Source organism: Euprymna scolopes, chromosome 8 (genome assembly GCF_053919585.1).
Source record: "Euprymna scolopes isolate OS-2025 chromosome 8, ASM5391958v1, whole genome shotgun sequence".
In the NCBI taxonomy this organism is placed as follows: domain Eukaryota; kingdom Metazoa; phylum Mollusca; class Cephalopoda; order Sepiida; family Sepiolidae; genus Euprymna; species Euprymna scolopes.
Genome location: NC_136489.1, coordinates 161990813 through 162134991, shown reverse-complemented (window position 1 = coordinate 162134991; position 144179 = coordinate 161990813). Strand labels below are relative to the sequence as shown.

Genomic DNA, 144179 nt, shown 5'->3' with positions numbered 1-144179 from the left:
TACTATTAATCAAGAAGGTTTCAAATTTTGCAAAATCCGTGTGCGTACTGTGAAAACTCCACAGATTGGAGACAAATTTGCTAGTCGACATGGACAGAAAGGAACCTGCGGAATTACTTACAGACAGGAGGTAAGTTTATTATGTTTGTTTTTTTTATAATTTAATCATTGTTTTACAAATGTTCAATTGCCTGGTATAATTTTTAATGATTTATTTTGTCAATATTATTTAACATGCACAAACACACGCCTTTTCTGATTTGCAGCAAGCTGATGCATCCACATATTGCCTGCTTACAAAATCTAATGAAAGATCTGGTTTAAATATATGCAGACTTCCCATAATACATCAACTACAAAATAAATAAAATTTCGTGTACAATTTTGAGATTTAAAAAAAAAAAAAGGGTTGTTAAATCATTGGTACTTGTATACGTTTTTGCAGTATATTATCGTTAAAAATATATTGAAATCGGTATAAATTCCAAAAATTATAATAAATGGTCCAGTAGAAGGGGATTTTCGGAAAGAAGTGTGTAGTATATCGAGAAGCAAGATGGCCAACCTGAAAGATAATGCGATCAGATTATGTGCAAAGCCACTTAGAAAGCAGTTATCTCCCTTTGATTTCGATTTTCTAAAAAGTTAATTTACAATGAAAAATTGCAACTGTGAAAAATTCTGTTTTTACTTATAATTATTTTTCTACTGGACCATTTTTTTTGTACTTTTTAGAATTTATACTAATTTGGGCATGACAGAGGAGTACGTACTGTTCTACTCTGAAATGCATTTTTTTTTTTTTTTTTTTTTTAAGTAAAATTTCAGTGATTAAATTTTGAAAATCAGAAAAATACAATAAAATGTCTTTTAATATGATATTTGAAGATTCCTTTTATAATTGTGACTTTTTCTTTTCTTTTCTCAGGATATGCCATTTACATGTGAAGGAATCAGTCCCGATCTGATTGTCAACCCTCATGCTATCCCCTCCCGTATGACAATTGGCCATTTAATTGAATGCCTTCAAGGCAAGGTGGCTGCCAACAAAGGGGAGATTGGTGATGCAACGCCATTCAATGATTCCGTGAATGTACAGAAAGTTTCAAATCTGCTGCAACAATATGGCTACCATTTAAGAGGAAATGAGGTAAATATTGGCGTCACCATTTTTTGCGTGCTTACTAATGCTGCTGCGTGAACATCCTGCACATGAAAATCTAAAACGATACAGTAACTGTGCATCCTTCATTTTCTAATGAAAAAGGAGGCCTTATCGTTTCAAAAATAGAAAGGGATGTACGTTACTTTTCTTCCTTTTTTCTCTCTCTTATGTGATCGCCGGGCAACACCGGTTAGAAAAGAATTATTCAGAATTGGGTTTATCTAATATCTATTTTCTCTATCTAGCAGAATAACAGAGTTGAATCGTGGGAAACGATAGTTGAGCAAGCACAGCAAGTGCAGAAGGGTTGAAGGGTCAATGTTGTGACGTATGTCAAACGGAATGACCGGTCGGCTGCACCGAAGCTAGGTAGATGGAGGACCGGATCTGACGTACCAGAGGTTCCGGTTTGGGGAAATTTTGTTAATTTTAGTTGAGTTGATTCCCAGACACGCAAGAAACAAGATGTGAGAATCAAGGTCTCCTCAAAAAGGAGGCGACGGTTTGTCCACATGCCAAGATTGCTGGTCCACTCTAGTCTGCTAAGATGATATCTGTGGAGTGGAATAAAATATATATAAAGCCACAATCATCGTCTTGTGTTCGTTTGGCATGCGTTTGTGTTTGGTTGCCCGAATGAACTCTCAAGATGATCGATTAAGAGTCTTCTACAGCTAAGTAGAACCAGGTACGTCTTCGCGTCATGTATTATTGTATGTATTCGTGTTATATGTAATTCACATATCCACAAAGAGACATTTAACTAGACGGTCACGACCTTGATAAATATGGCTTGATAAGTTGATAAAAGAAATAGGCATTTCTCTCCTAAATAGATAAGAGATTATATAGGAACGGTAAAGAAACTCCCTCCTCTTCATAAAAACACAAAATTTCATTACATCTCTTCCTTCCTCCCACCTCTAATCTTGCTCTCCTCTCTCTCTCTCCCCCTGTTGTGACCTTGAAGGGTCGATGATAATTAAGACAACACAACGATCTATTTACACGAATGTATTTACAGAAGTACCAAAATGTATGTTACAGAAGGTCTATGGCTATGATTACCATGTCTCGTAGTCGTAACTCTATTCGTAGTTCTGTTAGAATTCATTTACTCCCAAAATAGGGTACATCACTATTACCAGTGTTCGATAAGGGAAGAGTTTATGAGGGATGCGTACGCAGTGTGGTCGTGATATATGGAAATGAAGTCGGGTTAATGAACATATTCGTTGCATAGGGAGACACAATATAAGAATGATACGTGTAATGTGAATCGTAAAGACAGGAAACAAACATTCTATCCTGGATAGTACGGGGTGATGTGCCTATTAATAATGCCTCCCACAGGACAGTTAGACACCAGGGTCTTTTTTTAATGGGGAGAAAAGGAACAAAAAATTATTTCAGTTGTGAAGTATGGGAGTATGTGTGCAGAACAGGAGTCTTCGGTGGTATGGCCGCGTTGAAAGGATAGATGAGAATTCTTGGGTCAACAGTTTTAATAGTATGTCCAGTTCACAAGGGAAACCTGGAAGAATTAATAAAAATGGACTTGAGAAAAAGAGGGATAAAGAAAGACTAGGCCAGAGATTGGTCAGTTTGGGTGTCAATTTTGCTTTTAAATTATCCATGCCAACATGCAAAATGGGCATTAAACCAAATATGATAAAAAGATTTGTGTGCTAAGCAATATCAGCTTTTTATATATATTTTTGTTTTAATTTTTAACATTCTATAAAATAATGTTTAATTACCATTCCATTGGCTTTTAAAATCTTTCTTATTTTTTTTATTCTGACTATGAAATTCCTAAAAGTAATATATATATATACTAGCAGAAGTATCCGTCGTTGACTGGGTTCAAAAACAGCCTACAGAAAATGGACTGTGATTGATGAAAGTATGATAGGTTATTATGAAAAAGAGGGGGGTTGTAAAGAGATAGGTTTTGATACTCAAAAATTTTACCCTAAGCAAAATATTTGTTAAAGTTTGTGCCATATTTCCATGGAGTACATGCGCGAACGCAGACCCCACAATTTTATTATACCACCCCTATTTAAGTTGAAACATACTTATAAAAGTAGTATGTACATCTATATCAAAAACCTTTGTAAAGGTTTTTTTTTTTTTTTTTTTCTTCATTTTTTTATTTCCATACTTTGTGGGCCGGCCCGAATGCAGATCCCACAATTTTTATGAACTACCGTTCTGCCAGATCAAACATACCCATTCCTGATCCTCGATACATCTTCTATCATTATATGTAATCAGTTTTTTTTTAAATAGTCAACCATATAGGCATTTACAACATATTAAAATTTTCACCTAGATGTTGATTTGAAATATAAATTTAACAACTTGCCACATATATTTTCAAAATTTACTATCGAGCTCTACTTGGGTATTGAGCCTATTCGTGACCAGACACACACACACACACATACAGATGTTTAGCTTTATATTATATATATATATATATATATATATATATATATATACATACACACACACACACATATATATATATATATGTGTGTGTGTGTGTATGTATGTATACACACACACACACCAGACTTTAATGTAATTGTGCCAACTAACTAAAAGTGCTCTTTTGGCAACCATGCCTATAAAGAGCACTTTTTTTTAGTTGGTGCAATTATCCCAAAATATGATGTGCATGTATGTGTATATATATATATATATATATATATATATATATATATATATATATATATATATATGTGTGTGTGTGTGTTATCAAAAAGTAAATCTTTAACAAAGTAAAACTTATCAAGATAAAAAAAAAAAAAAAAAAAGCTCAACACTATTAAGAGGAGCAATAAATTAAATAAAAAGTGAGGAATAAAAGTTTATAACTTTATTATATTATCGGAATAATAAGGAAAATTTAAGGGTAAATTTAAGAAAAACACCTTTAGGCCATGGCATTTCTAAATCCTTCATCACAAGAGGAGAAAGGTCAGAATCATGCAAGTATAGAAAGAAAACTGGCTTAATGACATTTAGATCTGGAATGAGAATGAAAGAACATGATAAAATGGTAAATAGTAATTAAAAGTAGGTACAACATGGAAGGGTAAGTCAAAAGGGTAATATATATGTAGGTAATAGTAGAAAAAATTTATTTTTTTTCCTGATGAATATTCACGAGGATGAAATGCAGAAAATCCTGTATAGCTTAATTGCCACATATATTTTCAAAATTTACTATCGAGCTCTACTTGGGTATCGAGCACTGTAGAAGCAACTACTGAAAATGCATCTAATTTTATGTTGATATGTATAATATATACTAGGTATGATAAATAATTATTTATGCAAACATTAGTTGACCACACATTTGTAAATATACAGAGACCTTGAATGCCTACTAGACACTATCCTCGAGTGTCTAAGGTCTCTCTGTACAGGGGTTTGTCAGAACAATCTGGCGTGAGGATACTTTTTCCATAAAAGTAAACCCTGACCAAATATTCAAAATCACATAGTATTCGCTGCCCAAATATCACTACGGCTACTCGACAGCTTTTCCGATGAATGGTGCACCTTCTCTAAGTGATATTACCTCAAGTAATAGCACGAAGGTGGATACTCCACCAGACTAGATAAATTCTTGTACTGGAATCCAGTAAGACCATGAGACCAAAATAAAAGATATACTACAACGTATAAAAATGATTAATTGGGGAGAAGAAAATTATGTTCTCAATTTCTTTACTAACTCAGTGTTTGAGAGATAAAGAACTTAAATGGAACAGTCGAATATCTATGTATCTCATATAGAGTTCAAGTGTTAGCCCCAGGTTGTGGGCCACTTGATTTCTGAGAACTTCGACTGAAGTAAAATAAATTTGACCACAAATAATAATATAATGACATAGGTAATGCCACTTAAATCGGGTTTGTGGGTGATCCAAGAAAAATAAGGCATTCAAAATGATTTGTATCTTAAATATTAAATGATTAATTTAAATATAGTTGTTTTATTTGTCATGTTCTTACTAGTCAGCTTTGCTTTGGTTCATTCTGAAAAAAAAGTTGTCTAAAAGATGTTTAAATTATTTGTCGTTCTAAATTATTTAAAAAAAAAAAAAAAAAAAAAAAAGTAATCTATAATATAAATCTCACCTGTTTGGTTAAGTGTATGTATGTCTGCCTAAAACTTTTGACAGAGGTGACGGATTTTCACAAGATCGGTATCGTTTTGGAGCTACACCCTTCGGACGACAAATATCAAAAAATTGGCTACAAACATTAATTCCTTCATCCTCAACTGGGTAATTTTCTACAGGGATGGGGTAGCTTTTTTCGCCGACGAAAGTCATCCCCTCTTTTCGATTGACTAGCCTTAATTTAAACATTCGTCACTTCCGGTTTGGCGATGGACGCAACAGCAAAGACGTCACTTTTTTTTTTTTTTTTTTTTTTTTTTTTCACATTCTTTTCTTTCTTCACAGTATGGATTTGAGCCTGCCTATTACCCCTTTTTTTTTTTTCTCAACACACACCTCCAAACACCCGGAGCATCCAGACTAGTATAAAAAAAAAAAAAATTGTTTAAAAGTTGTTTAAATTATTTTTCATGTTTTTTTTTTCTTGCATTTATTCTACATAAGTAAAAATAAATTGTTTAAATTGTCATGTTCTGACTAGTCAGCTTTGCCTCAGTTCATTCCATTTCACTTGATCTTGGTTTTTGATCGCAAGGTCAAGCCTACTTCATGCTCTATGAAAGTGCTGATGGCAGCCATCTTGATTCTTACGAGATTAAAATGTCTACACATTTTAATCGTGCAATTCTCTGGTTTATATGGGTAGAATGTTTTACACAAAATGACTCATCATGTAAAATTAATAAAATAAATGTTTTACACAAAATGACTCATCATGTAAAATTAATAAAATAAATGTTTTACACAAAATGACTCATCATGTAAAATTAATAAAATAAATGTTTTACACAAAATGACTCATCATGTAAAATTGATAAAATAAATGTTTTACACAAAATGACTCATCATGTAAAATTGATAAAATAAATGTTTTACACAAAATGACTCATCATGTAAAATTGATAAAATAAATGTTTTACACAAAATGACTCATCATGTAAAATTGGTAAAATAAATGTTTTACACAAAATGACTCATCATGTAAAATTAATAAAATAAATGTTTTACACAAAATGACTCATCATGTAAAATTAATAAAATAAATGTTTTACACAAAATGACTCATCATGTAAAATTGATAAAATAAATGTTTTACACAAAATGACTCATCATGTAAAATTGATAAAATAAATGTTTTACACAAAATGACTCATCATGTAAAATTGATAAAATAAATGTTTTACACAAAATGACTCATCATGTAAAATTGATAAAATAAATGTTTTACACAAAATGACTCATCATGTAAAATTGATAAAATAAATGTTTTACACAAAATGACTCATCATGTAAAATTGGTAAAATAAATGTTTTACACAAAATGACTCATCATGTAAAATTAATAAAATAAATGTTTTACACAAAATGACTCATCATGTAAAATTAATAAAATAAATGTTTTACACAAAATGACTCATCATGTAAAATTGATAAAATAAATGTTTTACACAAAATGACTCATCATGTAAAATTGATAAAATAAATGTTTTACACAAAATGACTCATCATGTAAAATTGATAAAATAAATGTTTTACACAAAATGACTCATCATGTAAAATTGGTAAAATAAATGTTTTACACAAAATGACTCATCATGTAAAATTAATAAAATAAATGTTTTACACAAAATGACTCATCATGTAAAATTGATAAAATAAATGTTTTACACAAAATGACTCATCATGTAAAATTAATAAAATAAATGTTTTACACAAAATGACTCATCATGTAAAATTGATAAAATAAATGTTTTACACAAAATGACTCATCATGTAAAATTGATAAAATAAATGTTTTACACAAAATGACTCATCATGTAAAATTGATAAAATAAATGTTTTACACAAAATGACTCATCATGTAAAATTGGTAAAATAAATGTTTTACACAAAATGACTCATCATGTAAAATTGGTAAAATAAATGTTTTACACAAAATGACTCATCATGTAAAATTAATAAAATAAATGTTTTACACAAAATGACTCATCATGTAAAATTGATAAAATAAATGTTTTACACAAAATGACTCATCATGTAAAATTAATAAAATAAATGTTTTACACAAAATGACTCATCATGTAAAATTGATAAAATAAATGTTTTACACAAAATGACTCATCATGTAAAATTGATAAAATAAATGTTTTACACAAAATGACTCATCATGTAAAATTGATAAAATAAATGTTTTACACAAAATGACTCATCATGTAAAATTGGTAAAATAAATGTTTTACACAAAATGACTCATCATGTAAAATTAATAAAATAAATGTTTTACACAAAATGACTCATCATGTAAAATTGATAAAATAAATGTTTTACACAAAATGACTCATCATGTAAAATTGATAAAATAAATGTTTTACACAAAATGACTCATCATGTAAAATTGATAAAATAAATGTTTTACACAAAATGACTCATCATGTAAAATTGATAAAATAAATGTTTTACACAAAATGACTCATCATGTAAAATTGATAAAATAAATGTTTTACATAAAATGACTCATCATGTAAAATTGATAAAATAAATGTTTTACACAAAATGACTCATCATGTAAAATTAATAAAATAAATGTTTTACACAAAATGACTCATCATGTAAAATTGATAAAATAAATGTTTTACACAAAATGACTCATCATGTAAAATTAATAAAATAAATGTTTTACACAAAATGACTCATCATGTAAAATTAATAAAATAAATGTTTTACACAAAATGACTCATCATGTAAAATTGATAAAATAAATGTTTTACACAAAATGACTCATCATGTAAAATTGATAAAATAAATGTTTTACACAAAATGACTCATCATGTAAAATTAATAAAATAAATGTTTTACACAAAATGACTCATCATGTAAAATTGATAAAATAAATGTTTTACACAAAATGACTCATCATGTAAAATTAATAAAATAAATGTTTTACACAAAATGACTCATCATGTAAAATTGATAAAATAAATGTTTTACACAAAATGACTCATCATGTAAAATTAATAAAATAAATGTTTTACACAAAATGACTCATCATGTAAAATTAATAAAATAAATGTTTTACACAAAATGACTCATCATGTAAAATTAATAAAATAAATGTTTTACACAAAATGACTCATCATGTAAAATTGATAAAATAAATGTTTTACACAAAATGACTCATCATGTAAAATTGATAAAATAAATGTTTTACACAAAATGACTCATCATGTAAAATTGATAAAATAAATGTTTTACACAAAATGACTCATCATGTAAAATTGATAAAATAAATGTTTTACACAAAATGACTCATCATGTAAAATTAATAAAATAAATGTTTTACACAAAATGACTCATCATGTAAAATTGATAAAATAAATGTTTTACACAAAATGACTCATCATGTAAAATTAATAAAATAAATGTTTTACACAAAATGACTCATCATGTAAAATTGATAAAATAAATGTTTTACACAAAATGACTCATCATGTAAAATTAATAAAATAAATGTTTTACACAAAATGACTCATCATGTAAAATTAATAAAATAAATGTTTTACACAAAATGACTCATCATGTAAAATTAATAAAATAAATGTTTTACACAAAATGACTCATCATGTAAAATTAATAAAATAAATGTTTTACATAAAATGACTCATCATGTAAAATTGATAAAGTAAATGTTTTACACAAAATGACTCATCATGTAAAATTAATAAAATAAATGTTTTACACAAAATGACTCATCATGTAAAATTGATAAAATAAATGTTTTACACAAAATGACTCATCATGTAAAATTAATAAAATAAATGTTTTACACAAAATGACTCATCATGTAAAATTAATAAAATAAATGTTTTACACAAAATGACTCATCATGTAAAATTAATAAAATAAATGTTTTACACAAAATGACTCATCATGTAAAATTAATAAAATAAATGTTTTACACAAAATGACTCATCATGTAAAATTGATAAAATAAATGTTTTACACAAAATGACTCATCATGTAAAATTGATAAAATAAATGTTTTACACAAAATGACTCATCATGTAAAATTGATAAAATAAATGTTTTACACAAAATGACTCATCATGTAAAATTGATAAAATAAATGTTTTACACAAAATGACTCATCATGTAAAATTGATAAAATAAATGTTTTACACAAAATGACTCATCATGTAAAATTGATAAAATAAATGTTTTACACAAAATGACTCATCATGTAAAATTGATAAAATAAATGTTTTACACAAAATGACTCATCATGTAAAATTGATAAAATAAATGTTTTACACAAAATGACTCATCATTTAAAATTGATAAAATAAATGTTTTACACAAAATGACTCATCATGTAAAATTGATAAAATAAATGTTTTACACAAAATGACTCATCATGTAAAATTGATAAAATAAATGTTTTACACAAAATGACTCATCATGTAAAATTGATAAAATAAATGTTTTACACAAAATGACTCATCATGTAAAAACATTTAAGATAAGAAATATTTTGAATGCCTTATTTTTATAAAATCACCTGCAAATCATATTTAGTGACATGACCAAATGTATTTATAGAAATCGATATTTAAAGTTGAAAAATGTTAAAAATTTTCACCTAGATGTTGATTTGAAATATAAATTTAAAAAATTGACAAAATAGCAAAATACATTGTCTCTTTAATGGCTTAATATAATGAAGATCTTGAATTAAAATTTAATATTTGAAATGACAATTTTTTTTTAAATTATGTTAATCGTTTGAAACTGAATTCTTTCTGCGTCTTAATCAACCGATTTAATTTTATTTTGTTTATGCTTTTAATTTCTTCAGTTGAAATGAATCGGTTTCTTTTTTTGTTTTTTTTTACAGATTCTTTATAATGGTCACACTGGAAGGAAATTGAATGCCCAGGTTTTCTTGGGTCCCACCTACTACCAACGTTTAAAACATATGGTGGATGACAAAATCCATTCCCGTGCTCGAGGACCTTTGCAGATTATGAACAGACAACCTATGGAAGGAAGATCTCGGTAAGTTCTGAGATTCTCCCATTGCATCTTGAAAAATATTGCTTTTTTTTTTTTTTTTAATGGCTGCCATATTTTTCAAAAAAGTGTTGTACTTTGGTTTGAATTCTTTTGAAAAAAAAAATATTTCAAACTGATTTTGTAAAAAAAAGTTTTAATTAAATCATTGTGTTATTTTGTTTGTCAGTTTTGTCAACCTGTTTTGGTTGTCTCTACTATTATATAAAAGGAACTTTGTTAGTTTGTTCCCTATGGACTCCAAAACGGCTGGACTTATTTTGATAAAATTTCACAGAAAGGTACTCTATGAGCCTGGCAATGTTCTTAGATAGGTTTCGTATTGGAATGTCTTCAATAAGTATCGATAATCCAAATAACCTGGTCCTGGATATGACCTTAAACTATATCCAGTGGTGAGGCCCCAGCTTGCGAGCTTTGGGGAGTGTGGAGCCACCCTTTATTTATCATTGCTTCCATGTCCACTCTGACCCGGAGTGGTAGTACCTGTTAGGGTCCCAACTATGGGTTGAATAGAAACCGACGTGAAAACAACAAATATATTCTATTAAAAAAATTTTTCTTCAAAATCTTTGGATTCGGCATTAAATGACCTGAAAATGGGTTGATATGCCGTAAAACAAAAATAACCAAACAACCAATCAAAATAATCTGATGAAAAAAGAGCAGACGATTTTGATGAAAGTTAACACCTTACACAGCCTAACATCACAAGTGCATTTGAGAAGTTTTACCACCACACAAACTGAAATGTCAGACATCTGGTTGGATGTCCCATCCCCTAGAAGAAAAAGTTTAAGAAAAATGAAAAAAAAAGAAAGATCCGACATATAAAATCAACTGTAGTGTCTTTGATAAAACAGGAGCATAGTCAAAATGAATGTTTCTGTTTAAAGCACAAATGAACCATGATACTTGACTTTTTCATTTTAAACTTTAATTAAAGCCATTATATGTAAAAGAAATTTGTATAAAATCCACAGTAGGTTCTCTACAGTGCAATGTAAACTACAATGTATTGTAGACTAAGTTACTGCGGGGGGGGGGGGCATGTGAAGCTTTCTCCCGGTGCACTACCATGTGCCCCCAACTAGAGTAGGAAATCAATAAATTTGATTGAAAAATGGGCGATTTCACCGATTTCGATGACAATAAAAATATGGCAGTGTTCATTCGTCATCATTTAATCCCAGGCAACGTCGAGTTTCCCTGCTAGTTTAATATTGATAATTCAAATTATAAACGATTGTATACAATAACTTGATTGAATGTGTTGCTTTTCTATCCGTGTTTTCAAACCAGAATCCCATACTTTCCAGTCATTATATCGCGCTGAAACCAGAATTTTTATCTCTTATTTTTTTTTCTATTTTGTATGATTACAAATTAGAAAAGAAAATTGACTTTCAATTTTATCAACAGATATACAATATAAAAAAATATTTTAGGATATTTTCCAGTATTTGAATAGTGCTCAATACATAATAGAGCTTTATAATTATTATAGAAATACACGACTACTTTGTTGCATGGCTACACAAATGCAATCATATTCTAATTCCAGATTTCTTCATTTGAATACTTTTTAATAACTTTATCTTAGCACCATCTGTATTTAAAATTATAAATCCTTTAAATTAATTTTTATCATAATGATTTCATCAAAGCTAACGTCGTATTCAACAAGTCGGCCTGCAAAAGGGGAAGGTGATTCACTAACCATGAAATTCTCTATAGGCCAATGGTAAAATCAAAGCCAACAAAAATCAGTCTCTGGTCTTAGGCACAAGTTCAATCCCTGGCCAAAGTTTTTCTGTTTGTAGATTTTTTTTTTCTTTTTCGGACCCGTAAATTATTAATATCCGTCTTTTCAATACAGTATTTTCTCTACAAAGCGCACGTGATGTTCTGCGGGCGATCAAAAATCAAATTTAAATGTTTTGTTTATTGCTTTAACGCCTGTTTTTGTTTTCATTTCTTCCTTCATCCTCACAGTGATGGTGGTCTACGTTTCGGAGAGATGGAACGGGATTGCCAGATTGCACACGGTGCCGCACAGTTTCTGCGAGAAAGGTTATTTGAAGTTTCTGATCCCTACCGTGTACATGTTTGCAACTTGTGCGGCTTGGTCTGCATTGCCAATTTGAGAAACCAAACATTTGAATGCAGAGGCTGCAAGAATAAAACGCAGGTAAGTCTCCTCCAACAATTGCAGATTATTTCGTTAAAAAATAAAATGAGGTTTTACATAAATCCTGGAAAGAAGAAAGTTTTCAAATTTTAGAAATCTTTAGCTTATGAATGGATTTGCGTTCATAAATCGATGTGGAGTGGGTGTAGATTCAAGTCGGGTTATAATTGTACTACAATTTAAAAAATGCCTTTACTCATTTCATCATACTGCGTTTATTGTCTTTACTCAACTTTTCATTACATAATTAAATGTTGTTGGCATTTATGTTGTGTGCATGATCAAATTCTGCAAGACATTTTCATATCTCGATACTTGTACGGTTTAATCAAGACATTCAAAAAAATGAAAATATTAAAAAAAAAAAAAGTTATATTGTATGTACTCGTTATGGAATGAAGTTCTCTGGAAATTTTTTTTTTTTTTATTACACAAAGCAAAATCCAATTTTAATGAGGTCAATTGTATCCTGGCATCTTGTTTATTTCGTGCACGAGGATGGGGGGAGGGGAAGGGAGATAACTCCATTCACCGCTCAAAGTTTGTCAAAATTTAACAAGATTATTTTGAAACATGGACAGAAAAAAATACCTAGATAAATATTTTAGTTTTTTTTTGTTTTGTTTTTTTTTTCACTTTTTTTTATTTTAAATCCATTTTTGATTTTGTCCTTTGTTAATCACGTTTTTGTTTAAAGGCACTGCCCCCCCTCCTCGTGTGCGAAATAGGTAAAATGGCAGGATACGATTAATCTCATTAAAATTTGATTTTCCGCTGTAAAAAAAAAAAAAAAAAACTACTTGATCAAATTAAGCGGAATGTTTTTTTTGGAGAAGTTCATTCCATAACGGGTACATACAATATAAGTTTGTTTTTTTTTTTTTGTTTTTTTTTTTTTCAATATTTTCATTTTTTTAATGTCTTCATTAAACTGTACAAGTACCCATATCCTTAACTTAATTTGTTCTTGTTCAGTGAATAGATATTTTCTAAAACTTGGTAAAATGACTAGATCTGCAAATGTTGGTATGGTTGGATGTTCGACATAATAGAAAGTTTTGTTTTAATCTATGGATAAATATGCTTCACTGGTTTGTCATCACCTTTGTTATTCCAACGTCAGCAACATGATAAGGAAATAATTCTCATTTAAACTCTTCAAAAGAAATATAACTTTATTTAACTGATACTTGATTTTTTTTTTTTTTGTACATTTTATATTTTTTTTTGTACATTTTATAATTTTTTTTAATATTTTTCTTTTGTACATTTTATATTTTTTGTTATATTTTTTTGTACATTTTATAATTTCTTTTTATATTTTTTTAATATTTTTTTGTACATTTTATTTTTTTAATTTTCTTTTTGTACATTTTATAATTTTTTTATTTTTATATTTTTTTTTGTACATTTTTTTGTACATTTTATATTTTTTTATATTTTTTTAATATGTTTTTGTACACTTTATAATTTTTTTATATTTTTTTTATATTTTTTTTTGTACATTTTATATTTTTTTATTTTTTGTGCATTTTATTTATTTATTTATTTTTTATTTTTTGTACATTTTATAATGCTGAAACTTTTTCATTCATGATTTTTCTACTTGCTTAACATCCAACCTCTTTTCATTTGTGATTTTAGGTTAAACAAAATCATTTAAATTGCATCTGTTTCTCTTAATATAAGTATAATTTCCAACACATTTAGGGATCATAAACAAACCATTGTCCTGATCGGCCATCAAATTTTCATTAGTTTCGATAACGTTCAAAAGGAAATGTGGGGTATCCAGGCTGGAGATAATTCAACTATTTTTTTGGTCCCCCGACAAAACGAGGGTGGAACTTTAAATTCACCCTTGTCCGTCTGCACTTTTCTCAATGACTGCGCCTTGGAATTTTTTGAAATCTTGCACAAACATTAAACATGATATGAGTAAAAAAAAAAGTAACAGAACGGATTTTCCGGGAAAACTCCGGTTGCCCCTAAGGGTACCTTTCGAGTTAAAATGGCTAAAATTGACACTTTTGTGCTTATTAAAAAAAATTGATGCCTTGAATTTTTATAAAACTTTCTGAAAAGTTGTAACTAACAGATTTCTATATAATTTTGTTTGTCTATACTTCGCAATAACTCTTGGGTTTGTCCAATGCACTCTTAGGGCTAATGAAAACATTCCATTTTTGAGACTAATTTACCATATTTGTCCAAAATATGCTGTGTATGTCTATTTAGCAGTTTTACATGGTGCTGAACTCAAATATGTTAAGGCCTTGGCGACTTTTTGGGCTAAATGGGGGGTGGGTGCTGAACTTAGTCATTTTTTTTATTCCTCGTTCACTGTGCATCCACGGGGGACCATGCATGCTTCATTTGTTTTTTTTAATTGATAAATCCAACTTTTGAATTTTTAAATATGAAATGTTTCCGTATTTTTGCAGATTTCCCAGATGCGAATGCCGTATGCGTGCAAACTGTTGTTCCAGGAACTCATGTCTATGAGTATTGCTCCTCGGATGATGGTTGGATGAGTCTCCCACTGTCAGAAGATACTTTTTGTTGATCTGTAAATAAATGAATATTCTCCCATTTTTTTTTTTTTTTCTTAAAATAAATTTTTTATAAAAAGATTTTCGGAGTTTTGTTTTTATCAAATTTTTTTTTTTATTATTTATATTTTCAAAGCTGCACAGCACGACTTTATTGATGTGCAGGTTGTAACAATAATCCTGAAATTGTGTCACTTTTGCTTTCACTAATTTTTTCTTGTTAATTTGTAAAGCAATGCCTCCAATAAGTTTTCAGACTTTTTTTTGTACAAGCATTTAAAATTGTTTTGACCAATTATTATGATTTCAGGATCAAATGAACAGCTACAACAGGAATTGGAATACATCCTATTAAAGCTTGATTGTCACAGCTGGTGAATTGCAAAAATGCAATCTGGATGTGAGGACACTTTAAAAGATACAATATGCAATAAAATTGTTTTAAACTGGGGGGAAAAAAAATGCTACAAAAAAACGTATGGAATACTTCAGAATGCTTTTGGACCATCTTGTATTAATTGAGCGTCAGTTTTTGAGTGGCATAAGATATTCAAGAAAGGCAAGAAGTCTGTGAGTGATGATGAGAGGTGTGGGAGGAGTAAGGAGGTCAGAACACCAGAGTTGATTGGCCAAATAAAGAATTTCATGGATAAAGACTGTGGTGTGTCTATAGAGACAATAAGTGCACGGTTTGATGTCAGTGTGGGGACTGTATGCAAGGAACTGAAGATTCGGAAGATTTGCATGAAGTTTGTCCCAAAGGTGCTCAGAGAAGATCAGAAAAAAAGATGTTGTGATGAGCATCAAAACATCTCCTCACCTTCCCTATCGTCCAGACCTTGCTCTTTTGGTTATTCTCTAAGTTCTAGGAAATATTAGAGGTTGTCGTTATGGGACAAGGAGATGAAAGAGGTTGTGATATGGGTCATTGACACGCTCACACATAAGGACTTCCATTGGGCCTTCCAGAAGTTTTTGGAACATTACAACAAGTGCATTGCATCCGGAGGAGATTACTTCGAAGGGGACTAGAGTTTCGTGTGTGTACTTATCAATAGAATTGCCCACGCAAAAAATGTCTGGAAACTTATTGAATACACAAAGTTAGGTGTTCCGGCAGAAATAACTGGACATGTATTGATTATCGCATGACATTTATCAGATTAACATGCAGTGAAAGAGTTGGTATTGAATGAGATGTCAATTAAGTATTGATTACAAATCTTGGATGAAGTAGGGAATAAGGACCCTGATTGAATTCACTTAGAAAAGAACAAATTTTGGGTGACACCTGTTTAACCTTCACCTTAGCACATTCAAGCAGATTTTTGTGACTAAGAGTGCGTTTTTCATATATGTACACAACTTTAATTAATCTTTGGATATTTCTATTAAAAAAATAAATAAATGATAATAGATAGTTATATTATTTATTTGCAACCAAGATTGATTTTGTTTATGGAGAATAGATTTATTTATTTACAAAATAGAATAGATTTATTTATTTACAAAATAAAATAGATTTATTTATTTACAAAATAAAATAGATTTATTTATTTACAAAATAAAATAGATTTATTTATTTACAAAATAGAATAGATTTATTTATTTACAAAATAAAATAGATTTATTTATTTACAAAATAAAATAGATTTATTTATTTACAAAATAGAATAGATTTATTTATTTACAAAATAAAATAGATTTATTTATTTACAAAATAAAATAGATTTATTTATTTACAAAATAAAATAGATTTATTTATTTACAAAATAAAATAGATGTATTTATTTACAAAATAAAATAGATTTATTTATTTACAAAATAAAATAGATTTATTTATTTACAAAATAAAATAGATGTATTTATTTACAAAATAAAATAGATGTATTTATTTACAAAATAAAATAGATTTATTTATTTACAAAATAAAATAGATGTATTTATTTACAAAATAAAATAGATTTATTTATTTACAAAATACAATAGATTTATTTATTTACAAAATAAAATAGAATAGATTTATTTATTTACAAAATAGAATAGATTTATTTATTTACAAAATAAAATAGATTTATTTATTTACAAAATAGAATAGATTTATTTATTTACAAAATAAAATAGATTTATTTATTTACAAAATAGAATAGATTTATTTATTTACAAAATAAAATAGATTTATTTATTTACAAAATAAAATAGATTTATTTATTTACAAAATAAAATAGATTTATTTATTTACAAAATAGAATAGATTTATTTATTTACAAAATAAAATAGATTTATTTATTTACAAAATAAAATAGATTTATTTATTTACAAAATAAAATAGATTTATTTCTTTATTTACAAAATAGAATAGATTTATTTATTTACAAAATAGAATAGATTTATTTATTTACAAAATAAAATAGATTTATTTATTTACAAAATAGAATAGATTTATTTATTTACAAAATAAAATAGATTTATTTATTTATTTACAAAATAAAATAGATTTATTTATTTGCAAAATAAAATAGATTTATTTATTTATTTACAAAATAGAATAAATTTATTTATTTACAAAATAAAATAGATTTATTTATTTACAAAATAAAATAGATTTATTTATTTACAAAATAAAATAGATTTATTTATTTACAAAATAAAATAGATTTATTTATTTACAAAATAGAATAGATTTATTTATTTACAAAATAGAATAGATTTATTTATTTACAAAATAAAATAGATTTATTTATTTACAAAATAAAATAGATTTATTTATTTACAAAATAAAATAGATTTATTTATTTACAAAATAAAATAGATTTATTTATTTACAAAATAAAATAGATTTATTTATTTACAAAATAAAATAGATTTATTTATTTACAAAATAAAATAGATTTATTTATTTACAAAATAAAATAGATTTATTTATTTACAAAATAAAATAGATTTATTTATTTACAAAATAGAATAGATTTATTTATTTACAAAATAAAATAGATTTATTTATTTACAAAATAAAATAGATTTATTTATTTACAAAATAAAATAGATTTATTTATTTATTTACAAAATTGAATAAATTTATTTATTTACAAAATAAAATAGATTTATTTATTTTCAAAATAAAATAGATTTATTTATTTACAAAATAAAATAGATTTATTTATTTACAAAATAAAATAGATTTATTTATTTACAAAATAAAATAGATTTATTTATTTACAAAATAGAATAGATTTATTTATTTACAAAATAAAATAGATTTATTTATTTACAAAATAAAATAGATTTATTTATTTACAAAATAAAAAAGATTTATTTATTTATTTACAAAATAGAATAGATTTATTTATTTACATAATAAAATAGATTTATTTATTTACAAAATAAAATAGATTTATTTATTTACAAAATAAAATAGATTTATTTATTTACAAAATAAAATAGATTTATTTATTTACAAAATAAAATAGATTTATTTATTTACAAAATAGAATAGATTTATTTATTTACAAAATAGAATAGATTTATTTATTTATTTACAAAATAGAATAAATTTATTTATTTACAAAATAAAATAGATTTATTTATTTACAAAATAAAATAGATTTATTTATTTACAAAATAAAATAGATTTATTTATTTACAAAATAAAATAGATTTATTTATTTACAAAATAGAATAGATTTATTTATTTACAAAATAAAATAGATTTATTTATTTACAAAATAAAATAGATTTATTTATTTACAAAATAAAATAGATTTATTTATTTACAAAATAAAATAGATTTATTTATTTACAAAATAAAATAGATTTATTTATTTACAAAATAAAATAGATTTATTTATTTACAAAATAAAATAGATTTATTTATTTACAAAATAAAATAGATTTATTTATTTACAAAATAGAATAGATTTATTTATTTATTTACAAAATATAATAAATTTATTTATTTACAAAATAAAATAGATTTATTTATTTACAAAATAAAATAGATTTATTTATTTACAAAATAAAATAGATTTATTTATTTACAAAATAAAATAGATTTATTTATTTACAAAATAAAATAGATTTATTTATTTACAAAATAAAATAGATTTATTTATTTACAAAATAAAATAGATTTATTTATTTACAAAATAAAATATTTATTTATTTACAAAATAAAATAGATTTATTTATTTACAAAATAAAATAGATTTATTTATTTACAAAATAAAATAGATTTATTTCTTTATTTACAAAATAGAATAGATTTATTTATTTACAAAATAGAATAGATTTATTTATTTAAAAAATAAAATAGATTTATTTATTTACAAAATAAAATAGATTTATTTATTTACAAAATAAAATAGATTTATTTATTTGCAAAATAAAATAGATTTATTTATTTATTTACAAAATAGAATAAATTTATTTATTTACAAAATAAAATAGATTTATTTATTTACAAAATAAAATAGATTTATTTATTTACAAAATAAAATAGATTTATTTATTTACAAAATAAAATAGATTTATTTATTTACAAAATAAAATAGATTTATTTATTTACAAAATAAAATAGATTTATTTATTTACAAAATAAAATAGATTTATTTATTTACAAAATAAAATAGATTTATTTATTTACAAAATAAAATAGATTTATTTATTTACAAAATAAAATAGATTTATTTATTTACAAAATAAAATAGATTTATTTATTTACAAAATAAAATAGATTTATTCATTTACAAAATAAAATAGATTTATTCATTTACAAAATAAAATAGATTTATTCATTTACAAAATAAAATAGATTTATTTATTTACAAAATAAAATAGATTTATTTATTTACAAAATAAAATAGATTTATTTATTTATTTACAAAATAGAATGGATTTATTTAATTTACAAAATAAAATAGATTTATTTATTTACAAAAGAAAATAGATTTATTTATTTACAAAATAGAATAGATTTATTTATTTACAAAATAAAATAGATTTATTTATTTACAAAATAAAATAGATTTATTTATTTACAAAATAAAATAGATTTATTTATTTATTTACAAAATAGAATAAATTTATTTATTTACAAAATAAAATAGATTTATTTATTTACAAAATAAAATAGATTTATTTATTTACAAAATAAAATAGATTTATTTCTTTATTTACAAAATAGAATAGATTTATTTATTTACAAAATAGAATAGATTTATTTATTTACAAAATAGAATAGATTTATTTATTTACAAAATAAAATAGATTTATTTATTTATTTACAAAATAAAATAGATTTATTTATTTGCAAAATAAAATAGATTTATTTATTTATTTACAAAATAGAATAAATTTATTTATTTACAAAATAAAATAGATTTATTTATTTACAAAATAAAATAGATTTATTTATTTACAAAATAAAATAGATTTATTTATTTACAAAATAAAATAGATTTATTTATTTACAAAATAAAATAGATTTATTTATTTACAAAATAAAATAGATTTATTTATTTACAAAATAAAATAGATTTATTTATTTACAAAATAAAATAGATTTATTTATTTACAAAATAAAATAGATTTATTTATTTACAAAATAAAATAGATTTATTTATTTACAAAATAAAATAGATTTATTTATTTACAAAATAAAATAGATTTATTCATTTACAAAATAAAATAGATTTATTCATTTACAAAATAAAATAGATTTATTCATTTACAAAATAAAATAGATTTATTTATTTACAAAATAAAATAGATTTATTTATTTACAAAATAAAATAGATTTATTTATTTATTTACAAAATAGAATAGATTTATTTAATTTACAAAATAAAATAGATTTATTTATTTACAAAATAAAATAGATTTATTTATTTACAAAATAGAATAGATTTATTTATTTACAAAATAAAATAGATTTATTTATTTACAAAATAAAATAGATTTATTTATTTACAAAATAAAATAGATTTATTTATTTATTTACAAAATAGAATAAATTTATTTATTTACAAAATAAAATAGATTTATTTATTTACAAAATAAAATAGATTTATTTATTTACAAAATAAAATAGATTTATTTCTTTATTTACAAAATAGAATAGATTTATTTATTTACAAAATAGAATAGATTTATTTATTTACAAAATAGAATAGATTTATTTATTTACAAAATAAAATAGATTTATTTATTTATTTACAAAATAAAATAGATTTATTTATTTGCAAAATAAAATAGATTTATTTATTTATTTACAAAATAGAATAAATTTATTTATTTACAAAATAAAATAGATTTATTTATTTACAAAATAAAATAGATTTATTTATTTACAAAATAAAATAGATTTATTTATTTACAAAATAAAATAGATTTATTTATTTACAAAATAAAATAGATTTATTTATTTACAAAATAAAATAGATTTATTTATTTACAAAATAAAATAGATTTATTTATTTACAAAATAAAATAGATTTATTTATTTACAAAATAAAATAGATTTATTTATTTACAAAATAAAATAGATTTATTTATTTACAAAATAAAATAGATTTATTCATTTACAAAATAAAATAGATTTATTCATTTACAAAATAAAATAGATTTATTCATTTACAAAATAAAATAGATTTATTCATTTACAAAATAAAATAGATTTATTTATTTACAAAATAAAATAGATTTATTTATTTACAAAATAAAATAGATTTATTTATTTATTTACAAAATAGAATAGATTTATTTAATTTACAAAATAAAATAGATTTATTTATTTACAAAATAAAATAGATTTATTTATTTACAAAATAGAATAGATTTATTTATTTACAAAATAAAATAGATTTATTTATTTACAAAATAAAATAGATTTATTTATTTATTTACAAAATAGAATAAATTTATTTATTTACAAAATAAAATAGATTTATTTATTTACAAAATAAAATAGATTTATTTATTTACAAAATAAAATAGATTTATTTATTTACAAAATAAAATAGATTTATTTATTTACAAAATAAAATAAATTTATTTATTTACAAAATAAAATAGATTTATTTATTTATTTACAAAATAGAATAAATTTATTTATTTACAAAATAGAATAGATTTATTTATTTACAAAATAAAATAGATTTATTTATTTACAAAATAAAATAGATTTATTTATTTACAAAATAAAATAGATTTATTTATTTGCAAAATAAAATAGATTTATTTATTTATTTACAAAATAGAATAAATTTATTTATTTACAAAATAAAATAGATTTATTTATTTACAAAATAAAATAGATTTATTTATTTACAAAATAAAATAGATTTATTTATTTACAAAATAAAATAGATTTATTTATTTACAAAATAAAAGAGATTTATTTATTTACAAAATAAAATAGATTTATTTATTTACAAAATAAAATAGATTTATTTCTTTATTTACAAAATAGAATAGATTTATTTATTTACAAAATAGAATAGATTTATTTATTTACAAAATATAATAGATTTATTTATTTACAAAATAAAATAGATTTATTTATTTACATAATAAAATAGATTTATTTATTTACAAAATAAAATAGATTTATTTATTTACAAAATAGAATAGATTTATTTATTTACAAAATAAAATAGATTTATTTATTTACAAAATAGAATAGATTTATTTATTTACAAAATAAAATAGATTTATTTATTTACAAAATAAAATAGATTTATTTATTTACAAAATAAAATAGATTTATTTATTTACAAAATAAAATAGATTTATTTATTTACAAAATAAAATAGATTTATTTATTTATTTACAAAATAGAATAAATTTATTTAATTTACAAAATAAAATAGATTTATTTATTTACAAAATAGAATAGATTTATTTATTTACAAAATAAAATAGATTTATTTATTTACAAAATAAAATAGATTTATTTATTTATTTACAAAATAGAATAGATTTATTTATTTACAAAATAAAATAGATTTATTTATTTACAAAATAAAATAGATTTATTTATTTACAAAATAAAATAGATTTATTTATTTACAAAATAAAATAAATTTATTTATTTACAAAATAAAATAGATTTATTTATTTATTTACAAAATAGAATAAATTTATTTATTTACAAAATAGAATAGATTTATTTATTTACAAAATAAAATAGATTTATTTATTTACAAAATAAAATAGATTTATTTATTTACAAAATAAAATATATTTATTTTTTTACAAAATAAAATAGATTTATTTATTTACAAAATAAAATAGATTTATTTATTTACAAAATAGAATAAATTTATTTATTTATTTACAAAATAGAATAAATTTATTTATTTACAAAATAAAATAGATTTATTTATTTACAAAATAAAATAGATTTATTTATTTACAAAATAAAATAGATTTATTTATTTACAAAATAAAATAGATTTATTTATTTACAAAATAGAATAGATTTATTTATTTACAAAATAAAATAGATTTATTTATTTACAAAATAAAATAGATTTATTTATTTACAAAATAAAATAGATTTATTTATTTACAAAATAAAATAGATTTATTTATTTACAAAATAAAATAGATTTATTTATTTACAAAATAGAATAGATTTATTTATTTACAAAATATAATAGATTTATTTATTTACAAAATATAATAGATTTATTTATTTACAAAATAGAATAGATTTATTTATTTACAAAATAAAATAGATTTATTTATTTACAAAATAAAATAGATTTATTTATTTACAAAATAGAATAGATTTATTTATTTACAAAATAGAATAGATTTATTTATTTACAAAATAAAATAGATTTATTTATTTACAAAATAAAATAGATTTATTTATTTACAAAATAAAATAGATTTATTTATTTACAAAATAAAATAGATTTATTTATTTACAAAATAAAATAGATTTATTTATATACAAAATAAAATAGATTTATTTATTTACAAAATAGAATATATCTATTTATTTACAAAATAAAATAGATTTATTTATTTACAAAATAGAATAGATTTATTTATTTACAAAATAAAATAGATTTATTTATTTACAAAATAAAATAGATTTATTTATTTACAAAATAGAATAGATTTATTTATTTACAAAATAAAATAGATTTATTTATTTACAAAATAAAATAGATTTATTTATTTACAAAATAGAATAGATTTATTTATTTACAAAATAGAATAGATTTATTTATGTACAAAATATAATAGATTTATTTATTTACAAAATAAAATAGATTTATTTATTTACAAAATTAAATAAATTTATTTATTTACAAAATAAAATAGATTTATTTATTTACAAAATAAATAGATTTATTTATTTACAAAATAGAATAGATTTATTTATTTACAAAATAGAATAGATTTATTTATTTACAAAATAAAATAGATTTATTTATTTACAAAATAAAATAGATTTATTTATTTACAAAATAAAATAGATTTATTTATTTACAAAATAGAATAAATTTATTTATTTACAAAATAAAATAGATTTATTTATTTACAAAATGAAATAGATTTTTTTATTTACAAAATAAAATAGATTTATTTATTTACAAAATAAAATAGATTTATTTATTTACAAAATAAAATAGATTTATTTATTTACAAAATAGAATAGATTTATTTATTTACAAAATAAAATAGATTTATTTATTTATTTACAAAATAAAATAGATTTATTTATTTACAAAATAAAATAGATTTATTTATTTACAAAATAAAATAGATTTATTTATTTTCAAAATAAAATAGATTTATTTATTTTCAAAATAGAATAGATTTATTTATTTACAAAATAAAATAGATTTATTTATTTATTTACAAAATAAAATAGATTTATTTATTTACAAAATAAAATAGATTTATTTATTTATTTACAAAATTGAATAAATTTATTTATTTACAAAATAAAATAGATTTATTTATTTACAAAATAAAATAGATTTATTTATTTACAAAATAAAATAGATTTATTTATTTACAAAATAAAATAGATTTATTTATTTACAAAATAAAATAGATTTATTTATTTATTTACAAAATAGAATAGATTTATTTATTTACAAAATAAAATAGATTTATTTATTTACAAAATAGAATAGATTTATTTATTTACAAAATAAAATAGATTTATTTATTTACAAAATAAAATAGATTTATTTATTTACAAAATAGAATAGATTTATTTATTTACAAAATAAAATAGATTTATTTATTTACAAAATAAAATAGATTTATTTATTTACAAAATAAAATAGATTTATTTATTTACAAAATAAAATAGATTTATTTATTTATTTACAAAATAGAATAAATTTATTTATTTACAAAATAAAATAGATTTATTTATTTACAAAATAAAATAGATTTATTTATTTACAAAATAAAATAGATTTATTTATTTACAAAATAGAATAGATTTATTTATTTACAAAATAAAATAGATTTATTTATTTACAAAATAAAATAGATTTATTTATTTACAAAATAAAATAGATTTATTTATTTACAAAATAAAATAGATTTATTTATTTACAAAATAGAATAGATTTATTTATTTACAAAATATAATAGATTTATTTATTTACAAAATATAATAGATTTATTTATTTACAAAATAGAATAGATTTATTTATTTACAAAATAAAATAGATTTATTTATTTACAAAATAAAATAGATTTATTTATTTACAAAATAAAATAGATTTATTTATTTACAAAATAGAATAGATTTATTTATTTACAAAATAAAATAGATTTATTTATTTACAAAATAAAATAGATTTATTTATTTACAAAATAAAATAGATTTATTTATTTACAAAATAAAATAGATTTATTTATTTACAAAATAAAATAGATTTATTTATTTACAAAATATAATAGATTTATTTATTTACAAAATAGAATAGATTTATTTATTTACAAAATAAAATAGATTTATTTATTTACAAAATAGAATAGATTTATTTATTTACAAAATATAATAGATTTATTTATTTACAAAATAGAATAGATTTATTTATTTACAAAATAGAATAGATTTATTTATTTACAAAATAGAATAGATTTATTTATTTACAAAATAGAATAGATCTATTTATTTACAAAATAGAATAGATCTATTTATTTACAAAATAGAATAGATCTATTTATTTACAAAATAGAATAGATCTATTTATTTAAGAAAATAAAATAAATTTATTTATTTATCTACAAAATTTTTGTAATAAAACTATTTAAACCCAAATTTGGATTGATATTTTTACCAAATAAGGACTTACCTATAAAAAGTTTATTCGGGTCTATTTTGAACGAATATCACTCGAAATCTATCCTTAAGTAAAGTCACCCAGAGTCCTTATTTCTTACTTTGGCCAAAAAAATCAGCCAAAAACATTAATTCTTTCACCATCAACTGGTTCGCTTTTTACAAGGAGGGGTCACTTTTTTCATCAACATTTTTGCAAGTCATACCAAATCTCGCATTAATGACTTTGCATAAAGCAAGTTATTTCGAACACCCGTGACATCACAATCGTGGTGGGCGCATTGATTTAGACTGTTTGCTTTTTTTTCTCCTCCTTTTCTTCTTTGCGTTACAGGTTCGAGCCTGCTTACAACTAAAAAAAAAAATTTTTTTTTTTTAGGGCTTTGGTGCTCAACCAACCCCCTTACACACACCTAGGCACACTCGGCCAACGCCGGGCTAGTATATACTAAGCAAAAAAGTTGAACAGTTTTATTTATTTTGTTTTTAAAGATGTTTGGTTGGAAAACTGACACAGATTTTTATGAATCTTCGATAACTTTGCTTAACAATTTAATAAACAGATATTGTAGCATTATACTTATTATTTTTATTATTATTACCATGTTTGAATATATGGTTAAGTGTCAGTTTTAGTCATTTAGAACCGCTTTCCAGCTTTACCGTTCACTCATTTTTCGACCAAATTTCAGACAATTATTACGGTCTATAGATCACCTTCTCAGCTATATTGTGAAAAAAAAATTTTCAATTTTCGTTCAGTAAAACAAAAGTTATGATAAATTTACTGGTGTTCAAAATCGTAAAAATATGTAAAGAGGTGAGCGATTCTTTTTATGACTGATTTCCATAGCAACCATGTCACTTCAGCGACTACTGTCACGAAATGAGAAGTAACTCGTGAAAGAGAAAATGAAAGGGAGATAATTGGGGGTATTTTATTGAAAGCAGACGAGTGCCGTACATTGTTATTACATATATGTTCATACAAGCAAAAAAATAAGACTGAAATTAAAGAACAAGTGAATTTATTGGAAGCCTGGAAAAATCATGGATTATGTAGATAAATGCGAGCATGAAAAGTAAATATGGTTAAGCTTAAACATGGAAAAGTAAATAAATTTTTTTTAAATTCAATGAAAAAGAAATGTTCAGATACGCACACACAAAATTAAAAAAAATAAATAAATAAATTTTTAAAAATTCAATGAAAAAGAAATGTTTGCACACACAATAATAAAAAAATAAAATCATTGAAAAAAGTTTTTTAAAAATTGCTTTGACAATAATTTACATCACTTAAACACTATCAATAATTTCCCCCACTCTTATCTGTGCCTAAACCTAAACGTAGATTCCATGAACAAAGCTTCTTTCTTAGAACTGCACGCCTGTGGAATTGTCTTCCGTTTTCCTGCTTTCCGGCTGACTACAATATGGTTTTGTTCAAGTCTAAAGTAAATAAGTTCTTGATGAGCCGTTCCATATAAGTTATTAAATTTACCAAATTTTCATTACTAATGATTACTATATTGACCAATTTCTACTGTACACTCTTTAACCCTTATCCTTGAGTGGCCTCTGGGCCTTGATAATGTGGTGATGCCTTTGTAAAAAAAAAAAAAAAAAAAAATTTACATGAAATACACGTATATTATGTTGGTTGAAGTTTGTTTTTTGAAAGATTACTTTAACGATACAGAAACAAATTATTTTAAGTGTATTCTATTTTTCTGAAGCCATGAGAAGAAATCAATAAATCTATATATATAAAAGCGAAAATGTATGTATGTATGTACGCTTTTCCTCGATGTCCACAAAAGGCTTCTTTCAGAGAAGCGTTCGCTCGCTTCGCAACTTAAAACTTTTTATATCATCTATAAATTGTAATATCTCGCAGTTACCCACGGAGCTCGCCTGTCTATTTAATTTTATTGACTTTCAAATGTTAATTATTCCACATTTCCCGCATCGGCACGCGTTACATTCGGTTTTCGGTATAAACAAAAAGCGAAACTCGACTATAATCAATGGCTGAAAGACAGTGGTCTCTAGAGAACTAATAAGTAACGTTTGTTCAATGTCGACTTCATCATATCAGACGGTAGATTTCATTTCGAGACGAGACACTCCCCCTAATAAACAGGGAGCGGGTTTTTAAAAACAAACAAACCGATTTATTCACCTCATTCAAAACTGTCCCGCACAAAATGCTAACTGCTGAATACCTATCGCTGTCACGTCAATCAAAAACGCGCACCTGTTTTTTTTTAACACTTTACTATTTTCCAACTGCGCGTCGCCAAGGCTTCAGTTTTTTTTTTCACGGGCACCTGTTTTTTTTTTCACATTTTCGGGTTTTTTTCACACACACCGAAAAACACCCGGGCAACGCTGGGTACCCCTCGCTAGTGTTTGCTAAAACATATTAAAACCTTTAAAAAGAAACTTTGTATTCTATTTTCAAAAAAAAAAGAACGGATTTGTATTACTATACACATAGATTCGAAAAATTGTTAAAAAGATAAATATATAACAAATAATTCTCATCAAAGGCAAGATGAGTAACTTTTCTACCAAACTGGATAAGTTTTTAGTGTTTTTATTTAACGTAAAATGTTTATTCGGCTCAAAAAACAGGGTTTATTGATGTATTTGAAAAAGACAAATGGCGGCGGACTCTATGTTGAACATGTTAAGTTTGGGAAAATGAGTTAAAACTAAAGAGTTATACAAAATACTGTTAGAAACTCACTCAATATATGTTACCGTAACATAGGCTGACATATATTCGGTGGGTTTCTAACAATATTTTGTACAGTTTTTTTAGTTTTAACTCATTTTCCCAAACTTAACGTCTTCAACATGGAGTCCGCCGCCATTTGTATTTTTCAAATACATCAATAAACACTGTTTTTTGAGCCAAATAAACATTTTACATTTTTTCCAGCTAACAATTTACGAAATAGCGTATCTTCATTTTTTTTGTTTTGTTTTGTTTTCAAAAATGTAACAGTAACCACCTTAAAAGAGCAATGACCACCATTGGATGACAGTGCCCACCATTGGATGACAGTGCACACTTTGCCTGCCAGAAGCGATTTCATTTCAGAACAGTTCAAAGGGGCCCCACACTGGTCATGATTGATAGTTGCAGAGGAAGTAATGCTAATAACTGCCTAAATTTAATTTTGGAGCAATCCAACGGAAGCCGATACTGGTCACGGCCGCCAGTGACCAACAGTGTATGCCTCAGAACTAATAGTGGCAATTGTAAAGGCAGCCAAGGTCCACCAGTAAACCTCTCAAAACAGCATTAACTGCCAATGACCATCAGTCCCCCGCCACTGGAATTCAATGACAATCAATGGATGCCAGTACCTGGCAGTTGGAGACAGACGATTTCAGTTAGAAGCATTCCAATGGAGACTAACACTGATCATGGCTACCAGTGAGTTCCAGTTGCAAATGCAGTCAGTACCCACCAGTAAATTTAAGTAATCATCCCAAACAAACATTAATCCTCAGTAACCACCACTGCTGACAATTGCAACGAGTGGTTTCTGCTAAATAGATACATTGAGAGCATTGCCAAGGCTGCTGCGAAGAAAGTAGGCTCTCTCTACCATGCTAGAAAACTACTTACACCTGAAAGTATCCTGTACCTCTACAAAGCCACCATTCGCCCATGGAGTACTGTTGTCACATTCGGGCCGGTGCATCTGCTACTAGTCTCTTACTCCTTGACAGGGTTCGAAAGAGAGTTGCCAACCTGATAGGTCCTGAACTGTCATCTAGGCTTCAGCCTTTGTCCCATCGACGAAATGTTGCATTCCTCTGCCTGTTCTACAAGTACGTTAATGGTGAATGATCTGACGAACTACAAGCACTTGTACCCCCTTGACGTGAATACCATTGACAAAACCGACAAGCAGCTAAATCCCACCCCTTCATAGTAGAGATCTTTAGGTGTAAGAAAGCCTTCTCTTCCAATAGTTTCTTCTTCCTTTCTAGAATTCTGCTTTCCCAACTGTACTGACATGCAGAAGTTCAAGTGTAATGTGAACAGACATCTTGCTACTCAACTCCCTTCATAATGCCCCTGCAACTTATGTCCCCGATAGCAGCCCCCTACTTCAAAGTGGCACTGTGTCTTGTTTGGGGTGAAAATTGAATAAAATTTTTTTTTTTTTTAAGTTGCCATTGCCAGACAACGCATGACAGTGGAAGCCAGATAGTTTAATTTTGGCCATGGCCAGCAGTGCCCCCCCCCCCCAACTCTAAACCGTGGTTTAACTTGTTTTTAGGTGAGAGTGGGGGATCCTCCTTTACCGAATCTGTTCTGGCGTGTTGGAACTATGACTTTTGTCTTGGTTAGGTTTAGAACTTTCCAACTGATGTCGTCTGCCACATTTTTTTAGTTAGGAATCTTCATGATTAATATAATGAGAAAAAAATCGGAGGTTATTTCTGCTCACTTTCTTCTTCCTATTGATCTCCTCTCTCTCTCTCTCTCTCTCTCTCTCTCTCTCTCTCTCTCTCTGTTCTATTCTTTTGGATTTCTCTGACAATCCTGAACTAACAACATCACATGATTTACCTCATCGATATTTACGCCCATTTGCTTTTTTCTATCTTTTTCTATTTGTTTCATTAAATTATTATTTTGTGCTGCATATCAGTAATGAAAATTACATCTCAAACGTATCATCTTATACTAGCAGGGGGCAGGGTAGGGGGCTCTGGCCAGCTTTGTCCAGGCATAAAATATGCTTAAATATGATATTTTAATTTGTTCAGATTTCGTATTAAAAATTGATTACATAATGTTATAAATTGAATTAAAAAAATCAATTCTTAATGCTGCAATATTTTAAGTTATAAATTTATTAGATTTTTTACTAGAATATCTTGTCCTTTTCTTTTCCAGTTTTAACAACTAGTCCTTTACTTTTCCATGTTTAAGCTTAACCATGTTTCTTTTCATGCTCGCATTTTTCTATTGTAATCCATGATTTTTCCAGGCTTCTAATAAATTCACTTGTTCTTTGTTTAATTTCAGTCTTACTTTTTGGTATGTAATAATAATGTACGACACTCGTCTGCTTTCAATAAAATCACCCAATTATCTCCCCTTTATGCTTTCATTCTGTCTATTTCACTTGTTACTTCTATTTTCATGACAGCAGTGAATTAGTAGCAACAGCAGTCGCTGAAGTGATGTGGCTGCTATGGAAACCAGTCATAAAAAGCGTTGCTCACCTCTTTACATATTTTTACGATTTTGAACACCAAAAAATTCATCATAACTTTTGTTTTAATGAACGAAAATTGAACGTTGTTTTTTCACAATATAGCTGAGAAGGTGATCTGCAAACTGTAATAATTGTTTGAAATTTGGTTGAAAAATGAGTGAGCGGTGAAGCTTTAAAGCAGTTTTAAATGACTAAAACTGCCAATTAACCATATATTCAAACACGGTAGTGTTCGAATTATATATATATCTATATATATATACACACACTTTGTGCACATATCTTTTGCATGGTTGAAAAATGAAATGCATATCAATTGGAATACTTCATAATTATTGAATTAGTTTGGAATTATTTTGGAGACGAGTAAATTGTATAATTTATTTTATTTAATTATTTGTTTATGTAATTATTTGATTATTTAATTATTTTATTATTTTATTATTTAATTATTTGATTTTTTATTTTATTTAATTATTTAATTATTTGATTATTTAATTATTTAATTATTTAATTATTTGATTATTTAATTATTTATTTTATTTAATTATTTAATTATTTATTTAATTTAATTATTTATTTTATTTAATTATTTAATTATTTGATTATGTAATTATTTGATTATTTAATTATTTTATTATTTTATAATTTAATTATTTGATTTTTTATTTTATTTCATTATTTAATTATTTAATTATTTGATTATTTAATTATTTGATTATTTAATTATTTAATTATTTGATTATTTAATTATTTAATTATTTATTTTATTTAATTATTTAATTATTTATTTAATTTAATTATTTATTTTATTTAATTATTTAATTATTTATTTTATTTAATTATTTAATTATTTAGTTTATTTATTCAATTAAATTGTATGATTTGTTTTATCCAATTATTTGGACTATTATCCTTATCTTCTGGTTATTGTTTTCTCAACGTTTTTGACCAATTATTCCTCTGGCCTTCGTCAGGTTAACCGCGACCGGATAGGAATGTCGAATCCTCCAACTACATCCACAGCAATTGCTGCCTTCAATAGCTGTTGTCATCTCACCACGGTTTGGTCAACTAATTCTCTGACCGGCTTTGGGTGGGATCGAAACCGCTACCTCTAGCTCCATGCTCATCTGGAATCGTAGATATTCCGCATCTCTATCCACTGTGCCACGGGCCCCAAAGGGCAATCAAGTTTGGATTTTTTGATCTTATAAATCCAACTGTTCTTTCAATTGGCGGATCCGTACCGATTGTTATATTATTGAATTCGTTTAACCTGACGAAGGCCAGAGGAATAATTGGTCGAAACGTCGTAAAAACAGCAACTAGAAGATGAGGATAACTGTCTGTAAAAAATGAAAAAAAAATTACTTTATAGTTGTTCCATAAAAAATTGTGCACACACATAAATTCCAGGTTAGCAGAGAACAAAGAAAATACCATGTCGGACTTTGATACACATATTGACCTCAGAGAACAAAGAAAATACCATGTCGGACTGAAATGAATGATTGTCTCAAATTGTTACCTTCCCTACACGTTTTCCTGATAATGATCTTCATCAACCATTTTTACTTGATCTTTTCTCATTTTTGTTCCTGAATCATGTTCTGTTTCTTCTTCCCCTCCATTGAGTTCTTCTGTTGTTGATGTTGAGATTGATTTTTCTGTTACGTCTTCAATTAATCATTACTTCCACCAGACGTTCAATTACTGAAGAGCTGATTAGGATGGGTTTCGCAGCTTCCTATGTGACATCCATGAGGTCTTATCTTTGGTATGTCTCCAAATGATGCTGCTAAAGAAGTTACTGACTGGCTTCTTGTTGGAATTCACACCTTCATTCTTCACCGTCAGTTTCAAACTAAGCCTCATTCTCCTCCCTGGTTTTCATCTTTTTGTGCTTCTGCCATTCCCTATCATAATCTTTTCTTTAATCAGTATCATCGGTTTTATGTCGCTTCTAGACAATCCAACAGAAGAGTTAACAATGCCTGCAAGAGACCAATTTCTAGTGCTAAGTCTTCTTTCTTCTTTTTGTATCGTAGCATTTTCATGCCCTAGATGAAATTATAGTTGGTGTTCTCCATAGTCTTTGGTCCATTGCTTGTTCTCAGTGTCCGATGGTACTTTTGACACCCATTGTCTGCACATCCAGTCTAATATCCTTATGGCTCTCTTTTCGTCAGTTTTCTTATCCAAGATGTGCCGTTCGATGTCCTCTTTTTCGTGCAATTGGTGTCCATCAAAATGACACTGCCTTTCCTTGATGCATATGATCGACATTCACTTTTCTTTCAGCATTTTAAACGATTAGACAGAGCGAAAAAAAAAACCCTTTAAAATAATAGATAAAGTAAAGGTATTATAACGAAAACTTATTTGAAAATGTATCATTTGATATTAAAAATTCTGCAAAAACTTTCTTAACCAAATATAACTAAAAAAAAAGTCCATTTTCGTAAGTAAATGCTCAAAGGATACATATTAAATTTTTTTCCATTTCTGCTTCTTCGATAAACTCTGCGACTCTTTTGTCACATCCTTGTGTTCTCTTTCCTCACCATTGTTTAAGTTTATTTGAAATTGAAAACTTTTCAAGTAAGAAACTTTCATCAACAAGCTAATAGATAAAGTAAAGTTATTATAACGAAAACTTATTTGAAAATGTATCATTTGATATTAAAAATTCTGCATATATATACACAGTCATTCATAGGCAGCTGTTTTGCTGTAGTACTGCTTTTCTGTATAGCTAGACATGGCGAGTTTCTTAACACTGAGATTCAAAACTCGACCACATGATTCAATAGTACTGTTGACACCCATTGCCCTTCACATCCAGTCTAATATCTTTATCTTTTGCCTTTCCCTGGCAGTTTTGTTCTCCAAGATGTGCCGTTCGATACCATCTTTTTTGTGCAATAGATGTCTATCAAAACGGCACTGACTTTCCTTGCTGGTCCGTATCAGCATATGATCGACCTTCATTCTTCTTAGGACTTGAGCATTTGACACTCTCTCTGTTCAAGAAATGCTAAGTATTCGCCGATAGAACCACATCTCAGCTGCCTTCGATCGTCCACTCTAGTTACTCTAAAAGGATTCATGACGATCTCATCTTAAAATGTTGACTCTTATTATTTTTGAAGAATCTATAATGGTGTTATTAATAGTGTCAAGTCTGCGATTCCTCTTTTTAATAGTTTCCAGGTTATTTCATATTCTCTTTACTCGCTTTTTTTGCTGACAATTTTTCTGTCAATGATTCTGGTGTTGTTCTTCCTGATTTTCTTTGTAAAACTGTTAAGTAGCGTTGGGACGATTAATTGAAATCAGAATCGGAAAAATCGACAAATTTGGGGGTATCTGAATCGGTATTGGAATAAAAAATTTGGTGCCTATTTTCCGATGCCAAAACAATTCTTTTGATTGTCTTCTTTTTTTTTTTAATTTTTTTTAAAGCAAATTCTTCCATTGCTGGTAATAATGATAAAATAATCAATATTCATTGATTTTAAAATATCAGTAAAGCTAAAATCGATAGATCATCCTCCACAAGTGTATTTTGACGTTTATGAAAATATCCACATATTTAACATGTGTTTTTTACAGAAAATCGAGGGGAATAACAATCTTATAATTAAATAATTATAGGTTCATAAAGAATTGGAATCGGTAATTGTATAAAAATCAGGAATTTTATACAGAATTGTTAATTGTATCGGAATCGGGAAAAATATTGGAATCGTCCCATCCCTACCGTTAAGTCTCTTGATTCTATAATAATCACTCCAAATATGGTTGCTAGGGTTCTTTCTGGTCTTGACTAGTCTAAGGTTTTTGGTCCTAATTCAATTCTTATAGTCTTTCTCAAACGTTGTGCTTTTTTTTTTACATGGAGGTCACCACTTATCAAGGCCCAGGGGTCACTCGAGGATAAAGGTTAATGAGTATACACTTGTCATTGTGATTTTAGCGTAGTAAACATTAGTGGGAATTTTGTAACTTGGATTACTTAAGGGGACGGTTCGCTTAGGTTTAGGCACAGATAAAGAGTGTGGGAAATTGTTTTTTTTTTTTTGTTTTTTTTTTTACATAAGCATCACCACATTATCAAGGCCCAGAGGCCACTTAAGGATAAGGGTTAAAGAGTGTGCAGTAGAAATTGGACAATATAGTAATCATTAGTAATGAAAATTTGGTAAATTTGATTACTTATATGGAACGGCTCATCAAGAACTTATTTACCTTAGACTTGAACACAACCATATTGTAGTCAGCCGGAAAGCAGGAAAACGGAAGACAATTCCACAGGTGTGCAGTTCTAAGAAAAAAGCTTTGTTCATGGAATCTACGATTAGGTTTAGGCGCAGATAAAGAGTGGGGGGAATTATTGATAGTGTTTACAGCTAGACGAGTGTTTCTTGTGAAAGTTTGGCGAGGGGGGAACATAGATTGAAGCTCAGTCGAACACTTTCCATGAAAATAACGATACATCAGAGACAAACTCGCAACATCTCTTCTGTGAGATAGAGGTTGCAAGCAGGAGAAAAGGACATGTCCTACGAGTACTTTCTAGCGGCTCCTGCCCAGATGTGGCAACAGTATTCCATCCTTGGATGTACCTGGCTCTTATATAGATAGAGAATAGCATCAGCAGTGAGATATTTACCGGATCGATAGAAAGATCCCACCATTTTTCCAGTGGCCTTGGCAACAGATTTGATGTACGTGTTCCATTTAAGATCAGGAGTAATGGTCAAGCCAAGAAGCTTGTCAAAACTTGAGGCCTCCTGAAGACGAGAGCCATTCATTTCAATTGATGCCAAATGTGGATTAGAATGTTGATGATGTAAAGAGAGAAGCTTGGTTTTAGATGCATTAAAAGTAACTAGTCACTCCTTTCCCCATTGTACTACATGCTCAAAATCAGAGGAGAGAGAATCAGAGAGAACTTGGTCGTTTACTGTCTTAGATGTGCTACAATAAATGGTAGTGTCGTCAGCATAAATGTCTACAAATGATGTAAGGATGTGATTTGGAAGATCATTAATGTAGATCAGGAAAAGAGTTGGGCCCAGGATGGACCCCTGAGGGACACCGGCATTAATACTATGAGCTTCTGATTTTTGCCCCTCAACTATTACTCTTATGAACCTATCAGAAAGAAATGATTTAATAATTGAGAAGACATTTCCAGCTATACCATAGCTAGCGATCTTATGAAGTAAACTTTTATGCCACACCCTATCAAAGGCCTCAGATATGTCAAGAGCAATTGCCCTAGAAAGATTGCCATCGTCGAGAGATTTGCTAATCCTATGCGATATAACTGTAAGCACATCTGCTGTAGATCTAGCAGTACGGAAACCATATTGAGTGTCACATAGAAGGTTATTTTTGTTGAGATGGTTGATTACTTCTGTATTTAACACAGATTCTAGCAACTTACTCATGACGCACAGGAGACTTATTGGCCTGTACTGAGAGGGGGATGAGCGATCACCTGAATTCTTAAATACAGGGCATACTGATGATATTTTCCAGGGAGATGGGAAACTATTCTCCTTAAGACAACGTTTAAACAGTTTTGTAAGTATGGGCGCTAGTTCAGGTTGAAGTTTTTTGATTACTATAATTGGAATACCGTCAGGGCCAGTTGCTTTACTGGAATCAAGGTTTTTGATAAGCTTGGCAACATCACGTACAGATATACGTATATCACATAGCGTGTTTTCTGATACAGGAGGAAATATTGGGGGTTGGCGGCCTTGGTCACAAACGGTAGAATTAGCTGCAAAGTTCTTGACAAAGAGTTTGGCTTTGTCTGAATCTGACGAGATTACCTCAGGTCCATTGATAATAGTTGGGATGGAGCACACGCTTCTGTTCAGGATTCTGTTTGCTATTTGCCAAAACTGGTGGGAACCAAGCTGCTGCTCAGCTACTTTGGACTTAACAGATTGAGCATACAACTCTCTTGCGTTCCTTATTACTTTCTTACAATGGTTGCTGGCAGACCTGAAAACGGCTTTAGTTTTCATACATCTATTACGTTTGAAGCAGTGGAAAAAGTGATTTCTGTGCGCAATGGCAGCAGCACATTCTGGAGAGAACCATGGCTGGTTGTTAGGTTTTTGCTGAAACTTTTTAGAGGGTATGAAATGGTCAATACCTACAATTAACCATTCAGTCAGGTCTAATACTATAGAGGACACATCCTTTTTAAACATGGAATGCAGAGGTAGATCAGATATAAATGTACGGAAGCTATCCCAGTCAGCCTTAGTGTATCGATATACTGTACGATGGAGAGGTACGTCTGGGGACTTATTACATTTCATTTTTATCTTAATTGATACAACAGAGTGGTCGGAAGATCCAAGAGGCGACAGAACAGAAACTGAACATAGTTCAGGGCAAGTTGTGAGAAAAAGGTCTAGTAGGCTCGCATACTGGCCGTCATTGTCGGGCACACGGGTGGGTTCCTGAACAATCTGAGTGAGGTCATAGGCAATGGAGAAATCATGACAGAACCTCCCCTCATCATCGGTCTTGTTTGAGTGGGTCAACCATTCGACGTTGTGAACATTGAAGTCTCCACATACGTGAATGTTAGCTGAAGGATAAGCAGATAGGACTTGGTCAATTTTCTCAGATATGCTTTGAAAGATAGTAACTCCGCTGTTGGGGGGGGGCGATAGAGAGTAAATATAAATGCAGTAGTGTGAGCTAAAGCAACCCGGAAGCGCATATAAGGTAAGTTAGGATCTTCTCTGGAGATGTCCCTCCCACATGGAAAGCTATCTTTAATATAGGCACATATTCCATGCCCATGGCAATCTTGGGGGTCAGATTTAGAAGTTAAGTTAGAGTATCCTGTAATTGCAAACTCTTCTAGGGAAATAGCCTGTCCAATGCCAGTTTCACTTAAAAATAAAAGGTCTGGTTAAGTCTCCTGTAATTGGGTTTCAACCTCTGGAAGGTTAGAACGAAGGCCCCTGATGTTGGAGAAGGAGACATGGTAGTAGGGGTCTACGTTGGAAGTTGGAGAACCGGGTTTAATCGTGTATTTTTTCTTGAAACTTGTCATGATGAAATTTTGGAATTTGTGGACTAGGTCGTCAGATTTACTTAGAGCAGGACAGAGAGGGGAAACTAAGAGAGAAAAAGAAACGAAGAATTTTATTTATTTTTTTTATTTGTAGCTAATGATAAGGTAAAGCCGTAACAATTACCCACTAGTATGGCATCGAGAGGCCCTACCAGAAGCTACTGCATGGTCCAGAATCCATTCACCAAATGGCAATACAGCAGCCCCAGTACTTTGCACCTGCTGATAGGACAGCCACCTGAGTAGTTAATCCAAGGTTCGGGTCCCTGACAATCAGGCGGATAACGTCAGCCCAGACAAAACGTTTACCTCCAGCACCTTTACTAGTGACATGGCTACAAGGATAGACATAGAAACAGAAAATTTCCGCCATCTCTACCAACTATTCGCGCAAAATACTGCCAACCTAGAAAACAGCTATTTCTTCTCCCTTTGTCAGAAAAATCACTCATTAAAAAATGAGGACTGAGGGACAAATAAGAAGCGAGAGTAACAGGAGCTGCCGATAATGCATCCACAATGCGTTTTCTACTCTCCATTAAAAAAAAAAAAAATTATTAAGTATCGTACTTAATAAAAGTCCAACAGATGTGTTTAAGGGAAAGTATGGTGATAGATTCCCCTCTCACGAACTACGAATGAGTACAATTACGTAATCTATTTTTGCAATCAACTCGGTAGATAAATAAACATTTTTGGACGAGAAAAAAAACTAGCATTTAATACAACAGAAATACATAAATTAAATACTGAAATAAAATGTAGTTATTAATATTTGAATCTAAAAATAAAAAGTACGAATTAATATTGAAATCACTTATCTCAACAAAAACACTTCTGTCTCCAAAATGCAAACTGTAGTGAAGAATTTCAGTTTTAACAGCGTTCAGAAGATTTTTTTTTTTTTAAATTAACCGTTAAAAGAAAAGCGTGATTTTATCCTGAACTTTAGCTAGTCACGTTTATTTGTTATGATATCGAGCAAAAGGGTTCGATTTGTAGGAAGAAAAGCTAGTATTAAAGATGGGGAGGGAGTGTCGGCGCTTTAAATTGAGTTATCTCCCCATGGCGTGGTCAAAAAATTCCCAGATGGCTATCTTCAATGTGCTGTCATAAAAAGATGTTTTTCCGCAGTAAAAAAAAACAAAAAAACTACTCGATCAAATTAAGTGAAATTTTTTTCGGAGATCTTCAGTCCAAAACGGATACGTACAATATAACCTTTTTTTCGATATTTTCATTTTTTAATGTCTTGATTAAACTGTACAAGTACCTATTATTCAGACGACTATTCTCATTCTGGTCATTTTGGTTCACTACGTTTTGGCCATTGTAATCTCTGACCTTCTCTGAATGCATCTCTTTGAATTTTAAATCTTGGGAAGCTGGACAGAATTTCAAACTGAGCACGTTATCCTTGGAGATGTATTGTTCTTGTTTTATGTGAGATTTTATGCTTAGTTATTATCGATTATGTATTGAGCATTGAACCTTCGACTGGAACTGATATGGTTTATCCGTTGCACCAAGAGTAAATGATCATATATTTTTGCCATGTAGACATAAGTATATTTGGCCAGCATTTTAAATTCTATTTCTCCTATTTTTCTCTTTTTGTTTGTAATTTTTTCCTTCAGTTTCAGAGTTAGTAGTAACGATTAATTGTTTAAGAAGAATTAACTTCCACGGGAAAAAGTGGATAATAAAATTTCTTCATATGTACGTTTCTTTGAAGAGCAGAGACAACTCTTGTTTGTTCCTCTTCCAATCCATTTTTTCTTTTTGACAGACTGATTTCCAAACATTCTGTTGGAGTGTAAAAAGATTGGAACTAATATAGTCGAAAACGTTTGCGAATACGGCAAATTTCTTTTTACACTCGAACAAAATGTTCAGAAACTAGTCCATCAAAAAGAAAAAAAGAAAGAGTTGTAAGAGAAACAAACATCCATATCTCAGACACCAGAACACCAAGCCACATTCCTGTCATCGCCGCCACCGCACACATATTCCAGACGCCAGAACACACAAGCCACATTTGTTGCGGACCAGGATATAAATACCCTAAACTCGCCACAAGAAAAAAAAATGAAACGAATTAAATGAAAGAAACAAAGAACTCAAATGCTGGAATAAAATAAACATGTCGTTTATTTTCTGTTGAGAAATGAAAGTCTTGGGTGTACACGTGTTCATTCAGCCGTTGACGACTACGTACGTGGAAGGAAAGGGGAATGCAATAGAGAAATGCGAAGTGGCAAGCCGGCCTGTAGAAAGAGAGGGTTAAGCTCAGTAGAGAGTCGCGCACATGTCTGTTTTGATGGTCCAAAGCCGAAGGGGAGATAGAGTGAGAAAGTCAATCCAGTCCATGGAGAGAGAAAGCATATAAAGTGTACGTGCGCTTATCTCACATTACAGTAGCAGGGAAAGTGACGTAAGGGCGCGCGGTCGGTTCGTCGACTCAACAGGTCGAACGCTGGTCCGGATGAAAAAGAGAAGTTGACAGGTTGTTTTGACTTTTATACTGGAGTTAGTCTTCCGGGTGCGCATGTCTGGTTTTCACTTAAAAGGAAGTGACGTCACAGCTCGGGTGCGTGTATGTGCATGAATGTGAGTGCGTGTATGCATACGTGCGTGCGTGCGTACATGTGAGTGTGTATATGTGAAGAAAAACATGTTCGAACACATTCCTGCCATCGCAGCTCCTCACCTCAGCCTGACAATAACTTAGATAGTCACTGAGTTCATATCAACACCCGACCAGCATCCCTATCACCGCCCCCTGCTGAATTATCCTGACCCACTAAACAGTTCGTTACATGATTGTTTTAACTTTAAATAAAAAGTTTAAACTCAACCTTTTCGTTTGTCGCTTTCTTGCTTCCATATATGCTCAGTTTTGTAATATAACGTGGTCTACCTGTTGTACCAGGAGTAACTGATCATATATTTGGAACATCTCTGTTAGATATAAGGATAGATTATGTGGATTAAATTTTGCTTAATTTACTTGTATACAAACATAGCAAATCGGGGGTGGGAAGCCCTTTGTGACAATCCAGGTACATGTAATTTGGATGACATATTAGCCATATACATGATAGCATCAATTAATAAATATTCTCCAAATTTCTTTGTAAAAAAAAAAAAAAAAAAAAAAGGGTATTTGAAAGAGTTATTATAGGTACATGGTCGTCTTCAAGTCCAATGTAAACAAGTTCTTGATGAGCCGTTCCCCTTAAATAATCCAATTTACCAAATTTCCACTACTAACGATTACTACAACATTGTCTCATTGACCACTGTACACTTATTAACCCTTATCCTCGAGTGGCCTCTAGGCCATGATAAGTGGTGACTCCTTTGTAAAAAAAAAAAAAAAAGAAAAAAAAGCTAGACACCTGGCATTGCCTGGTAGTACAATATACTTAAAGATGATATTTTAATTTATGCAGATTGTGTATGTATGTATTATAAAACCAATCCTCTATTGAATATTATATATTACGAGGAATAATTTGCCCGGTGGACTAATTTGTAAAAATTAAAAAAAAAATAATAATAATGATAATGTCGTTCATCAAATTTCGTCTGTGTTTGTTTACAATATCACATCAGCTGATATTTGGGCTTGACGATCCTAAAAATAAACTTTCTTCTCTTGAAGATAGGAGTACAAAATAGACTTCGTGGCTTAGTGGGGGATGCCCTTTTCTCTACCCTGCAGCCTCTCTCCCACAGAAGAGACGTTGCGAGCCTGTCCTTGTTTTATCGTTATTTCCATGGCAGATGCTCGTCTGAACTCCAATCTCTGGTCCCCCCTCGCCAATCTTTCACAAAAAACACCTGTCTAGCTGAATCCACTGTGAACAACTTCCCCTACTCTATATCTGTGCCTAAATCAAAACGCAGATTCCATGAACAAAGCTTCTTTATTAGAACTGCACGCCTGTGGAACTCTGTTCCGTCTGCCTGCTTCCCTCCGGACTACAACTTGGTTGTCTTCAAGTCCAATGTTAACAAATTCCTAATGAACCGCCCCCTTAAGTAAACATTTCAGCAAATCTCCTCACTAACGTAATGTACTTGCAATAACCCTTATCCCTGAGTGGCTTCCGGGCCTTGATAAGTGGTGATCACTGTGTAAAAAAAAAAAAAAAAAAAAAAAAAAGGAAAGAAGAATTTTTACGGGGGAATATTTTACGTTACACCAGCTAAGGTTACACTGGTGTAACATAAAATATTACCCTATAAAAATTATTTTTTAACTTTAAGCGGAGAAAGACTATTTTGAAAATCGGATTTGTTCGGTTTCAGATACTTATCAAATGAATGTCTGTATAAAACATATCTAAGAACACTGCCAGACATATAAATTAGCTTTGTGTGAAATTTGCTAAAGATGAGCTCAACCGTTTTGGAACCTATGAGGAAGGAACTCACACATACACACACACACACACAAAGTGAAATTTATATCATAATAGAGATAGAGATAGGTATAATATGAGCATTACTTCTAATTTAAATATGGTAAATGTGTAGTTTAGCGGCGCAAATTATTTGACAAACAAAAATTTATAGAAACTATTTATTTTTATATAATACACATTAGACCCAAAGGCTAAAATAAAATCAGAAAAAAATTAATTTTTATTATTTTCTCATCATTTTTTATTAGACTAAATGCACGATATTTGAAGCTGCCATATTGCTTTTAAAATTTAATCTTTCTAAGGTTTGACAGATTGGCCTTTTTAAGACCAAATTTGGTCTTTTTTACGTTCTTTCATGACAAAAAAAATATATGGCAGCCAAAAACAGCTCATGAAAAAACGTAAAAAAGGCCAATTTTGGCCTTAAAAAGCCAATCTGTCAAACCTTAGAAAGGCCAAATTTTAAAAGAAATACAACAGATTCGATTGTCGGACATTTAGTCTAATAAAAAATATGAAAAAAATAATAAAAATGAAATATTTTCTGGTTTTACTTCAGCCTTTGGGTCAAATAATGTGTTTTATATAAGAAGAAATAGTTTTTATAAATTTTTGTCTGACAAATAATTTTTTTTTTTTACATTGGGGGGGGGGGTCACCACTTATCAAGGCCCAAAGGCCACTCAGGGATAAGGGTTATTGCGTATACAGTAATCAATGAGATAATATTGTAGTAATCATTAGTATTGGGGTTTTGATAGAGTGTCTTACTTAAGGGGACGGTTTGTCAGGAGTTTGTTTATGTTGGACTTGAAGGCATCCAAGTTGTAGTCAGGTGGGAAACAGGCAAGCGGCAGAGAGTTCCACTGGCGTGCAGTTCTAAGAAAGAAGCTTTGTTCATGGAATCTACATTTGGATTTAGGCACAGATAAAGTGTGGGGAAAATTATTGACAGTAGTTTCAACCAGACGGGTGTTTCTCGTGAAAGATTGGCGAGGGGGGACGAGGGATTGGAGCTCAGACGAGCACCTGCCATGGAAATAACGATAAAACAAAGACAGGCTTGCAACGTCTCTTCTGTGGGAGAAAGGTTGCAGGGAAGAGAAAAGGGCACCCCCCACTAACCCACTAACCCACGAAGTCTATTTTGTACAAGGCAGGATAGGCTGTTTTTAGCAGCTCCTGCCCAGATATGGCAGCAGTACTCCATTCTTGGACGTACTTGGCTTTTATACAGATAGAGAATTGCATCAGTAGTGAGATATCTTCTGTCCCAGCGTCCCTGGTAACAGATTTGATGTACGTGTTCCATTTCAGATCAGGACTAAAGGTCAAACCCAGAAGCTTGTCAAAACATGGAGCCTCCCCAAGACGAGAGCCATCCATTTCAATTGATGCCAGATGGGGATCAGAGCGTTGATGATGTAAAGATAGAAGCTTGGTTTTGGATGCATTAAAATAAATAGATTTTATAATTTTTTGTCTGCCAAATAATTTACGCCGCTAAACTACACATTTGCCTTAAATATTTCCAATTTGCCTGAAATTTTATTCCTGTTTATTAGACATGAATTAAGCAAGGTTTACTGAATTTCAATTATTTTCTTAACCTTCTTAAACTTATACCCCAAAGTTTAGACATTTTTCTTTAATGGATTTTGATCGAAGTGGAATAAAGATTCTAGACATAAAGATTAGTATGTATTGGTCCTGACTCCTGCTCCCATGGACTCAGTCGATTGTTTTCTGGTTTGCATATTAAATTCATAGCCCGATTTATTTTTCAGTCTGGCAACAGGACACTTGTCGCAGTTTGACATTAGTCCACATAATCATCTGCAAACGTCTTAAAAAAGTTTTGTTAAAAAAAAAATAATTGATAAGCACCAGAGAAGGTAATGCTCAAGGGGAAATAACTGTTTAATCGTGTACGAGTTGTTTCCCTTTAATTTCTCGCACATGCCAAGATGGCTGAAAGCTCATCGGATGAGGGGAGTTTCGGTCAGAGTTGGATTCGTTACGATCAAAGACAAGAATGGAATGATATTGAACCAGTACCGCAGGACGACGGACCATTTCCTGTCGTAAGGATTGCCTACACGGACCAATGTATGCTGGTTTGATTTAATTCTTAAAATTTTAATTGTTTCAAGCCATTTTTTTTTTTTCATTCCGGCATGCTGTAAATCCTCATAGACTTTAGTGGTACCTCGACACTCACGACATTTTTGTATTTAAATAACATTTCGTTTGAATCTAATTTAGTTTGGGATTTATTTTAGTTATTAAATTTGTTTATATTGTAATTCGATTAGCTTTTTGATTGGATTTTTTTTTAAATGTCGTCAAAATATTTGCAACATTTTTTTTGTACATTTTCAGCTGAAATTCATTTAAAAAAAAAAATACGCCAAATTCATGCGATTGTTCGATTTTTAGTTTGAAAATAACATCGCAGTTTAACACGTAATAATTATTTGTAAGCATTAAATTTGATATTGATGTTGATATTTATACAGAATACGGACCGTGCTGAAATAATAACGTTATTTAGAAATCCGTTCTTAACATGGGAGGGGTGATTGATTAACTATTCCTGTACTTTCGCCTAAAAATTTAATAAACCAAAGATAACCGTGAAGATTTAATTTAACTAAAAATTATATCTGAAAATATCATGGTCCGTATTCTGCATAAGTAACTTATATATATATATATATATATATATATATATATATATATATATATATAAATATATATATTTGTACGTTTTCTTCTAATATAGCAATAACGAGATATAGATTTGATTGTAATTATGTATAAACATATTCCCTTAAAAAGATCATTACTTATTAGGTGTATGCTGTAATGTCTACGAATTCCGATTTAATCGCTTAAAATGATTTTCTTTATAAAAATTATTTTAAAAAAATACAACGGTAAATTTTTACGACGTGACCCAGCGTCGTTTAACCCCTAAAAAAAAAATTAGCTATTTTTATTTTATTTTATTTTTTTTTTTTTTGCCTGATACGTTTTAAACGGCGTTTTTAAATAATATGAAAGAAGAAATTTTGACAGAAAAACAGAATTTAACATTTTAGAGTGAGGGATCACTTTTCTATATAAAATTAAGGTGTTAAATGAGCACCCACTTTTGGGCCATCTAGCGTTCAACGAGACATGTCACCCTTAGCATTTTTTCAAGTTTTATGATGGGGGAGGGGGAAGGTAGCAAAACATGAAATTTAATTGTGGGTGGGGCGGAGAGAATTACATTTGAAACATAAAATAACGATAAATTTAATTCATTTTTTTTTTTTTTTTACAGCAAGGGAGGGGGAATTAAATTCTTTTATCAGACGATTTTGTACTTTCACCTAACAATTTCATAAACAAAACGATCCCCAAAATATGACAAATTCAATGTTTTAGTGGCGCAGGAGGAGATCACATTAAAAACATAAAACAAGGAAAAATTTAATATAAATTTTTTTAGAATTAATTTTTGGTAAATGTGGCCTGATAGACCAACACACTACCTACCTTTAAAAACTTGTTTTCTATGAGTTTTCGTGTGTGCTGAAAAAGAATATCGCGTTTAAAATTGAGGCCGACAATTTGTTTTCACGATATTATAAACATACTTTTCCACATGTTTCATGTAGTAATGTAATGTGGCGGCCATATTTGTTTATGGCACACACAGAAGCGGCGGATGGGGAACAAGGTAACGGAAAAAAAGAAAATTAAATAAAATATATATATATATATATATATATATATATATTTTTTTTTTTTTTTTGACTGGAAGGAAAGAATATATAAATATATTTTTAAAAAAAGAGAAAAAAAGTGTAGTTGTGGTCTGGTAGACCAACCAGATAGTCCTATATGGCGAACTCTCTACTGGACGTCGTGACAGAGGGGAGGGGAACTGAAGAAAAGATATAAAGACTCTCAGAAGAAGTCCCTCGGTGACTGCCACATTGACCAACTCCAGTGGTCTGCTCTCGCTGCTGACCGTGCTACCTGGCGACATACTGTCCACCACCAGACTGTCGCCTCCTTTGAGATCTCCTGCACAGAGAATCTGCGGGAGAAGCGCTGCAGAAGGAAGATTCGGGAAGCCTCAGCAGCCACACCTGACCTGACTTTTGACTGCAGCCGTTGTGGCCAACCCTGCTTGTCCCGCATCGGGCTCGTCAGCCACAAGCGTACCTGCAGTCGACGTGGAAAACCCCTTTAAAAGAATCTTTGTTTGCGAAGTACTGCCAAGATAAGATAAGACCAACACAAAACCTATCTTTAAAAAAACTTGTTTCTAGGAGTTTTGGGGTATGCTGAAAACGAATAGTGCATTTAAAGTTTTCTGCAAATATGTAGCTTTCTGAATATTAAGCAATGTAATTCTTTGTTATACGTGGTGACCATTGTTGTACGCGCAAGCGCGCGCATATGTTTCAAATGTAACTCTCTCTCTTCCTCCCCCACGCAAAAAAAATTAGAATTTATATTTTGCCGCCTTTAAAGTCACCAAACTTGAAAAGACGCTAGGGGTGATATTCAAGTGTTGGGAATCTAGGCAAAAGGGAATTAAATGGCTAAAGGCCAGTCAGCTGCTGAAATAAAAGAAACACACATTATCAACAATGAAGGAACTGAGGAGTATCTCCTTCCTCCGATTCCGTGATAGTTTCCGGTTCAAAAGCAAGAGTACTCAGGGTCCATTCCCTCAGACGAGGATTGTTGAAAGGTTTTAAGTTCTTCAGAGCTCGAGACATCTTCTTCGTCACTACTGGTGATTTATCAGTTACTCTCTCATTCCGGCATGTCATATCAGGAACATCTGAGTCATGTTACGGATCATATGTTTGTGTGGACTCGCTTTGAGCAGTGGCGTCAGTGATCGGTGGGTCAGGAAGGGGAGCATGAAGAGGCGGAGTATGAACTGTCACTGGATCACCAGCTGATGGAATGAATTAATAATTCATAATCATGCTCACCATTGTTGAAAGGTTTTAAGTTCTTCAGAGCTAGGGACATCTTCTTCATCACCGGTGATCTATCATATATATATATTTTGAATATGATGCTACGATGCTGAATTGCTCCCCCCTCATCATACACATTGCCCTGCCTAGTGTAAAACTGGTTGGTGTGCAGAAAACCAAACCACTCTAGTAATGTATGCAGATCTCCACAAATATCTGAGAACAATAGTTTGATAGCTCATATCCAGCTCGATAAAGACGCTGACCTCTACCTTGCCCTTTCCGTTATCGGTGGATCAGTATCGTTTTGAAGCTCAACCCTTCGAATGACAAATATCGAAAAATTGGCCAAAAAACATTAATTTCTTCACCCTCAACTGGGCAGTTTTCTACAAGGAGGAGTCGATTTTTTGCGAGCCATTCATGCAAGTCATCGTATCGGTTGGATTGACTTTGCCTAATTTTAACGCTCCGAACTTCCGGTCGCGTCATGGAGTAGCGGTAAGACATCAGATTTTCTTTCACTTTCTTTTCCGCTTTCGTGTTATGGGTTTGAGCCTGCCTGCCTGCCTGCTACCACTGTTTTTGCTCAACACTCGCCTCCAAACACCCAGGCAACGCCAGGCACCCAGGCTAGTCTTATATATAAAAGGCAAAATGGGCGTGAGCGTTTGTGTATGTCTACGAAAGATTTTTTTGGCTGGAGTTCTCGGGTTGGTTAGATTCCGTGAGAAGTTTTCTTAAACTTCCTAGATCATAATATCTCAGATTCGCAAATGGACATCATCTCTATCTTTTTTTTTTTTTTTGATTGAGTTAAACAAAATTCCCATCGTGCCATCGTCTCCAGTGTTTGAATGTCTTTTTCGTATAAATAAAGCGAAACTAATTGAACAAAACTGCCAACTCCCGGCCTTCGACCGGGTAGTATCTGTTCTGTAATTGGTCCTTAGTCAATGTAGGGGAAACCCTTCATACTGAGACAATTACTATTTATTTGGATACTGCCAGATTGACCCTTTTTTTTGGAGGAGTTGGTTTTCCCCCACATTAAAAACGACCTTCATGGGAGGTTTAAAAGCAATGCTATTTCTGCAAGTCATCTTTTTGATTGAGTACGAATTTGAACGCTTAACATTTCCGGTCGTGTCGTGGAGTAGTGGTAGGATGTCAGATTTTCTTTCGCTTTCTTTTCTGCCTTTGTGTCATGGGTTCGAGCCTGCATACTGCCTACTACCACTTTTCTTTACACCTACAAACACTCGGGCAACGTCGGACACTCAGCCGAGTACAAAAGTGAATCTGGTTTCCTGAAACAAAAAATAGATGATGACAAAAGATCCCTGTTTTTAGACATTTTAATCAAAATCCAGGTGGTAGGGGATCAGCTTGAGTTAAAACGTGTTGCCTGGGGATTTTTTTTACTTTCAGTTTTGTTTATTTATTTATTGTACCTCACTTATTTTTGTTTATTGGGGAAGGGGGCGGGGAGGCAATGGTATGTAATGGGTACTACTCTACGGATTTCCATACTTACAAAGTCAGTTCTGATATTGACGGAGATTTCTTAATCAATCCCAGAAATGGCTGATGCTTAGTGTCGTCTGCCTTGGTACTTCTACAGGATTTGAAGCAAACTTTTTTTTTTTTTTGCAGCGGAGGGGGGGGGGTCCTTGGTAGACAAAGGAAAAGAAGGTGCTTATGAACTTTTGCCACCGCGTTATTTTTAAATAGTTTTTCCAGGTTAAATTCAATCTTCACGATATCTTTTTTTTTTTTTTTTAAATTGTTAGGTGGAAGCACAGAATAGTTACAAAACACCCTCCCCTCCTCATGTTAAGAATGACTTTCAAAATAATGTTTTTTCAATACGGTGGAAAAAGTGCACAAGTACCGAAAGAAAGAATCATATTTTTGTCAATGTTTGTTTCGATTTACTTTGCTCCTCGTATGGTATAAGATCAGTTTTTAATGTGTATAAATCTAGCTCCCCCCCCCAAAAAAAGGATGCGTACCCGCCTCGTTGCATCAGCATTTCTCGCCAATGAGGGTATTCCAACTGATCAGCATAAAATCTATCTTCCCACTGGAAAATCAAAGAAAGATGATCTCCTGAGACCGAACAGATACAACACTCTGAAATAGTTATTTGCACAAAATATAAAAAATTACAAGTTGAACAAATTAGGCCAATCCAAAGTGTGGGTATAATGGTCATCTTTGGTGACAAATACTTAAAATTGTCTGCCCTACTCTTAACTACAACTATCTCAGTAACCACAATACCATATTCGCTCCAGAGGCTGTCCTATTTAAGTTTAACCCAAACTTGAAAAAGTTTTATTGAATCATAAATATATACAGAGATTTCATTTCATTGACGAGGGAGTGGAGAATAAATAAAAAAAATACCAAAAATTCGTTAGTAAGGCCCTTCCAGCCGTTTCTAAAGAATAGATTGCTGATTTGACAAACATAAAAACGTAATAGATGAAAATGTATGACTTAAATCCCTCAGGGTTCCATCCTGGGCCAAACTCTCTTCCTGGTTCATGTTTAAAAAGGATGTGTCCTCTATAGTATCCGACCTGACAGAATGGTTAATTGTAGGTATAGACCGTTTCATACCCTCGAAAAAGTTCCAACAAAAATCTAACAGCCAGCCATGGTTCTCTCCAGAATGTGCTGCTGCCATTGCGCACAGAAACCACTTTTTTCACTGCTTCCAACGTAATAGATGTATGGAAACTAAAGTCGCTTTCAGGACTGCCAGCAACCATTGTAAGAAAGTAATAAGGAACGCAAGAGTGTTGTATGCTCAATCTGTTAAGTCCAAAGTAGCTGAGCAGCGGCTTGGTTCCCACCAGTTTTGGCAAATAGCAAACAGAATCCTGAACAGAAGCGTGTGCTCCATCCCAACTATCATCAATGGACCGAAGTTAATCTCGTCAGCATCAGACAAAGCCAAACTCTTTGTCAAGAACTTTGCAGCTAATTCTACCCTTTGCGACCAAGGCCGCCAACCCCCAATATTTCCTCCTGTATCAGAAAACACGCTATGTGATATACGTATATCTGTACGTGATGTTGCCAAGCTTATCAAAAACCTTGATTCCAGTAAAGCAACTGGCCCTGACGGTATTCCAATTATAGTACTCAAAAAACTTCAACCTGAACTAGCGCCCATACTTACAAAACTGTTTAAACGTTGTCTTAAGGAGAATAATTTCCCATCTCCCTGGAAAATCTCATCAGTATGCCCTGTATTTAAGAATTCAGGTGATCGCTCATCCCCCTCTCAGTACAGGCCAATAAGTCTCCTGTGCGTCATGAGTAAGTTGCTAGAATCTGTGTTAAATACAGAAGTAATCAACCATCTCAACAAAAATAACCTTCTTAGTGACACTCAATATGGTTTCCGTTCTGCTAGATCTACAGCAGATGTGCTTACAGTTATATCACATAGGATTAGCAAATCTCTCGACGGTGGCAATCTTTCTAGGGCAATTGCTCTTGACATATCTAAAGCCTTTGATAGGGTATGGCATAAAGGTTTACTTCATAAGATCGCTAGCTATGGTATAGCTGGAAAAGTCTTCTCAATTATTAAATCATTTCTTTCTGATAGGTTCATAAGAGTAGTAGTTGAGGGGCAAAAATTAGAAGCTCACAGTATTAATGCCGGTGTCCCTCAGGGGTCCATCCTGGGCCCAACTCTTTTCCTGATCTACATTAATGATCTTCCAAATCACATCCTTACATCATTTGTAGACATTTATGCTGACGACACTACCATTTATGGTAGCACATCTAAGACAGTAAATGACCAAGTTCTCTCCAATTCTCTCTCCTCTGATCTTGAGCACGTAGTACAATGGGGTAAGGAGTGGCTGGTTACTTTTAATGCATCTAAAACCAAGCTTCTCTCCTTACATCATCAACATTCTAATCCACATTTGGCATCAATTGAAATGAATGGCTCTCGTCTTCTGGAGGCCTCAAGTTTTGACAAGCTTCTGGGCTTGACCATTACTCCTGATCTTAAATGGAACACGTACATCAAATCTGTTGCCAAGGCCGCTGGGAAAATGGTGAGATCTTTCTATCGATCCGGTAAATATCTCACTGCTGATGCTATTCTCTATCTATATAAGAGCCAGGTACGTCCAAGGATGGAATACTGTTGCCACATCTGGGCAGGAGCTGCTAGAAAGGACTTGTCCTGCCTTGATAGAGTTCAAAATAGACCTCGTAGCCTCGTAGGAGATGTCCTTTTCTCCTCCTTGCAACCTCTATCTCACAGAAGAGATGTTGCAAGTTTGTCTCTGATGTATCGTTATTTTCATGGAAAGTGTTCGACTGAGCTTCAATCTATGGTCCCCCCTCGCCAAACTTTCACAAGAAACACTCGTCTAGCTGTAAACACTATCAATAATTCCCCCCACTCTTTATCTGTGCCTAAACCTAAACGTAGATTCCATGAACAAAGCTTCTTTCTTAGAACTGCACGCCTGTGGAATTGTCTTCCGTTTTCCAGCTTTCCGGCTGACTACAATATGGTTGTGTTCAAGTCTAAAGTAAATAAGTTCTTGATGAGCCGTTCCATATAAGTTATCAAATTTACCAAATTTTCATTACTAATGATTACTATATTGTCCAATTTCTACTGTACACTCTTTAACCCTTATCCTTGAGTGGCCTCTGGGCCTTGATAATGTGGTGATGCCTATGTAAAAAAAAAAAAAATAAAAAAAAATAAGCAGGTCAGTCTCTAAGTAGGACCAGTCTCTCGAGGTTTATCATAGGTAGGGGAGTATAGCCAATCGGCAGAGGATGAGAAGAAAGGCGTAAGTGGCACACGTCTCCGCTCTACCCTTTAAGGAAAGTTTCCTTTGAAGCCAAGAGTTAATTGACCGTGCGGGACCTGTTAGGTTGGTGACTCTCTTATGAACCCTGTCTAAGAGTGATAGACTAGTAGCAGATGCATAAGCCCAAATATGGCAACAATACTCCATACAAGATACTCATAGGTGCAAGAGCCCACCTTCTTTGTAGCAGCCTTGACAATGCCCTTGATGTGTCTGTTCCAACTCATGTTCCCTGTGAACGTTAAGCCGAGGACTTTGAACGAAGTCCTTTCAGGAAATGTATCTTTAGCCATGGTAATTAGTGGTTGAGAAGGTTTTCTATCTATAATATAAAAGCGAAAATGTGTTTGTGTGTGTTTGTGTGTGCTAGTAATTATTAAAGGAAACGAGCTTTGTCTTGGCAGCATTGAACGTGACTATCCATTTTTGTGCCTATTCTACTACAGATTGGGGAGATCTTCCTTTAGGGTTTCCGATATTGCATTGGACATGCATTCATTCGCAAGCATTGCGTTCATAATGCAATTACATGATGGTTGGGCGAGGATAAACCAGTTTGTGTGCACAGTTGATGAGAACGCAGATTTGACGAAAGTGTATTTGAATGGCGAGGTTATTAACGTTGTTCAGAACTGTTCTGTTTTTAATACTATTGGAGCACAGGGAGGAGTTGGTGCTCGTATAATTGTAAACGAGGAGTGGATGGAGTTCATTCAGAGAATTTCTGCTGTTAGTATAACCAGCAGAATGTTACCACTTGCCAACTAACAGTAGAATCTATCCGGCTTGTGTATGCAGTGAGATGATTTATGGAAGCAAAAACGTGGCCAGTAAAGGTTTAGGGCATGCATTGAGAGGAATGATATAGTAGATATATGATATGAGTTTTAAAGACTGTCTTAAATCTATTGATCTTAGAGCAGGGCTCTACGGACAAACTTATCTTTAGTTAACTTTTGACAACTAAATATTTTCGTTTACTAGCCAAATAGAAAAGTCACTAGCCAGACCCACATGATTTTTAGAATATGACATCTTCGTTCTGTGACGAGTATGTACATCATAAATATTTTTCTGTGTGTGTGTATGTTTTTTTTTTTTTTTTAATAAGTGTAATTCTAAATATTAAATCTGGACAGCATAAGAGAGATGTGTGCAGAGCAGGAGACTTTGTGGGTTTGGCCACATATGGATAAAAATGCTTGTGTTAATAAATGTAGAACAGTTGAGGTAGCAGAATAAATTGGTAAAAGATCGTCATGAGTCGCATCTTCCGCTTGGCGTGGATTGCGAACCCACATGACTTATTTTTAGCCATTCCTTCTAATCCAGGGAAAGTTGGTTGATGGATGTCCAACTGTTGAGAGATGTCCAACCAAAAACATTTTCTCTCCACCTTCTCCTTGGCTTTCCTCTGCCTTTTTTACCTTCATCTAAAAAAATGTCAAAAACACTAGAGGATGACTTCCAATCTGTAGTGGAATGGGGACATAAATGGATGGCCACATTCAATGCTGCTAAGACTAAACTGGTTTCCTTCAATAATTACAAGAAACCTTCTCTGCCACCAATAGCAATGGCCAGTGACTCCCTGTCTAGAGTACATCTTTAAAACTGCTTGGCCTAACATTCACAGGAAACATGAGTTGGAACAATTATATTAAAAACCTTGCCAGGGCCGCTGCGAAAAAAGTAGGCTCTCTCTACCGTGCTAGAAATCTACTGACACCTGAAAGTATCCTGTACCTCTATAAGGCCACCATTCGCCCATGTATGGAGTATTGTTGTCACATTTGGGCTGGTGCATCTGCTGCTAGTCTCTCGCTCCTAGACAAGGTTCAAAAGAGAGTCGCCAATCTGATAGGCCCTGAACTGGCATCTAAGCTTCAGCCTCTGTCCCATCGATGAAATGTTGCATCCCTCTGCCTGTTCTACAAGTATTTTAATGGTGAATGCTCTGACGAACTGCAGACACTTGTGCCCCCACGACGTAGACACCCTCGACAAACCCAACAGGCAGCTAAATCCCACCCCCACACAGTAGAGATCCCTAGATGTAAAAGATCTTTCTACTCCAGTAGTTTCTTCCCCAGAACCGCTAGACTCTGGAATTCCATTCCAGGTCCCTGCTTCCCTAACTGTACTGACATGCAGAAGTTCAAGTGTAACGTGAACCGACATCTTGCTGCCCAAATCCCAACATAGTTCCCCCGTAGTTGCTGCCCCTGATAGTAGCCCCCTACACCAAAGTGGCAATGTGCCTTGTTTGGGGTGAAAATGTAATAAAAAAAAAAAAAAAAAACATACCCTCAAAGCATAACTTTGATAGGCCAGGGGTTGATCGTTTTTGACATGGCCAAAAAGTTTAAGTTTTATCAAATATAGGGGGTAGGGGAATAGTTTGATGGATGGGTGGATTTTTTTTTTTTTTTTTTTTCAATCAAGTGATGTCCCTGTAATGTATTTCATGATTTTGAAACGCCTCAATGCGATTAGAATGATGCTGTGTTTTTGGAAAGTCGCCCAACACAGCCCGATTCTGTGTTTCAATGTTGTCTCCTAATCACTAGAGAAAATCAGCTTATGTCCTGAATAAATGAATTGGGTAACCTGTTGGATGGCTTTACTGTGAATAGTAATGTTTAGGTTAAACTGTGATTTAACTGTAGACATACATTCTGTTTTCTCTAGTTTTATTTCTAATCATATCTCCTTTGGTAAGGAAGGCGAAGGAAAATGTGTGAGGAGATGAGGAAGGATTTGAGAGTAAAAAGGATAAAGACCTAGCCAGAGATAGGTTAGAAGTCAAATTTTTTAAAACCGGCCAACACATGCTAGCATGTAAACAGACGATAATGATTTGTGTTGTGTTTTTTTGAAAATAAAATACAAGTAGAATTTTTGCCACTAAAAAATGGACAAAAGTTATAGCCCATTGATTTAAAATGAATGCTTTATGCCAAATTGATGAATATGGTTAAATCTGTGCCCATTTTTGCATTAAAAACTAATTTCTATTAATCCTTAACTGTGCAGTGAATGAATACCATAATGCTTAGTTTATTGAATGTTACTATAACAAAGGTCTATACAAAATTTTAGCTAGATCGACTCAGTGGTTTCATAGAAAAAGTGGAACAGAGAGAGAGAGAGAGAGAGAGAGAGAAATATAGATACAAAATTAAAAAATTATTATTCTTTAATTAGAATTTGATGAACAAACTTGTATAATTTTTAGCACAGTGTGCAACTTTAAAAAATTTTTTTTAAGAAACTCAAATACATTATCTTTCTTTTATATATGTTAAGCGTTTTATTTTTATTTTATGTCTGGGGTAAGTAATTAAAATTCTATCTATCTGGTCGGGCTCCTTGCCCGAACCAATGTGACCATTTCTTTCCAGATTTTCTTCAGGTCTTCTATCAGCTGCCTCAGATCTTCAGGATCAGAGTTGGCGTCATGTACAATTTGATGGATGTACATGGATCTAAGTCATCCTTGGCTTGTGCGCCCGTGTTGTGGAGTCCAAAGCAATATATTTCTCACCAGCTCTTGCTTGCTCCTCTGGTAGTGACTAGCAAATCATAGACATCGCTCCCTGATCAAATTGATCAATCATAATTCATGAAAAAGAGCAGAATGTTTTGTATTTTGTAGCTTTTTGTATCTAATTTCTCCTTATCATTCAAACTGAATGTTGAACGCAGTTTTGTGTCTTGAAATTGATTTTCACGTGTTACAAATCTTCAGCGTTCTTCTAGAATTTTCTGCAACTTTTATATTTTTTGCGAGAAATTTGTCTCGTCACTTTTGTAAAGTTTTTTTTTTTTTTTTTTTTTTTTTTCAGTTCAACATGTCTATGACTACTTTCGTGCAATCGTGGCAAAAAATGAACGCAGTGAAAGAGCTTTAAACCTGACAAAAGATGCGATTGATCTGAATGCTGCTAACTACACGGTCTGGTAAGTTATAAGTGAAATCAAAATTTTTCCTATTTTAACGATTCTACATCTACATATCAGGGTGGCAAGAAAGTTATAGCGGTTTTTAACTTTTAAATTTAGACAAACATGTCTCTGCTCTGCCGGGCGTTTGTGCTAGCTTAGATAAATACTTTTGCAGTTTTAACAAAAAAAAGCTACAACAATATCAGAATGTCTCGATTTACACTGAACATCTACAGAATGTCAACATCAATATATTACATATTAGCCTGGGTGCCCGTGTGTTTGGAGGTGTGTGTTGACCAAAAACAAAAAAAAAAAAAAGTTATAGTAGGCTCAAACCCGTACACCGAACGAGGAAAAGAAAAAAAAGTAACGTCTTTGTTGTTGCGCCCATCGCCAAACTGGAAGTGACGAAGGTTTAAATTAAGGCTAGTCAATCAAAAAGAGGGGATGACTTTTGAAAATATCGGCGAAAAAAGCGACCCCTCCCTGTAGAAAAGTGCCCAGTTGAGAGTGAAGGAATTTCTGTTTTTGGCCAATTTTTCGATATTTGTCGTCCGAAGGTTCGAGCTTCAAAATGATACTGATCTTGTAAAAATCTGTCACCTCTGTCGAAAGTTTTAGGCAGACATACAAACATACATACACACACACTAATAGACAGGTGAGATTTATATAATAGATGAATGAGTCCCCTGTGGAATTTCCATAGGTCACTCTAGTTATTATTAATAACTTTTACAACTTCTGTCATTAAAAAAGAAGACAGATTGGGTTTGAAAAAAATGTCTCTGTTGGCCTGTTAGTTTGAAATGTTTTCATCACAAAACTTTCAGATTGCAACAAATTATTTTATGAAATGTCCGTTCTTGTTTTTCAGTACTTGTGAAAATGACGTCATTAACCACTTGTTTGAAATCTTTTTTTTTTTTTCTAATGACGTTACTTGGTCAGCAGTTTGTTACTTTGTCTCGTCAAATTAATTGGGATATTTTTGATGCAATTGAGAGAAAAAGAGTACAGAGAACTGAAGAATTTCTTTTTTAACTTTTATATATATATATATATATATACATATATATATATATATATATATATATATATATACTAGCAGGGGTACCCGGTGTTGCCTGGGTGTTTGTAGGTAGGTGTGTGTTGGAGGATGGGGGGGGGTTAGATAAAAAAAGAAAAAAGTTTTGGCAGGAAGGTAGGCTCGAAAACAAATATTAAAAAAACAAACAAAAAATAACAACGAAAAAGTTTTTTGTAGGTGTGTGTGTGTTGGGAGGGGGGGGGGGTTAGATCCAAACTGCATTATGATTGGCTGATCACCATGTTACATCAGACAGCAGCTAAATCCGAGCTATTGCTCGGCATAATCCAGCTGTTGATGTCATTCTCCAGCCAAAGCCGAGCAAACACTGAGAGATGACTGATTCACAATATGCACCAGTACCAACATTGTTTTTAATCTCAACCGTGAGAAATATCATTGAAATTTTAACATTTATTTTTTAATAACCCAATACCCTTAACAAACCCGGCAAGCAACAAAATCACACCCCTACACTGTAGAGATTTCTAGATGCCATAAAGCCCTCTACTCGAATAGCTTTTTCCCTCGGACTGCTGGACTTTGGAATTCCCTCGCTGACATGAAGAAATTCAAGTTTAATGTGAACAGACATCTCATTGCCCAACTCCATAAATAGTATCCTTGCAAATCTGGTCCCAAATAGTAGCCCCTCACAACTAAGTGGCCATGTACTTTGTTTGGGGTGAAAGATCAATAAAAAAAAAATTTTTTAATTGAAAATATGTTAGGGTTGGTGAAGAGGGAACGCAAAGAATATCTTTCACAAAAATATTAGTGCATAAGTAAACAGAACAGATCTTGTGGGTTTTGAACTTGGTTTGCTGATTTTACGCACTCACATATTGGTATGCGATATCACTAGAAAAGTATGGAAAAAAAAATGTCATTAAAAATGTATGGAAGCCCTGAAATGAAAATTATGTACTGTTGTCCATTTCAATATGATTTTGCTCATGCTCATTCTGACTGGTATTCAAAACCTCATTTTTTTTATTTATTTATTATTTTTTTTTCAGGCATTATCGTCGGCAGTTGTTACAAGACTTGAAGTGTGATTTGCAACAGGAACTTGATTATATAACGGAAGTCATTCACGAACATGCCAAAAACTATCAAGTTTGGTAAGTTTTCGAAACCCAAACTTTCTTGTTACATTAAAGTATTAGAGATGTGTTTAGTCATCAAAATGTTATCAGATCAACAAGAAAGTTCTTGCGGTTTTAACTTTTAAATTCAGATGAATATATTTCAGTTCAAACAAAAATTAATTGATCGAAATAAGCACAATCAGGATCAACATACTTGCCAACGCAAAACAAGTGTATTTATGCCAGTAACATAAAAATCTTGCATTCTGGTGGTGGTGAAGTCACTGAAGGTGTTTTTGATATCGCTTAGGTTTTTGAGGTATTTCTCACACAGAAAGTTGTCAAGATGCTTGAAAAAGTTGTAGCTGGTAGGTGAGAAGTCTGAAGAGTATGGCGGATGAAGCAGAGTCTTGTAGCCCAACTGCAGAGTTGGTTTTATGGCACTAATTGGTGTCATGAATGCATGCAGCGAGGTGACAAGAAAGTTCTTGTGGGTTTTAACTTTTAAATTCAGATCAACATATTTCGGCTCAAATAAATTTATTGATTGAGATAAACACCATCAGAATCAATATACTTTTGCCAACGCAAAACAAGTGTATTTATGCCAGTAATGTAAAAATCTGGCGTTCTGGTAGCGATGAAGTCGCTGAAGGCGTTTTTGATATTGCTTAGGTTTTTTAAGCATTTCTCACACAGAAAGTTGTTCAGATGTTTGAAAAAGTGGTAGGTGAGAGGTCTGGAGTGTATGGTAGATGAGGTAGTTTCATAACCCAATTCTGCAGGGTCGGTTTAGCAACGTGCTGTCGAGCATTGTTGGGGAGGAGAATTGGTCCTTTTCTGTTGACTTATGCTGGGTGTTGTTGTCGAAGTTTCTGATACATTTCATCGATTTATCAACAGTACTTCTCTGCCGTAATGATTTCGCTTACATTAAAAAACAGTAATGGATGAGATCAGTCGCAGATAACCAAACAGTCAGCATGACCTGCTTTTTGATGCAACTTTGGCTTCGGGAAGTGTCGTGAGGCTTCGTAGGCGTTTAAACATGGAGCTGAGCATCACCAGTTGCTGTAAAGAACTCCCTTTTCATCGCAAGTCACAAGCTGTTTGAGAAAGGGTCGTTCTTTTTGCATAAAAGAAGCGAAGATGATATTTCGTAACGTTTCCTTTCATTGTTGTTCAATTCGTGAGGCATGAAGATGTTTTTTTCTTTCCAATCTCTCTCAAGTGGTTGGAAATTGTTGTATACATCACGTCTAATTCAGAAACAAGTTCTCAAACAGTTTAAACCGTTTAAATCACAATCATTTTAAAACAATTGTTTTCTTTTCAGAACATTGAAAACAAGATGGAAAAAAAAAAGCAAATTTGCGCAATTTTTTTCTTTCAATTCAACTAGATCGAAAAGTTGCAGAAACAACTTGCGATATCAATGAAGCGTTTGGCCCAGGAACCACTACTATCGGTTGAACTTTCATTGTTGTCCTAACAAGACAAAGAGGAAAAGAAAAAACCAAACATAAGTTCTCACAATGGTGGTTTAAGAAATTTTGTGGTGGCAACGAGAGTCTCGAAGATGATGAAGACAGTGGTCGTCCATCGGATGCTGACAATCAATTAAGATCTTTAGTCGAAGCCAATCCATGCACAACTGTTTGAGAACTTGCTTCTGAATTAGACGTAATATATACAACGGTTTCCAACCACTTGAGAAGGATTGGAAAGACAAAAAACTTGATACATGTGTCTCACAAATTAAACGACAATAAAAAAAAAACACTGTTATGAAGTGTCATCTTCCCTTTTCTGCAACAAGAACGACCCGTTTGTCAACCGGGTTGTGACTTGTAATGAAAAGTGGGTTCTTTACAACAACCAGCAATGATCAGCTCATTGGTTAGACGTTGACTAAGCTCCACGACACTTCCTGAAGCCAAAGTTGCATTAAAAGAAGATAACGTTGACTGTTTGGTAAACAAATGGATGAAATGCATTAGAAACTTCAACAACGACACCCAGCATTAGTCAACAGAAAAGGCTCAATTCTGCTCCACAACAATGCCTGACCGCACATTGCTAAACCGACCCTGCAAAAGTAGAACGAATTGGGCTATGAAACTCTACCTCAGCTGCCATACTCTCCAGACCTTTCACCTACTGACTACCATTATTTCAAGCATCCCGACAACTTTCTGCATGAGAAATGCTTCAAAAACCTAAGTGATATCAAAAACGCCTTTAGCGACTTCATCACCACCAGAATGCAAGATTTTTATGTTACTAGCATAAATACACTTGTTTTGCATTGGCAATAGTGTGTTGATTCTGATGGTGCTTAATTAATAAATTTTGTTTGAGCCGAGATATGTTCATCTGAATTAAAAACAGGAACTTTCTTGTCAACTTGCTAGAAATCAAATTGTTATTTTTTTTTTTTTTTTTTTTTTTTTACAATAAATTCACAAATGTTTGTTAACATATTGCACGGATATATTGTCAAGAAACTTTTTTGTTCGCTTAGTACTGATTTCTAAATCACATGATTTTTTTTTTTTTTTTTTTTTTTACACAGTGATCACCACTTATCAAGGCCCGGAAGCCACTCAGGGATAAGGGTTATTGCAAGTACATTGCGTTAGTGTGGAGATTTGATGAAGTGTTTACTTAAGGGGGCGGTTCATTAGGAATTTGTTAACGTTGGACTTGAAGACATCCAAGTTGTAGTCCGGTGGGAAGCAGGCAGACGGAACAGAGTTCCAAAGGCGTGCAGTTCTAAGAAAGAAGCTTTGTTCATGGAATCCGCGTTTTGATTTAGGCACAGATATAGAGTGGGGGAAATTTTTGACAGTGGATTCAGCTAGACGGGTGTTTTTCGTGAAAGATTGGCGAGGAGGGACCAGAGATTGGAGTTCAGACGAGCACCTGCCATGGAAATAACGATAAAACAAGGATAGGCTCGCAACGTCTCTTCTGTGGGAGAGAGGTTGCAGGATAGAGAAAAGGGCATCCCCCACTAAGCCACAAAGTCTATTTTGTACTCTGTCAAGGCAGGATAGGCTGTTTTTAGCAGCTCCTGCCCAGATATGGCAGCAGTATTCCATCCTTGATTTTCTCGGAAGTAGGTCCTGGATATGACCTAAAACTATATCTGATGGTGAGGCCCCAGCTTGTGGGCTTTGGGGAGTGTGGAGCCACCCTTTAATTGCCATTGCTCCCAGGTCCACTCTGTTAGGGTCCCAACTATGGGTTAAATAGAAACTGACTTGAAAACAACAAATATATTCTATAAAAAAAAATTTTCTTCAAAATCTTTGGATTCGGCATTAAATAACCCGAAAAGGGTTGATATGCCGTAAAACAAAAGCAACCAGAAGTAATATATCTCTTTTGTCTGTGTTACATACGGTCTCATCTTCTATCGGTTGAACTTTCATTGTTGTCCTGACAAGACAAAGAGGAAAAGAAAAAAACCGAACGTAAGTTCTCAACAATTATCAATGTCATATGTTGCTATATTGATTGCGGAAAGAGAAGAAAAAAAATTTTTGATTTAAGTTTTAAGAAGGCTGAACAATGCAAAGGTGTGACAGATAGACTCAAACTGACACAACTTAAGATATAATAAAAGTGAAGCCAGCAGTTTCACTTTTATTGATCCAATTCCTGTGTATATGTATATCAATATTTCACTAAATATACGTCGCAAAAAAAATTAAAATTGCATTATCAAAGGACTGCTTTAAGGTTCCTTATTTCCCAAAATTTTATTCAAATTCATGTGATATTAACGACGTTATGTCATTTTATTTATTATCCATCGCTTTATTGCAGATCTTTTACAATGCCAAAATAAAAAAAAAAATAAAAAAAAAAATGGGCGATTGAAGGTTATCGAAAAGCAAAGGATTGTTGCTGGACTCGCAGAATGATTGCCCATGTATAGAATGTTAATTGCATCAGGCGGTCAGGTGGTGTGTCCGTGATGTTATATTTTGAAAGTTAATTTCCAATTTCTGCAAACTGTCTTCATCTACAATAAAACCTACCATGCACGTTTGAAAGTCGAACACACACCTGACGAAGGGAAGACGTCCCTGCATATAGCATCACAGACACACCACGTGACTGCCTGACACAAGTAAAAACATCCTACATGTAAAATATTGTATTAAAAAAAAAAAAACAAATAAAAACAAATGGATGGAGATATATTATGTCATCTCCTATAAGAAACTCAGTTCTTATTGTTGAGCACTTTAAAGTTGAAATAGAAAGTCGTTTATCTAAGCGCGCATGCATAGATCATGATGTTATAATCATTAGATCACTATGGCCTGATGTTACAACATTTAAAAAATAAATATTCAAATTTCAACCATATTTCTCGCGGTTGAGATTAGCCGTGGGGTTTGTCCCTTGCTAATGGAGTCAGTGGCCATGTTCGAATCTCCCAACCGGTAGTAATCGTGTCAACATGCACTGATGATTTCCAAAAGGATGAAACACTAGTGTCTATATGGATTAAAAAATAATTATTGTAATAATTACATATATTACAATAGAAAAATGTGAGCATGAGAAGTAATATGGTTAAGCTTAAACATGGAAAAGTAAAGGACTAGTTGTTAAAACTGGAAAAGAACAGGACAAGATATTCTAGTAAAAATATAACTATAAAATATTGCAGCATTAAGAATTGATTATATAATATTAAATTTAATTTTTTTTTAAAATTCTTAATGCTGCAATATTTTAAGTTATAAATTTATTTTACTAGAATATCTTGTCCTTTTCTTTTCCAGTTTTAACAACTAGTCCTTTACTTTTCCATGTTTAAGCTTAACCATATTACTTTTCATGCTCGCATTTTTCTAATGTAATCCATTGATTTTTTTTTTTCCCAGGCTTCCAATAAATTCACTTGTTCTTTGTTTAATTTCAGTCTTAATTTTTGCCCCCATAAACATAACATACACATATGTAATAAAATGTACGGTACTCAGATGCTTTCAATAAAATCCCCCCCCCCCCAATTATCTCCCTTTCATTTTCTCTGTTTCACTTGTTACTTCTCTTTTTGCGAGAGCGGTGAATTGATAGTAACAGTAGTTTCTGAAGCGACGTGGTTGCTATGAAAGCCAGTCATAAAAAAACGTCACTCACCTCTTTTATGTTATTTTTATTTTACAATTTTGATCATAACTTGTTTTACGGAACGAAAATTGAACTTTCTTTTTTTTTCACAATATACGAGGGGTGTGCAATAAGTAATGGCCCTGACCCACTTCCAGTTGTCTGATCTAGCTGAAATTTTGCATGTGCAATGATTTATATCTCTACAGGTTATGTGGCAAATTACAGCTCTGAACTAATTGTGGTTTCTGTTTTACAGGTGTTTGAAATGAGTCAGGTGTGAAATGGAGCCTGTTGAATGTCGAGCAGTGATTCGGTTTTTGTATTTGAAAGGACGCACACCACAGGAGACTTTTGATGAAATGAAAGAAACTTAGGGTGATAATGCCCCATCATATGACCTTGTAAAACACTGGCATTGTGAATTCAAACATGGCTGAAAGTCTGTGGAAACTGCTCCCAGACCTGGTCGTCCCCACCTTCTGCCATTGATGAGGCATCTGTCCGTCAAGTTGAGGTTGCCATTTTGGAAGATCGGCGCATTACTATTCGCTAAATAGCCCAAGATGTCAAGATTAGTACAGGGTCTGTGGAAACTATCATTCATGACCATTTGCATATGCAAAAGGTGTCTGCCAGATGGATTCCCCGGTTGCTTACACCATTCCAGAAGCGAGAACGCGTCGAGTGCTCAAGGATGAATTTGGAGATGTGCCAAGAAGATAAGTCAAAGTTTTTCAAAAGACTGATTACACAGGATGAAACCTGGGTCCATCACTATGATCCAGAAACCAAAGCCCAGTCAATGCAGTGGAAGCACTTGGACTCACCACCTCCAAAGAAGGCAAGGGTGCAGTCCTCCGCTGGCAAGGTCATGCTCACAGTCTTCTGGGACCAGGACGGAGTAGTGATGACAGATTTCCTGGCAAAGGGTACCACAATTACAGGAGCCTATTATGCTTCACTTTTGAGGAAATTAAGGGAAGCTATCAAAATGGGGAGGTGGGGCAAGATCAGCAAAGGTACCCTTCTCCTGCAGGACAACGCTCTGGTCCATAACTCGCATGTCGCCAGATCAGAAGCACGGGCGTGTGGTAATGAAATCCTACCCCATCCTCCCTACTCTCCTGACCTTGCACCCTCTGACTTTCACCTCTTCCCAGCCATGAAGTTGATTTTGAAAGGAAAGCGTTTCCCAGATGATGCAGCCTTGATTTCTGAAGTCACGTCGTAGTCGTAGGAGCAACCTGGGGTGTTCTACAAAAACGGTCTCCAGAGCTGCATCAAACGATGGGAGAAATGCATAACTCTGGATGGTTCCTATGTAGAGAAAGACTAATAACTGTGCCAAGTTTTGTTGCTCTACTCCTATGGGAAGTGGGTCTGGGGCATTATTTATTGCACGCCCCTTGTAGCTAAGAAGGTGAGCTATAAACTGTAATAATTGTTTGAAATTTGGTCAAAAAATGAGCGAGCGATAGAGCTTTAAAGCAGTTCTAAATGACTAAAACTGCCACATATATTCAAACACTACCATGTTTAGATGATATATGGGTATACATATAAATTGGATCAATAAAAATGAAATTGCATAGCTTGTTCCACCATTATATCTGAAGTTGTGCCAATTTTGCATTGTTCTGCTTTCTATAAGCTATAATTCTTTCATATATACACATTAAACAATGCTTTAAGCAAACTACTTTAACCTATTATTAAAAGAATATATTTCTTTGCAGGCATCATCGGCAGGTTATTGTTGAATGGTTGAATGATGCTTCAAAAGAGTTGTCTTTCACGTCTAACATTCTCCATATAGATGCAAAGAATTACCATGCCTGGCAGCACAGGTAAGCACATTTCTATACAATCAGTTAAAGTGCGCTTTTAATATCCATCAGCCAATCCATAAGGAAGAAAAATATATGCATTTTCTTGAGTAAAATTAACTAAAATAAATTTTTCAGTTCTTCTCCAGAATTTCCGTAAATATTTAAATAAAAAAGATAAAGAAAATTTGTATGGTGTACGCGCCCGTGACAAAACGAACATTTTATATTACAAAAATGTTAAGTGATCAAGTAATTTTATTTTTATAAAGAAAATCATTTTTAAGTAATATGAATTCGTAGGCATTACAACATAAACCTAGTAAGTTATCGCCCTTGCTTTTTTTTTCTCCTTTTTTTTTTTTCACAAAATTGCAGACGAGATAGCCACTTTTCAAATGCTCATAAAATTTTGTTTCCTTGTTTTAAAATAAAACTACTTGATCAGTTTACATGATTTTTGGAATATGATATCTTTTTTTTCATCATTGGGTACATACATCATATCATCATAGGTATGCTGAGTCTCTTAGCTGCATCCTCAGTGATTACTGCCTTCCATAGTTGTTGTTGTCTGACCACATTTTGGCCAACTAATCCTCTGGCCTGCTTTGGGTAGGATTGAAAACACTATCTTCAAACATTGCTCACCTGGAACTGTAGAGATTGAACACCTTTATCCACTGTGCTACAAGCCCTGAAGGGCGATTAAAGTTGAATTTTTAAAAAAATTCTTTCATTCTTACCTGAATCGTTGGGTCCGTACCAAATGGTATTATGTAACTTTATTTATTTTTTTATTGGATTTCTTTGAGACGAGTAATTTGCAAATTTATTTATTTGCAGACTGTTATTAGGGCTATGGCAACAGCATATTCTTTTCGTTGTTTTGACTCTCGAGTGTATACCTGTTGATATCGCATATGTTTTTATATAGAGTGATGTGGTTCTCGGTTGATTAACTGTGTCTGTGTCGGATATATACTCAAGTCAAAACAATGAAAAGAATATTCTGTTGTTATAGCCCAAGTTATCATCATCTTCATCGTTGTTGTTGCGTCACCATGTTTCGGCCAACCATTCCTCTGGCCATTTTTGACAACAACAACTATGGAAAGCAGTAATTACTAAGGATACAGTTAAGAGACCCAACCTTCTTATCCCCTCGCGGTTAGCCACCTGAAGAAAGCCAGAGGAATAGTTGGCCGAAACGTGATGAAAGAACGACTATAAAGATGAGAAGTCTGCAAATAAATAAATAAATTATTCATCTCAAAGGATTCCAATAAGAATAATGATTGAGGCTGAAGGCGGCTACATTGAATAGATGTCAGGTCTACTACATAATCAAGTTACCTGAATTGATTTTTTTTTCAACAAAAGTTTTAAAATAAAGCTGTAGAGTTGTTTTCTTTACGACGGCAAATTTATCGTTCCACTCTTTATTTAGAACATCTATTACTTTTTTTTTTTTTTACACAGTGATCACCACTTATCAAGGCCCGGAAGCCACTCAGGGATAAGGGTTATTGCAAGTACATTATGTTAGTGTGGAGATTTGATGAAGTGTTTACTTAAGGGGGCGGTTCATTAGGAATTTGTTAACGTTGGACTTGAAGACATTCAAGTTGTAGTCAGGTGGGAAGCAGGCAGACGGAACAGAGTTCCACAGGCGTGCAGTTCTAAGAATGAAGCTTTCTGATTGATATTCTTGAATGCATTTAATTAGTTCAGTCAATTTCCTTTAAACATTGCGAAACAACAACTATGAAAATGAGGATAAGCAGTTCACAAATAAATAAATTACTCATCTCAAAGGATTCCAATAATAAAAAAAAAAGTAATAATAATAATATATTACTCTGTGTTATACAGTTCTGAAAATCAAGATAAAAAAGGAAACCATTCTGTCATCGACCCATGCACACATTTTTTATGGATGTACAATTGTTTTTCTTTGAAATATTTTGAACTTGTTCGAAAGGGCATAATTTGTGATCATTTTTTTTTTTTTTTTTTTTTCTTTCAGGCAATGGGTGTTGAAAAAGTATTCCATATGGGAAAACGAATTAGATTACGTTGACAAACTTTTGAATATAGATCTCCGCAATAACTCCGCTTGGAACCATAGGTATTTTGTGATTTGTAATACAACCAAATTCTCAGATGAAATTGTTGCAAGAGAGATTAAGTAAGTGCAAAGCAGTCATATTTTTTTTTCACATTTTTTTGTTTGTTGATGCGATTTAAATTTTAGTTGTTTACAAAATGAATATCTCGCCAATTATCTCAGAAAGCATTTTTAATGATTATAAATAATTAAACGAGAGCTGATAACAAGAAACTCTGCGACAAAACTAAGCGTTGCAAGTAAGAAAGCAATAAATGAAATCATCAGAAAATATCATTAAACAAAGAATTATGATTTTATTACGTGTAATTAAAATAATGGTTTGATTTGACAAGGATTATTACGTTTTTTTTTTTTGTTTTTTTCCAAACAAATCAATCAAGTTTCTATATTCTTGGTCCCCCGACAAAAGGAGAGTGGACCTGTAAATTCACCTTTGTCCGTTCGTCTGTCCGCACTTTTCTCAATAACTATGCCTCGGAAGTTTTTGAAATTTTGCACAAACACTAAACATGATATGAGTAAAAAAGTAACAGAATGGATTTTTCGGAAAAACTTTGGTTTCCCTCTCCTACGGATGCTTTTTAGGTTAAAATGGCTAAAATTGACACTTTTGTGCTTATTAAAAAAAATTGATGCCTTGGATTTTTATAAAACTTTCTGAAAAGTTGTAACTAACTGATTTCTCTATAATTTTGTTTGTCTATACTTCACAATAACTTTTGGGTGCGCCCCAGGGGTTCTTTTAGGGCTGGTAAAAACACTCCATTTTTGGGACTATTTTACATATTTGTCCAAAATTTTTCTGTGTATGTCTATTTAGCAGTTTTGCATGGTGCTGAACTCAAATTTAAATATGTTAAGGCCTTGGGGACTATACTTAGTCATTTCTTTTTTTTTTTTTTTTTTTTTTTTTTTTCATGGTGCAGAACTCAAATTTACATATTTTAAGGCCTAAAACTGTACCATTTGTTCATTTTCACCAGGATTTGATGTCCTCTGGAAACTTTTGGGGCTAAATGGAAGGGGGGGGGCTGAACTTAGTAATTTTTTTTATGCCTCGTTCACTGTGCACTCATGGGGGATCATGCATGCTTCACTTGTTGAGATAAGGATTCATAATTCATGTTGTTTGGATTATTCAAATTACTGTTTTTATCATGAGTGTTATTTTAACATTTCGCTGACGTAACCGACTTTCGTCAGGTGTATCCTGTCAAACATGGAAATCTGCACGGAAAAAGTACTTAGTAAAATTTAATTGTAAATTACACTCTTCTGGAGGTTGAAGGTTCAATTCTTAATGCAGGCAATGTTTAAAATACAATTGAGAATTACTTAGGACTTCTACCCAGACATGGATGATGGAACGAGATCATGCTATACCCGTGGATTAAATGAAGGGTTCCATTTGAAATTCTGTGCAGATTCCTGGAGTTCTAAAGAAGATCAGAAATTACATTGTGAAAATAACACTCAAGATGGGAAGGGTAGTCCAAAGAATCCAAATCCATGAAGCATGGAAATAAAGACCTGGCCAGAGATAGGTTAGTTTGGAAGTCAATTTTTTAAAGACTTTTTTACAACACTTGCCATCATGTAAGACTGATGTTAAACCAATGAATATGATGTTTGTTACTAACTGTACTTATTTGGCGTTGCCTGGGAATCTTTACTTTCATTTTTGTTTTGATTTTTATTTTTTCTAAATAGTTTAGAAAGTTTAAACAATTGATTTTATGTTAATGTTTTATTCTCCCTTTATAAACTTATTGGATGCAGATGACACCTCAATCTATGGCAACACTTCAAAGGTCAGCAATGACCAAGATTTTTCTGATTCTCTCTCGTCTGTCTTGAGAATGTGGTGCAATGTGGAAAAAAGTGGATGGTTAATTTTAATGCATCGAAAACCAAGCTTCTCTCCTTTTATCATAAATGCTCTGACTCCCATCACGCCCCAATTGAAATGGATGGCTCTCATCTTGGGGAAGCAGCATGAATTGACCCTTACTCCTGTCTAAAATGGAACGCATCAAATTTGTTGCCAAGATTACTGGAAAAATGGTTGGATCATTCTACCGCTCCAGCAGGTGTCTCCCTGCCGATGCAATCCTCTATCTGTATAAGAGCCAGATACATCCTAAAATGGAATACTGTTGCCACATCTGAGCAGGAGCTGCTCGGCATGCCCTATCCAGCCTTGATAGTTCAAAACCGGCTTCGAAACTTAGTAGGTGATGCCCTTTTCTCTTCCCTGCAACTTCTTTCCCACAGAAGAGATGTTGCGAGCATGTCTCTGCTCTATCGTTATTTTCATGGCAAGTGCTCGACTGAACTCCAATCCATGGTCCTCTTGCCAAACTTTTACAAAAAAAACACTTGACTAGCTACAACGTTTATATATGATTTCCCCTACTCTCTGTGGGTGAATCTAAATTCAGATTCCATGAACAAAACTTCTTTCCTAGAATTGCCCGCCTGTGGAACACTGTTCTGCTGGCTTACTTCCCAGTCGAATACAACACGGTAGCCTCCAAATCCAATGTAAATAAATTCTTGTTGAGCCTTTCCAATAAATAATCAAATTCTACGCAATTTACACCATTAACACTACACATGCACTTACATGCATTAACCCTTATCCTCGAATGGCCTTTGGGACTTGATAAGTAGTAACTCCCCTGTAAAAAAAAAAAAAAAAAAAAATAATTGCAAAATATTTCAATACATGAGAATTTGTAAAAATAATTTTAAGCCAATTTAAGTAATCGTTTCAACAGTTTAAATGCTTCCAAATTCCCTTCAAATTTCAAAGAGTCACAAAGTAATTATTTCTATTAACAAAAAATTAAAATGACTGGTTTGTTTACAAAGAAACCAAAATGCATAATGATGGATTTTAATTTTGCAATGAAATTATTTTTTTTAGATATCTAAACTGTTTTATTTTACACTGTTGCATTTTTTATTTCAATAAATATTTGATTCAGTAAATAAAAAAAATAAATGTGCAAGTCGTATAGAGGTGACAAACACGCATACAGGCACACAATTTTTATACTATAGATTATATATATATATATATATATATATATATATATATATATATATATATATAATCAAGGTACAGTTTTATGCTCATCCAGTGTTTAAAATAAAGCAACAACAAAAAGTTTTTAAACAGTGATTTGCAAAAATCTATTTATATATTAAAGTGAGAATGTTTGAGGATACTTCTCAACCTATATACTCAAAAAAAGTTTTATCTACAGACATGAAATTCAGTATGTAGAGCATTCAGACATGTGGAAAACTTTTTAATCTGTTTTCATCCGGAAAAGGGGGCGGCTAAGGGGTCTAAATTCAAAAATTGGTATGTGGGAGACTTCCAAATTTTTGTCTTTTCAACTGTTTCATGACTGCATATGTGCGATCATGAAATCTGACAGTTTCCTTATCTTAAGTATGAGTTGGTTTGAAAACACTATTTAAAAAGTCATGGCAAGCTGGTGTAGTGGTTATCCTATCTTTAGGTTTCGGTTTCAGCTTGAGTATTTTTTTTTTTTTTTACTTACAAGAAGTGAACAGTTTAGAAAAAACATGATACTTGCATGCACATGTCTCAGTTTCTTTCGTTTTTTTTTTTTTTACTTTCATTTTTTTAAGGAATTTAATGTTATGTTTAATATCTATGGTATTTCTGTTTATACTAAATAAGAATTCTGCATTAATAAAAATATGATATTTATGCATATTTTACGACCGGGCAAGCTGAGTAGCTTGCTAGTATTCTCCAAGCATGTTTCCTAATCGTATACTTAACGTTTCGTTAAATTAAAAAAATCATGAACTGAAAACAAAGAAAAATCTATTTCGATGATGTGTGAAACGTCGTAACCGAATGTGACTGCTGCCAAAAATACTGACAGCAACATTGGATAACTAAAATTACATCTACACAACATTGGATAACTAAAATTACATCTACACAAAAGCTGTTATAAAAGCTACATTTCAAGCATTTAATTCAGAAATTTACATTTTTTATAAAATTTACATTTTTTATAAAATTTACATTTTTTATAAAATGATCATTTTACACTTTTTCAAAATTATAAAACAAGGGGTATAAATTCTATGAAATTGTATGAAAACATTCAACAACCAAATTTAATAATGAGTTCTAACCTCCACTGGTTTTGATGACTTCAAAACTTCTTTGGAGCATACTAGAAATAAGTGTTTTCATTAAGGTGTGGAAGATGTTGCTCCAAATTCTTAAGATGGCTTCACAAAGTTCATTTTTTTATTGAATATTGTTTGCCATTTCGATAAACATCTCTTGTCATCCATCTCAAAACATTTTCAATTGGGTTCAAGTCCGGTGAGCATGCAGAATGGACCCCATTTTCTTGCAGAAAGGTCAGGGTTCGTCGTGCAACGTGAATTGCAGCATAATCCTGTTGGAATAACCATCCATCCCCACACAAACAGTGGCCCTCCATCATCAACAATGCTTTTTGTAGCAGGCTAACATAACTAGCCACTGTCTGATGACCCTGCACCACCTTCATCATCCCTCTGTAAGAAAAGATACCTCATACCATCAGGGACTCTCCACCACTATGACGTGTGGAGAAAATTTCGGAAGGTATGTTTTCGTTATGCCAATATCGTTGGAAGCCATCAGGTCCATCTAGATTGAATTTTTCCTCATCAGAAAACAGGACTTCCTTCCACTTTTCTAACATCCCTGTTTGGTATTCACAAAGAATTGTGACATGGAAGCAGGCAAAGAATTTGTTTACCCTTTTTATGAACTGTGCCTTTTTGTCCTAAGTGTTGTCTAATGGTTACTGGACTGCAATCAGCATCAGTGACTGCCTTAATTTGACAAGAAAAAAGTCGCCTGTCTTTCACAACAACCCGTCTTATTCTTTTACTCAATGCAGAAATTTTTGGAGCCTACCAGTGGATTTTGTTTTTCCATAATTCTCACTATTCTTTAACAAGTTGCAAATCAGTTTTACTGCGATTTACATTAGCTGCAATCATTCACTGTGACAAATCTTGCTTATGGAAATCTAGAATTTGAGCATGCTCAACTTCAGTAAGTTTGCTTGCTTTAGGCATGGTTACACCTTTACGTAGTGATTGCTAATTTGTAACTGAACTAAAAAAAACAATTTATACTCCTGGTCTTAGAATTTTCATCAAGTGTAAAATGCTTCATTTTATAAAAATGTAAATTTCTGAATTAAATGTTTGGAATGTAACTTCTTTCTTTTTTTTTTTTTTTTTCCATAACCTTTTAGATTGTAATATTGGTAACATTAAGTGGGAGAAGTTTAAAATCTGTTCTTTAAAAAAATAAAAGCAAGTTTAAAATCTGTCCTTTAAAAAAATAAAAGCAAGTTTAAAATCTATCCTTTAAAAAAATAAAAGCAAGTTTAAAATCTATCCTTTTAAAAAAATAAAAGCAAGTTTAAAATCTATCCTTTTAAAAAAATAAAAGCAAGTTTAAAATCTATCCTTTTAAAAAAATAAAAGCAAGTTTAAAATCTATCCTTTTAAAAAAATAAAAGCAAGTTTAAAATCTATCCTTTTAAAAAAATAAAAGCAAGTTTAAAATCTATCCTTTTAAAAAAATAAAAGCAAGTTTAAAATCTATCCTTTTAAAAAAATAAAAGCAAGTTTAAAATCTATCCTTTTAAAAAAATAAAAGCAAGTTTAAAATCTATCCTTTTAAAAAAATAAAAAGGTTTCTTTTTAAAGATTTTCAAGTGATCTTAAATTTTTGATCAGGAGTGTATGTTCATCAATATTATCAACAACAGCAGTAGCCACTTACTGTTGTCATCTCTTCATTGTTTTTAATTATTTTTTTCTGTTTTTTTCGTTTCCAGTTATACTTGGGATTTCATTGAACAAACTCCACACAATGAAAGTGCTTGGAATTACCTAAAAGGGTAAGTGTAAATTTTTTTTGTGTGATGAGGCCCATTTTATATATATTACAGTCTCGTCTTCACTGATGGTTTATAAAAGACCATCAGTGAAGACGAGACTGTAAATTTCATATGTATAGACTTTCTGGGGATGATCAATCAAAGAGCAGGCAGTTAAACTCCATATGTTCTTATGTTCATATTTTAGAAAGATTCACTACACGCGCTTAACAACAACATTCTGTTATTTTTCTGGTCGCTTCATCTTTTTGGTGAACATCCTCTTCCTGATATGATTTCTTTGCATAGCTGAAGTTTGAAAGCAAAAAAGCAAAATCTTATAGCTGGAAAACTTGTCCAAACGACATAAATGAACCACATTAATTTTTTTTTTTTCTTTTTACATGGAGGTCACCACTTATCAAGGCCCGGAAGCCACACTGCATTTCTTAGTCTATCTCACAAAGTTACTTAAAGCTAATGTTTTTGGAAATGTTTTTAAAGAGCGACTCAGCACTTGATCATAACATAGAAAACACCATTTTGTTTGTGCATTCGGTATGTACAGGTAATTCTAGTAATTAATCACACTCCTTCCAAACCCCACTGCAGTGTTTGCCAGCATGTAAGCACATGTGTGGTTTTTCAGTGGGAGGCTTAATAATAATTGGAACAGCTCTCACAATGTTCACTCTCTGGATGTGGCTATAGGCCTAATTTCAATGTGATGTAATGACTTTTTTTTTAGTAAGTTAGGAAATGTAGTGTTTACGGTATGTTGTTCAACAAGTTTTAACAATTTAATAATTATTTAATGAAACCATTTAATGGCATTTAACGCATGCATTCACATTATTATGGTATATTAGGGCTCATGCAATGTATGTGTTCAAGTTATTATGGTACATGGCATGGTACGATATGTAAATTCAACAAGTTTTTAACAATTTAATGAAACCATTTAATGGCACTAAACACATGCGTTTACATTATGGTATATTACAGTTCATGCAATGTATGCATTTACGCCATTATCGTATGTGACAAATTATGTTTAAAAACAGTAACTGCACTTGGAATCTACAGCATATCATTGATTAGAATATCTGATTAGCAACATTTGCGTTCGTTGCATGTAAGTGTGCAGCAGGTTTGTTTTATATATGAAAATCGAAATAGGTTTGTGCAAAAATGTTTTTATATATAGTTGAACGTCAAAAAACATTTTTGCACCAACCTAATATATGATAGGAAATCGACATTCATGCCACATATAAAGTACTTAAAAACAAAATGCTATATCAATTAATCAAAGCGTTAGCACACACCAACTGAGGTGCTGCTACATTACTAAAACTGTAGCGATCCTTAATTAGATCCAAACTTGACTACAAGTGCTACATGTATGGAGCAGCCAGAAAATCATGTGAAGAAATTGGATGCGATACACCACTAATGATTGAGATTGGCCTTGGGAGCCTTCCAAACCTCTGTTGCAGAGAGCCTGTATGTGGAGGCTAATAAACCATCACTGCCCTAAGAAAACAAAAAATAGCTCCACAATATAACTTAAAGCTCACATCATGCCCATCAACCAACATGCCTGAAGGCTAATCCAACCAAAACGTTGCACTCAAGATGAGAACAATAGTCTGATCAATACAATCAATCAACTCTAATCTCAAAAAAATCAATTCAAAAAAAAAAAAAAAAAAAAAATTTCCCCACTCTTTCTCTGTGCCTAAATCAAAACGTAGATTCCATGAACAAAGCTTCTTTCTTAGAACTGCATGCCTGTAGAACTCTGTTCCGTCTGCCTGCTTCCCACCTGACTACAACCTGGATGTCTTCAAGTCCAACGTTAACAAATTCCTAATGAACCTCCTCCTTAAGTAAACACTTCATTAAATCTCCACACTAACGTACTGGTACTTGCAATAACCCTTATCCCTGAGTGGCTTCCGGGCCTTGATAAGTGGTGACCACCGTGTAAAAAAAAAAAAAAAAAAAAAAAAAATTAAAAAATTCAGAACTTTAAACCTATTTTGCTTCTACATGTAGATATCACTATTTATTAGTGTGTGTGTGGTTAATGATTCCAACATGGTGTTACATTTTATAGTAGGTCTGCTTAGTAATTGATCATCACTCAACATATTCACTGCTTCTTACAGTTGTATTTATTCGCTTCCCCACTGAGCAAATTAGGCACAAGGCCGTTTTTTAATGTGGAGAGAGAGAGGGAGGAGGGAAAAGGGGACCAGCTCCCGATGGGTGGGAGATGGGAGTTGGATAGTGACAGTTGCCCCTACATTGACCAAAGTCTGATATGTGGGGTTACCCCCACATATGGTCTTTGCTTGCAGTATCTGCCGGAACAGATATTACACTTTGATCTTGTCGCCCGGGCCGCAAAGGGCGGTAAGCACTGCTTCTCACAGTTGTCTCCACCATTCTTCTTTGTCTAAAATTTTTCTTCCATCCCGAACTTTTCAATCTCTCCAGGTATTAGGATTTTTCAATATTCTTCTAACCTTACTTTTAATGGACAACATGTCTCACCTTTTGTATAGTTTTCTACAGCCCTCGTCTAAAAAAAATTCAGAACTTTAATGCTCGTGGTGTGTTTTTCATTTCAGAATCCTGATGCTCAAGGGTCTTCGAGAATACCCTGAAGTTTTGGACAAATGTGTGGCTCTTTTTGAGAGCAATTGTCGCTCACCTTACCTTCTTTCTTGCATGGTTGATATTTACGAAGATCAGTTAGAAGCAAATCCCCCAAATAAGAAAGAGATTCTCAACAAAGCGTTAGAGGTAAGTGCAATTTTCATGGATTACCTCCTCCACAACCACTTTTTTAAAAAAATCAAACATCTTAGGAATGATCTTTCAAACATTCCGTGTTGACACAGCATCCGCATTTCTATTCATCTTCTCCACTCGTGTTATCTTTGTTAGCAATTGATTCAGTTTCGAGTTTCTTTTTTACTTGAAAATCACTACTTATCAAGGCCAGGAGGTTACTCGAGGATAAGGGTTAATAAGTTTTACGTAGTTGGCGAGACGACTCTGATGATCAGTAATGGTGTAACTTGCGTAGGGCTTAGTTATTTACGACGGGTCAACAAACACTTTTTACTTGAGTCACCATTTATCAAGGCAGGAAGGCCACTCGTGGATAAGAGTTAATGAACGTAAGTTGGTAGTGTAGTAATTATTGCGTAAATTGGATAGAATTTGATTATTTATGGGGACGGTTCAATAAGAACGTGTTTACATTGGATTTGAAGGCTACCATGTATTCCATCAGGAAGCAGGTTCCACAGGTGGGCAGTTCTGGGAAAGAAACTTTGTTTATGGAATCTGCGTTTCGATTTAGGCACAGAGTCGGGGGGGGGAGATAACGTTTATAGTGGTTGTAGCTAGTTTTTTTTGTTTTTTTTTGTGAAAGTTTGGCAAGGGGGAACCAAAGATTGGAATTCAGTCGAGCATTTGCCATGAAAATAAATAATGACAGAGCAAAGAAAGGCTCGCAACTTCTCATCTGTGGGGAAGAGGTTGCAGGGAAGAGAAAAGGGCATCACCTGTTAGATTTTGAAGCCAGTTTTGAATTCTATCAAGGTTGGATAGGACTTATTTATTATTTACATTGGACTTAAAAATAACGCAAGTTATAGTCAGCGGGGAAGTAGTTCCATGGTATCTTGTTCCACAGATGGACAGTTCTAGGAAAGAAACTCTGCTCATGGAATTTACGTTTCCTCAACACTGAACTAATTTAGCCACTGTTGCTGATTGGCTAAAAAAAATGCTAAGGCTATGCAAATCATACACTTGGAACAACATTATAAACATTACTCTCCTAGGCATTATCTCCTTAAGGAAATTGGTTTGTTGCTAGTCAACTGCTGACATGTCCATTCTCAACTTTCTCCCACATCAAACTGATTTATGTATCAGCTTGTTGCAGTAGAAAGCAAAAAAATATTCTCCGTTTCTGAACATTTGAATCAAACATTTATTCAAGGGAAGACAACTCATTGATTATAGAAAATTTAATTATATTGTTTGTATCTTTTTGCTGTTTTCTTTTTTAACGACTATCTCGATTCAACCCTTAAACAAATTGCATAAAAACATTGAAACTATTCATATAATACAGATTGAATTTTGTAAAATATGTCATCGGATATAATTCGTTAAAACCAAACCAAAGAAAAGTCACAAATTGATTAAGAAGTTCTGAATTTTTTAGATGAGGACTGATTGTTTGTATTATGTTTTGATCAAATTATTGTTCTGATTGTGAGTGTTATTTGTGCAAAGTTTCAGTCTGTGTAGCCTCCGACCTTCGTCAGGCATGCTGGTTGCCATGTTGGAAAAGAAGGGAGAAAAGTTACTGGCTCCGTAGATGGTTTCATATTCTTAAAGTTGTTCTTGTTTTTCACTGTGGTTTCATATGTGTGAAAAAAAAAATTTGGTTGATATGGGGACGTGACTTTAATAAGGTTTGACTTGCTGATCCTACATGGAAAGAAAAAGGAATGCACTTCCCAATACAGAACGAGGTCAAAATAATTGCAAGATGGAAAGTTAGATGACTTAAAGAAGCAGCACATATGCTTTAAAAAAAAAAAAAAAAATTTAAGCAGATCGAGCATAGACATCAACAATATATGAGAAACTCTAATTATAAAGAAAAACACAAATTGTACAACCCCTCCTTAAAATTTCCACATTAAAAGGGAGATAATCATGTCAAACTTGATTAAAGTTACCTCCCCTTGTCAACCAAATTTTTTCATATATAAAACCACGGGGGAAAAAAACCCCAAAAAACTCCAAGAATACGAAACCATCTATGGAGCCAGTAACTTTTCTCTTTTTTTTTTTTTCCAAGATGGCAACCAACATGCCTGACGAAGGTCGGAGGCTGTGAAATGTTGCACAAATGACACTTGAGTTGAGAACAATAGTCCGATCAAAGCAAGTAATACAAATTGATCAAGTAGTTTTATTTTCATATGAGAAAATAATTATTACCCTTTTATAATTCTGTCAAAAAATTCTACAATATTTACTCTTTTGTTAGAAATGCTAACATTTTTCAGTTTCACGAGTAAATAATACGATGCCTTCTCAAATGCTTTGCTACATTAATAAATATTCACTTATGATATTAATACTTTACCGGCAGAATTTTTTTTTTATGCACTAAATTTTTTTTTATGCACTAAATAATTTTTTATGCACTAATTTTTTTTTATGCACTAAATAATTTTTTAATGCACTAAATAATTTTTTATGCACTAAATAATTTTTTATGCACTAAATAATTTTTTAAGCACTAAATAATTTTTTATGCACTAAATAATTTTTTATGCACTAAATAATTTTTTATGCACTAAATAATTTTTTATGCACTAAATAATTTTTTATGCACTAAATAATTTTTTATGCACTAAATTTTTTTTTATGCACTAAATAATTTTTTAAGCACTAAATAATTTTTTATGCACTAAATTTTTTTTATGCACTAAATAATTTTTTTTATGCACTAAATAATTTTTTATGCACTAAATTTTTTTTATGCACTAAATTTTTTTTATGCACTAAATAATTTTTTATGCACTAAATTTTTTTTTATGCACTAAATAATTTTTTTTATGCACTAAATAATTTTTTATGCACTAAATTTTTTTTATGCACTAAATAATTTTTTATGCACTAAATTTTTTTTATGCACTAAATAATTTTTTATGCACTAAATTTTTTTTATGCACTAAATTTTTTTTATGCACTAAATAATTTTTTATGCACTAAATTTTTTTTATGCACTAAATAATTTTTTATGCACTAAATTTTTTTTATGCACTAATTTTTTTTTATGCACTAAATAATTTTTTATGCACTAATTTTTTTTTATGCACTAAATAATTTTTTAATGCACTAAATAATTTTTTATGCACTAAATAATTTTTTATGCACTAATTTTTTTTTATGCACTAAATAATTTTTTAATGCACTAAATAATTTTTTATGCACTAAATAATTTTTTATGCACTAAATAATTTTTTAATGCACTAAATAATTTTTTATGCACTAAATAATTTTTTATGCACTAAATAATTTTTTATGCACTAAATAATTTTTTATGCACTAAATAATTTTTTAAGCACTAAATTTTTTTTTATGCACTAAATAATTTTTTATGCACTAAATTTTTTTTATGCACTAAATAATTTTTTTTATGCACTAAATAATTTTTTAAGCACTAAATAATTTTTTAAGCACTAAATAATTTTTTATGCACTAAATAATTTTTTATGCACTAAATAATTTTTTTTATGCACTAAATAATTTTTTAAGCACTAAATAATTTTTTATGCACTAAATAATTTTTTATGCACTAAATAATTTTTTATGCACTAAATTTTTTTTATGCACTAAATTTTTTTTATGCACTAAATAATTTTTTAAGGCATGAATCTATTCTTCTTGACTCAAGGGAAGGAGATAAAAAAAAAAAAAAATCACAGCTCCAAGGTGGCACACCCACACATGACGTAAGTTAGCGTGCAATATGACGCACAAACAAACTCCTCATTCTCTTGTTGAACCATGCATAGATCTGTACTTTAAAGACCAGTTGAGCTGACAAGCCAGAAGAGTAAAAAAAAAAATTTCCTACTTGCAGGCCAGCCAGCATTGCCCAATTGTAAAATATGTTTGAATATGATATTTTGATTAATACAGATTTCGTATTTATTATTATATTTTATTGGACTCTATATACAGTAATGATTTAAAAAAAAAAATGACTTGTGCGCCACCACCGAGAATCAAAACTAAAATGTTTACCTTACGATTTACTTTTTCCTTTGACGTTAATGTCTGAGCTATGAAGACATGTTTTTGCAATGCTAAAAATTAAAACATAACCAATAGCTATTACATCATGCATGCATATTCATAATGCTGTCATTAGACCTTTATCTCGCAAATTTAATTTTTTATTTTTCACACCGATTTTCTCCGGCTAAAACCAAAATATAAAGTTTTGCATGGGTTCGAATACCCTATATATTAAGTTTCATGTCTATAGAGCAAAAACTGGAGTTTGGTAGGCAAAAGTTTTAAAATATATATGCGCATACATAAATATATATAGGAAGAGGTTTGTGTTTACTATAACTTTTTTATGCAAATATTACGTAAGTATAAATCATGTAGAACATCTGCATGAATATAATTACACATGATAGTTAGCTAAAGATGATCATCCCATAAGAAAACAAAAAAAAAAATGAATGTTAAAATAGACAAAAGGGTTTCTCATATAAAAAATTATAGGAGTAAAGATACAGGTGTTTTTCTTTTTTGTTAGTCGACTTGAAAGTATAATTTGGCGGTTAATGATTTTTAAAAAATCATGTTGATTTACCATGAATGAAATGATGTTGATTACAATTAAAACAATCCTTTTTATAACGTTTTAAACGTTTTTTAATTTTTTTTTTTTTTTTAATTTTTACCCAAAATATATTCAATGGATTTGTAATTACTTTTCAATTTGATTAAACTTTTTTCTATGCAATGACAGTTTGTTTCCAATTATGAAATCTTTTTATACTTTATTAATAAATATTATTTACTAGCAGGGGTGCCTGGCGTTGCTCGGGTGTTTGGAGGTGTATGCTGTGCAAAAAAAGCAAAAAAACAAAAAAAATGGTTAATTTTTTAAAACTTTGACCCCTATTATGACCCCTTAAAATTTAGTTTCGGGCTCAAATCACTTTATTAAGTTAGATCCAGGTTCAAGGAACCTATATCTAAAATTTCAAGTGTCTAGACCCAAAATTGTCGGAGGAGTTTGGTAGAGTTCTTAAAGGTCAAATCGTTGAAATTTGACCCCTTAACAGCCAAATTTCTGGCTGACACCCGTCACATCGATTTTCCCAAATCTCAGTACCCGGTATTTCAAATTTTGAGTCTATAGACTAAAAATTGACAGAGTTATTGCGTAGGGAAATGTACACAGACAGACAGACACGTTCACTTTTATAGATATATAGATTATGTCTTTATGGGATAGATATTTCAAGTCCCATACTTTTACTTATTCAACTTAATAATGATCAGAGTTCGTTTTTTTTAATTTTTTTTTATATATACATATAATTAGCCTGTTTGGTGGTGTGTGTTGAGGAAAAAAAAAAAAGTAGTAGTGGTAGGCATGTAGGCTCGAACCCGTACCGTGTTAAAAAGAATGTGATGGAAAAAAAAAAAGTGACGTCTTTACTGTTGCATCCATCGCCAAAACGGAAGTGACAAAGGTTTAAATTAAGGTTAGTCAATTGAAAAGACGGGATGACTTTCGAAAATATCAGCAAAAAAAAAAAAAAAAAAAAAAAAAAAAAAAAAAAAAAAAAAACTCTCTCTGTAGAAAAGTATCCAGTTGAGGGTGAAAGAATTAATGTTTTTAGCCAATTTTTTGATATTTGTTGTCCGAAGGGTTGAGCTTCAAAACGATGCCAATCTCATGAAAATCCGTCATACATACATTTAAACAGAGTGAGATTTATTTTATAGATGAGCAGGCTACTGATGATAAATAATGATGGAAATAATTTAGCATTTGTCTCTTAATTATTTGTAGACTTCGTAATTACTAGAATTTGAAAATACAGTAGAACCCCGGGATATGTTTTTCAGGTTACCATGTGGAATACAATGTTTTTCCTGTTTACGGTATTTGTCCTCCCCTTACAATGTTATTTGATTATATACTGTACTGTATTTTGTTACTAATTTTTAATGCAATATCCCGGGGTTCTACTGTAAATGTTTTAGGTTTAATTGTATTTGTTGAATTCAAAAGGTGTCACAAATTTTGCATATACGCTGGTTAATGTCATGACTGAAGCAGTTCAAGCCATGGTTGTTAGTATTTGTTGCGGTAGCATTACATGTTTGACGTCATAAATTAATGAAACTAAATACTGACTTTGTGTATAACTGTAGACTTTATTTAAAAGAAGTCGAAAATATTTATACATTTCTTTATACAGACAAAACTTTGATTGAAAACACATGTGTGTGTTTGATCTCTGGCAATCGCATACCGACTGAGATTAACATTTTGTTTAATGTTGTTACAGTTAATTCATGGATCGTAGAGTTCATTCATAATTTTGCAATGTTTAGCTTTCCTCTGTAAGGCTGGATCAGTACTCAGTTTGTTTCATGACTGAGTCGGTTTGTAACTCTGAACACGTGATGTGATGTCTATCACTGTTGTGTGCCACAGAAAAAAGAGATGGAAGAGGAAAAATGGAAAAGATACCTAGCCAGAAGCTAGTGTCGATGCCTGTCTGCCAGAGATGAGATTAAAAGGGGCGACAACTGCTTATTCTTTCCTTTTTAAAAATTCTGCGTTTGCAGTGTGAAAACTATTTGACAGACTAGTTTTTACTGATGTTTCTCTTCATATTGTCATAGTTGGCACATTGAGTTGAAGCACATGTCAAGGGAAGATTATGCATTAGGAGTTCTGAGTAAGCCATAAAGCTGTGAAAAAACTTTTCTTATGCAAAGGATGAAAGTAATCAATCGATCACATTATAGAAACCAGATTATTGGAAAAATTTGACGATAAAGCCAGTTTTGGTAGGTCTAAAAGAACATATGGTTAAGAATATGGCTCTGGAACCTAACAGCATATGTAGTACCTAACCCTTGAAGATTATCAGATGAGATTGGCAACCTCAGCAAATACGTTAACAAAATATTGTTAATCCTTTTTTATTCAATAAATTTGTGCAATCATGAAACCCATACGTGACGGAAGTTAGCGTGCAACTGATGCACGAACATAAATGATCTCTTCATTCACTTGTTGAACCATGCTTTGAAAACCAGTTTTGCTGACAAGTCATAAGAGTAAGAAATATTGTGGGCCCCCCCAACAAAGCAGGAAGTGGACTTAGTAATTTACTTTCATTCGTTCATCCATTTGTTTGCACTTTTCTCAACCGTACATGCTCCCCTGCATGCTTGACTTTTTAAAATTTTTTTCTTGAAAGTACAATTTGGCAGTAAAGGTAACTTGATTCTTCCGCCATTGTATTTTGTGTGGAAAAATTTTCTTAGTTTTTATTTTACCTTTTTATTTTATATTTTTTTTTTTTAGTTTTGTGAAATGCTTGCTGATGAGCACGATTTAATTCGTCAGGAGTATTGGCGCTATATTTCCCGTTCACTGTCAATGGAACACGGAAGCTCTGAAGAGGAGATGAAAACTGATGACAATGAGGCAAATACAGAAACAGCTTAATAGTTTCTTGATTCCATTTTGATAATAAAACAACCCTCCTTCACCCCTTGCTTAACCGTCTTTTTTGAAAAAAAAGAAAAACAAAATGCAATCCTTTACCCCCCCCCTTTTTTTTTGTCCTCTCAAGTGTTACATTCCAGCGTTACATTTGATCTGACTGAAGACATAAATCAAAATTTGATTTGTTCATCTTTTTCCTATCTTGATTTCTACCAGACTTGTTTTAATCTGGTGGCATTAAGTAGGTTCATCCTAAACATCAGTATTTGTCGTCGTAGCGACAGCAAGGGCTTCCCAATTCCCTTGAACGCACTCCACTGTGACAAACAAAATTTCACCAAAGTAAAATTGCTCATTTAAAAAGCAAAACAAATGTTAAGACACTTGATTCCATTAGTCAACAACAACAAAAAAACAAAACAAAACAATCTTTGAGATAAAAAAAAAAAAAAAATCCAACAAAACAATAGTAGATGCAATAAATGTAACAAACGATTTTTTTTTTTTTTTTGCTTTCTTTCATTTTTCTTTGCTTACAATATAACTTGTCTATTGGGCAGTTTTGGACTCATTCAAAAGCGTATGAAGTCATAACGTTATTGGTTCAGTAAGTCAAGTTTGACCTGTGTGTGAACAGAGAAAATGCAAGTAAAAAATTTTTTTGAAGTCACATCATGTTATGGCATCAAAGTTATGGGATCTTTTAGTCAAAAACTGGGAGTTGATGTACATCAAAAACAGAAAACGAGGTCTTCAAAATTTTCTAAAACTTATGATAAAAATAAAAAAAAAAAAGTTATTCTTTTGTGTTAATTGTGAGTCTCATAAAGAAAACTTTGTTTCTTTCAATTGGATCCGAGAAATGATTACTGGATGATCAAGTTATATAGACATCAATGTTGTAGGAATGATCCATAAGAAAAGAGAGTTGAACTTATACACATTTATTAATTACAATATTTATTGATGGTACTTATTTCAATCAATAAATTTGTTTGAGCTGAGATATGTTCATCTGAATTTAAAAGTTAAAAACCATAACTTTCTTGTCAACCTGATTTTATTATATATATATATATATATATATATATATATATAGAGAGAGAGAGAGAGAGAAAGAGGGAGAGAGAAAAGTTCCGTTTTATGATCATCATGGTAACATCTTTGTACAAAAGATGTTGCTATGGGCTGTTTTCGGTCCAACATTTAGCAACTTCTGTATGTGTCATTTAGAAAATAAGATTTATGTAAAAAAAAAAAAAAAAAAAAAAAAAAAAAAAATCACCAATCTACGTACGCTATTTTAATACTTACTAAAAATGAAAACGATATTAACACCCTACAATGAACTTTCCAAAATAACTGTGCTTAACTTTTACTCATGAGTTGCACAAGAACAATATAATTCCCTATTTTGGTGTGTTAATAGATTTCAACAACATCGAATTTTCTACTTCAGCCTAAAAAATAAATAAATAAAAATCGACTAATAAAAGTCCCTCTACCTTGAATTATTGAAGTGAATGCCTATCGGTACAAAACTGGTATAATTAACAATTTACTAACCCAGGCTAACTTAATATCCTCTTCCCAAACTATTTTAGAACATGAATTCAACATTAAACAAATGTTAAATAATAGATATCCCAATCATGTTATTGATGAACGAATTAAGAAATTAAAAAATATTAACCGTAATAATACAGGATCCACACATACCTACTACTCATAAAATTTTATGATAAAAACCAAATGCATTATAATTATAGAATAGATTAAAAAAAATAATGTGCAACTTATAGAAACTAAAAAAAAAAAATCATTTACTATAATAAATTTAAAACCTCTAACCTGATTATAACTAACAACTTCTCCCCTTCGACTAAGTTGCTTGATAGGACTAACTTAGCTTATGAATTTAAATGCTCTTTGGGACACTGTGTTTCCGACAATAAAGGTGAAAACATAGGTTTGACTATCACCACTTTGTCAAGGAGATTAACCATGCATCGTTTTGAAAACACTGCTATATTTAACCACCTGACTAATCAACATTTTTTTCTTGTCTCAATTTAGGAAGATTTCAGTTGACAACTCCTCTATACTTGAACAAACCAATAATAAACTAAAACTTGAAATACTAGAAGCATTATTAATAAAAAAAAAAAAACATACCATCAATAAAATAAACTTTACACACAGTAATAACATCCTGAAATGTTTGCAATGTTAACCAATGAAAAAAAAAGGATAACAATAAAATAATTAACCACTGGAGGAAGAAAAAAAAAGTGCATAAATTGTTCAAAACCAGTTAGACTAATCAATCCCAAAAGATTAGAAAGTATTTGGATTTATGATAAATATGGTGGTTACATCAGCCAGGGGAGACTTATTTTGAAGTTGGAAAGGATCGAAAAATAGATTTTTTTTTTTTTTTGTCTTAATTCTATTTTATTTAATGAAATATGCCTAAGAGAAAAACGCTGCATATATATATATATATATATATATATATATATATATATATATATATATTCAATTGGCACAATTAAGCTCAATGAAAATGTGTTTACAAACTGCAAGAACTTTCTTGATTTATCAAGTTGACAAGAAAGTTCTTGTGGGTTTTAACTTTTAAATTCCGATCAACATATTTCAGCTCAAATAAATTTATTGATTGAGATAAACACCATCAGAATCAACACACTCTTGCCAATGCAAAACAAGTGTATTTATGCCAGTAACATAAAAATCTTGCATTTTGGTGGTGATGAAGTCACTGAAGGCATTTCTAACATCGCTTAGGTTTTTGAGGTATTTCTCACACAGAAAGTTGTCAAGATGCTTGAAAAAGTGGTAGCCGGTAGGTGAGAAATCTGAAGAGTACGGTGGATGAGGCAGAGTCTTGTAGCCCAACTGGACACTAATTGGTGTCATGAATGCATGCAGTGGGGTGCATATTGCGGTGAGAGGGGTGTTTGATTGGACGGGATAGAGGAAGAAAAGGCAGAAGAGGAGGTGTTGATGTCTGATTGGGACAAAACAGAAATGTCTATGGGATTTTGACAAGAGAAAAAAAAAACAATTGTTTTTATCTCATTGTCATATATCTGTTAACATGAAAGGTTTTTTTTTAAACCTCTGAGAGGTATGAAGAGATCCAGAGACCCTTAGCTGATTAAGGCTGACAACTTAGAATGGGGGTCAAGGGTAGGGGTCGCCACCAAGCATTGTTCGACTTAGAATGACTAATCACTCCTAATTTTATAAGTAAAAACCTCAGTACAAATTAATAGGATAAAAGAGAGAGGTGCTGAGTGGACAAGACAAAGGGTAAGCTCTAAGAGGAAGAAAGGAAGGGTGTTTGTAACTCTCTGAAGGAGAGATGGGGAAAAAGGGGGTTGGATTTAGAAAAAGGAATTCTAAAAAGAAAATAGTCGTAGCCAGCAAACCGAATGGCTGGGCTGGCCAGGCATTCCCGATTTGGGAGCCCTCAGGGCCTGATGTTATGATGTTAACTAGCCTGTGTTAATGGGAAATCTGTGACTTTGCTGGTCTGGTCTTACATCGTTTCACTACTATAGTCAGTCATCTCAATTTAGACAGTAGCTGTTATGAAGTAATGAAATTAATAGTTTGTTATTGTTATAAACCGGAGTTCTGTTTGTTTGTGGTGAGGACTCTTCATTTTGCAGCAAGGACCAGCGGAGTGATTGATGTACCCGGAGACTACCTACACAGGGTAGGAGATGATTCGATCGAGAGGCAAAGCACCCCACCATGAAAAAACAGTGGGTGAAGACGATCAACAGGCCAACTTGTAACGAGACAATGTACGATCGGAAGAACCCGGTCACATCGGGTGGAATCCGACAAGGTTAAGGACACCTGATGTGGAATGCTGCAGGATCAGTACCTTGTTATAGTTTAGCAATAGTATTTCGGCTACGTCGAGGAAAAGAATTAGCATTAGTCAACAGAAAAGTTTGATGCATTTTATCTATTTGTTGACTGCTTCGCTGTAATGGTTTTGCTTGTATTAAAAAAAAAAAAAAAAAAAAAAAAAATAGATGGAACCGGTTGCAGACCATCAAACAATCTGCATGACCTTTTGGTGTAACTCTGGCTTTGGGCAGTGTCATGGATCTTCATTGGCGTTTAACCACCGAGTTGAGCATCACCAGTTGTCGTAAAGAACCCACTTATAACTGTTTCTTTTGGTTGTCGTTAAATTTATGAGACCTACATTTATCAAGATTTTTGTCTTTCCAGTCTCTCAAGTGGTTGGAAATCATTGTATACGTTACATCTAATTCAAAAGCAAGTTCTCAAACAGTTGTGCGTGGATTGGCTTCGACTAAGGCTCTTAATTGATTGTTGTTCTTAAAGCACCATTGTGCTGCACATTCAGTCATGGTTCCTGGTCCAAATGCTTCCTTGATAGCGAACTGTTTCAGCAATTTTTCGACCTAGCTTGAATTGAAATAGGAAAATTTTTTCTATCTTGTATTCAACATTCTAAAAAGACAATTGTTTTAAAAGAAAAGATAAAGCAAAAACAAAAAAAACAAAAAAAAAAAACGCTCTTTAAAATAATATATAAAGTAAAGCTAAACAGCTTTGTAAGTACGGGAGCTAGTAGCTTTTTAAGCACTATAATTGAATGCTTTCAGCACTAGTTGCTGGACTGGAATGATGTTTTTTGATAAGCTTAGCAACTGTTACGTTATTAGCTTCCCGGAAAATACTGGTTCATCTTGGGGATATTTATGTTTGAAAAGAATAAAAATATTTACAGTAGAACCCCGGAATACAGTGGCCCTAGGATACGTTTTTTTTTTTTTTTTTTTTTTTTTTTTTTTTTTTTCAGGTTACGATGTACAATATGAGTTTTCTGGCCCTTGATTACTGTATTTGCCCCACCTTATCGTGTTATGTTATTTGATTATACACATGTGTATTATATACTGTACTGTATTTTGTTAGTAATTTTTAATGCTGTATCCTGGGGGTCAACTGTACATTAAATAGTTTCCAAGTATGTAACCTGATGGATGAAATGTCATTCTGATGGTTAAGTTTTCACTAAGAATGTTATAATATGGAAAAAGATACATGACAAAAACCCAGCAAGGATCTTTAGATCAAGTATAGTGATGATGTAATGAATTTTAGATTTACACATAGGAAGTTAGTTAAATTAGTCTGTAACTGGAAGTTGTGGAGTAGAGACAGACGATGACAGTCATGGGAGCACTGGGCATATGTAGTAGTGGATAGGGTTGACATGTCACCTCCGAATCAATAACTCGCAACCACAATAAACGTAAATATGAAACAAGTTGGTTGTTCGAGTTTTTTGTGAAAGACATGGCTACATTTAAGGAGCACGTCGGAACAGACGGAAATGCTTGTAATTCAAGGTATGTCGTTCTTTGTCCAGCACAAATGTTTATCTGTCCTTATGTCTATAAATTATTTAGCATGTCGACATGTACAGATACACAAGAGAAACACTAGATGATAGCATGTCGGAAGACGTCACATATTCAATAGACACAAATAATAAAGACTATATGTACTTTAAAATAATATTAATAAAGAATACATGTACTGTAAAATTATAATAAGATATGTACTCTAAAATAATAATAATGAAGATATGTACTTTAAAATAATGAAGATATGTACCTAAAATAATAATAATGGAGAAGATATATTATTTAAAATAAAAATAAAGATATGTAATTTAAAATAAAAAAATAATGGATATATGTACTTTAAAATAATGAAACAAATATGTACTTTAAAATAACAAAAAAAAAAAAAAAAAGAAACTTGTACTCCAGAATAATAAAAAAATATTTACTTAAAAAAATGATATAATAAAGTATTTAAAAAAAAAAAGGATTCAATAAAAAATATGTCCTTCAAAATGGCTGAACAATTTCATAACTTGCCCACGTCATATTACTCTGTGGAACCCAAGTGAAATGATGTTTTCGTGCTGTTTCTATTAACTCTTTTTTGTTTGTGTCTAAAAATCCAAACGGAATGTCCCCATTGTCTATGATCTTCTGTATTATGTCGGCAAATATTATTTGACAGAAGCCTTTACATCTGTATTTTGGTTGTACGTATAACATGGATATCGATCCGTTGAACTTCCGACACACGTAAGCTACAAGTTCTCCCGTGACATTGTCACGCAAGCATGAATTTTCAAAGTTTTTTATAATTGCCTCAAAGTAATTGTGGATTCCACTGTGTCCAGAAAGAGAAGATTTCCAGTGGTTGAACATGATGGGGATATCAGACTTTTTCAGGGTATCCAGACTGAATCCTTCTGGAATGGGGCTGTAATTTAAGAAGAAATTGATTTAATATTTAACTGCAATTAATTCAATACTAAACTGCAATTAATTCAATACTAAACTGCAATTAATTCAATATTAAACTGCAATTAATTCAATATTAAACTGCAATTAATTCAATATTAAACTGCAATTAGGAGAGAAGAATATTCTAGTTTGCTTGAAGCATAGTGTGAAAGGAATTGTATTTGAAGGCTATATCAATGTGGTTCGTAGGAAACACCGTGGATACGAGTTAGCATATAAAAGGATGATGCCTATTTTATTTTCTTGTTATCAAGAATTATCAGAATTTGCTGCAACACCTTATATATAAATTTAGGTTCGTACCTGAACAACCAACCGTTCTTGTATTTCCTACCGGATGCCAGATGTTTGCTCATTATCTTATATATTCGAATTGATAGATCTTTTTTTAAGATTTTTACCGTCCCTTTCAGTACAATTGTTTCAATCTCTCTTGCACTTGGTTCACCTGGTGTGGCACAATGGGTGAGAAACCTTTTAGGGGAGGCTTGAACCCCCCACATTTGGACGTATATGCCAGGCTTGCTCTCATGGGGAAGCACGCACGTATCATGCAAGTGCTGTGTGATTTTCAAGATATATCAACCAGGGTTGATGGACAGTTGTTTATGAAATTCGATTGTCAAAACGATCTGAGACCCCAGAATTTGAAAGGTCAAAACCAGAAGAACTCATCAAAGCATACGAAAAAAAACAAAAAAAGAAAAAAAAAAAAAAAAATGTTCAAGTGTTATGTATGCATTTCTATCTCTTTCTTTCTCATTCTTCCTCTCTCTTCCAATGAAGAAAGAGAAGAGATTTAAATTGTATCATTGTAAACAGTTGAAACCAAGATGCTAAGTAGATAGGTCGCATGCCTCGGCACTCATAGCAGTTTTGCTCTGGTTGCAGGTGATGGCAGACATGGGTTGACAATCACCAAATTAAAAATGCTTCTTTTAATTGTTATGATTAAATAATTCTATATTTTTATTAAAAAAAAAAAAATGCCCTGTTTGTTTATTCTATGCAGCATTCAATTTTAATGCCATCAACAACAATAGAATGCTGCCCATTACGACGCCAACCAAATAGACCGAAGACAAGACCCATCAGTCAAGTCAACCCTAATCACCCTAATGGTTCATCTTTAATGTTTCTATCATCCATTTGCCTACCATTTGATTGTGTTTAACACCTGGGGAGCTGATTGCTATTCCCAGGATGGAACAATCATTCCAGAAACGTCACCATGTCCACAAGACAAACAAAGTAACTCTCCAGGGCAAACGATCCTAGTATACTTGCCAGGTAGTTTTTGAAATTCTTTTTCATGAATCCAGTTGCTTCTATAATTAATGGAATGATAGAGATCTTCCTAAAATTCTGATTTCTTTTCATCTGCTTGACCTGTGAAATGATATTCGTTTGCAGGTTTTCTGAGGATCCGTCAAAGCAAGATCAACCCAAGATGGACAAGGTATGTTTTTCCATTGGCTGATGTTAAACTCCAGAGATTGTTATTAGTTTCTTAATGTTATAATTGTTATATGTCCTGTTCAAACAATCATTAGACGATCAATAGGCACATTCATATCTAGACGATCAAATATATATATATATATATATATACACACGTCAATAAATACATTATATATACAATCATCCATGTCATATAGAAGCCCCTAACAATATTACAATGTCACTGTGTGCCAAAAAGCAAATAGAGATACAATCCTCCCCTAATTTAAAGGACTACTCTGGGGGAAAGCAGGTACGGCATGCATTCACTTTCCTGGCACTCTTGTGTAAGCATTTAATGTTTTAATTACATTGTAAGAGTAAAAAATTTTGTCAGCCTTGTAATCCCTTTCTTGCCAATTGGGCTCTTTTGAAAGTTGTGTAACTCAAGCAAAATAACAGCTTTTCAAGTCTTTATAATTTACACCAGTGGTTTCAACAAGTTCTCTTATTTTTTCATTTGTACAATTAAGGTAGAAGTTTCATTAGAAAGTGAATTAAATTTATTTTTAAAAATGTTTATATTCTTTATTCATTTATTTGTTTTCGAATAAAACAGATTTGTAAATCATATTGAATGCAAAATATTTTACCTGGGTACATCCAGGGAAACAGCATCACACCAAGCATACATAATGTGGGGTTCTTGATATTTAAATTTTCCTCCAAGTTTCCGAGCAAATTCTTTAGTTACTGCTATTAAATCATATGGGATTCCTGTCCAACACACAAAAAAAATGTATATTAATTTGAGGAAAATACATTTGATTATATTTTTATGGTCATAGGATAACAATTTCCCCAGAATTTGTAAAAAAAGATTAAAAAAAAAAAAGGCCTGAATCCCATCTATAATATAAATTTCACCTGTTTAAATGTCTGTATGTCTGCCTAAAACTTTCGACAGAAGTAACAGATTTTCACGAGATCGGTATCGTTTTGAAGCTTGTCCCTTCAGATTGAAAATTGGCTAAAACATTAATTCCTTCACCCTCAACTGGGCACTTTTCTACAGGAAGAGATCACTATTTTTGCCGATATTTTCGAAAGTCATCCCCTTTTTTCCTTACCTTAATCCTTCCTAGCCTTAATTTAAACCTTCGTCACTTCTGGTTTGGCCATGGGTGCAACAACAAATCGCAAAACCAAAAGTGACTTTTTTTTTTTTCCAGATTCTTTTCCTCCTCCTTCGCGGTACGGGTTCAAGCCTGCGTGCCTACTACCACTTTTTTTTTTTTTTTTTGCTTAACACACCTCCAAACACCCAGGCAACGCCGGGCACTCCGGCTAGTATCAAATAAGAATTAAAACAGTTCAGATATATTTTAGAGGAATTAAATCTCACAATGGAGCAAATTTTTTGCAATTAAATTTACTTGGCAAAGAATAAAAGAATCATGTTTAAATTGCCATGTAGATAACGACTACATATGGTCGGAGAAATAATGAATGGCTGTGCATAAAAAAGTTAATAAAGCAAGGTATCACGCCAAATCAACAGTCATTTCTGATACTACCTGAAACATCTGAAATTATTGCTCCAACGTATTTGAAATTCTTTAGTTTCAAGTTTTCTCCAATGGCAGTTTGGATTCCATTGTTGCTATTTGTCATAAGTTTTATTTTCTTTACACCGATTTCTATACCATAAGCTGAGGAGGATCTGTCTAGTTCCCTGACCAGGTTCTCCAGTTCTTGTTCTGAGCCTGTGAATCTGCCTATATTATCTGCCACCGATGATGATTATTCCTTGGTCTTCAAATGCATCTGTCATGAGTCTTTCAAGGAAAACATTGTAGAGTGTTGGCGAAAGCAAACATCCCTGTCTCATTCCAACTGTGGTTCGGAACCAGTCTCCAATGTCTATGTTGAGGTAAACGGCACTGCTGGTCTTGTCATAGAGGTTCTGTATGACACGGATGAGGTTAGTGTTAATGTTGTAGTAGTTCATGGTCACCCAGAGTGCCGCATGCTACACTCTGTTGAGTGCCTTCTTTAAGTCTATGGATATGTGGTAGAGTTCTTGTTGGTACTGAAGATATCTCTCGCATAGAATCCTGAGGTTGAAGATCTGCTCAGTTGTGCTGCATCCTGTCCTGATCCTGCATCCTATATTTCTTCAGCCTGGGGTCTTAATCTATTCAAAATGATCCTGAGCATCACTTTGCTAGGACCCAGTATTATTCTTTTTAATTCCTTGCATTATTATTTATTCTTCTTTTAAACTTTTTTTTCTTCCGTTGATTATTGCTTTACAATGGCCGATGGTTTCTAATCCCCACTTGAAAAGTTTGCAGATTTCGTTCAATCTATCACTGTTAAGCTCTCCATTGTTAGAAAACACTAGCCCTCGATACAATCCAATTAGAATTGAAGATTTCATCATTTTGAACTGCAGAAAGCTAGCAACAATAAAAGGAGAAATTATTTTCAGCTTTATAATAGAGTTTTATCTTTTAGGCCCATGCTGTTAAAAAAGAAAAAAAAAAAGATTCCATATGTGCATATGCGTGTGATTACTAAGACTATGACAACAGCATATTCTTTTCTTTGTTTTAATTCTCAGGTATATATATCCATTGATATCTTATGATTTTATGTAGAGTGATGTGGTTCTCGGTTGATTGTGTTTGTGTCGGATATATACTCGACGGTCAAAACAATTAAAAGAATATGCTGTTGTCATACCTTAGTAATTACATGTGAAAACTTTAAAAATACCAAGAATTTTATTTTTACTTTAGACTTGGGTTCACTTTACTATATAAATTTAATGTAAAATGATCACTCAGTTCTGGACCACATAACATATTACAGAATGAAGAATCATGTTGTGCCATTCATTAACCCAAGCTAATTATTCTTTTTAATTCCTTGCATTATTTAATCTTCTATCGAACATATTGTTTTGTGCCATTTTAATTCTACACAAATACAACACCTACTCACCAGAAAAGTTTGCAGATTTTGTCCAATCTATCACGCCAGGTCTTTGTAAAAAATACTTTAATGAACTGGCACTGTTTGTGTGACAAATATATGAATTTTCAAAATATTCTGGTACCTAGAATAGAGACAAAAAAAAAGTTTTAAAGTAAAAGATTATCATACATCAGTGAAGGATTTGTGGGTGAGCGGAAAAAAAAAATTCTTCCAGTCCATTCCTTTCTTTACCCTCCCCACCTTTGTTTTCCCATTTTTTTTAAATCTCATATCAGTTGATAGAAAAAAATCTATATAATTATAAAACTCAAATAACCTTGTAATGAGTGATGTAACCCACTTTCCAGTTTACGACATCCGGTTGCGCATGCGCACATAAACATTAACCCATAACAACGTAAACAAATAAACACAAATCGCTTCTTTTGCAGATTTTGACCTGCTCACTGAAATATTGACATTACTTACAAATTATTATTTAACATGGGAAGAGTGGGGGTGTTTTGCAACTATTCTTTATTACAGCTATACTGTTGCTATTTTTTTTTTTTACAACTAAACAACGTTAACCCGTTGACAAATATAAGAACAATTGTAAAGCCAAGACTACTACCACTACTCTCTATCCGTCCCTTTTCCTTTCTTCCTTCTTTTTTTATTTTTTGTTTATATTTCTAGATACAAAATAGTTGTGTGAGAACGGTGAATTTGTTGACACATTTACTAATCTGTTTCAATATTAGTTTTATTTTATTTTATTTATTTAGGTTTTATTTTTTGCTTCAGGTTTTATAAATTATTTTTTTTAGATTTTAAGTTTCTATAACTTAGTTGAAGGATTCCAATATGGGTTTTTCATTGTTATATTTCTCATTGGTAGGTTCATGTGCATTTTTGCTGCGAAATGACTTCCATCAGTGTTCGATTCATGGGAAAATAGTGTTTAATTTTCGATTTTTGAGCGAGTATTCAGAAAAATAGGTAACTTTACATGAATAGGGAGGATTTTTTTTTCATGTTTGAGTGATCCGTCCGTGATTTTTCATTTTAATATACTTTCATAGAAATTTTTCTGTTATGTCAAAAAAACCCTATTTTCTTTACTTCACAAGTGTCACGCTCATACATGAATTCCACAGCTAATATAACATACTGACCCAACGGGTCACGGGTAGTCTAGTATCTATATAGAAATTAAAAACTACCTCTCATTAAAATTCTTTCATTGGCACCTTTCTTGTTTGTAAATTTGTGTTTTTCTTTTTTTGTTTTTAAACTTAGGATTGCTTCATAGGTTTAGTTAAACTTTTTGTTATAAATATCAGGTTGACAAAAAAGTTCTACCTTAACTTTTAAATTCAGATGACCATATCTCGGCTCAAACAAAATTATTGATCAAAATAAACACCATCAGAATAAACACACTTTTGCTAACACAAAACAAGTGTATTTATGCCAGTAATGTAAAAAATCACTAGTACTTAGTACTGACATTAACGCCAGAGCTGGTTTGTGTTTAATATAACCTTTAACACAAATATTACATAAGTATAAATCATGTAGAATATCTGCATGAATATAATTACACGTAATAGTTAACTAAAGATGATCATCTCATTAGAAAACCGAAAAAAAAAAAAAAAAAAAAAAACTAATAAAGAATTAATTAAAATGAACGTTCAAGAATATGCAAATTAGTTAGATATTTTGCTAGTCAATGCAATTCCACGACCCATATATAATAAAGTTGTATTTTCTTTTTAAATAAAAAAAGGCTTTTTAATATGAATGTCAATACACAAAAAACAAATCATACCCATATACCTTTATTTTCTTCTAAAATTGATAAGTGCTTTTATCTGATTAGTTGAGGGCGAAATAAATTTAATAATTGACATAATTACAAGAAGAATTTTGTGCCAGGAAACAGGTGCTGTCAAGAATTGTGTATGTCAACGTATTTAAGGAAATAAACACTAAGATGGTCAATATCTTGAAATTTGAAGTATAGACTTTTGTCATTTATTTGTTATATGCTCTGTAATTATATTGAGCTTCATAAATTAAAAGACTGGTATGAATAAAAGATGAAATATTGAATAAACATATTTCCCAATATATATATATATATGTGCGTGTGTGTGTGTATGGCACAATCACGTTGACACACCAGTTCTTGCCAGATCACCAAAGTTAAGCAATGTTGAGCCTGGCCAGTACCAGATGGGTGACCATTTGGGAAGGCTAGGCACTATGTACCTTCTGGGAATGTTGGGTGTGGGGCCAGCATCCTCACCCTGTAAAAAGAACTCCTCGCTACAAAAATATCTACAAATCGCCCCTATGCCCCTCCATGAGCTTAAGGGCTATGGCATGGCATAAAACATATTGCTAAAACCCAAATAAAACAACATCTAAGTAAATCGTGATATATCCAGTCAGTCGGCAAGATGGTCCAGGGGTAAGGGTTTAGGCTCATTACCGTTGGGTCCCGATTTCGAATCTCGCTAGATACAGCCACTCTGATGAGTCGTAGACGACGAAACACGTGTCAGTGGATAATTACATTTTAAAAAATAATATATATTGTGGATAGATATATTTACTTTTTCCTTTGACTTTGTAGCCTGAGCTACGAAAAACATGTTTGTTGCAGGGCCAAAAATTAAAACATGAACCAATAATAAACACTTGGCCAAAAACGTGGTGAGACGACAACAACTATGGATGGCAGTAATTGCTGAGAATGCAGTTAGGAGATTCGAAGTTCCTATCCGTCGCGGTTACCACCCGACGAAGGCCAGAGGAATAGTTGGCTAAAATGTTGTGAAACAGCAACTAATAAAGATGAGAATAATAGTCCGCAATAAATAAATAAATATAATACTCATCTCAATAATGAATTCCAATTAAAATAATATATGAACCAATAACTATTACATTATGCATGCATATTTTTAATGCCTTCGTTCGACCATCACTCGGTAAATTCCATTCGTTTAATTTTCACACTTTTGTGTGTGTGCGTGTATATATATATCTCCACAGACCCACATTTCACAATCGTCTTACCCACATGTATATAACTATTATTACATGCTCATAATTTCCAACTAAAATATAATCGTTACAAGAAATTAATATCAAACATGTAGAGCAAGAGATTTTATTTACAATTTAATATGGATGTCAGCATTTGTCAAAAGCTTCTCCAGCTGCCTGGGAACCGCATAAACTGATTTCAAAAAGAGGTCTTTGTTTAATACCGACTCACGACATATCAAAGCTAAAAAAAAAAATACTTGAAGATTAAGGAGTAATAAATTGGTTAGATTCCTCGATTAATAATAATAATATTAATAATAATTAAATAGCAGGACCTGTAGAAATTCAACAGGGGACTTATATGTAATATATTGATGTTGGCATTCTGTAGATGTTAAGCGTAAATGGAGACGCTCTGATATTGCCGTAGCTCTTTTGTTAAAATTGCAAAAGTATTTATCCAAGCTAGCAAGGACGCCTGGCATAGCCCAGTCATAAAGTACACTTAAATATGATATTTCAATTCTTGCAGATTGCGTATATATTATTATAGAGTTAATGTTCTATCAATTTTTATATATTATAAAGTTGCGATTTCAAAAATAAAAAATATCTATATAACTTGGATTCATCAGCTTTCATTGAAACCGAATCCCAACTTATGAATATATATATATATATATATATATATATATATATATATAAACTTTAGTTCCTTCAGCTATAATCGAAACCGAAACTTAGGAAGAATTCTTGATAAACCATCTTGCAGAGACTGCTCTCCACTAGGAAATAAAATAAAATTTATGACTTCCACAAGTTGTAGCAAATCAATCCGTTTGAGATTAATTAATGCTAAAAACAATACCTTTTGTAAACAATTCATTGTAGATGATTAATTGAAGACAAGTTGCAGCACTTCTACAGAATTGGGACGAGATTTTGTTTTCAGATAAAAAACAATGGTTTCAACTAATGTTTTTGTCGATTCTAATAAGTTACAATGGTAGCTTCCAAATCATGCAGTCGAAATCACCTGAATATTACTGAATTATTAAAAACAAAGCAACTTTAATCTTGTTATTTGTTTAAATCTAAACGGAAAATTACCTCCCATTTTGAACTCTGCTATGTCTTATCGTTTTGATAAAATTCTATTTTCTTTAATAAATTATTTTCTACCTTATCGATTTTCGTAATTTTTGGATATAATCATCTTAAAAATACGAGGAAAGTGTGGATACCATTGTTTTCATGTGAAATTCAGTTTTATGATTTCCAAAATTTCATCCCAATAGTGTAGAAGCGCCCAAGTTACAATTGTTCTGATAGCTAAAAGCAAATTATGGATTTAATAATAGTATTAGTGTGTAATTGAACCAAACAAAATCTATGACAATAAGTCAATCATGCACACATTTCTTTTACCTGTCTTTATACATACCTCTTTATATGCTTCTGGTCGTAAAACAATACATGTCCAGTTTGGCCATTTGTCTACTAAACATTGAAAATTTGATAGTAAGCCTTTCAGCATGTGACGAACTGTGTAAAATATCTGAAAAAAACGAAGAAGGAATATAATAATAAAATTTCATTAAAAAAAATTTAATTAAAAAAAAATTTAATTAAAAATCGAATAAAAAATATAAAACATTTTGATTAAAAAAAATAAATATAAAAAAATTAATAAATAAACAAATAAAGAATATAAAATTTTTTTTAAAAAACGAATAAAAATAAAAAATTTAATTAAAAAATGAATAAAGCATATAATAAAAAAATTAAAAACGAATAAAAAATTAAAAAACAAATAATTAAAAACTGATAAAAAAAATAAACTAATAAAAAAAATAAACGAATAAAAAATTAAAAAATGAATAAAATAAAAATTTTTTTAAATATAATAAAATTAAAAAAAACGAATAAAGAATATAATAAAAAATTTGCATAAAAACAAAAAATATAAAAAATAAAAATATATATAAAAAAATTCTAATTAAAAAAAAATGAACCTTTTATGAAAATTATTTTAGCAGTTGAAATTCTCTTTAAAAGAAAGTTTTTAGGAAACAAATTATTAAGACATTCTGACGGTAGGTATAGCAAAGAACTGAGCTTATATTGAAGTATTTCACTACAAGCTGAGAAGGGCAAAAAAAAATTGTTAAAAAGGTTCTTCTCGAATTGAGGATGCCTTGGACATCAAGAATTGAACCTGTTTGTTACGTTGGTAAATTTTCTTTCTTCCAACAGTTAAGTGCAAGGTTTTCTATATTCTATTTCGATCCATTTCACTTTTTCTCGGAAACTACTGGGCCAATCCGGCTGAAATTTTGTATAGACCTTTGTTATGATAAGGTGCAGCAAACAAAGTATTATGGCATCCAATCACTACATATGTCAGGGATTAATAGGAATTAGGATTTGATACAAAAATGAGCCATTTAACCATCAATTTGGCATAAAGCGCTCAGTCTAAGTCAACGGCTTAAAGATTCAGTAGATTTTTCACGAAAATGACCATGGTTCACTATTTGAATTACAAATGCAAACTGGCAAAAAAAACTATGGAGAAATTTTTTTTTTTTTTTTTTTACAAAGGAGTCGCCACTTATCAAGGCACAGAGGCCACTCGAGGATAAGGGTTAAAGAGTGTACAGTAGTCAATGGGAAAACATCATAGTAATCGTTAGTAGTGGAAATTTGGTAAATTGGATTACCTAAGGGGAACGGCTCATCAAGAATTTGTTTATGTTGGACTTGAAGACGACCATATTGTAGTCAGTTGGAAAGCAAGAAAACGGACCAGAGTTCCACAGGCGTGCAGTTCTAAGAAAGAAGCTTCGTTCATGGAATCTACGTTTAGGTTTAGGCACAGATAAAGAGTGGGAGAAATTATTGATAGTGGTTTCAACTAGACGAGTGTTTTTTCATGAAAGTCAGGATGGGGGGGGGCATAGATTAGAGCTCAGACAAGCACATGCTATGAAAATAACGATAAAACAGAGACAAGTTCGCAACGTCTCTTTTATGGAAAAGAGGTTGCAGGGAAGAAAAAAGGGCATCCCCTACTAAGCTACAAAGTCTTTTTTAACTGTCAAGGCAGGATAATGACTCATACAACAGTGAAAATCCAGAATATCAGTCGACAGGAGACAGATTCTGATACAACACTGAATCGCCACAAGAAAAATTCAATGTTCTACACTGAATGCCCTTAAACTGTTTCTCTTTTTCATACTTGGTGAAATCGCCATGTGATGCATGCCATTCTTTAAAACCTTTAGCTTTTTCTTATGACAAGACAAGGTTGAATGGTCAATCAATGCGCGCTAGTTCCTTTAAAAACGAACACCAGATTACAGAAAACACAAGCCAACTTAAAATGATGGATCGCCAATTTAATGATGATGAATATTATGAGAGGATTGAAAATGGTGAATGGAATAAACAAAGTTTGATTTACTTATGGATTTATTTATGTTTGCCTCACAGCAGGATGTGACACAAAGACTTGAGAAAGTGGGATTTAAAAAGCCAGTGCTCTAGAAAAAGAATCTTAAGCTGCCCCCCAGCTTTCCCCGATAGGGGTGCTTCAGGCAATTAACAATAAAATAACATTTTCTCAAAGGTTGAGAAAGCAAAATCTGGAAAGGTGGACCTCCTAGAATTGCACAGGACTAAAATCATACCTCAGCATCTCAATACAACTACTCATTCTGGCAGCTTTGGAGTCAAGGGACCCACCCCCAGTTGAGAACTGTTTATTACAAATACTTGTTAATATTAGTTGGTTGTTTTTGTTTTACGGCATATCAACCCTTTTCAGGCTATTTAATGCCGAATCCAGTGATTTTGAAGAAAATTTTTTTAATAGAATACGTTTTTTTTTTTTTTTCAAGTCGGTTTCTATTTAACCCATAGTTGGGACCCTAACAGGTACTACCACTCCGGTTCAGAGTTGACCTGGGAGTAATGGTAATTAAAGGGTGGCTTCACACTCCCCAAAGCCCGCAAGCTGGACCTCACCATCGGATAAAGTTTAAGGTCATATCCGGGACTGTTGATATTGGATTTGAAGATGACAATGTTGTAGCCTACAGGGAAACAGTCTTATGATATATGTTTCGCAGACGAGGAATTCTTGGAAAGAAACTTTGTCCATGGAAATTCCATCTGACACTAGGTACATGGAAGCGAAAGTTCTTTTCAATAGTTATAGCTAAACAAGTTCTTGTTGTGAATGTTTCACAAGAAGGAAACAGCGATTAGAGCTCAGTTGAGCAGCTTTCATGGAAATAATGATAGAGTAGAGAAAGACTAGCAACATTTTTTTCTGTAGAAAACAGTAAAGATCTTTACCCACTAGATTGTGTAATCAAAGCCATTTCTGTTTTTTAAGGTAAAAGGATAAAAAATTGTGTTCATTTTTTTTTTTTTTTTGGTTATTGAATTTGGTATTTTCATGTTTTACAATTTCATTTGTAAAACATTCATTCATAAACAATTTATGAATGGTTGTCAAGCAACAACAACTGACTTTTACGAAATGTGCTGCATGACTTTTTCTAACTATTAAAAATCAAAGAAACTCAACTTAAAGGTGCAGTAGAATAATCTTTGACTCCAATTTTGTTGTTAATTTGATATTTATTTAGATTGAAGTTGCCTGTAACACACAAAGAATTCATTGTTTATACAGTATACATTTTAATGTCTAGCCCGACATTGCCCTGTCGTAAAATACGGTGAAAAAAAAACCAAAAAAAAAACAGGATTTGGATGGAAATAGCCATAAGTGAAACCGAAAGCCAAATTTTTAAGAAGAAAAAAAAAATATCTACTAGGGTGACACGAACTCGTAAAATCTAAGTTCGTTAACGAACACGGCTTCAGCCGGACAATGACCCCTCTTCAAACAAAACGACTTTTCTACTTAAAATAAGTGAAAGTTTTTTCTACGTTTTCAATATTAGGTGTCAGAGGCATTGCTCTTTCTAACAGTACCACGTTTATGCTGCTTTGATGTAGATGACAGAAGTTTTTAGCGGACATGCAACCACACAAACATTCATTTATATATATAAAAGCGAAAATGTATGTATATATGTACGTTTACTTTTTGTGCATGTCCGCAAAAGGATTTTTTCCGGTGGCTTCTTGAGGCCGTCGTTCATTTTTAAAACTTTTTATATCACGTAGAAATCATAATATCTACGAGTTACGAACGGAGGTTGCGTGTGTATTTAATTTGCCCGACTTTCAAAAGCTAAATATTCAACATCTTTCGATCGGTGCGTGTAGATTCGCCTTTTTCGTATAATAAAAGCAAAACTAATACAAAGGTTTTTGCATCGTTCCCAGCACGATCGCCGAAACGTCCAAAAGCAATCAGCTTTGATCAATGAGTTTTTTTTTTGGATAATCCCCTTTCAATAGGGAGCTGGTCGCCCCCCCCCCCCTCCCATCATCTTGGGGAAGCCCGAACTGCTCCGCAGTAAATGAAAAAATGATCCCGCAGTGAAACAAAGTAAACAAACGCCAAAAAACTTCCCCGTTATCGTAACGCTCCCGTGATGACCTCATTAAGAAAAAAAATCAAACCTCCTTGACTTGACTCACTTTAATCACTCTTACATTAACATTGTCGCCGTAGCGTAGGTGTTCAGGCTCAGTCTATAGGCCTCCAGACTCGAGCCCACATGCCACCAACATCCCATTTTTTTTTTTTTTTTTTTTTTTTTTTTTTTTTTTTAAATCGCTATCGTTAGGTTTCCTTTTTGTTCTGATTTATCCCCCCCCAACACACACACACCTACAAATATCTGGGCAATGCCAGGTACCCCCCGCTAGTCTATAATATAAATAAAAGGCAAAATGTGTGTGCACATTTTTTGTATGTTTGGCAAAGGCTTTTTTCGGGGGGGGGGGGGTTACTGTTTCCTGCAACTTTTTATATACTGTGTAAATTTAATTTAAACCTTCATTTCCGGTTCGGCGAAGGATGCAACGGCAAAGACGTTACGCTTTTTTACATGTTCTTTGACTCCTTCGCGGTACGGGTTCGAGCCTGCCTGCCTGCCTACTACCACTTTCTTTTTTTGCTCAACAGACACCTCCAAACACGGGTCACCCAGGCTAATATATAATAAAAATAATAATGTAAAACTTATTAATGCCTAAACAGTTTTTTTCTCACATTCTTCCATGGCAATGATTGTTATAAATTGTTAAAATTGGTTATACCAAGTTCAAACCTAATTAGATTTAATATCATTTCCTAATACAAGGAGGAAAATAGCAACTTGTGTTCAATTAATTATATACTATGACATTTTACAATAGTTATTGACCTTTGGCATGAAATAACTCCAACTTGGCTGGAGAGGTAATGGCTCGCATTGATGCCGAGTGCCCGCTTGATCTTGACAAAGGTTATTTTGTTTACAACATGAACCCACCATTCCCCAGGGAGGAAAGAATGGTTTTCCTGGTGATCCTGGCAGTAGCGCGTATGGTGATCTGGATCACGTGCCTCAAGTTGGTCCGCGAAGGGACATTTTTTCCGGATTGGGATCTGATCGTTTACTTTAAACATCTGCTTAAACTAAAGATCAGATGCGATTGGAGGAGGTTGCCTTGAGTGGAGTTTAATAAGAGGTGGGTACACAACACTAGTTTGTGCATCTGTAAAGGAGCTAGGTTTGAATTCGTGCTTCCTTCATGAGACATGGCACATGCGGTCCTGGGTCCTTCGGCACCTACTCTACTAAGCTTACTTAGAACCTTAAAAGGACTCTTGACTTGTGGAAAAAATGAGTTCCCGTCCCTGTTTTATTTTTCTGGTACTAGAGTGTCTCCGAGTCTACACATCCCCTGTACCACTTTTTTGATCCAGGTTTATAACCCCCCCCCCCCCCGGAAACTCGGAAGTCATCTTTCCCGTAAGTATCTCCCCAATCCCATGTAGGGGAAGGGCGGGTTAACTTACTAACACACCCCAGTAGGCATTATATTTGGTTTGAAACTCCTACCTTCACGGGCATTTGAACATTTTTTAGCTTTTTCCTCTCCCACCACGAACTATTTTGGTACATATTTCTCATGAATTTTTGAACTTTTTTACACATATATTGTATACATGTATAGCTGGGGTCTTTTTATTAAGAGATACGGGGTACATATATATTGATGAGGGGAAGATACATTTATACAGATATTACAGAGGGGGAGGGAAGACATACCTTTTACAGTTCTGTGGATGTTCCTTCTTTTAACATATATTAGAGTGGAGAGAGATTGATCAGTTCTTTAACACCGGAGGGGACAGTCATTACTTAGATGGAGAGAAACATTACTTATGAGGAGTTATTCAAAGTTCATTAAAGATGAGCGGTAACTAAGTTCGTATAAGATGATTTCACATTACCTTTGTTGTAGAAAGACGACACGCAGTTACGGCAGTTACAAAAATATGAGATGTTCTTTTATTCCATTTGACCGGTCAAAATGATGATGACATCCAAGAATTCAAAATCGACTGCATTTAAAACTTTCTCCCTAACTTCCAAAGGAAGGGGCCCTCCTCTGACCATGTACGTTCTGTCTCCTATCTTCCTCTCCAACTGTCTAACTCATCTTCGACTCTGGCTCCTATATTGAGAATTCATTTCTGCCATGATGTCATACGCGTGTGCAAAAACGTGATCGACCCACGTGGCCTGAACATGCGCGGTGCGCACATGTTCCCAAACCATTTCTGCAGACAAAGAATTCTTACTAACCTATTTTTGGACCTAACTTATTTTTCAACATATTTAAATTGCATTGTTGTTTTCTCTGACCTTATTTTAATTCAGTTTTCATAAAAAGAATTGAACAATTAAAATTCCTTTTACAACAAACATATCTAAACTATTTTATGTGAAACTGAACAATGCCAAATTCCATTTCTGAATCTATTTCTGAACCTTGCTTACAAGGTTCGAATCTCGGTCTATCTAATGTTGTTCTTACTGACAAGAAAAGGTTCCCCTTTTCTTGTAACATGCACAAAAAAAAAAAAAAAAAAAAAAAAAAATGCATACACAAACATGAAAATATCTTTACAACGATTTTCTTTGTAAATAACTTATATTTTTGAAAAACGACGGGGATATTAAGTAGTATTAACTCCGAGTGATTATGGTGAATGTTGCCAGTCAGGACTAATCTTCCAAATCAATTGTAACAGCGTTAGTCACAAAGACCCTGCACCTTTCCCCTCCAATTACTAGGGTCTTGTGCCTAAGTTTGTTGTTGATTTTTTTTAAAAACTTTTTCAATTTTTAATTGGCAACTGTAAAAATTTTTGACACAATAAACTATATAAATAAGATCACAGTGTAGTATCTGTTCTAATGCTACACTTCACCTTTTCTGTCCTTGATCAGTGGAGGAAAAATCCTTCATGACCAAGACAATTTTTTATTTTTGCTCCTATCCAAAGTGCCCCTTTTTTAGGGAGGGGAGGGCTGGATTTTCCCCACACTAAAAAACGACCTTGTGTTTAACTCTGCCCTCGTGGGAAAACAAGTAAATAGGAACTCCAAAGAGTTCTATCTCTATTGCTCGAACCAATGTGATTCTCTCTCTCGAATTTCCCTGTCTTCCATCAGTTGCCTCAAATCTTCAGGATCACAGTTTGCGTCATGCGCAATTTGCTGGATGTACGTGGATCTAGGTCATCCTATGCTCGTGTGTCCATGCTGTGAAGTTTACAGCAATACATTTCTCACCAGCTCTTGCTCGCTGCTCTGGTAGTGACCAGCAAATTGTAAACGTCACTCTGATGGTAGTAGATATGGCAGGTAGGTTGCCATAAAGTTGCTGCTTCATGGGATGATCTTGCCAAGATATATTTAACACTATTCGTAGCATATGGGTGTCTAGCTTTCTTTCCAATCTTTTGGTGAGTGTCCAGGTTTTAGCATGGTAAACAAGGACAGACTTCACCTCTGTTCTAAAGGACTGCCTTTGCAGTTTATCAGTTAGCCTTGAAGTCCATACTGACTGCAGCTTATCTAATGCAGTCCATGCTTTTGAGACGTGAATTCTGAGATCTTTCTCCATGAAACCTATGTTGCTGCCTAGGTAGGTAAATTCAGTGACTTCTTTTAGTTTGTTTCAACTAGAGCTTTGATCTCCCCCTCTATTGAAAGTCATAAAAATTTGCCATAAAACAGAAAAAAAATAAATAAATAAAAAAAATAAAAAGCATGAAAACAAACCAAACTGTTTGATTATTCTTCAGCATTAGAATTGAAGTGAAATAAACCCAGAAGAAAATCATATTTGCAAAAAATTCCAACCTGTATCAAATCAAGTTACACTGAACTTAATTTTTTTTTTTTTTATTAGACTAACAAATAAAATTCATGAGTCATTTATAATAAAGAGACGTTAAAAATGCTGACTCACGCAAGTAATGTTTCGGTCTGGTTTTATTTGAGCTGGAAATCTAATAAGGTTCGAGTTTTTATCAAGAATGCCTGAAATTAAGCCAACCTTGAAATATTGCATCATTTTCTTTTTTTTTTTGCTTGTGGTCGAGCAGGGGAGCACATGATGTCACAAAAAATACAAAGATTTATAATTATGGGTGTGAAAAGTAGACAAGTTTCTATTTTGATCCATTTGTATAAATATTTTTAGAATGTGTGTGTGCGTGTGTGTGAGAGGACAACTCTCAGCCTATATACTCAACGAATTTTTGATCTACACATTTGAAATTTGGTATATAGGGTATTCAGACATGTTGAAAACTTTATTCGGTTTTCATCCTGATAAGAGGGCTGCTCAGAGGTCAAAATTGAAAAATTAGTACTTGGTTGGACGTTATAGGATTTTTGTTTGTCAACTGTTTCATGATTGCGCATGCACAAATCGTTCATATGACAGCTTCCTTATTGTTAAAATGTTTTTGATTAATAATGAGGGTATGACCTTTGAACAATCTTATTTATAATTACGCGTTAGGACAATCAAGCAATGAGAAGCCTCCGACCTCATTATAAAAATATCAAATTTTGGATGCATGTTAGTCCCCGCCTTGAAATGACAGAACCGGACTACATTGATTCTTCGCCACCATCTTTGTTCTAAAGAATTACTCAACACTCGAGATCGTGACTGCATTGATTCTTTGCCAATTTGGTTTACTACCGCCATTTTTGTTCAACATAATGTCACAACACTTATGTTAAAAGGAAGTAGGTTTGAAACACTTTATAAAGATCGTGACAAGCTGGCCTATTGGTTATTGTACTTGACTCGCTGTCTTTAGGTTTTGGTTTCGATCTCAACTTGAATATTAGTTTTTTGCTTTTTTACTTATAAGACGTGAACTGTTAAAAAAAAAAAAAAAAAAAGAAACATAATACTCGCATGCACATGTGTCAGTTTCCTTCCATTTCTTTTACTGTATTGGGTACAATATAACAATCAGTAGAGGATTGGTTCTAATAATAATAAATATGAAACCTGCATAAATTAAATATCATTAATGCATATTTTACGATCGGGCTACGTCGAGCGGTCTGCTAGTATATCATTAAATGTTTATGAAAACTTACATCCCAACTATTTACATCCTTTGATTCCTCTCACTATTTCTTTAATCATTTGGCCCCCTTTTTTTTTTATGTAAAGAAAATTGTAAACACCTACGTGTCTGCGCGTCTTGTAAGGTGCGACTGCTGAATTATAAAAGAAATAAAAATGGTGATGCCAAGGTGATTTTTGCCTCCAACGGTCACACAAACCGACACCAATCATAAGAAAATTAGATGATCTTGGGCTGCATATAAACAACCCATTTGAAAAATGATTTTTTTTTTATTTTTAGGAAGCATAATGTATATGTATATATATATATATATATATATATATATATATATAAAGCTGAAAGTGTGTGTCTGGTCACGAATAGGCTCCTATATGGTTGTCTATTTTAAAAAAACTGATTACATATGATAGATGTATCGAGGATCAGGAATGGGTATGTTTGATCTGGCAGAACAGCGACTCATAAAAATTGTGGGGTCTGCGTTCGCGCCTGGTCCACAAAGTATGGAAATAAAAAATGAAAAAAAAAGTTTTTGATATAAATGTACATAAGAATACGTTAAGTATGTTTTAACTTAAATAGGGATGGAATAATAAAATTCTGGGGTCTGCGTTCGCACCTGGCCGCCATAGAATGGAAATAGGCAAACTTTAATAAAGACTTTTCATATTTATCTTGGATAATTATGTTTCAGTTTGAAGAAATATGGTATAATAAAATTATTGGGTGTTCGTTCGCACCTGACCTCCACAGAATGGAAATATGTCACAAAGTTTAGCAAGGTTTTTTTAATATAGATCCACAGAATATTGTGATAAGTGTTTCAGTGTGAACAAGTATGATATAATAAATTATGGGGTTTATCTATTTTATTTTTACTTTCATCATATTTTGCTTTGGTTTTGATACCCCCAAAATCGAAGCTATCTATTTACAATCCTTTCTTTTCATAACCTATCATACTTTCATAAATCAGAGTCCATTTTCTGTAGGCTGTTTTTGAACACAGTCAACAACGGGTACCTTTGCTAGTATATATATATATATATATATATATATATATATATAAATTCGTATCCTTGTTTGTTCACAATTTGATTAATATATACAAAAGGTCCATTACTTTAATATTTCATTTATTTGGATTGTTTAATAAAGTTACATATGCTCTGAAATTGTAAATCCATTTTCATTGAGCTTAATAAACCGTTGCAATTTTAAGATTGCCTTATCAAAAATATATACATTATTACAATAGAAAAATGCGAGCATGAAAAATAATATAGTTAAGCTTAAACATGGAAAAGAAAAGGACTAGTTAAAACTGGAAAAGAAAAGGGACAAGATATTCTAGTAAAAAAAAAAAAAAATTCTTAATGCTGCAATATTTTAAGTTATAAATTTATTAATATTTTTTTACTAGAATATCTTGTCCTTTTCTTTTCCAGTTTTATACTCGCATTTTTCCATTGTAATCCATGTTTCCAATAAATTTACTTGTTCTTTGTTTAATTTTAGTCTTATTTTTTTATTTTTTTGCCCCCATAAACTTAACATACACATATGCAATAAAAATCTACGGCACTCGTCTGCTTTCAATAACCCCCCCACCCAGTTGTCTCCTTTTCATTTTTCATTCTGTCTGTTTCACTTGTTACTTCTCTTTTCGTGACAGCAGTGAATTAGTAGCAACACTAACCGTTGAAGTGACGTGGTTGCTATGAAAACCAATCATAAAAAACGTCGCTCACCTTACTGATTTTTTCATGATTTTGAACACCAGTAAATTCATCATAACTTTTGTTTTACTGAACGAAAATTGGAATTCCCCCCCCCCCCCCCAGAAGGTGATCTATAAGAATAATTGTTTGAAATTTGGTCGGAAAAAAAAAATGAGTGAGCAGTGAAGCTTTAAAAGCAGTTTTAAATAAAACTGCCACTTAACCATATATTCAAACACTGCCGTGTTTGAATATATGGTTAAGTAATTTGGTCGAAAAAAAAAAAAAATGAGTGAGCAGTGAAGCTTTAAAAGCAGTTTTAAATAAAACTGCCACTTAACCATATATTCAAACACTGCCGTGTTTGAATGGTAAACGTGTATTTGTTCTTAGAAAACGCATATAAATTCGTGCTCCTTTTTGTTTGTTCACAATTTGATTAATCTATACACAAAAGGTCCATTTATTTTCCTTTTTGATTTATTTCTATATATAGTATGATTCTTACAAAATATACGATTAAAAGGTAACCTCATTTGCATATTACATTTAGGAAAATCGATTTTACTTAATAGCTGTATGTTAGTTATTGTTTTAAGTGTTCTATTTAAGATTGTTATTTAAAATTGATTTATGTTGATAATATATTACATTTATTTTGAATTATTTCCGACATCGATTTTTTTTAGAAACCAGTTTCGAATTATTTCCTCTGCTGTCTTATCTATAAGTCAGTTTGTGTTCGCATCTGTGTGTTCGTATATCCGCTAAAAACTTTCGTCAGCCACATCGGACCGGGTCGAAACCGGTACCATCTGAAAGAGCAACCCCTTGGACGCATAATATCTGAGAATTAGAAAAAAGAAATAATTCTGTGGTAATCAACTGGACCATTTCTTGGGGTGCATTTTTCGCAACAACATTTTTTGCAAGTCACGTACACATTTATGTTTATAAACTTATTTTTTTCAGGGTAATGACGTCATAAGTTGTCATGGTACGGTTGGCAAAAACGCTTGCTAGTTACCTTTTTCCCCTCTTTCCTATTTCAGATTCAAGCCTGCCTACATAGCTAATTTTTTTATTTTATTTTTGCAGTCACAAAGACACTTGCTGCATTTTTATTGAAACAAAAGTTGTTTTGATTCATTTTTTTTTTGGGGGGGGGGGTCCAGGTTGTCACCTACTTCTTCCGTATTTTTCTTGAGGGTTGCTTAATAACCTTTGTATAGCAGCTGTGTCCAAACCGAATTTCATGTCCACCCAGGTAACGCCGCATGCTCATATATATATATATATATATATATATATATATATATATATATCTAAGAGCAAATAGTTAATAAAACATGTTAAAAAACACTTTGAAAAAAATATTCCGAGATAAAATTATAGATCTATCCAAGTACTTTAAAATGATATATGAATGAACTTTTTAGGTCCATAAACAGAGATATCGTCTTATAAAGTTGGTCACTTCATAAAAATTCACATTTTTATGAAAGGTCAAGGTCATATCTCAGGAACCCCTTGAGATGTTTAACAAGTGCCATTCAATTCCTTTTATGGAGATCTATAAGTGTAAAATATTTGAAAAAAATCCGTGTCGGACATGAGTTATGCCCCCCCCCCCCCCCAAAAAAAAAAAATTTGTCGATTTGACATGGAATAAGCCATCTATATATATATATACATATATTGGCCTCGCCTATGGAGCTTTCGGTAAACTGACGAAGTGCGTCTTCAATAATAAACATCTTTCAATAAAAACTAAACTCATGGTATACCACGCGATTGTTATACCTATGCTTCTGTATGGGTGTGAGACCTGGACTATATACCAAAGTGATTTCATTAAACTCGAAAAATTCCACCAACAAAAATTCGAGCTATACTGAACATCAAATGGTATGACTATGTAACCAACACAAGCGTTCTTGAGAGAGTAAACAGCTGCAGTATTGAGGCCACCACCATGAGGCACAGACTCCGTTGGTTGGATGAAAACAGACTCCCTCGACAAACCCTGTACTCGGAGCTAGCCACAGGAAAAAGACCTATCGGCTGCCTTCTGCGATATAAGGACCAACTCAAATCCACCCTAAAAAACACCGGATTTGATCTTCACATCTGGGAAATAACATCTCAGGATCGGTGCCTGTAGCGCCAATCCATCATACATGGTACCAAAGGATACGAGGCAGAAAGAAGACTGGTGGAGATCAAGAGGCAGGCAAGAAAAAAATCGTGCTGAACAACAACGCCTCCTGCCAAGCATTGCTTGCCTTCCCTGCCCACGCAAATTCCGCACTCAGATTGGTCTGAGAAGCCATCTGCGATCCAAATACTGAGGAAAGAGGAAACGGAAATTTTCGGATATGAGAAATTGGCTGACGATGATATATATATATATATATATATATACACACACATACACTGGTAACCAAATTGAATATTGAAGTGCTCATATCTTTGCTTCTATGGAACAAAACTACACAAAAATTTGCAGGCTTTTGAAGATTATAATACTATTCTATGGTTAAAATTTTATGACAAAAAAGGTAAAAAAGAACCTATATTTTCAAACCATTAAAATATGCTCACATTTGCCTACCTTTGTGTGTGTGTATATATATATATATATATATATATATATATATATATATATATATATATAGTATCCTTCAATCCTGCTTCGGTTGTCGTCCTTGTGGCCTTGCCAGGCCACTAACAGAGGAAGAGAGAGAGAGAGAGAAAGAGACAGACACAGAATGGAGAAGAGAGAGAAAGAGAAGGAGTGAGAGAGATATTAAAAGTTCTCTTCTCAGCCATGGGAAATAATAGGTACACTTTTGAAAAGTACCTGTGCGAGAAGTCTCGGGAAACGCAAATGTTTCTTTTCCTAAAGCGTTTTTTTTTTTTCTATAGATAACGTTTATCCTTATAATAAATTTGCATTAATCTCCCGCGCTCGTTTTGAATATAAGTTCCATCGCTAAACACACATTGAATTCACACATTTCAACGCGATCAGATATCTGTGTTAGAGACAGAGTGCCATGCTATATTGTCCGGATTTTTCCACCAAAATAATGTGACGTCGACAAAAAAAAAAAGTAAATAAATGAAATAACACAAATGTATCTCGTACATCGTTAGAGATTTTTTTTATTTTGCAACATTTTTTTTTAGCACACACTCCCTTCGAGTCTGGAATAATTCTAGGATGCTGAGCAGGAATTGTGTTGAAAAGCTTTATTTTGTACTTTTTTAGAGATACTTTGATTTTCATATAAAAAATGTTGGCAGTTACCTAACTGAGAAATGCCTGTAGGAAACTCCCAAGCAGAGCCCTTCACATACAGTCCGCCATTTTGATGTTCTTCATAAATTGAATTACATCACTGCCTAAAAGACCATTAACCCTAATATCTTTTTTCTTTTTTTTTTTTTTTTCATGCAAAAAGGCTAATTTGTAAGTTATTTCCAGTTATTTTTAATAGATTTAAAATTACTGAATCTCAAGTTCATATCGAACTCATCATCTATAAGAACAGGTAGGGGCAAGACATTATTATTTATTAACTGCAATTCCCACAACTTGATTCAATTTTTTTTCTTTTTGAACCATAAAAGGTTTTTACTTCATGTTCTACTGGAGTGAGGAAAGATGGCACCCTAATTTTTCAACAATCTGCCTAGAAAAATAAGTGTTGACTGCTTGTATCAAAGAGGCAGTTCAATTTGTATTTACGTTTCTCTTTAGTAACAGTCATTACCACTATCGGGGGGGAGGGGGATATAGGGCTGCTCCTGTGTGACAGTGTTGGTACACACCTGCATGGAAGCAGTTGGATTGTTTCCACTCTTATCTGCTTCATCATAAAGGGGAGGGGGTAATGTGGCCTCTTTATTTGCAATTTGCTCATTTTCGAGGTAATTTATTTGTTTTGACATAGCAGACCTATGCACTATAACTAACACTGGTACAAAAAGACACCAACCCATTTCCCTACACCTAGAATGTCTCGAATCAAGAGAGGAATATTTTAAATAGTTCATGGTGAGAATTAGGATTTTTTTAAAATCTGTTTTAATTAAGGTTTTTATAACCTTTTTTAACTATCAAATATCTGATTAATTTGTGGGTAGTGTGGGGTATATGGTTAGAAAAAAAAAAAAAAAACGTACCAGGCGTATCTCCATCGCTCTTTGGGAAAGAAGGAAAGAAGGATGGCCAGCGCATTTGTATACGCGAAGGGCATCTTGGGAAGGCAGAGCATGATGGGAGAAGCTATTTTTTTTTTTTTTCCCTGTCTCTTCCTTTTTTTTCTAGATAGGAGGATATAAAAGCAGGGAAAAATTCCCTGGGGGTAGCAGAGAGAAAAGAGTCATGAACATCTCTTGAAAAGAATTTTGTATTGCTGACGTTTGGATTGTGCAGTGTGACATTGGTGGCGAGAGGCCAGGCGTGGTCGATTGGAAAAGAAGAGGGCAGAAACGTGCTGTTGTCAAGAGAGTGACTTACTCCTTCTTGAATCCTGATTATAACCCTAGAGGTAGTTACTGTCAACTTTTCAGATTCATTCTTTTTAAAGAGTTCGTGATAATTGTGAAAAAAATTATATGGATAATTAGTTCATAGCCTGAAGTGTTCTCTTCTAAAAAATCCAATTTATATGAAGTTTTTAATTCAGACAGGTCAGTTTTAATTTCTGACAAAAAAACTTTTTTATGTTGACAAACTTTGGGTCATATTTAAGGCTACTGCCTAGCAATTGCTTAAAAATTTCGTCAACAATGAGAGGAATATCAAAAAATTCGTTTCAACAGATTGATAGCGACATCAAAGTTTTCATCTTCTAACAAAAGATGAGATACTAATTGAGATGCGTAGCCAGTTAAAAACTTTTTAAAAATGACAGTTTGGCTTTCTTGGAGTGTACAGCAACAGCGTCCAGTTTTCAAATTGAACTAGGAAATTTTTAAACTCAAATTTACCGACTCGTATTCCACTTAATTTAGCACATTGCAACCTCGGGGCTGGAACACACAAGGCTGTGAGTGGTACTTGTGGATTTGGAACTGAGGTGGATTTTGTATTGGAACGAAATTTTCTCTTCCAATTCCGTGAGCCTTTTGAATGCGTTGTAAACGAACTCCGCCTCTAACTTCTCGCCTTCCAACACACGCTTTCTTTTTTTTTTTTTCTAATTCAATATAGGCTTTTTCACAAGCTTCACTTATTTTTATATTAATTGTGCCGACTTTTGTCAACAACTTATGAGATTGTTTTGTTTTTTAAAGCAAGTCTTATTCAAGGATGAATCTGCTGACATTAATTCAACGGCAGAACTTATTTTTCTTTTAAAGGAATATTTGTAAAAACTAACCCCTCCCCCTTTCCACACACCATTGATCTGGTTGAAGTCGTTCATCCTGCTGAGCAAAATATAACAAAAATAAATAAATAAATAAATAACAAAGAACAAGGGAAATAAGAAAAAGAAAAGGACGGGCGAAAGGTAACCTGTGCAATCTTAATAGTAAACAACAAATGAGATGGGTCAAGTGACGTCACGTTTTGCTATTAATTCACACAAATCTAGTCGTATAAAATTATCCCACGCGTTTTTCTTTAGCATAAAACGTTATTTTCAGACTGTTTTACAAAATATTTTACGCAAATCTATTTCATGTTAAATTGTCTCACGTGGTTCTTCTGTAAATGAATTTACACAAATCAACTAAGGTGTAAAATCATCTCATGTGTCCGTTTTTGCAAAATGTTAGGATTTTTCCAACTATAGATGGTAATAAAATGTGACGTCGACAAGGTGAGGAATACAACACAAATGAAAATTGTTACAAAAATTTTATTGAAAGGAAAGAGGGAAGAAAGGTTTCCTTGCATAAACAGTCGCGTTTTGCGGGACTTATCTGAAGGATTTGTCCTGTTAACAATGTTTTTTTTTCCTGTGGATTTTTGGCTGAATTGAGGAAAAAGGAAGCCTTGAGTTTTTTGGTGCTGCAGTTGCTGTTGAAAATCCTCACACGTGTCTGGTGTTGAATGACGGAGAGAGAGCAAATGGACACGTGTCTTCCTCGAGGCCCCGAAAGCAGAAAAGGTAGAAAATTCGAAGAAAAAAAACAAAAAAAAAAACGCTCTCGTGGGGTTGGTGAGGATCTGAAAGGTAAGCCTATGATTGGTTGTTCTTGATCCAATCACAGGGCACCCCGTTAGTGACTCCTTAATAATTCCAATAGTATTGAGTTGTGGCATATTATTGGAAGCCGAGAGAACACACTGAAGTTAAAAGGTGGCGTGAATTATGCCATCAGTGAAAAGTGTAACAGAGCACGTGGGAAAATAGCAGCAGCAGCTGTAAGATAACTGGCTGATAAGGATATTATCAGCAGTAGCCAAAAAAGGCACATATGAAAATTAGGAAATGTGCATAAGCTGACGCGCAAAAAAAAAATAAAATAAATAAATAAAAATAAAAAAAACACCACGTGGTCGGCAAGAAAAAAGGTGGTTGAAAAAAGATGGACGTGTAAAGTCAAAGACAAGAAATAGTTGTCTACGGTCAGTATGTAGTGGAGCAGAAAGAAAAACGCCTGCCAGATGGGCATGTGGCCCTTGGCAGTGAAAAACTCTTTAAGCTGGTGTGGAGACAAGGAGAAAGAAAAACGGTAATAAACGACTTGTGTTAAAAAACAAAGAAAAGCTGAGTCGGTTTTATCATTCAAAGACTACCGTGTTTGAATATATGGTTAAGTAGTAGTTTTAGTCATTTAGAACTGCTTTAAAGCTTCACCGCTCACTCATTTTTTGACCAAACTTTAAACAATTATTACAGTTTAGAGATCACCTTCTCAGCTATATTATGAAAAATTTTTTCAATTTCCGTTCAGTAAAACAAAAGTTATGACGAAGTTTCTGGTGTTCAAAATCGTAAAAATATGTAAAGCCATGAGTGACGCTTTTTATGACTGGTTTCCATAACAACCATGTCGCTTCAGCAAATACTCTCGCATAAAAAGAAGTAACTTGTGAAAGACAGAATGAAAGCATGAAAGGGAGATAATTGGGGGATTTTATTGAAAGCAGACGAGTGCCGTACATTATTACATATGTGTTTATGGGGGCAAAAAAAGAAGACTGAAATTAAACAAAGAACAAGTGAATTATTGGAAGCCTGGAAAAATCATGGGTTACAATAGAAAAATGCGAGCATGAAAAGTAATATGGTTAAGTTTAAATATAGAAAAGTAAAGGACTAGTTGTTAAAACTGGAAAAGAAAAGGACAAGATATTCTAGTAAAAAAATATAAATTTATAACTTAAAATATTGCAGCATTAAGAATTGATTATATATAATATTATAATATAATTTTTTTTTAAAATCTTAATGCTGTAATATTTTAAGTTATAAATTTATTATATTTTTTACTAGAATATCTTGTCCTTTTCTTTTCCAGTTTTAATAACTAGTCCTTTACTTTTCCATGTTTAAGCCTAACCATATTGCTTTTCATTCGCATTTTTCTATTGTAATTTATTTTTGTTTGTTCCCTTTTGATGATGCCGAACGGCGTGTTGGGGAGGTTTGAGCTGTAACGGATATGATTCAAACGTAACAGTACCGTTACAAAAGGAGTGTTGTCAATTTCTATCATTTTCGTTACACTCGTGTTGAAATAAAAAGTTTGCACAGTGTTTTGGTAAATCGTGAAATTTTTCAACACTAAGAACTGAATCAGCATTTGGATATCAAAGCTAATAAATAAAAATAAAATCGATAGAAAAATCAGTTTTTATGGAAATGAATGCCAAGTGGAAAAAACAGGACATTTGGTGCTTGTGTAGATCGTTGATCTTTTAAACCAACATATTTCAGGTGAAAATATTACGTACTTACCTGTCATGTTGAAATTTGGGTAAAACTTGCCGAGAGCACTATTTTTGGGTTGTTTTGAAAATGGAACAGAAATTTAAATTTCGTTCGGTTTGATCCTATGTTTTTTTTAATTGTTCATTCACCAATACAATCGTACTTATATATATATAAGCTGAAGGTCTGTGTCTGGTCACGAATAGGCTCCTATATGGTTGACTATTTTAAAAAAACTTACATATAATGATAGATGTATTGAGACACAGAAATGGGTAGGTTTGATCTGGCAAAACGGTTGTTCATTAAAATTGTGGGGTCTGCGTTCACGCCTGGTCCACAAAGTATAGAAATAAAAAATTTCAAAATGAAAAACAAAAACGTTTACGAATGTTTTTGATATAGATGTACATAAAACATACTTATCAAAGTATTCTTAAGTTAAATAGGGATGGTATAATAAAATTGTGGGGTCTGCATTCATGCCTGGCCTCCATAGAATGGAAATAGGCACAAACTTTAATAAAGACTTTTCATATCTATCTGCGTAAGTATACTTTGATAATTATGTTTCAGTTTGAAGAAATATGGTATAATAAAATTATGGAGTGTTCGTTCGCGCCTGACCTCCATAGAATGGAAATATGTCACAAAGTTTAACAAGGTTTTTTAATATAGATCCACAGAATATTGTGATAAGTGTTTCAGTGTGAACAGGTATGGTATAATAAATTATGGGGTTTATCTATTTTATTTTTACTTTCATCATATTTTGCTTTGGTTTTCATACCCCCAAATTCGAAGCTATCTATTTACAACCCTTTTCATAACCTATCATACTTTCATGAATTAGAGTCCATTTTCTGTAGGCTGTTTTTGAACCCAGTCAACGACGGGTACTTTTGCTAGTATATATATATATATATATATATATATATATATATATATATATATATATATAAAAACGAAGGATTTTTTTATAAAAATAAAATGTTATTAATAAAAACGAAATAATTTAATTCTTTAACAAAAAAAAAAAAAAAAAAAAAGTCAATTTGGTAAAATTTTTTTGTTTGTTTGTTTGTTTTACACTAAGTCCAAGCCACCGTTCACACTTGAATGTCGACTTTTAAAGGTTTTTGGATATGCTGACAACGGAGAACAGCTTTCGGAATAAACACCCCCGCCCTTGTCAGCATACCCGAAAACCTATAAAAGTTGACATTTCGAATGTGAACGGGCAGTTTTTGATTTTGTTGACGCGTGCGCAAAAAAAAAAAAAAAAAAAAAAAAAAAAATTAATACAGAATAAATTACCAAATTTTGTATAAATTCAAGAAATTTCCAAAAATTAACTCGTTAAAAAATGTGTCAGACTGAGATATTAAAAAAAAAAATCATCCACAATTATGTTCTGAGATTCTATGTTTAAAAATGGCAGGCCTTTAATTTAACTCAATTTAAATCGAGGGAGATAAGTCATTATACATACTGAATTGGTTGCACAACTCTTCATTAAAAATGTAATAAAACTCGGTAAATTCTATGCAAGTCTTTTGCTATTGGATCAGTTTTCGTAACTTATGGATTTTATACAAATTTCGACATGACAAGGAAATACATAATATTTTCACCCGAAATGCCTTGATTTAAAAGATCCCTAATCTACACACGCACTAGACATGTTTTTTAAATGACTAATTTTCCAACCTGCATTAATAAAAGTATGTTCGAGTGTTTCTTCTCTCTACACAACTTTGACATTTTTTTTCGTTTACTATTTATGGAATTATTTATCGAAATCCAAAATGAAACAGTATAAAATACTGGAACAATCTTTTCAAAATTTTATTTAAAAATAAAAATAAAATAAAAAAAAAAAATGAATTACAAAATTAAATCTGCCAGAATGCATTTCGTTTTCATAAACAAGTCAGCCATTTTAAACTTAATATTAATTGCTGGGGGGGGGGGAAGGTGGAGGTGCATTATTTTGTAACTCTTTGAAAGGAATTTGAAAGCATTCAAACTGTACAATAAAAAGTTATTTGGCTTAAAAATTCTAGAAAATCTATAAGATTATATTTTTACATAAAACCCACTAATAATTTATAACAAAATCAATATCAAATGAAAGGAAAAAAACTTTCTATAAATCACAAATAATATATTTAACCTACACTACACCGTTGGGTGTAGCTTTCAAAAAGTTAAAGTATCAGAGTGAAGGAAGTGTGATATTGTGGTGATTGAATCGCCAAGTGATTCTTATGAACACAAAAAATGCAAATAGCTATGATTGCTTGCACTCTTTCATTCTCAGCTTCGTTGGACTTTGCTTTCTTCCTCACTCTGCAAAGCAAGGAAGTTTTAACATTAACGTGTTAAATCAAGTAGTTTTCAACCAAGGGAAATATTTCCAGAAAAAGAACCAAAGGATGCATTCCCAACAAATCATCTCATGCACCTCTGAGGCCGGGGGGGGGGGGGGGGTGACAAAAGGAAAATGACTCTTGTTTGTCGTTTGTTGAGCATCATTCATGATTTTGTTGGCATTCGTTTCCATGATATCTTTCTACTGAGAATTCTTTTTAAAAGGATACTGGTTACTCACAGGAGGAACCATGTGAAGGTTGCCAACGTCTGTAAGTGAAAGTATTTCTCTTGAACGACCGGGATTCGAACTTGGCCCATGCAGGTTGTCAGTCAGTGTTATTAACCACTGGGCCATCTTTATCTTCCTGCTGTTTTTGTTTACTCAGAATAGTGTTATATCAATAAGATGAAGTCTCCAAGACAAGAGATATTCATTTTAATTGATGCCAGACGGGGGTCAGAGCATTAATGATAGAAAGATAAAAGCTTGGTTTTAGATGCATTAAAATTAACCAGCCACCCCTTTCCCGATTGCCCCCACATGATCAAGATCAGAGGAGAGAGAATCAAAGAGATCTGTTGCAGGCCAGGATATAAATATCCTAACTCACTACAAAAGAAAATGAAACAAATGAAAAGAAGGAAACAAAACTCAATTGCTGGATAAAATAAACGTGTCGTTTATTTTCTGTTGAAGAATGAATGTTTTAGGTGTAAGATGTGTTCATGTCCACGCGGGTGTCACCATCATTTGTTGCGGGACTGGTGGTATAGAAAGAAATGGAAATACGTGTTCATCTCACGTTCGGGTCACCAACATTTGTTCGCGCGTGGCAAGAAAAGGAAATGGAGTAGAGAAACGAGAAATGGCAGTCCGGCATGTAGAAAGAGAAAGAGAGAGGGTTGACAGCTGTTAAGCTGCGCGCCATTTTAGCAGTCAGCTACGCGGAGGTGTTCTCCGGCACAAGTTGTATATACAGAGAGAGAAAGAAAGTCAATCCAGGTTATGAAGAGAGAAAGTGTATAAAGTGTACGTACTGTCTGTTAGCTTTTGCCCCACATAGTAGCAGGTGGCGTGAAGCACACGGGCACAGAAACAGAGGCGGCTGGTCCGTAGACCACTCAGCTCAGAAGGCGAGTTGAAAAAAAGGGCAGGAAACAGCTTGTCTCTTGCTTTTATAGTGGTTTCCGGTGGTCTTTTGCGCATGTGTGAATTTCCTTTGAAAGGGGAAGTGACGTTGCCCATGTGTGCGTATGTGTGCGCGTATGTAAATACATATGTGTACGTTAGCGTGTGTGTGTATGCACGTGAATGTGAGTGTATGTACGTGAACATGAATATATCTACGTGTGTGTATGTGTGCACGTATGTTTATGACAAGAAATATGGCTTGAGATGTGAATGCGTGCTTTTGTGCAAGACTAGAAGGGCTCGTACAGATCTTATCATTAAAGTGTTGCTATAGATGGTAGTGTTGTCAGCATAAATGTCTACAAATGATCTTAGGATGTGATTTGGAAGATCATTAATGAAGATCAGGAAGAGAGTTAGACCCGAGATGGACCGCTGAGGTACGCCAGCATTAATAATGTGAGCTTTTAATTTCTGCTTATCAACCACTACTCTTATCAACCTATCAGAGAGAAAAGATTTAATAATTAAGATATTTCCAGCTATACTGCACCTGGAGTTCTTTTGAAGTAGACCTTTATGTCATACCCTATCAAAGGTCTTTGATATTAAGAGAGCAATTGCCCTAGAAACGAAGCCCCCATCAAGAGATTCGCTAGTACTATGAGATATAACATTAAGCACATCTGCTGTAGATCTAGCAGAACAGAAACCATATTGTGCCCCCCCCCCGACGTAGACACCCTCGACAAACCCGACAGCAAAATCCCACCTCTTCACAGTAGAGATCCCTAGATGTAAAAGGTCTTTCTACTCCAGTATTTTCTTCCCCAGAACCGCTAGACTCTGGAATTCCATTCCAGGTTCCTGCTTCCCTAATTGTACTGACATGCAGAAGTTCAAGCGCAACGTGAACAGACATCTTGCTGCCCAAATCCCAACATAGTGCCCCAGTAGTTGCTGCCCCTGATAGTAGCCCCCTACACCAAAGTGGCAATGTGCCTTGTTTGTGGTGAAAATAAAAAAAAAAAAAAAAAAAAGAAAATATTGTATGTCACCAAGGAGGTTATTTTTGCTGAGGTGGTTGACTACTTCTCTAACAGATTCCCTTAAAAAAAAAAATAAATAAATAAAAATAGGATAAAAAATCCTTTCAAAGGCGGATACTATTAAGACAAAGAACTCTTCAAAAAAAAAAAAAAAAAAAAATTAATTTGGACTCTGGATATTTTGCCATCTAGTAAATGAACTATTTCTTTCTATTTGGAAACTTACTTTATAAGGACTAATTTACTTTATAAGGACTAATTTCTTATAAGTCTGATGCCCATATCTTGGCAGCCAGCGAGTTACTAAACTCTTTTCTAGAATCTCTTTTTCAGACCATAAGTCCATCACCTTATAGCGACCGCTACATACATCAGGAACAAATCTTTGGCAGAGACATTTTCATAGCAATCACCGTTTCAAAACGTTCATCAAAATCGCAGATACACAATGTTGCCATTTGCCCATCCGCACACATGCATTAAAGAAACGATGTTCATTCCACGCATACTGATACACCAAAGAGACTGGAATAATCCAGAATGTCTCTATATAAGGATTCGCACGTGAAAATCAAATCAGTTTCTCTTCAGATTTCTCCAGCCCGACTATGGGCGTCTAAGAAACTCCGTCCTTGGAGACATTAAATCACTAAACATGACTTTGCGTTCATCATGCACCTTAATTCAAACAGTCCAGGATGCAGCTTTACAAATAACCATTTCCACTACCCATGATCAACACATCTGCCAGACTATCTATTCAGACGTAAAACAGCTTCGCCGAGAATGCAGCGAAATATGCATCTCAATTCTCATCATGGAAAGTTACCATATCGAACGAGAATTAATTCACTTACATATTTTAATGATTATTTTTCTCTTAAAGAAAAAAAAAAACACATTCAAATTATGTGTGTCACTTGGTTCATAAAAATCAATGATCTTAAACTTCATGCAGTGATTAGATTAGTGACTTGCTCAAATGTCACCCCACTGACCCCCACTTTACCTTATGCTGAATGGTCAGCTATCGTTAAATTTTCGTAATGCTCTACTTACTTCCTGACCGGTACGTCATTGCTTACATGTACAATCAAAGATAAAATCAAATACAAAAAAAACAAAAAACAATCAATTCAGATCCAAAGATTTTTAAAATGCAATTGTTCATAATATCATAATAATAAACTTATTTACTCGTATGAAAACCTTTTTAGAAAAAGAAAAAATAAGTGTATACTATGACGAGTCACTTAGTAAATGAATGAATAAATAAATTGTTATGAAGAAAAAAAGGGGGCATTAGAAACGCAGTCGAATAGAAACGCCAAAAAGAAAAATAGGAAAAACCAGTTAGTAAAATCGGAAAAGATGGTTTGAAAACAGGAAGACACCTAACAGCCGATCTGCCTTATCAACTCATGAAGCGAATAAAATAAAATAAAAGCAGATCAAGTGATGATAAATGAATGGGTGGAAAAACAAAATCCCGAAAAGAAATAAGACACTTAAAAAGAATAGGAAAAAAGAAAAGAAAATGAGTTAACGATCTTGTTTTATATTTAAATCTACACTAGAAAGAAAAAAAACGGTACTTATGCAGTTTTGTTACCGCGATTTTTCCTAACCTTCACGAGCCTTTCTGGGTAGATATCAAGAAAAACTGGGATATGCCGAGCTGCTTACCCAATCGAATTCAAGTTAGCAGACGCTAAAAAAGAATTCAATAAATTTTTTTTTCTATTCAATTATTTTTTTTTTGTTAAAGTTCACTTTAATAAAGTTCTTTTTTGTCAAATTTTCCAGATAATTGAAATAATAAATTTATAAACTTTATTGAGCTACTACACATGCGTTAATAAACCATGCCGAGAGAACGTGGAGGGAACAAAGCAAAGAAACAAAATCGAATGTGATACCAATAGGGAACTATCAGAAAGCTACCTGACAGAATTCATGGAGACAGAAATTCAAAGATCTTTACGCCTGCATAATGAACCAGGTAGTTCAATATTACCATCAGCTTCCTTCCACTTTCTCTATACCCCCTTTTCTACCTTTGCGGTTATCTTGCAGCAAAAGAAAATTTGCCGACCACCCTACCCTCTACATTAAAAAAATCATTAAATAAAACGAAAACAAGCATGACCACTAACCATCGGTAAAAAAATTAATACCAAGAAAAAATATAACAATGCACCCCCCCACACCCGAAAAAAGAAAACAATGGCGCTCAAACAATAAAAATTAAAAAAATTTACATTAAAAGGTTTCACAAAAAGACATATACAAAATTTTTTTTTCTTCATATCTTGTTTAAATTCTTGTACTTCGTTTTCTTGATAAAGTTTAACATTACCAGTGGTGTTTTAATTATTTTCTCCTTAAGATATATTAGCAACCATTTTGCGTTAATTGGGTTTTGGTCTTCGAGTTTCTGCATCGGCATATCTCGATTCTTCCCAATATCTGCTTGGAAACGCTCATGAAAGGTTTGAAAAATCACGGTAACAAAACTGCATAAGTACCGAAAAACCTTTGTGCTATTTTTACAGTTTTATGACATCATATCAAATTTGAAATAGACATGTGTAAAAGAAAACGGGGGGGGGGGGTCGCCTGTCTATTTAATTTGCCCAACTTTCAGAAGATAAATATTCCCGCTAGTCTATATATTTATGTTTTTATAAGCGGAAGTCTCGAGGTTGTCAGGAATCTACAGGCGCATGCGAAAGAGAAGGGATTGAGATAGTGGTATAAAAGGCAGGTCGAGTGAGAAGGTTGTTGTTGTTGTTGTCATTGGACGTTACAGTGACGCGTGCGTTAGCAGGTGATTAAGAGGCTGTTTTTTTTTGTGTGTCAAGTCGCGCACCTCGGTGAAGATCATATAAGTCGTGCACCTCGGTGAAGGTGAAGGTCATAGCAATCACGCCCAGAGTAATACCCGTTGTTTGCAGAGCTATGTTTAGTTTTTGTAAAACATCCCTCCAGAATAACAAGAAAGCAATAAAAGTCGCATATAGCTGGCAACAGATTGTGCGCAGCACCTCTTGTCTTGTTGCTTTCTTCGACATCACACAGAGCTTCAATAGCTACCACAAACTGGTAAAGCCTCTGTATCACCGGCTTCACTGCATCATCAGCTAGTGAGTTGTGCACAATTTCTTCACCATAAAATCTGTTTACTTCACTAACAAATCCCAGCAATAGGTAAACATAGCAAAAAAAGTGTACAGCTCCTCAAGACTTCCAAAAAAATATTACATAAGAGGAATTGTTAGAAAACGAATGTTTCCCCACAAAGGTTCAAAGAATGATTAGAACAAGGTACAAAAACGGCCCTTGGATTAATGTCCTTGATATTTTTTTGCACATCACCGTGGATTCAAGCTATGCTAGCTACACTATCGTACCCTTGATCATGACAGAACTTAATATCTGGTTCTTTGTTTTCTAATTTCTCGAGGATATCATAAGTCAATGCAGTAGACGTTTTACCTTTCAAATGTAAAAATTCCAGAAATGACTCCAGCATTTCAACTGCACTAGAGCTGATTTGTACATATCTGATTACTGTTGACATTTGATCTGCATGTGAAACATCTGGTGTGCTATCAAAAAGTATAACAAAGTACTTTGCATTTTTGATGTCCGCAACAAGTTTTCCAATCACAAGTTTTGCCAAAAGAAATAAACTCGATCTGTGTTTCAAGTAACATATTACCCAACTGTCTACGCCTGACTGAACATATTACCCGACTGTCCGCGCTTTGCTGGAGGCTGAAAAGATGTTCCTTTAACACTACATCTGTGAGATAACAATTCAACAAGCTCCAAGAAGTTACCTTTGTTTAATGAGAACGTATTCTTGCGATGCCCTCTTAATGACAGGTTCTATTGTGCAAGAAAAAGTATCAAATTTTACATAAAGGGTATTCAGAGATAGGCAAGCTTTTTAATTGGATTTTGACTGAAAATTTGAGCTGCCAAGGGGTCAAAGTTCAAAAGATTTGACCTTTGCGGTGTCTAGCAAACTACTCAGCCAATTTTGGGTCTAAACATTTGAAATTTATACATAACAGGTATTCAGACTTGCAGCAAGCATTTTAATCAGTCAGTTTTGAGGCGAAAATTTGGCTGCCAAAAGGTTAAAGTTGAAAGAGTTGACCTTTGCAGATTCTACCAAATTACTCTGCCAACCTTGGGTCTGAAGACTTGAAATTTTAGATGTAGGTAACTTGGACATGGGTAAACATTTGTATTTTTATTTGAGACCAAAATAATAAATGTTAAGGGGTCAAAATTGGGGTCAAAGTTTAAAAAAAAAAAAAAAAAATGACCTCTGAAGTCTCTACGAAATTACTCCGACAAATTTTGGTCTAAACATTTGAAATCTTACATAAAATGTATTCACACGTAGGGCAAGTTATGAACAGTACGTGGGGCCCGAGAAGGAATAAAACCAGGTTGTAGAAACTTGCTGCAATTCACCTTTAACTTATGCGGCTGGCCTTTTAACTGCCATAAAAGGCCCCTGCTTATTCTTGAATGGCTCACTTCACCTTTTGATATCAATTCTGACACTATCAGGCACAGGAATTTGCCACGATGACACATCGTTGAATATTGACAAATTACTGATGGTGCTGGAGATCGAAGCTCCAGACTTTTCTTCTGATCGAGCTGCAATTGCTGTATCATAATGTTCTTCAATATCAGTTTGTTCTGTGTTGCTGTTTCTCGGTTGCTTGCTATCACTTGGCCTTCAAACTGTTTTTCATGCGACCTTCTTTCAGTTTCAATAAAATCAGAACTTGACAGTTTCTGGTTTCTGTATCCACTCCAGCAAAAACACTTCAAAAAAGTTTTGAATTCACTTATTTCATTAATGCCTACTTTATTTGATGCCAACATTTTGAAATTGTCAGAAGTTTTTTTTCACTTTTCTACCACCCCTTGTAAGGTTTGCCAATGCTGGCAAGGAGACCCCGGACATATATATAAACACACTTAATCCTTTCTAATTTTTTTTTTTTTTTTTTTTTTTTTTTTCACAGTTAAAAAAATGATATGAGTGTCATCAAATGGTTTCAAATATACTATTAAAAACTGCAAAAATACAGGGTTTAGAGTTTTCAATAAAAATCGGCAAAAGAGATTCTTCAATAACTTTTTTTTTTTTTTTTTTTTTTTTTTTTTTTTTTTTAAGAGCTTGTAATATTTTAGGAAAGATTTTTCAAAAATTAAAAAACTTTAAAATTACAAAATATGATAAATAAATTCTATTTCCGACTATTTTCGCATCTTAGCCTGTCTGAAAAATGGGGGTGGGGGTGTCACCCTTCTTTAGCTGTCACCTTCCGCGCCTTAGCTACGCCACTGGCTTCCTGCCATTTTCGCACAATACTCATTTAAGCAAGCCTGCTTAATGAAGACTCGTTGCAAAAAAAAAAAAAAAAAAAAAAGACTAACGTTGGAACGATTTGAATTAATATTTCTCTAACACTTAAATAAATGTTGCTTCATGTCAATACAGCGTCGCTGTATTACAGCGATCTCAAGTTCTTTGTCAAGTGTCGTTATTTTCTGGAGTTATTCATATTTTTATTTTATGTATGTGAGGATTTGATTTGGTGAAAACCTTTTAGTCGGAGATCTCATTAAATTTACCTTTAACAGTCCCATGGATACTCTACTACTTTCGATTCCTGCACCTGCAACCTCGGTCTTAAAAATTGGTAGATTCCTCTTACTCCTGTTACATTGGCGACCCCGATTGCAAAAGCAACATGCAACTACTGCACATTTCTACAACCTCAATAAAAAAATTATTTCTCCCAAATTGAACTCTTGTCTTTCTTTTCCTCCTTGTGCGTTTATTTATTTGGTGCTAATGCAGAGAGTGATCAGCAGCGCTATTTTTTAAATCGTATTTCCACTTTTAATTAACGTTTTATGTTTTTTATTTAATTGTAAGGTTAAAGTACAGAATAGGTACAAAACACCCTCTCCATGTTAAGAATGGCTTTTTAAATAACATTATTTTAGAACGGATCACTCTCTGCGTGAGTACCATTTATTTTATCAAGGTGTCAAGTTAACATCCTACGCGAAAATGCCCTTCGTCGGACATAACGAAAATAATTTCTGCATTTGTTGTACAAAAATATGAATGAATATATAAAATATTTTAAGGATTGGGGTCGCTTCTTCATTGCTTGTTCAAAAATGGGGTGCCATATTTGAAAGATTGGGAACCACTTTTATAGATTCTCATTCCTTAATTTGAGAAAAAAAAAAAGTGGAGGGGGGCAATGATTTTTGATTCATGGGAATTTTTTTTTTTTTTTTTTTTTTTTTTTTTAAATCAAACAAAGTTTTTTTTTTTTTTAATAAAATCGAAAAAAAAAAAAAAAAATGGATTTTTTGAAACCTATTTTTCAGTCTTCCTCAAATTTTATTTTGTTTGATTATATGGTCACCCGGTAAATAGTGGACACCAGGTGTCCAAATATGACTAACTCGATGCTATGTAGAAAGACTTGTTTTTATGTTGAAAATGTCGATTTGCTTGAGAAAATAAATAGAATAAAATGGATGCACTTTGCATTTTTAATTAATTATTTTCAAGTCATTCTTAAAAAAAAAAAAAAAAAAAAAAAATCATGCTATATACAACTCGATTGGGGGCACTGTTGCCACATGGACTTAGCATTTGTAGCAGAGCTAAAAATGTTTTTTCAATCACTCTTCCCTCATAAAACACACACATACAATTTATCTCACTTACCTAAAAGAAAACGGATTATGTACTCTTAAAATGCTATTTGGATAGACGATTCGTTCGAATTGGATCATAAATCTACGTAAGATTTATATGCAAAGTAAATTCCCAACTTTTTTTTTTAATTGCATTTTCACTCCAAACAAAGCACAGTGCCATTTTGATGTGGCGGGGGGGGGGGGCTACTATCTGGGACATAATTTGTAGGGGTACTTTGTAGAGAGTTGAGCAGCAAGATGTTTATTTACATTACACTTGAACTTCTGCATGTCAGTACAGTCAGGGAAGCAGGAATCCGGAAGGGAATTTACCAAAGTATAACAGTCCTAGAGAAGAAATTATTAGAATAGAAGGTTTACTTACATTTAGGGATCTGCGTAGGGGTGGGATTTTGCTACTTGTTGGGTGTATTTCCGTCAAAGGTGGCACAAGGGCTTGTAGTTTGGAGCATCCACCATTAAAGTACTTGTAAAACAGGCAAAGGGATGCAACATTTCGTCGATGGGACAGAGGTTGAAGCCTAGCTGATAGTGCAGGACCCATTAGGTCGGTCATTTTTTGAACTCTAAGAGTGAGAGACTAGTCTCAGATGCACTAGGTGTGTCAGAAATTTCGTGAAAATAGTGAATAATTCCACCCCATCTTTCCAAGCTTATAACTCCTCGAAAAATGTAATTCAAGCCCTAATTTTGTTTTTCAATTAAAAGGAGCAAGGGCCAAGGTTTCATTTTAAAAAAAAAAAAAAGTGTTTTTTTTTTTTTAAAAAGGTTTTAAACTTCGGACTTTACAGGTAAATTTCTAAAAAACAGTACTTTTTTTTTGTTTTAAATTTGAATATATTATTTATTGACATTTTCTCTTCAATTTTTGATATACAAGACTTTGGTACATAAATTATTTACTTTTTAAGACATTTCAAAATGGGAGGCGTGAATTATTCGACCCCCCGTTTTTCCAAACTTAACTCATCGAAAAATGTAATTCAAGCCCTAATTTATTTTCAATTAAAGGAGCAAGGACCAGAGTTCCATTAAGAAAAAAAAAAACAAAAAAAAAAACAAATAACGTGGTTAAAAAAAAAAGGTTTTAAACTTCAAACTTTACAGGTAAAATTCTAAAAAACACTACGTTTTTTTGTTTTAAATTTGAATATATTATTCATTGACCTTTTCTCTTCAATTTGTGAGTAAATTAATTATTTACTTTTCGGTGAGTAAATTAATTATTTACTTTTTAATAGACACTTTAAAATGGTGGGGGGGCGTGAATTTAAAAAAAAAACGTTTGTCTAAAATATTATATTCGATTTATTGGAAAGAACATAAAATTTCACATTGACCCTAAAATTATCGTAAAAATAGAATCAATAGAAAAATTTTGATAGATTTTTAAAGTTTAAAAATTGAAAAATATTGAGTTCGGAAAATTCATTACTGTTTAAAAAAAAAAAAAAAAATTTCTATTACTTTTAAAACAACTTTAATAGTTTATTTTGGAAGTATAATCCATAAAGAAAATAAACAACCCACTTTTAACAGAGAGATTACGAGATTTTTATATTTTATTCGAAGTTTCGTGTTAGGGGTGTCAAAAATTCCTACAAAAATTCTGATACACCTACAGATGCACCAGCCCAAATGTGGCAACAATACTCCATACATGGGCGAATGATGGCCTTGTAGAGGTAAAGGATACTCTCAGGCGATACTGTCAGCCTGGTAACATAAGTGCACAAGTCCCAATAAAGAGATTTTTAATATCATAAATACCCCCACCCGTCTTCCAAAAATAGTTTATTTTTCAGCTAAATCCATAATAAGCGGCACTTGAATGAATAGTTTATTTTGTTCTTGCTACACCATAATTACATGATTAAAATTTTGCAAACAAAAATTTGGGAGACAACAGGTCAAGGAGAACCGGATTTTGATAAGGGTACTCATCTACAAATTTATTAACAATTATTTAAATACTAGCCTGAGTGCCTGGCGTTGCCCAGGTGTTTGGAGGCGTATGTTGAGCAAAAAAAAATTAAAAAAAAAAAAAAAAAAAAAAAAAAAAACAGATAGTAGGCACGAAGGAGGAAAAGGTAAAAAAAAAAAAATAAAAAAAAAAACTGATGTCTTTGCCGTTGCGTCCATCGCCAAATCTGAAGTAGCGAATGTTTAAATTAAGGCTAGTCAATCGAAAAGAGGGGATGACTTTCGAAAATATATGCGAAGAAAGCGACCCCTCCCTGTAGAAAAGTTCCCAGTTAAGGGTGAAGGAATTAATGTCAAGCCAATTTTTTGATATTTGTCATCCAAAGGGTCGAGCTTTAAAACAATACGGATCTCGTGAAAATCTGTCGCCTCCGTCGAAAGTTTTAGGCAGACATGCACATATACATACATACATACATTTAAACAGACAGGTGAGATTTATATAATAGATAACACTTTCTTCAAAGTTCTCCAGTATGCCTTAAAAAATATGTAAACTGTAAAATGTATTATTAATGTTGCTAAGAATAAATTAATTAATCTGAAAAAATTTAATTTTCCCCAAAAAAACATAAAAATCTATGATTTCAATTTCATAAATAACGTTTGGTACTTGTACAGTTTAATCAATTCATTAAAAAATGAAAATATTGAAAAAAAAAAAAAAAAAAAGGTTATGTTCCACGTATTCCGTTTTGAACTGAAGATCTCCAAAACAAAATTTCACTTAATTTGAGTAGTTTTTTTTTTTTTTTTTTTTTTTTTTACAGCGGAAAAACACGTTTTTATGACAGCACGTTGAAGGCAGACATCTTGAAATTTTTTAAATTTTTGTTTGGAGTTTAGAACACGCCACAGGGAGATAACTCCAATTAAAGCGCCGACACTCCCTCCCATCTTTAATACTGGCTTTTCTTCCTAAAAATCAAACCTTTTGCTCGGTATCATAACAAATTGTTTTTTTCAGCGAAAAAAACACTACTTGATGAAATTAAGTGGAATTTTTTTCAGAGAACTTCATTCCATAACTGATACATACAATATAAACTTTTTTCGATATTTTCATTTTTTAATGACTTGATTAAACTGTACAAGTACCGAACGTTTTATATTCACTGTGAAAACAATACAAAATTCATTTTTAAATATATGGAAGCTAACATCTTCAATATAACCCAGTTAACATCTTTAATATAGCCTTCTATAATATAAATCTCACCTGTCTGCTAAAACGTATGTATGTATGTATGTATGTCTGCCTGCCTAAAACTTTCAACAGAGGCGACGGATCTTTACGAAATTCATATCATTTTGAAGCTTGACCCTTCAGATGACAAATATTGAAAAATTGGCCAAAAACATTAATTACTTCACCCTCAACTGGGCACTCATCTACAGGGAGGGGTTGCTTTTTTGGTATTATTATACAAACACCGTGACAGCGTTACGGTTAGGGTTAGGATTAGGGTTAGGGTTTAGGGTTAGGGTTAGGGTTAATTCGCTGTCACGGTGTTTGTATAGTTTTACCGCTTTTTTTTTTCGTCGATATTTTCGAGTCACTCCCGCTTTTCGATTGACTAGCCTTAATTTAAACATTTGCCACTTCCGGTTCAGCGATGGCACAACAGCAAAGACGTCACTTTTTTTTTTCACATTCTTTTTCTCCTTAATGAGTTCGAGCCTGCCTGCCTACTAGCACTATTTCTTTTTTTTGCTCAACACACCTCCAAACACTCGGGTAATGCCGGGCATCCATGCTAGTTTTTTTTATATAGCATTAATACACAAAATTTTCTATTTGGCCTTTTTTTTGTTTCTAACAAGACACTAAGAAAGCCTTTCAGGCTTTGGAGAGTGTGCATTCAGCTGAGGGGGAGGCACACAAGTTGCCCCGAAACAAGTACCCTTTCAATCGCGAGTGTCGACAAGCCTTGAGGTTCCTTCTACGGGTGAAAGAATGCCTCTCTGACACCCAGCTGATGTCTCACAAGGCACTATATTGGGCGTTAGTGAGGGGATCTGTTTGAGGAGTTCGGTTTTGTTATTAATTGGCAATCTCGTTAAATTTACCTCTAACGGTCCTCTGCGGATACTCTACTTTCGACTTCAAGAAATTCTTGCACCTGCAACCTCAGTCCTAAAATTTGATAGATCCCGATTATAAATTGGTGAACGCTGACTCAGACCCTGATAAATTAGTGACCCACGGTCAGGATCTATAAGTGGTAAACCCCCTCCCCACCGTGAGTTCTTATGTCTTTGAAGATTTGACAATAACTTCAAAATAAGAAATAAAACAAAATGAGGGTAGAAACCCTCCCAATAAATTTTACCATGATATTTATTGGGTGGATCTCTACCACCATTTTGTTTTATTATTTTGAAGTGATTATCGAGTCTTCAAAGACCATTTTTCCTTGTTCTCCAGCAGTGTTCAACATTACTTTTTTTTTCGAACATTATGAACATTTTACATTACGTAAAAACACTATAAACTTATTAAGTTAGAAAAGTAACTTATCTTGCCTTTAGTAACATTTATTTGTTATATACTCGGTTTTTTTTTTGACAATTTTTTTCATATTTCTGTATATTTTCATACAAACCCTTAATGCAGTATTGACATTGACTAATTTTTTTTTTTTTTATTAATAGGATTTGGGGGTCTTTTTACACTAGCCAACAAAAAAAATACAAAAATGTGTACGCAAATTGCTGCTAGTGATAACATAAGCAATTACATTACTTAATCCGGAAAACAGCACTGTTTTACAATTTGACATTGTTCTGAGGGAGATAAGTCGTTCATTTTTCATCTCATAATTTGGGACGCTTATAATGCTGTCAGTAAGTTTTCCCCGAACGGTTTATAAAAAACATACTTTTTTCCGTTCTTTTTTTTTTTTGCTTTGTTTTTTTTTTTTTGGAGGGGGGTATTCAATTCTATAACTGCTCCGTTGATGTCGGCCGCCACAACACCACCCGCACCTCCACCGCCCCCAACTATGTAAACAGAATTTTATGTGAAATATTAAACGGTTCTTCTGCTCGATTAATATCGGCACGTTACTTACAGAAAAACGGTTAATCAAACTGCAGAAGCACCTGTTAAAAACTATACAAGTTCTATAATTGAATACCGCCCTAAAAAAAAAAAAAAGGAAAAAAAAGTAAACTGTTTGTGAAAACATGAAAACTTACCGACAACAGCAGCAGCGTCCTAAATAATGAGATGAAAAAAAAATGAACGAATCTTTTAGTAAAAGAGAGTTATCTCCCTCAGAGCAATGATAAACTGTAAAACAACGCCCGGAAAACTACTTGTTTACGGCAAATTTTATTGCAATATTCGTTTTCAGCATACCCTATAAATCAGGTGGAAAGCAAGTAAAAATTCTCTATAATATAAATCTCACCTATCTGTTTGAATGTATCTATGTATGTCTCGCAAAAACTTTCGACAGAGGTGACGGATTTTCACGAAATCGGTATCGTTTTGAAGCTTGACCCTTCGAACAACAAATATCGAAAAATTGGCTAAAAACATTAATTCCTTCACCCTCAACTGGGCACTTTTCTACAAGGAGGGGGTCGCTTTTTTTCGCCGATATTTTCTGAAGTCATCTCCTCTTTTCGATTGACTAGCCTTAATTTAAAGCTTCACCACTTCCGGTTTGGCGATGGACATAACAGCAAAGACGTCAGTTTTTTGTTATTTTTTTCATGTTCTTTTCCTCCTTCGCTTACGTGTTCGAGCCTGCCTGCCTACTACTTTTTTTTTTTTTTTGCTCAACATACACCCCCAAACAATCTAGCAACGCCGAGCACCCAGGCTAGTTTACCAATTAAAAAAAAGGTAAATTTCAGGCAGCCCCCTCCAAATTATTACTAGGAGGCCAAGAAGTGGGTGCTCATTTTATGTTAAACTTATATAGAAAAGTGATCCCTACGTTTTGAAAAAGTAATTTCTTCCTATCACAGAAACTATTTCTCTGCGCCACTTAATTGTTATATTCGTTTTCAGCCCCCCCCCCCTTCACACATATACACTCTACAAAAGTCGTCATTGTAAAGGTTTTCTTAGAGTTGAAAGAATTTTGACATTGATCAAAAAAATAAATAAAATGAAATAAAAAAGCAAAAGAATTTAGGGTACTCATGTAGTTATTGATCCGTGCTGAAACAATGTTATTTAAAAAGCCATGCTTAACATGGGGAGGGTGTTTTGTACCTATTCTGTACTTTAACCTTACAATTGAATAAAAAAAAAAAAAAAAAAAAACATAAAACTTAAATTAAACTTGGAAATACGATTTAAAAATAGCGCGGATCAGTAAGTGCATTAGCACCAAATTTAGAAAAAAAAAAAAAAAAAAAAAAAAAAAAAAAAAATCAAAATTTTCGAAATAAGTTATTCTATGTGTTTTAACTTATTTTAATGTGCTTATTTACTTTGAAGCAAAAATAGTATTAAGTCGTAAGTTAGAAGGAAAAAAATATATATTACCGTGACATAGGCTGGCATATATATTGAGTGAGTTTATCAGTATTTTGCATAGTTTTTAGTTTGAACTCATTTTCCCAAACTTAACGATTGACAGAATAAGAACAATCAATTTCAATCGGAGAGTGGTAGGGATTAGAGAGTGTAGAAGACTAGGATATAAATACCCTAAACTCGCTACAAGAAAAAAAAATAATGAAACGAATTGAATGAAAGAAACAAAGAACTCAAATGCTGGAATAAAATAAACATGTCGTTTATTTTCTGTTGAGAAATGAAAGTCTTGGGTGTACACGTGTTCATTCGGCCGTTGACAACAACGCGCGTGGAAGGAAAGGGGAATGCAATAGAGAAACGCGAAGTGGCAAGCCGGCCTGTAGAAAGAGAGGGTTAAGCTCAGTAGAGAGTCGTGCACAAGTCTGTGTTGATGGACCAAGACGAAGGGGAGATAGAGTGAGAAAGTCAATCCAGTTCACGGAGAGAGAAAGCGTATAAAGTGTATGTACCGTTTGTTGGCTTTTTGTCCCACATAGTAGCAAGTTTGAGGCGCGCGCATGTCAAAAAGGCATGGTGTCGGTCCGTAGACCGTCCAGCTCGAAAGCTGGTCCTAAAAGGGAGAAGCTGTTTATTGCTCTTGCTTTTATAGGTGTTTCTGCTGGTCTTTTGCGCATGTGTGGATTTCCTTTGAAAGGGGAAGTGACGTTGTCCTTGTGTGTGTACGTGTGCACTTGTTTGAGTACATGTGTGTATGTTAGCGTGTGAATGTGAGTATGTATGCGAACATGTTTGAGTACATGTGTGTATGTTAGCGTATGAATGTGAGTATGTATGCGAACGTGAATATATGTACGTGTGTGTGGACGTGTGCGCGTATGTATATGACAATATAGCTTGAAATGTGAACGCGTGCTTTTGTGTGAGACTAGAAAAGGCTCACGCAAGAGATTATAATGAAAGGAGAGAAGCTTGGTTTTCACTGCATTAAAATTAACCAACCACCTTTTTTCCCATTGCACCATGTTCTCAAGATCAGAGAGAGAGAGAGAGAGAGAGAGAGAATCAGAAAGATCTTTGTCATTGCTGGCCTTTGAAGTGTCGTCATAGATCGTCGTGTCGTCTGCCTAAATGTCTACAAATAAACTAAGAATGTTATTTGGAAGACCATTGATGAAGATCAGGAACAGTTTTGGACCTCAGATGGAACTCTTAGGGACACCAGCGTTAATACAGTGAGGAGTTTCTGATTTCTGTCCATCAACTAACCGCCATTTGTCTTTTTCAAATATACCGATAAACATTGCATGTTTTTCCAACCGATTTAACATTTTACATTAAATAAAAACACACAAAAATTATCCAGTTAGGTAGAAAAGTAACTTATCTTGCCTTATCTTGCATTTGTTATATATATATATATATATATATATATATATATAAGGTAAAATTAAAGCCAAGAACAATGCGAGATTTTTTTTTTTTTTATATATATAGAGTAAAACTCTAAACAACAGTAATTTTTTTTCTGTTGAATCCAATGGTGTTATAGATCTCAATATATTTCAGACTTATTAGTCCTTTTTCAAGAGAAGACATGAGTGCAAACTTTGTCTGGCCGCTGTCTTCTCTTGAAAAAGGACTAATAAGTCTGAAATATATTGAGATCTATAACACCATTGGATACAACAGAAAAAAAAAAAATTACTGTTGTTTAGAGTTTTACTCTATATATATAAAAAAAAAAAAAAAAAAGTCTCGCATTGTTCTTGGCTTTAATTTTACCTTATAATTTTCTTCAACAATGCTTCAAGCAGACGATAACCTACTTATATATATATATATATGTTTTTGACAACTTTTTCGTATCCATGTGGTGTATGGTAAAACAAACCCAATGATGGTTTTATCAGTTATTTAGACCCTCGTTAATTGGTCGAAAAACGGAAATTACACAAAAGAAACCCATTCAATAAATATCAACAATTGTGCGAAAATGTAATTTCGACCAATATTTTGTTCATTTAGCACGCTTTGGCCGTTGAGTTCCATGGCGACTAGCAGAAAAATTTAATGGTCGTTCCCTTAGTCCCCCCCCCTAGTTAAGGCTAACGCATGCGCACGTAACATTTTTTATTTACTTACGTTGCCGTAGTAACTAAACGATTATTTGTCACTTTTACAAACATTTATTTATTTTGAAAAAAGTTTTAGTCTTTATGAACATTAAAAGAAAAAAAGTTACTGAACATTTATCAATAATTTCTCACTTTTACAAACATTTCGGAATAAACACAATGTGGGGGGAGGGGTATTTGTAAAATTTAACTGATATTTGTTGTCAGCGTGTACCCACACCCACAAATACTATATATATATATATATATATATATATATATATATATATAAAGTATGGGGTCAGTGTCCGCTGCAACTGCACTGCGGCGCTCGCTGCAGTACTGCACAGAAGTAGGATCAATAAAAGTCGTTGTTAAAAAGAAATTTAAAAACAAATGTTTGTAAAAGTGAGAAATTATTAATAAATGTTTAGTACCTTTTTTCTTTTAATATTCATAAAGAGTAAAACTTTTCTTTCCAAATAAATAAATAAATAAATGTTTGTAAAAGTGACAAATAATCGTTTAGTTACTACGGCAACGTAAGTAAATAAAAAAAATGTTACGTGCGTATGCGTTAGCCTTGACTAGGGGGGGGGACTAAGGGAACGACCATTAAATTTTTCTGCTGGTCGCCATGGAACTCAACGCCCAAGGAGTACCGTTTATTTTTTTCGCCATTATCGAGGGTCAACATATCTGTAACGAAACAGTCATTTTGTTTTTTGACAGTACTTTTGTTTTAAACGGTGAAAGTGCACCCGAAGACGGTCAATGTGCACTGGTTTTGTCCAAGGATGTTTATTCCGAAAGTCGTTCTTAACATGACGAGGTTGGGGGTGTTTATTCCCGAAAGGCATTTTCTTATTTTCAACCTCACCGTAATCATTCTTAAAGTCTCCGGGTGCCCCCCCCCTCCCAGTGCACTTTCACCAAAGTAAATAAACGCTTTAAAATAAGTTATAACACACATACAAAATTATCCAGGTATCTTGCCTTCGGTAACATTTATCTGTTGTATATTTATTTGGTGCTAGTGCACTTATTGATCCGTGTTATTTTTTTAAAAAATGGTATTTACAAGTTTAATGATATTTGTTTATAAAAACATATCGTTAAACTTGGAAATACCATTTAAAAAAAAATAATAATAAATTGTTAGGTGAAAGTACAGAATAGGTACACAGCACCCCACTAGGTGTATCAGAATTTTTGGGGAATTTTTGACACCCCTAACAGAAAACTGCGAATAAAATATAGAAAACTCGTAATTTCTCTTTCTAAAGTGGTTTATTTATTTTCTTTATAGAATATGCTTCCAAAATAAACTATTTAAGTTGTTTAAAAAATAATAGAAATATTATTTTTCATTTTTTAAAAAACAGTGTTTACAAAGTGCGTGCGTGCCACCCCACTCCACTGTCCCCATGTTAAGAATGGCTTTCTAACGTTATTATTTCAGCACGGATCAATAAGTGCATTTGCACTGCATGATGACCAACAGTACCATTTATTTATTTATCATTTTTTTTCATTTGCTGGTCATTGTTTCAAAAAAGAAAAAAATGCCCGGATTTTGATATATATATATATATATATATATATATATATATATATATATTATTTCAATACACAATGGAAGTCACATAGAGACGAGAAATATAAAGAATATAACCCTGGAATAAATAACATCGATTAATTACTTAAAAAAAAACAAAAAAACTTTTAAGTTGTTAAAACACGTCGAAGGAAATTCACAGCAAAACCTAAAACAAAAAGTTTCCACGTATACATAAAAATAATCCAACCTGAAAGACGTTAAATACGTAAACAAAACTTTGTTTGCGCCAAAACTAAAGTTGCAAGTAGTTTTGGTAAATTTTTACCTGGTTTCCACCTTAACATGTTCCTTTAAAAAGACGACTCTAACAGGTTTTCTTGTATGCTGAAAACGAATATCGCATTTAAATTTTCCGCAAATGAGCAGTTTTCCGGATGTTAAGCAATGTCATTTCTCCTGTTATTACTGGTGGCCATCCTGGTACGCGCATGCGCAATCTTGCATGCAAACGCAACCCCCCCGAGAAACTACGCGCGCGCTCGCTCGTGCTAAGATGGCCGCCAGCAATAATATAAGAAATTACATTGCTTAACATCCGGAAAACTACTTATTTGCGGAAAATTTAAATGCGATATTCGTTTTCAGCACATCCCAAAACCTTTAAAAGTTGTCTTGTTAAAGGAAAATGTTAAGGTGGAAACCAGGTAAAAATTTACCGTAATTTTAATCTTAACTTTACTTCCTTTATTTATTTTTATTTTCTTCTTTCTTACCTTTGCAGTTCCCGGTAATCCATCATTGAGATTCTCCAAAAGTTGAACGAGTTGTTCTGAATCTAAAACCTTGTAGATCATTTTTTTTTTTTTTTTTTTTTTTTTTGCAAGTCCACGTGTTATCCTGGTGAACTAACTTCGTGGATTTGTCTGTGCTTTTTATAAATGAGCAAAATAAGACCCAAAAAAGAAAAGAAAAAAGAAATAGAAGAAACTATCTGACGACTGGACGAGGTGTGGACTGTGTAACGTCACAGCCAACAACCATTAGAATGTTTCATTTATTTTGTAACTTTTTTTTTTTCTTTCTGTTTTTCCCGACTTGTAAGTGGAGGGTGGGTGTTTTCTGAAATTCTGATCAACCCCTCGCTCGTTCACAATATAAACATTCTTGACGGTGAACGCAAATTTTTCCGTTTTTTTTTTTTCTTCTAACGTTCACCCCATACTCTAGCGGATGTCCCAACAGGAATGATGTTTTCAGGTTTTTAAGGATAGTCGGATGGTGGGCGGGGTAGCCGACCAACTTATCGAGGTAACCTTTACTACATCAGATAAAGCAAGGAAATTGGAGAAATAGACAAACGTTTTTTTTCCTCTTAGACGCTTAAGAAGAAAGAAAGAAAAAAAGCTAAACGTATTGTTTGGATCATTCAGGCTACTATTTTAAATCTTAGGTGTTATTTTCAAAACGTTTCGGTCGATATAACCCACGGCCTTCTTCAGTTGCATCCTTTTAAACTTGGAAAGCTTCTCGTCGAACTTGAGAACTTAGACGGAATCTTGAATTGAGAATCATTTATTTAATCCAACGACGATAGATTGTTCTTATTCTGTCAACCGTGATGGGGTGTGTAATAATGTACCTATTTACTATGCCTCCCCACCAGACAAAGTTAGACACCAGGGTCGTTTTTTAACGTGGAGAAAAGGTACAAAAATAAAAATTGTCTCAGTCGTGAAGGATTTCTCCTCCACCGAAAGAGAACAAGAAATAGAAGTGCAGCATCTGAAGAACAGATACTACACTTTGATCTTGACCAAAAGTTGTAATGTAATGAAGACGCAAGCAGACAGACCCCCCTCCCCCAAGGCTTTATTCAACTGAATTTTACACCAACAAATGCGGCAAGTGGCCACGAATGCATGTCAATAAAAGAAAAGAAAAAGAAAATATTCAAATAAGAAAATAAAGAAAAAGCAAACGGCAGATCACGTGAGAGGAAATATGCAAATAAAGAGAAACCCACTTTAATAAGAAAGTTATTTTTTTATTTATTTATTTTTTTTTTACTTTGGAGTCACCACTTATCAAGGTCCGAAGGCCACTCGAGGAGAAAGGTTAATGAATGTAAGGTGGTAGTGAAGTAGTCCTTAATGATATAAATTGGGTGGAATTTGTTTATTTATGAGGACGACTTAACAGGAATTTATTTACATTAGATTTGAAGGATACCATGTTGTATTTAGCCGGGAAGCATGCCAGCAGAGCAGTGTTCCAAAGGCAGGCAGTTCTGGGAAAGAAGCTTTGTTCATTTTTTTTTATTTTTTTTATTCCATTTTCACCCCAAACAAGACACAGCGCCACTTTGAAGTAGGGGGCTACTATCGGGGACATAAGTTGAAGGGATATTATGAAGGGAGATGAGCAGCAAGATGTTTGTTCACATTACATTTGAACTTCTGCATGTCAGTACAGTTGGGAAAGCAGAATCCCGGAAGGGTGTTCCAAAGTCTAGCAGTTCTGGGAAAGAAACTATTGGAGTAGAAGGCTTTCTTTTACCTAGGGATCTCTACAGGTTTGTCGGGGGTATTTACATTGAGAGGGTACAAGTGCTTGAAGTTCGTCAGAGCATTTACCATTAAAATACTTGTAGAATGGAATCTGCATTTAGATTTAGGCACAGATAGAGAGTGGGGAAAATTATATATAAAAGTCTTAGCTAGTCGAGTGTTTTTTGTAAAAGTGTAGAAGTGTAAGCCATTTTGAGTTTCAGAACAGTTTCAGATGGTTCGCTGTTACACACAAGTCCTGGTAGGTGACTTGTTTGTAGTAGACAGTTCCACAGAACAAAATATTCTTACCGTGTCGAAACCCGGAAAAGAACATGTGAAATTGCTCCAGAAAAGGTTTAATATTTATGGAGCAATTCTGGTTCCTGATTGGTTTGTAGCAGAACGTGAATTAATTTGATTCGTCAGTTCTTAGCAGCATCGTTAATAAATAGAATCGTCCGACTGTGTGGGATCATACCCCATTATAAGGTTCAAAATATTGCAACAATATTTGGCAAGCGGGGTCGGGGTCCATAGATTGGAGTTCAGAGTACCTACCATGAAAATAGCGGTAGAGCGGGGACAGGCTGGCGACGTCTCTTCTGTGGAAAAGAGGTTGCAGAGAATAAAAAAGGGCATCACCTACTTGGTTTCGAAGCCAGTTTTTGAACTCTATCAAGGCAGGATAGGGCATGTCGAACAGCTCCTGTCCAGATGTAGCAACAGTATTCTAAGCTCAGCGTCGGCTTTGATAGTCCCGAGCCACGTTCTTAGCTGGCCACCGACACGTTTTTTCCAGCCGGGTAGAGGACGTATGGGAGCTAGCTTTGATTGAAGCTTTTTGAGTACTAAGACTGGAATTAGAAAATTATAACAGGGTAGAACTGTGGGGATTTATGAATAAAATATTGACTCAACCTTTCTTGCTGAATTTTATTTCTAATACAAAAAACAATGAACATTGTTTTTTTTTTGGGGGGGGGGGTTCTCATGTTCACCCCCTAACGAGGCATATTGCCACTTGGATGTAAAGGGTTACTGTTTGGGACCATTCCTAGAAAAGATTAACAAGATGTTGGTTCACATTACATTTAAACTTCTGCATATCAGTACAATTAGAGAAGCAGGTAGCAGGAAGGGAATTTCAAAAGTCTAGCTGTTCGAGGAAAGAAACTGTTAGAGCAGAAAGCTTTCTTGCATTTAGAGATCTCATCAGGGAAGGGGTGAGATTTTGTTGCTAAGTGTGTTTGTCGGGGATATGTACATTGCGAGGGAACATGTGCAGCAAGTTCATCAGAGCACATTCCATTAAAATATTTG

At 32.3% G+C, this 144179-nt stretch overlaps 3 protein-coding genes across 5 annotated transcripts in view; 2 read left to right on the top strand and 1 right to left on the bottom strand.

The window, feature by feature from the left end:
• The window catches only part of LOC145284009 (DNA-directed RNA polymerase II subunit RPB2), an 83203-nt gene extending 67945 nt beyond the window's left edge, over window positions 1-15258 (top strand). Inside the window, exons 20-24 of the mRNA XM_080133100.1 lie at window positions 1-130; window positions 929-1150; window positions 10259-10419; window positions 12430-12625; window positions 15070-15258. The exon at window positions 1-130 is cut by the window's left edge and continues 8 nt beyond it. Coding sequence (XP_079989226.1) covers window positions 1-130; window positions 929-1150; window positions 10259-10419; window positions 12430-12625; window positions 15070-15159 — 799 coding nt within the window. The 3' untranslated portion in view covers window positions 15160-15258. The remainder of the gene's footprint in view (window positions 131-928; window positions 1151-10258; window positions 10420-12429; window positions 12626-15069) is intronic.
• A 29998-nt stretch (window positions 15259-45256) lies between these two features.
• Window positions 45257-85187, top strand: LOC145283971 (protein farnesyltransferase/geranylgeranyltransferase type-1 subunit alpha-like). Its single transcript, XM_080133068.1, has 8 exons — window positions 45257-45423; window positions 57025-57139; window positions 59237-59341; window positions 66184-66294; window positions 68303-68464; window positions 74314-74376; window positions 76995-77169; window positions 84548-85187. Exons 1-8 carry the CDS (start codon window positions 45282-45284, stop codon window positions 84689-84691), a joined length of 1017 nt encoding a protein of 338 aa, XP_079989194.1. The 5' UTR covers window positions 45257-45281; the 3' UTR covers window positions 84692-85187.
• Window positions 85188-90538: 5351 nt separating this feature from the next.
• LOC145283973 (glycine N-acyltransferase-like) lies at window positions 90539-142205 on the bottom strand. 3 transcript variants are annotated; one of them, XM_080133071.1, is made up of 6 exons: window positions 141084-142205; window positions 135336-135354; window positions 100028-100141; window positions 95545-95659; window positions 93189-93312; window positions 90539-91051 (listed from the first exon to the last, which is right to left on the bottom strand). In XM_080133071.1, exons 1-6 carry the CDS (start codon window positions 141107-141109, stop codon window positions 90625-90627), a joined length of 825 nt encoding a protein of 274 aa, XP_079989197.1. In that variant the 5' UTR covers window positions 141110-142205; the 3' UTR covers window positions 90539-90624. The 3 variants fall into 3 exon arrangements, with proteins under 3 accessions (XP_079989197.1, XP_079989196.1, XP_079989198.1); XM_080133070.1 differs by lacking the exon at window positions 135336-135354; XM_080133072.1 differs by lacking the exons at window positions 135336-135354; window positions 141084-142205 and adding an exon at window positions 140636-140784.
• Between the last annotated feature and the right edge of the window lie 1974 nt (window positions 142206-144179).

What these genes read in the sequence shown, in the direction of transcription:
- LOC145283971 (XM_080133068.1), top strand. Translation starts at nt 45,282, where the DNA reads ATGGCTGAAAGCTCATCGGATGAGGGGAGTTTCGGTCAGAGTTGGATT. An exon ending in GATTGCCTACACGGACCAAT is followed by an intron (nt 45,424 to 57,024) that starts GTATGCTGGTTT and finishes TTTTTTTTTCAG; the next exon opens with TTCAACATGTCTATGACTAC. An exon ending in ATTGTTGCAAGAGAGATTAA is followed by an intron (nt 68,465 to 74,313) that starts GTAAGTGCAAAG and finishes TTTCGTTTCCAG; the next exon opens with TTATACTTGGGATTTCATTG.
- LOC145283973 (XM_080133070.1), bottom strand. Translation starts at nt 141,164, where the DNA reads ATGATCTACAAGGTTTTAGATTCAGAACAACTCGTTCAACTTTTGGAG. An exon ending in GATTACCGGGAACTGCAAAG is followed by an intron (nt 100,142 to 141,083) that starts GTAAGAAAGAAG and finishes CGTTTTTTTCAG; the next exon opens with ATATTTTACACAGTTCGTCA. An exon ending in GTTTCCCTGGATGTACCCAG is followed by an intron (nt 91,052 to 93,188) that starts GTAAAATATTTT and finishes CTTAAATTACAG; the next exon opens with CCCCATTCCAGAAGGATTCA.